The sequence below is a fragment of the Excalfactoria chinensis genome, chromosome 6 (assembly GCF_039878825.1).
Source record: "Excalfactoria chinensis isolate bCotChi1 chromosome 6, bCotChi1.hap2, whole genome shotgun sequence".
Lineage (NCBI taxonomy): Eukaryota > Metazoa > Chordata > Aves > Galliformes > Phasianidae > Excalfactoria > Excalfactoria chinensis.
Window position 1 is genome coordinate 5438801 of NC_092830.1, and position 144179 is coordinate 5582979.

Consider the following 144179-nt stretch of genomic DNA (forward strand, 5'->3'; position numbering starts at 1 on the left):
CACATACTCAGACATGGGTCAAAGCACACGTAGCTTTCATCCCTGAGGTCTAGTATTCCGGCACTTGTGAGTTTCACCTTTGTACACAACAGGCACTGCCTGTATCTCATGAACTCTGACTGAGCAGGTGACTCACACAAGTCCCCCACCACCTCCTGCCTCATGTTTCCACCCGTCCTTCCTCAGCCAACATTGCCAGGCCATGAATATTCATTTTAGGAAATGCTTTAAGATACAAGCTGTTTGGTAGTACAACATCATGATACTTGGGGTGCTAGTTACTCCTTCCATTCTGTCTCACTCCTAGAGGCATAACAGGGCAACAGAGAACTTCTAGCTTTATTTCTTCAACACACGAGATGTGCTAATTGCTACCTATAATCTCGGTGCACACCTTGCAGTGAAGCACTGCAGGAGCATAACAAGACATCAGAATTTGATACAGGATTTAACTTCTTAAGTCATAGTTCCATTGGGTCACAGCCACACATTTTCAGAACAGCAAAGCCTTATCCCGTTCATTTAAGCACATACATGAATTATTTGCCCACTGACTAACCATTTTTCATGGGTACAGTCTTACACGCAGCTTTTACTGGACTGCAATAGAAGCCAATCTAAAAGTAATTTATTTTAAGGCTATCTGAAGGTTACGTGTAATCAAGATTTGAGGGGAAAAGAGGCGAATGTTTGTTTACAGCGAGCACGAGTTCGATTAGCCTTGAAACCTTTCAAATTACCAGAGCCAAAAGCTATCCTTGTAGGCAAAGGAGGCTCCTGTTGTCAGTCATAAAGCTGCCCCAAGCTGCGATGCAGAAGGTGCACGTTCATCTTGTTGCTTCCAGATCCTGCACTGATAAACAATTTTAAGACTTTAAAAACTTGAAACAATCATAGAGTTATCCATCGTCTGGCTTACTATGTACTTAATGTTCATTTTAAAAGCAAACCCAGTCCTCGCGATTGCCTGTCATCAAATGGCTGAACTTCAGATAGCAGAAACAAGGTTCAAATTGCTTGCATTATTAAATACAATCTACTGGATTTGGCTGTTACTTTTTGTGCATGTAGAGGTGATGAAACGAAGGCCTGGTGGACCCAGTTAATCAGTAGGTGATTTTCTTTTCAGCATGAAAGCACAGGGAATTGTCATTATCAACAATCACGGAATCACAGAGCGGCCTGGGTTGGAACAGACCTCAAGGATCACAAATCTCCAGCCCCCCCAACACAGGCAGGGCCACCAACCTCCCATTTAATACCAGCCCAGGCTGCCCAGGGCGCCATCCAACCTGGCCTTGAACACCTCCAGGGATGGACAAGGCACCCACAGCCTCTCTGGGCAGCTGTTCCAGCACCTCACCACCCTCATAGAAAAGAACTCCCCCCTGACTTCCAACCTAAATGTCCCTCCCCTCCTTCAGCTTAAAACCATTTCCCCTTGTCAATGAAGTCTAAATGCCGCTCAGCAGAGATTTACAACAAGGAAGAATTACAAACCTCCTTTCTCCTCAAAATTCAAAGTTCTGATTGTCCACGTAACATCCCTTAATTCCTGGCCCATATTTACTGTAGGTCAAGTAACTACGAATGAAAATCCCACTCCATTTGTACGATATTTGTTCACAACATAGATCTGGTGCGCCTGTATCTGGTGTGCCAAGTGATTCTTCAGAGTGCAAGAAATTAACACATTTAGCACTTTCCATCAACTTCCAGCTGAAGGCACAGCGTGCATCAAAGCAGAAGTGAACTCCTTACTAATAAAGACACACGGGAAGGTTTTCCTGATGCATCTCTGAAGTAGATTAGGTAAAGTACATCTAAATCTTAAGTGGATACTCCTCAACAGTAACTGATTCGATTCAGCTCCCTTCGCTTCCAAAAGGAAGTAAACAAAGTCCAATTCTCTTTTGTGATAACCCATGTTAAGTCATAGCCCAAGATAATTAACTTGCCCAGTGTTCTTCTAGACACAAATGCTATTAATACCATTAATCCTTAGCTGAAGTCAGACAACAAAGCAGTGACTACATAAGGAGACGCTAAAGGAAACAGTTTGCCATTTCTCATAACTACCTTCTGTACTAAACTTCAGCTTTTTTTGCTTGAATGAGAGCTTTTGAATAACGTTAACATAACCACACATGCTTTTCACACCCAGTGAAGAAATCCCCTTATTTTTTACACTGCTCTGACAACTTGGATTACCAAAATGGTTCCCTCAGATACCAAAGAGGAAAATATGGGTCATGTCTCCCATTCCTGATATCGCTTGTTCAACTCACCAAAAGGACCAGCAGCCCAGGATTAGGCAGTTTTTGTTTAAGTCAAGTTAGCCATAGGAAGGATTCCGCATGCAATCCATTTGATCTGGAAAAGAGATGACTGTAAATGCAGAGATGTGTGGACACCAGGCAGCCAGCAAGCAAAGTCAGGGGGTAAAGATAATGCAGCATCTCTACCACGCATCAACAACCAGCGCTGCCAGCAGTTTGTGTCAGCAAACACTTTGTGTCATCTCAGCACACACAGCACGGTGTCTGCGTCTCCAGGGCATCCATAAGCCTCACAGCACTGCACCACAGTACTATCGGGAAGACCTGGAACATACTAGAGCTTCCTTTAACAGCATGCTCAGTGCTACCTGCCAGAACCAGGTAATGTAACCCCAGCTTGACAGCTCAGCTAAGCAGAAATTGATGCTGTTGTTGTAATGGAGCTATCAGTGACACATACCTCCTATACGGCTCCCAGGTCACACTCACTTACACAATGATCAAGCATGAAACACTGTTAGCACAAAACAAGATAGTAAATGCTCAGTTTTTAGTTAAAGATCTCAAGATGGCTGCAGCATCTTGCCATTGCCATTTGCAATAGTTCCTTCCTTCTTAAGTCACTAAGCACAATGAATCAACTCACTGTAAGACAAAGCAGACCGCATCGCTTCAATCAGGTTTTTTTTAATTGTATTCCTACAAAAATCATGTAAACATTAGCATACAGATCCAGAAAAATCAATATCATATAATGATGCATAAGCTGTAGTTTAGAAGAACGTCAGGAACGGCTCATCAGTTTATAAATTAATATATACAGAAATGGGTACTCATAAGAACACCTCATAGCCGAGGAGTTTAGGTGCCAGAGCTGTAGAACAAACAGCAGCACTCCGACACCAAACTCTACTAGGAGGCAACACTGCAATCTAAACGACTGCCTGTTGTTTCACACTAAGCACTCAGTTTAGCTGCTAAAACAAATATAAAACAATAGTTTTGGTAGGAAGTTTATTTTTACCTGAAAACATATAACGAATATCCTTAAAGTCATTACAAAAAAAGAAAAGAACAATACTCCATAAACAGGTTTCTAGGTATCGAGAAGTGTGGAGATGGAGCTTGCTAGGCTGCAAAGAGCATCGGGCCTTCTGTTCCATGCTATCTCCAACAGAGCACCAAAACATATCTGCAGCTAAAGAAAACACGTCAGGTAGGTTATAAATGGAGAGCGGTGAAGTGAGGTGCACAGAACATGTTGGGCTCATTCTAAACTCCTCCTTCCCCACGCAGCACTCTGGGCACTGCAGCACTCACTGCATTCCAAAGCCACGGCAATCTAACACCATCGGTAACTCTTCAACCCTCTGCTTTTTATCGTCCAAAAAACAAAACCAAGCCGTGAAAAACTGTTATCTCCAGCCTGCCTGCAATCAAAGTCATATTGCAAGCGTTCTGACAGTGCTGCCCTTCAGGGACACAAGGCAGAATGGGGGATAGATCATTCTTCATCGGATGACATGAAACAACAAATTCTCTTTTTCTCCCGTCCATACAGTCACATTTCATAGGAAAAAGCATATGGGAAACGCATCCTAAAAAGCAATCCCAGAAGCTGTTCTTTCCCGTTTGAAAGGTCTCCAGGATCAGTGGAAATAAAGCTGACAGAACAAGGGAACATCCTAGAAACAGCTGACACTCCTAAAATGTAACTGAACACTCTATTATATGAACTTCAGAGAATCCTCCCAAAACTAAATATAGATTTCTTCCTGTTTCTAGAGCCTAACTAACATTTTATGCCATCTTAGTTGGTACTTTTTTCGTAAACAAAACCATCATGTCCCCTCACCACAAAAATAAACACTGCACTAATGAAGACGCTTCATTTGCGATAAAGGGGAAGTCGCATCTGGCCACCTAACATTTTTTTGCTGTATTTTCTTCCAGTTGGTTAGGAACAAATTCTGTTCACCTTTTCTATAGGCAATCCTGAGTAGTACGGTGAAGATGTGGCAGGTAGCACCAATTTTGAGTCACGATCCTTAATCAGTCAGGCACATTTGTCGCCAGCACTGCATCTAGAAGTTCCGTCATCGCCAGAATCTCAGCCAACGTGAAAACACAAGGAGCAGGAGAAAAGGTTTCTGCAAAGTTACAGGATACAAGTTGCAAACACCACGACGGGCCTGAAATTCCATCGTAAGCCTTTTCCTTGTCATGGATGTGCGTGAAGAAAACCAAAGCTGGCAGGAGTAACAGGACTAAATCAGCCAAGCTGCTCTATGTGTTGCATTTGAAGCAACACTTCGCAGGGGTCCACTGCAGCACCGATGCCATGGTGTAGCACCCTGAACTCAACTGTAAACGACCCAAACAATTTGCTACTGCTCTTCCACCACAAAGACTCGAGCAGTGAGTGCTTTACTGCTTGCCAGATGACCAACAGCTTCCACTATTTAATCAGTAGGTCATGTTTCAGGCTTGGAGATGTTTTATCGGACACCAGTGGAAAGGATTTGTTGATACTAGAGCCGTAGCTCACTACATTTCCTGCTGTTGTTACTTGCATTGTACCAGGCAGATCTGATATAGAAGAGGTTAAACTGAGCAATTTTGGCTGAAACTTAAATTGGGTTTAATTACTAACAGAAAACATTTCATTGATTCGGCCCTGTATGTAGACTTAGAAAGATTTTTCCACCTGTTTATCTGTTGTTTTGTGTAAAACATTAACATACTACAGAAGCAATAACTTGGGGTGCACAGAGACACTAAAAGCACGCTTCCTACAGATCTTCTGACCTCTCTGCAATGTTACCATCCCCACACCTAAGATGACATAGGGACAGATTCCTCACAAGACCTTACGTTCTTATCTCTAGCCTGGGCTTTCCTCCCACTGATATGCAAGCGGTTTCCAGGTGTTATCCCACGGGGACCTAATACTCATATAACACAATAAGGGAGAACTGATACGAGAATATCAACAAAATTACAGCAGACCTTAATTCAAATGAAGTTGCCAACAGTGATCCTTGAGGAACTTGATGTATACTAATACCTTATGACCCTGTTCAGTGTTGTAACAGATAGCACCAACAAAACGGTTTTAAGTGAATGTTTCCTTCTGCTTCTAACTCTGATCACATATCTCATTTTCCCACCCTTCTGTTCTTTAGATTCTCTGTTTTTCCATGATAATCTTTGCTAATTTAACCAAGATAATTCAGTTCTGAAACACATTATAGCTCCTCCGGAATCTTCCCATTTAGCCATTTATTACAAAGTGTATTAAAACCAGGACGTTTTAAGCTAAATGTATGAAAATTTTGATAAGAACAATGAAAGTACCGTGGCAGTCTTAAGGAGGTAATCAAATAGTTACAACTTTCAATAAGAACAATAATTACAGTGTTTCTCCCTAAAATCATTCTGGGGGTTATATGGCTCCATGTACTCCAGCACTATGCTTAGCAAGAAGTCCAGATACAGAGAAGTCTTCTGAAGTCTTTCAGCAACACCTTGATTGAAATACAAGCGTTTAGAAAATCTCCTGCTAAACAAGGTGTAAAGCAAACCAGATGTACCAGAGAAATCCTTTCTGTACACACACAGGTTTCCATGTATGAAGCCATCGAACAAGATATCTCACCTCTCAAAGGTTGATGTTTGATAACTACCAATCAATATATATTAAGTTATCCAATTCATACTTTCCGCTCAGCAACTCCAACAATATACGAGTGGGAGGAGTTGAACAATATTCTGATTAAACACATTTATCTTAATCTTCAAAGCACAACCCTTTATCTTCATCATCATCTGTAGAATCTGCATAGGACTCGATGGTGTTATATATGAAAGAGTACAGCTTGACTTCTGGTCCTGAAGTAGAACAGGTTCTGCATTCTTCATTGTAGTATCTGAGTAGCAGCCTATAAATGTCCCCTTGAAAATGAAAACAAAGACTGTATTTAAAGAAATACTGAATTGTGCTGTGTACAACATATGGCTGCAACTGAAGAGCAGAAATGCCTGAAACACTGCCAAGCGACAACTCTAGTGAAAGAGGATGCAGACAGCTGCATAAGCAACAACCTCCTGTTTCCAAGTTTCTTCCTGACACAGGGCAGACTCCTTCCTCTTTCTGCTCAGCTCTCCATACAGACTATTTGGACATTGATTTCCATATGAACCACATGCCATGAGCCCCTTTAAAATTACAGTGGGGGCAGTGGATGCACTGCTTTTCTTGTACTGCAGCTGGTTAACAGATCTGAGTACTAATTTTTCTCATAAAATCAAGCCAAAAGCACTAAAACCCCCATCTATACCAAGAAGGTACCAGCACATTTTCCCTTTAAGCCTTTATGTTTGTATTAAAAAACTTCTGCAAGTCTTACACCTACAACACTCATATTTTCCACATTCTGGAGAAGAATTCCTAAGCGAGCTATTCTAGAATCCTACAAGTCAGATTAACATTGTTCAGTTGACCCTGTATCAAAGAGCTCCCCACTCTGAAAACAGGGTGCCAATAAACCAAGACCGTTTGCTTGGGCTCAGAACTTGATGACAATAATACTGACTGGATTATTTCCAGTTATACAGGGTCTGCATGTAGGAAAAGATTAATGCTCACCAACAGTTTGGTTCTTCTCACAGAGAAAAGTATGCATACTGTAAATATCTCGCATCAGCTCCACATCTCCAAAGGTAAAATAAACAATATCACGCCCAGCCTCAGCAGCTGCCAGTATCTGTATTAAGGCTGAAAGAAGATGGGAAAAAAAATCACATGCATGAACACAAGACAAAACACACTTAAGTTTTACAGCAAATAAAAATCACAATCCACCCTCCCCAGCCCTAAGCTGCACACAGCTATCAGTTAACCAATAAACACGTCCAACAGCATAAAAAATACCCAGACCATCTTGTTATAATCCTGGGTTTAAGCTATTTAGATGAGGTCAGAAGAGAATTTACGTTCTCATTACACCCAACCATTACATAGCACAGCTTTCTCTCCAAGCAGGACTGTGAGGCCGGACTGTCACGGGCACATATCATCAATGACACATTCCTCTAAGGTTATGTTACATCAGTCCAAGTAAACTCCCATAAACTATTAAATCTGTTGCTACTTGCTTCAGTATTCATCCTCATCGTGACTACATGGATCACATTTTAATTATCTGTACTTACTGGGTAGAAAAGGAAAGATTTTATTCTAAGTAAAACAGCATATGCACTGCATTACCACCTGTAACAGAAGCTATATTGAAAGCCTGTCATAGCTCAGAATGAAAAGAGACTTAAAATATTGCATTATTTAATCAAAAGTCTCGCAGACCCATAGCTAAAATTATAAATTACATGAAGCACATGTGAAATTAATCTCAATCTGGGAATGATATTTAATTAAACTACTGAACCAGCTGTAAATTTGGTAAAGCTTCAGTAGTTCAGCTTTGAAAGGGCCTAATTAACTAGCTTGCACAGGGGAACAGAATCTAATGAATCTTCATATTAATTCCAAACAAACAATGCAGTTTCGCTTTACACAAGAAGTATTACAAGTACTCAACTATTTATTTTGACTCCCAATAAATCTCATGAAATGAGAGTCAAAACTTCTGCAAGAGTCAGTCTTTTGAGTGTTAATACACAAGACAGCACCATTTGAAACATCCACGTTACCGATACAGAAAAGACCTGGGGTACAGGGGACTGGGGCTCTCTTGTCTGATCTGATCTCACTTAACTCTTCAGGAACTGCACCTGAAGGAACACTTTCTTTTGCCACCCACTGAGCCTAAGACTTGAGCATAAAGCAAATCCCTCAATAGCCTCTTCCTCTCCAACCTTACTTTTTCAGATACGTAACAGCAAGTCACAAAACAAGTGCTTTCTCCTATTTGCTACAAGTTGGATTTATGTATTTACGAGGTGCCTCAATACAGATGATCTCTTTTTGCATTTTCAGCAATAAAACACTTGAAAAAACACCTTTTAGACAGCTGCACAGATCCCTGTAGCTGTAAATTCTTAAATCATCCTCTGGCTTAAGAAGCAAGACAAGATCTTCCAGCTTCTCCCAGTCAGATAAGCACATTTCTTTAGCTATTTGAGTCCTAAGGCCCACACTAAGGAAATATTCCCAACTAAGCTGAAAAAGAGCTCATTTATTTATTGGGTTCTTGGTTCATGAAGCCAAATATTTTTTTCCTTCCCCATGAAGGCTTCTTTCTCATCATCTGTGACCTTGATTGTAACTGCGCTTTATCTGATGATCAAAAAAGCCCATGCAATACTGCATCATGAAACTTAACTCAATTATACCTGATTACATCAAACTACTTGGTTGTTCTGAAGTCTCTGTTAGAGATCCAGACAATAGATAAACACCATCATCCTTTCAAACGTAAGAATGTTACATGCAAAACATTCTAAACTACGGAAATTGTCATTTCCAAAACACTGCCAAGCCTGTGCGATCAATGCTGTTACTTCGGGTTCAGTAAATTGTGATACTCATCATCTCAGAGTTTGAAAACATGTTGCAAACAGAGAATATTTTGTATCCCTAAAAAGCGTAAAAGATTATTCTGCAGTGTAACAGATTTCACATAGTGAAGTGAAACCACCAAGAGAATTTCCAGTTCAAAATAATCCTTTATGGCATTTTAGAAAGGGAGTGAGAGCTTTAGTAGTGAGGATTGCATAAGAAGCATCTGAAATAGACAAGAGTTCATTTTGTTATCACACATCAAGTACAAACGTTGTCTGACAAAGAAACCACACAAGCCAAATTAGTGCACCCTTTTTGTAGCTCATAGTTTACCAAAAAAAAGAGCTGTCGTCTTATTTCCAGTTAGAACTGGCTTGAAGAAAAATGTCACATATTAAAGACTAGCTCCATACCCAATAGCACATCACTGTCAATTAATTCTCTTTATTAAGTATTGATTTTGCAGAGTCAACTAAGAAATTAAGCTAGCTTTCAAGAGGAGTATGGTTCAAGTGAGGTGTTCTTTTTTAAGACCTAGCAAAAGAACAGGAGATGACTTGAGAGTACAATCATAGCTTAAAACGAGCACTATCATAACATTAGCACTGGCCTTTATTTGTTAATTCTGACAAATGAAAGTGGAAACAAGGTTGACCCAAAGAACAGATAAAAACTTCATGTTTTGAGCTTTTATTTTAACTTAACTGAAAGTTTGCAGTGAATCTATAAACTCAACAACTCACGGCTTGTTTCTATGTCAGCTAAGACATCTTTTCTTATGGGCTTCCTTCTCAAACAGCCTCAGCTCTGCCAGTCTTTGTCAGCATACCTCACTTTTGAGCTTGGACTGACAGGCAACGAAGTCAAGCCCTCCAGTGACCAAACTCTATTCCAAAAGTAACATCCAGCACTGAACAAGTAACAACTTTGATCAGATGAACAGTTCAGTTTGTGGTTTATTTAAACTGGAAACTCATTAAAAAAAAGAAATACTACAATTGAGATCTTATGCAAATCAGAACATGTTTTAAACCTTCCTAGCATGAATCATAATCGAGTATGATCAGATCCTACATTCAGTTTAAATGTGAGGCTCTTCCATGTCTTGATGGGAAAAAGTCTTACATGAATGTAGTATGCACGTGGTATCTGCTGCACTAGATAAAGACTGGTTCAGAAAGATGAGCAGTTACCTAAGTGAGAGTTAAAATGAGAGCAAACTAACACATAATATCTGTGGTTGTGAAGCTTTCAGTGCTTATAAAACCGGCAGTTCAGAAACCATCGTGGCTATTTCTGAAAACAACACAGAAAAACAGCATGTATTTTGAGCATTTAAGGTCACAACAGTCACGTCCAAAGATCAAAGATAACGAGCCAGGTTCTACAGACAGTTTAACTACTATTTGAAATCTTGCCTGCAATTTATTCACACTGAACAAAACCAAAACAAGTACTTTCCCCAAATAAAAATAAGATTAAAAAAACCCCACAACCTCAGTTGATGGATTCATTTGAATCTTAATGTCTTGCTATAATTTACCTTTCAGTCTGGAGTCCCCTCCAAAGGCACCACATCCCCAGTTTCCTGTGGCTATCGCAGAGAGGTTTTGCGGTGGAACATTGGGTCTAGAGAAGCCACAGTAGGCCTGCAGGCAGACAAGAGTCAGAAGATGAAGCTGACGGGCACTCTGGTGCTTTATTTTCAACCAACTAAATGATAACAAGCATTATCATCATCCAGCAATAAAAAAATCAAATGAGCTCAAAATACCATTAATCTTCCTTTATGTCGAAAGTAAACCACAGCAGCAATTAAATAATGAATTCAGCAGTACAAAGATATTGTATTGGAATGTTGTTTGGTACAGATCTAAGCTTTGAATTCAGACTTCTGTTAACTTACAATATACCAGTGTACAACAACTCAGCATCCGCATAAGGAGTGCTCATGTCAGATCTGTTACTAGTGTCCTCAGTGTCCAAAGCATGCTTGTATAAATAAATAAAGAAGTAAATGAGTGAGCCAAGTCCTCTCAGCAAGGGAGAAGTTTGCGGCTTTTACTTCAGGGGCACATGTTTCTCAGCTAGCCAGGAAAGAAATGGAACAAAACCCTGCCTTGTCAGACACACTAAGCATTCAGCAAGTGCTTGGAAGGATTTAAGAGGCCATCTAATTCCCCTGTGATTTCAGCTTCATTGTAAACAAAGGACAAAGCTTAATCATTTTCCAGATAAGAAATAATGCACAGATTTATTTTAAGTGGTTTTCACCTGCTGATACATAAACGTGAAAGTTCTTTGCTCAGTTTTAAAGCAATTGCTTTTGGATGGGGAAGCAGAAGAGCCGTTCCTAGCAAACTACAGGAATGATTGTGCCTTAAGTTGTGTGCAGCTTTAGATATCCAGCATTTCACGTGATCTAGAAGCAAGTGGTTTGCTTTCATTTAAAACTGTCCCATATAGATCTCAAAACGAACACTGCTGGAAACGTAACAGCTCCACACACTGTAATTTTTAGGGATGCATTTATTGACAAGTATGAACCTGTCATCAAAACAGACTCCACGACATTAATGACTGTGAGCCCAACTGCACACTGGTTGTACTTTAGTATTCGGAAAGTGAAACTTCTGACTGGAAAAAGAATAGAGAAGGACGGGCTTTGTGAGGCAATAATCTCAAGGGAAAAGCAAAGACAGAGCTATGACATCTCTTGCAAAAGCATCTGCAAATCTTCATGTTGAAATCAGGTAGAATTTTTTCCCCCTCAGTCTGAATAGTCACATTCAAACAACATTAATCTTGCTTTCAGTTAAACAAAGGTCAACTTCAGACACCTTTCATGGGAGCAGAGTGAACATCTGGTTCCTTAGAACAAGTAAATGTTATAGAGGAAAAACCAGACAGGCTCCTAAGAAAAGGTAAGCTGCAAGAAGCATCACTTGGCTCACGCTGAGTCAATCATTTCTTCATGTTCCAAAATAACAGATGGACAAAAGAGCCTCTGGAAACAAACGGAGGCTGAGCGATGCCTACTAATACATCATAAATCCATATTTAACAGCTTGCGTGCATATACTCGTGTTTACCTTGTCCTAATTTATTTTTTATAAAAAAAAAAGTGGATTGCAGCCTATTTTACCACCTTATTTTTTTTAGCACGCATGAAAAGCTGTATGGTGAACGTTAATTCCAGAACAAGCTGAAAGAACCAAACCCACCGAGTACAGCTGAACGCACTTGATTTGTTAGAACATCTGTCTCTTAAAAACTTAACTCTCTTCACTACTATGAGAATTCCATTTACTAACACTTATAACTTCCTTTAAATACCCCCAAGTCTTCATCAAACACCACCAGCCAGACTGACACAGCCTATCAAAGCTGCACACACCTACTGCAATTTATGTTAACAATCCAAATCCAATCGATAACACTGAAACCTGTAGGCAGATATCAGAAATTCACATGCATAAATCATCTGAATTTTGTACCAAGATACCACTGAGGTTTATGAAATTCATTTACTGTCTCTTTCAGGGCTAATTTCATTTCCAACCAAAAAGAAACAAGCTGATGAATGTTACTCTAATCATGAAGCCAAGGTTTTAAGACTAAATTAAATTAGTCCTTCAGAACCGCACAGCATTTCTAGGAGGAAAAATAAACTGATAAGAATACGGTGCATTCCTTTTCCTTTTCTAGCTGGGAGTTGGAAACACAGCGCCCTACGTCTGAATTTATTTTAAATGCATCCTATACAATTTCATGCACTCCTGCACAACAGAAAGTAGGGGACCTCCTAGCAATTGTAGCATGAGCTTACATCTAAACCCCTAGCTAAAGCAGAGGCCTGCTGCATCTGTTATTCTGCAAGCATGCTACTACCCTGTCTTTTTAACCTAAACGTAAGCACGCTAAACAGTGAGTGTATAAACATTCTTGCACTCAAATGCACAGTAAAAAGGGCACTGCACTGCTATAACAGGCCACAGACCTCTCACTGTGCCTTATGCTAATGTCTGAGGCCTCAATCTGGCCCATTAATCTTGTTATCAACTTACATTATGAGAATTTGCTGTTTGAACTGGAGGCCGAGACCAAGTGTCTCTTGTTATGAGAAAATCTAAGAACGGGACACGAGCAAAGGCTTTGAAAACAACAGCACAGGCTGGAAGGTAGCATCCCTGATTCACAAACAGTTCACTGATGGCAATTATCCATCAATGCAGAAGCACCACCTCCAAAGATGGGAAAGGACTGTTTTATCTTCAAGAGAAGCAGCAAAAGAACGATCAGTTGAACAAACAAAAACCCCACAGACAGTCCAGGGCAGACACCAATGGCTGGGAACAACCTAGAAATTCAGATATCTTAGAGCAATATCCCAAATTAGGGAGAGGAGCAGAGAGAAAAGATGCTCATTGCAGTTCCAGCTTCCTGTTTCTGGATGTCAGTCTAAGAGCTCTGTTTAAAGGACTGGAACCAGGTTGATTAATCAATCTTTTAAACGTTCCTGTCACTACAAGCTGTCTGACACACGTCTATACACATTCATTTGCAACAGCCCTTACAGATACTGTGTGAACAGATGGGAAATTTATGGACAGTCAGATCTCAACGCAAGGTTACACAAATATATGAAAAGAGAAATGTGTAAATACTTCAAAAGTTCATCCAGAAGGTAGAAGAAAAGCAAGTGGCACCACATTTATGGACTGTCACTGTGTTAATACATGAGGTATCCCCTGAATGAAAGGCTGAATGGGATTCAGCTGAGCCAGTCATGGAGAGAGAACTTTAAAACATTACTTAGAAGCAGAATAGAGGAGAGTCAGCAAAACGTGTATCCAAACTTCATTTCTGTTTCTATAGATTGAGTAAGCTGTCCGTCTGAGCAATGCACTGAAGGATAAACCACTCTCTGACAAGCTTCAGCTTTAACAACAGATGCCACAACCCTGATGTGCACCATTAGAATGAAGAAAAGCAGTTTTCTTAACTGAAGTCACACACAAACACAAAAATATTTTTAAAAGGTACTGTGAGCATTAATGACGCAGCCTTAGGCTTCAGGCTGCTTTAAAAAGTGACTTGCCTTGTTGAGCTCTCTTCTAATTTTCTCTGGGCCAAACTGATCAAGGAAACGTCGGAAGTGAAACGCATCTATGGCAACAATTTCGGTGTAGCGCCGCTGCCACTCATCCCTAAATGTGGAGCAAGAAGATGACGACAGTAAAATTAGTTCTTCAATATTGGCCACATAATCATGATCTGAGATGAGCAGTTCCCTGCAGAGCTTTTCCATTAGAAGATGCTAGAAAGGTGAGCTTGTAACAACAGTGGAGTGCTGGCAGAAGAGAGACAGATTCCCTTATAACCTTATATATCCTCTGGTCTAGACTCTGAACGTAGAAGTACAAACATGAATACATCTCATTAAATGGCGCTGTTTATTCAGTACAAAGGAACACGGCAAGGTCAAAAAAGCACTCTGGCTCTTCACCTTCGTCCAGAATTTATAGAATCACAGAACGATTTGGATTGGAAGGAACCTTTAAATATCAACTAGTTCCAACTCCTCCTGCCCCAGTCCTGGGCAGGGACACCCCCCACTAGATCAGGTCATGCAAAGCCACATCCAATACAAAATGCACTCACTACAAAAGCACTGTTGGGGAAATAAATACAAGCACTTAAGAGATCTCTTCTCAGATTCATGATATTAAATCTTACTTTGACACACTAACATCACCTGCAGCACAGCACTCACACGGTATCACAGTTAAACTTCCTGGGAGGTATTACAACGCATAGTTCAGTTATCTGAACTGTTCAGTTAGAGAATGTTGGATTCAATACAGGCACTTAAAACCTGTTGATTTAAGAACTGACACATTGGCAGGTGTTGTCACAAGCACCAGTAACGCAAGGAAGACCACTGATAAACAGGAGATAACTTTATTGGCCTGTTGGCTCTTCTGAAGAAAGTGGAATCAAGCCATAAAATTCTATAGTAAGGCAAATACTCAAAGCATCAAGTTTTAAAGTTCAAGACATTTGTTTACTCCTTCACTTGAAATACTCATGTGGAACTTCACCTTGGGGTCTTATCTTCATGGCTTCTTGCCCACCGGTAAGTTTCTGCATAGCCTGTATACTCACTGTACTGCTCAGTACCTGAAAGACAAATGATTTCCTGTATTACATACGAATATATAAATATTTTTCTCTTGTAAAATCTTTCCTAGGAATCAAGGATTCTCTGAATGAACACAGTCGAAGCTAGACATTCACATCTACACACAGCAATATAAGACCACCTTGAAACCAGTAGAGGCTTTTTTTTGACACAATGTGACATCCCGTGGCAGGTGTTACAAACACAGATCTCCTACCTACGCCATCCAGGGCACGTACAACTAGGAGACAGTTCTCAACTTTGCCATTCCCAGGTTAAGTAACTGCTGCTTAAACTGAGGGAAAAGAGGGAAATGTACATGAAGTGGAAGCTGGGAAGAAAACAGGGATGTTGTCTGAACGCATAGAGATAAGATCAGGAAAGTCAAGGCACAGACGGAGCTGAACTTGGCAAGGGATGTGAAAAATAACAAGGAGCATCAGCCTTACTCTGACTGCTGCTCACCAAGCCATCGAGGGCGATCCTACATAAGGATCTTGTGTTCAAGAAACGTTTACATGTTGTACTGAGGGATGTGGTCTAGTGGGAAATATTGGTGATAGGTGGACAATTGGACTGGATGATCTTAGAGGTTTTTTCCAACCTTAGTGGTTCTGTGATAGGTGAGACTGCTAAGCTTCCAAGGCTCGCTGCCCAATAACACCTCTTTATCCTCCTCTTACTTGGTTTGCTTTTGCTCAGCATGATTCCTGCACTGCAGTTCCTGACACGAATTCTCAGACATCACCGCAATTCACAGCACTGAATGTACTGGCAGGCCACTAAGCCCAGCTGTGGTAGTCAGTACCTAAGAGGATACTTCTGTAAAAGCCTAAGATGCCACAAAACCACACCTACAACATACCTAGCTGCTCTGCCAAAAAGCCCACAAGGTTATCTTGACAAACATCAAAGGCTGTAAGCAAGTAGCTTGTTAAGACCTAGTAACTTTAGTGATTTTTGCTCCACTATGCAAAGTACCTTTCCAGCCTTCACTGAGACCAAGGAGAGCATTCTAGAAGTGTTACGACTCTTGCCCTCTGTTAAACAGCCAGCTTGCATCCTGTATAACCCAACATCAGGTTCCCACTTCAAAACCCGGGGATGCAAAAATGCACAGAAAAAGCCTGAAGTAAAGACACAGCAACATCAGGTTTTCCCATGCAGGGCTTGCAACACTTTTCAGATGAATTTCCGAAGTAGTAGCTTGATGAGAATATCTCACTTGGAAAATTCCATCTCATACAGGCACAGTTTGGCACAAGCTACCAACAGCATAAGAAAAAGATGACAACTTCGAAGCAACGCCTTAATCATAGACTGTACCAGCAATTACACCTATAAATATAATAGAAAAATAGTTTACAAAGACCTGTAAGCAGTTAAAGTAACCAAGAGCACCAAAAACATGATTAGTCAGACAAGAGTGATGCCTATTGCATAGACTGGTGATATTCCAAGAAGATAAATGCTTTAATTTAACCTCAAGGGTTTATCAATCTCTCAATAGAAAAAAAACAACTTGGAAAAAAAACAGAAGCATAAAAATATTCAACTTTTAACATCATCTGCCAAAGGAATCTGAATGCTTGCTTCCTGTAGTCTCAAGCATATGAAGCACAAGCTGTTAAAAATGCTTAAAATACAGCTATTTACACAAATTCATTGTAACAGCCTTAGCAGTGCTTCTTGAACTCATCTGCCTTATTACCCTCTCATTATGTATTTAGATGTTATAGATGATTAACCATACCAAGGACAAATTCCACCCAAGGCTATTTTGAAAAGCTGCTAATCTAAGTCATTGGGAAGGTAGGAAATTGCTCACCAGAAATTCACTTCCTGCTGCAAAACCAAAATCAAAAGAATTGTGATGGCAGAATATGCATATATATATATATATATATTATATATATATATATTCATTCTCATCCATAAACACAAGACAATCGTGGGCCGCTTAGATATTCAGAAGTGAGATTTTTAATTGAATCGTAGACTTTATCTATCATCAGTTAAGACTTCTCCTGACCGAGCCAAAATTGAGATTTACTGATATGCTTGAGCAAAGGACCTGAGCAAATAGTAGGAAAAGACAAGCAAGGGGAGTGCTTGACCTTTCTGAAAGCCTTTGGCTTCAATGCTGAAAAGGAAGCACTTGTGGTCTGGCGTATGGAAAGAAAAGATGGGATAATGAAGATATCGACAAGGACAGATTAAATGAGTCAAAGGATGAAGCTCGCTTTTTTCAAAGGTTCGTTGTTTTCATTAGTTTTTATGGAAGCGGTGTATGATGACAAAAGCATCGAGAAGCAAACAAACAACTAAGTGCATATATAGAAAAATCAATAAAAGACAAACACAAAGAAATCACACAAACACTAAATTCACGTCCCAGGAACCTAAGGCTAATGAAAATCAGTGGGTTTTCATAAGCAAAGCTCTGGAAATATGCCAGATAAAAAACAGTTATTCAATGAGCAGCACTTGCGCCTGTGAACCACTGGGATACAAGCTGCTGCTGCAGGGAGACTGGAAGCAATACCAGATAAATTGGATGTGCTCATGTTTGTGATGAATCTCTTTCCTCAAAGCCAAGAAGAAAGCTGCTACCTAAACAGCAGCTTACCCAATCTCAGAAGAAAGCACATGCCAGTGTAATTAAAAAATACGTTCTTAGTGTAACTTGCAGATACAGTATGAGAACAGTGAAATGTCAAATGCCAGTGTGCTTTTGAAACCGTGTTCATGAAATCCACCCTTCTCAGACTCCTGTGGTTTTGCTTTTCAATTGCATGTGATCTACATGGCATTATAAAGCTCCAAGGATGGAGGGGGAGAAATTATATCACTGAAGGACCAGCAGCATTAGTTACCCCCCCAAAAAAGAAGCACACATAAAAAGCAAGGGTTCAATTCTGTAGTCACTAACATGACTGTGTATTTACTGCCCTGGGTGAGGGGAAGATCCTGCCCTTTCTGTCAGTTCTTATGGCCCTTATGTTGTGCCAGCATTAGTTGTCTGGCTCTTCAGACAGTGGCACGATTAGCCAGCCAATCCAGATGAAAAAGATGTTTTTCCTACGAGTAAATTTTCAGCTGAACTAATTACCTGATCTAGTTTATTGCATGGATAACGTGCTTAGAAGTCTCTGAAAATAGCCATTGTTCAATCCGTAAGTTTAAAGCCAACACAGAACAGAGTTTCACCCACGCTTAACACTGCCTGGATATATGCCAACCGAAAAGAAAACACAAAAAAACCCAATGAAGCACAGAACTGAATGAAAAACAGTGACACTTTTTCACAGCTCTACCAGAAGTGTAATTGTAGGAATCTTTGGCACTGCTGCTGACATTTCAGTCTGTGTAGAAGAACTCTGTTCGCGACCAGTTCCATACGCATTACAGCAGCGATCCTAACCAGATACCACACAATCACAATGAATTTAATTTCTCTCCCATTTCTCAGGCTCTTCTGCAAATTTAGCAGCTTAATGGGTATAACTCTGTAGCCTGAGACAAGATGCATTACAAAGAACATAATTCATCAGGAGGATTGAGACATGCAGTACAGACTTGGCTATCAACTAAGATGGAAGGAATGCAGGAAGATGATGGAAGACCTGTTTCCATTAGAGAAAAGTACTATCGCATACACTAGAAACTACAGTGGCTCAGGAGAACTAAAAGAAGGTCTCGGCAGTCAAAGAACACCCCCATCATTATCTGCTGACACCAAATCACTGTTGTTTGTTTTCCCCCCACAGTGGGATGGAAGAAGCTCTAAAATCCATTTAGTGTTTCTCCCAATCCGTTATGACACATACTGATAGCTGCACTGTTTTTACCCTTCCCGGAAGAGCCTCACCCAGAGGACAGCGCTTCAATATGTTAATTTTGTTACATCACCATAGCCAAAATATGTGACAGCAGTCAGTGTTGGCCATTAATTTTCTCATTTATTTTTTCTTTTTCAGTGAATCGCTAAATCAAGTTAACCATAAAGATGTCACAGAAAAGGCACTGATTAAGGCACAGTGGAGAAACAAAACAAACAAAACTCTCTTAGAGAGAGCACCAGGGTTAAGACTGAAAACCATAGAGGCTCTGTAGGGTGAAAAACAGAGCACACACAATCTATTACTCTATTTGTCTAGAAGATCTCTCAATAAAAAATGGCTATGAAGAAAAACAGTTTAATTTTTTTTCACTCCCCTCCAACCATGAAACACTTAATTGCTACATCACCACACATAGAACCAAGACACAGGCAGCATTTCCGGGGCCTCTCCAGTGTTTGCTAGAGACATTAGCTGTTTTGACACTGTTTTGATCCAAGGAATAATGAAACTCTCCAAATTTTAAGACAGATGTTAAAACCAAAGGAAATATCTCCTCAGCGAAGCACTGGACAAAGAGCATACCTCTATACTCAACCTCACAACAATACCCTGCGTGTGCAGTTAGTTTTAACATTTTAAGTGATAAACACAATTTGCAATAAGGACCGTGAACGTGTGTTTGTAACTTAAAAGATAAACATCCTGAAGAGACATTTCCTAACTTTCTCTCCTTTTTAAAGGATGCTGATTTTCTTCTCTTCCACTTCTTCCTCTTTGGTGACCAGAAGGCAACTCAAACACTCCAAATGGCTTTTGCAAACAAACCCATTCTGCTCTGACACAACAGAAATGTTTCCTACTAGTAACTGGTAATTGTGACTTATATTGCCCCAAGCCATTATTTAGCTACGTCTAAAAATGCATTTCAGGACTCGGCACCCTATTATACAAGGTTAAGATTAAGTCGTATGTAATGCTTGTCTGTTTGCTGTCACTACTTATTTCCTTCACCAAATGTCTACTGGAACAGTGGCCCCACAGTCTTAGGAGGTGAGATGAAGAAAGCTCATTGAGAAACAAGTACTGTCTTTTCCCATAGAGCTTAAACATACAAAACTTCCATTTGAAACACGTTTTCTACATAAAAAACCAGAACATTTCCTGAGAAGACTAACCTGTGATGATAAGGCATTCATTGTGATCCAATACTTCAGTGATGAGCCTTGATACAATCAGCTCTGGGTTGATTAAAAACCGAATTTCTTCTTGTACAAGTCCTGCCCCGGTGACACCACCGCCAACAAAACGGTTTGCAAAATCAACCTAACAAGAACACATCCAGGTGCATTATGAGACAAGCAAACAGCATAAAACCCTTTCATTTAATAAGGCAAATAAAACTACGTACAAGCTTCAGCTCTCTTGAAATCTGCTGCTATCACTTAAAAGCAGCAGGACAGAGGCTGACTAGCAGCACACCTTCCTCAATTTTTCCCCTTTCCTACTTGTGAGATGAAATGGGACAAGTGAGATATTATGCAGCAAAATAAAATTATGCATCTCAAAGGCTCTGAATTCTTTTTTTTTTTAATTTTTATTTTTTGAAAGGACATATGTTTAATAATGAAATATTTGCTGAAATGTGAAAAACAGGAACAGCAGATCACAGCATCCCTTTTGCATTTTAGAGACATTGAAGAATCATTAAGTTGCCCTTTAATAAGCTTTCTGCCTTGGCTGTCGACACAAAGCACTTTTAGCTTGGTACTGCCCCACATCAGTTGCTCTGTACTTAGAAGCTCTTAGAAATTCTCCTTGAAATGCACTTGAAAAAGGTACATCGTTTTGATCGCTAAGATTTCCGCCTGAAACTATGAAGCTCTGGACTCCAATATTTGCTGCAATAACATATTTTTTTCACATTATATTTTTCTATAGACAAAAGTTTTAAAATCAATTGTTTTATTCAAAAAAAAGCAACTACTATTTACTCAAACTACTTGCCCGTGGAAACATATAATTAAAAACAGCTTACATCACATTTTCCTGGCTAAAGATGTTCTATTTACTTATTTATTTATTCGGTAATTGAACTCCAGAAGACAGATTTCTTTCTTTAACCTGATTTGACAACTGAAGTATGTTCCTCACTATCGGTATGGACAGGACATCCTCCTTACCAATCTATTTCAGCTGACTGTCTCCCAGACTGAAACAGCGGTGCTGCAGCAGCAAGAAGTCTCCTGAACTACTGACCTGGTCACCGTCTGGGGCACAACAATCATTTCAAAAGCAAAACAAAAACAAAACAAAACCCCTTGGCAGCTCATAAAATTTACAGCCTGAAACTTTTATCATGTCAATCTTTGATCCTGGCTTGAACCAAAGGACCCGAAGCTGTCCAGGACTTGCAATTTTCTGTCAGCTACGTCTGTAACAGGTACATGTAAAAGAACTCAACGAGCTAGGGAATACTGATGGCAATAAGACTGCCTGTGGAATTCATTCTGATGCTTCATTTACATGCATAACATCTTGTCATTTAAGTTGAGTTTATATAGCTGGCAGCTCATAAAAATGACATAAGCATGACATAAAGCCACATCTACTGCTATATAAACTTACCTGTAGCATACCTTGTCCATTGCTTTCAATAGTGCCCTCATAGGTGACATGCAATCTAGACAGCTTTTTCTGAGATCTATCATTGAAGAAAAAAATATAGCACAGGAAAAAAGAAATGACCACAGAATCTCCACAAAGATATTAAGAGAAAACCTATCCAAAATCTACCTTCTTACACACCCAGACACAATGTGATTAAAAAATCTGAAGGATTAAGGAAAATGAATTTGCCTTTCCAAAAAGTCCCTTTTGGAGCTGTCCCTTTTTACACTCTCAAGCATCAAAAGATGCTTCTAAAAATTCACTTAGGACTTGTTGGCTTCACAGACACATAGATACATGCACAACGCTCCAATTATTTATATCCATTCATCCACTTCCTTCTGTAGATCTCACTAAAACAAACACATTGATAGTGATCACTTGCAGGTCTGAATCAATTCAACATTAATGGGAATAAGGTTATGGATAATTTAAGCGAATCTTTACAATTAACAGCACATTTGACTTACCTTTCCCAGTCTGGAAATTCCTGGAGACACTGCCTTGTAAACGTCACCAATCCTGTAGGTTCTACAGGGAAACCAACCCCAAGGAAAAAATATTAACTGCTAGAGCTTTTGTCCCAACACTGATTACAACGTAATTCCTGGCAGAAACAGGAGAGCTTAACTTTCCTCAAAAGCAGTTTTGAATCTTGCCCTGGCAGCCCATGCTTCACCTGAAACCACTGTGAAGGCCAAAACCTCTCATTTCTTTGCATTTTGACTGTTTTCTACAAGGAAAAGCTGTGTGTTAAATGACATTCACTTGAACTGTAAACACTACCAAAATGAGTCGATGGTTGACGTGAAAGTACAGCGTGCTGCCACTTATGGCAGAAATTGTCAGCCTCTGAGGGTGTCTGTTTTAAACAATAGGCAACACAGAATATTCAAGTTATGTGTGGATAGAGCAGCAGCTCCTATTTCCAAACAAGCTCTACTAAGTAAATAAAGACAGATTCCGACTCAAGCTATTATTGACAGGATCCTAGTGAAATTCATCCTACTTCAGATGCAAAAGGACTCCCGCAGCCACAAAGAAAAAGAACAGCTATTTCTCACTGCAGTGAGAACACAGTCATCATCTCTCCTTGCTTTACTCAAAATTTCTGTTGTGCTACAGAAGGAAATGTCAGCCTCTTATTAGAGGATGTCATCCTAAGAAAGTCTCCTTTGTTTGCTACAGTAAGTCTATTGGGTTGGCTTCGTGGAACAGAATGGAAGCAAATTTTAAGGACAAAGTCTTTCAAATGCATTAAATAATGCTATGCTTTCCTTCAAAATTGTAAGGCTTAAGGAGACACGGAAGGAAAGAAAAGTTGCTTTCTCTTGAAAAAATAATATACAGCTTTCAGCAATTGAATGCTTTTGGACAAGGGGATTCTTATCAGTGGCAACATCTTTATAAATCAGGCATTCACCCATTGACAAAATCTGCAGGTCCTATAAAAAACACTAATGTAAGATATTGCTGCAGTTACGATCAACATAACAGCAGTCAAATCGCTTTCTCCTCAAAAAGGGAATTTATGAGCTCTGTTACAGATAAATACAAATAAAATGTATTTTTTAGGAGCTTAGGTGAACGCTCTCATGAATGGTAACAGTAGAATATCTGACTACGCATGCTAAGTAAAGTACCACGCTCATTTCTAGAGGAGATAAAGATATCTCACATCTTGCTATCACATTATTTATTTTCAACTGGGAAAACTTCATGGCAGCATGAATACACACACAGTTTGTATAATGCATATAGAAACATGCACGCTTTATACACAGTATGTGTATATATATAAATAAGGAGAGGTAAAAATGTAATCTGAATCTACATATGTATACAGATATTTTACACACAGACCCACCTCAGAAAAAATAAAAGGAACAAAGAATAAGCTTCATGCAAGAAACTCAATTACATGTGTTATCTATATGTGACAAAGTGACACCAAAGAATATCAGCATGCCCAGCATGTTGGCTTTTGTTAAGATACTTCCATCGTAACGCTGCACAGCCACTCCTAAATCTAATGGGATTAAATTCTCTATGTATGTTTTGTAGCTCAAAAAACAGAACTAAAAGAAATGAAGTACGTACTTCTTTCTGTGACTCTTCTAAAATAGCAGAAAAGGGTCTTAAGTTTCTCGGGCTTCCTTGGTGACCGTCCTTCAAACAATCTGGAAAGCAAAGCAAAATTAATTAGATTAGATTTCAGCGATACACAGCATAGTCATCAGGCTACTTACAGGTAGAAGTTGAAAAATAGCCTGCCATCCTTAAAGTCAGCCACTTCACCATTACACAAGTAGGACACAGTGAGGCGGTCTAGATAGTTCTTTCCACAATGAAGTGTTTAGTTGCAATGCTGCTACACTGCAGCTCAACTGCCATGATCCCACATGGGAACCAATACCCTCACACCACTTCTTACAGAGGCACCAGTCCTGAAATCTACACAAATACTGAGATTGCACATCCCAGCAGAAAGCATATTTACACACTTATACACGTAGTGCACTTTAAAGGCAGAAGGCCAAAATTTGTTTCCAATAGAGCTAGTTTTTAGGTTGATCTGCTAGATGAGTTTCTGATGAAGGTAATAAGACTGACTTTGAAGTGTAAAAAAATATATATAATTTCAAAGGGAAGCTCCAAAACTCTACCAGGTTGATTTGCAATGACCTCGTTTGCATTGAAATCAGTGACCCAGAGGTGAAAACGCACACTGAACACCCCAGGATCCACATGCCTTACCCTACTTACAGCTGAGTGAACTGCACAGAAGAATGAAGGAAACCACATCGCTTTCATGAACTGCACGGAACTAGCAGCATTTCCAAAGAGATTAATCCACCCCCTACAGAAATGGCTTTATCCACTGGGCTACTCCTGGCATTCTCTAAGTCATCTGTAAGCAACTAAGCATTAAAAGGAAGCATCCAATTTTTAGCCATTAAGCGAATGCATGCTTTTAAGGTTAAATGAAATATTTTTACTGCATCATCCCTCTTCCAGCAACTCGGACACACATTACTTAATTCCACCTGCAGCAAAGTGACAAGGCATTGTTATTGGCAATACATAATGGAATTTAACGGGGAGGAAGAACAGCAAGGACTTTAGAAATAATATCCTTTGAGCAGAAAGGTCACTAAATGATGTCTGATACAGTGAAAGCCCTGAGGATGTAAGTTATAACACCCCTACTAATCCTTACCCCCATAAGCCACCAAACAACAGTGTAAGTAAAGCAGTGACACAACATTATTCATTTGTTTCCGTGCATTGAAATGACAATCTGCCTTTAAAAATGGAATGCTGTCAGGCGGACTTAGCTTCCAGTGGTCAACCAAGATGGGTTTCTTTTACCATTCAAAAATCCTTATGCAATGTGCTGAAGACATCAATTCATCCAAAATCTATATAAAGCTAAAGAAGCTAATTTTAAGGTTGAAAAGATCTTATGAAAAACTTCAGCCTTGGAACAACCAGTCAGGACTTGAAGGTAGCAAGTTTCATATGTGTATGACCTACTTCAAGATGGACCCATCTGCAAGGTCTAGGATTGGGTTGTGCTTGCTCAACTAATATGGGATGCAGAAAAGAAAGTTACAGTGTGCATGCAGGTTTTATCTAAATGCCTAAGTTATCTCTGACTTTTTACCTGCAAGTCTTATTTGATACAAGCCCTTTAAACTGGTTCACTTCTATACCAGCCCAGACATACCTTCAGAGGGTTTTTTTGCCCCTTCACTTCAGCTTTAAATCACCCTAACACTGCAAATTCTCCATAGTAAGTTCTTCATGTCATAAAGGTGTTACATGATTCAGCATACCCAGCAAACTGTGCAGGGAGAGTCCAGAGCTGAAAATACTATGCTTAGAAAAAGGCAGATCAAGCTAAACGGCAACAGCAAGGGAGATTAATTTGGTAAGTAATTGTAATGGATGAAACCAAAACGTGGTCGCTGCCAGTAGGGCATTTCAACCAAATATACAAAGATACACACACACACACACACGTATTTTAATGTATGTATACACAAACCCGAGATGTCCAGCACTAGCCTGTCTTTTCTTGCAGTAAAAGCTGTGATAAACAGCTCTTTTCTTTTTCTCCTGGGATCAAAGCTACAGTAATGTCAATTGCTTCTGAAAAAATCTAATTTACAGCAGATTTATTCCCCAAACATGTTCCAGAATTACAGTAACAATAAGAGAGATCTGTATTTCTGTTCTAGCCACAAAGCACTATATAAATATCACAGGGCAGCACAAAAGATTTTGGAAAGGCCCAGGTTCTGACACAGGCGTTATGTGGTGCAGGGGGTTACTCCCCTTGCAGTTGGGGAGAGAAAAATACAGCGAGGTTCAAAAGTCACCTGCATTTTGACCTAGGAGCAATACGCATCCCATAACCATACATCATTAAAAATTAGCAATATACCTTCATAGGAGGTACCTATTTGTATTAAGGGTTACCAGTATTAGTTCAGGTGAATTCAGCTGCTTCACATGTTCTTTTAGATATATAATATTTACATATTTACATCATATTGCAGTGATGCCAAAGTTTCAGGAGGCTTTCAAGCTACACTAAGCTCAGAAGTAAAAATGGAAGAGAAATATTAAACCTTACACTCTACATATACGTGCAACCATACCGTTCTAGATGCAGTGTAAACAGCCAGTTATCTCTATGAACAAAGTAATGCATGGGAAAAGGAAATAAGAAACGGCCCAGACCTGCTCCCATCAGTTTAAGAGAGGACAATATTGCAAAATTAGGAACATCTTAATCTAGGACACTGTTTTGGAGATCACCAGTTAGGAAACATTGTGGAAGGTTTTATTTCTGGATCAGATACCTGTGTTATGGAGAACAAAGCTATACGAAGACATCAATAATAAAATAAATGCTTCTTTAAGTGCTGGAACACAGATCCTACTTAAAAAAAAAAAACTTAGCCAAAAATATAACCACATAACCAATTTACTGACAAGAACCCAAGGCCAAAAAAAGCATTAATTCAAATTAAAGAACTCAGCCAAATGAAATGCGCTTTAAATCAAATGCAAAGTACTGCAAGCCCCACTTTCAGCTGAAGCAATTGAAATATTACCTCTAACTGCATGCGTAAGGTAATTTTGCTCTGCACAAGATGTTCTTGCTGCCATGCAGCTAACTCCCACTTAGCAAGAAGCCAGACACCAAAGCACAAAGCTTGTGGGGCTGACCACCAAACAGAGCTGTGCAGCGACGCTAATCAAATCAAAGATGTATTAGAGAGATATGCCTATAGGGATGCAGTTAGGTGTTCTGACTTGTCAAGGTCAGAGATTTAAAAACAGGAGACAGATGATGTGCCAACAGCGCAGCAAAAGTATATTGTTAAGTCACTGTGGCCACATGAACACTTTCATCGCTAATAATTAGAGAGAGTCCCACCCCCAGCCTGTACCTTCCCAACCACAGGCTGCGCTTTGTTTGAACTTATCAGCATACGTTAATGTTTCTAACGTGCAAATCTGAACCTATCCTAAGATACAGAACTGTATAGAATAGCAAAATACTTGAAGAATGAATAGAACAGGCATCTTAGATTTTCTATCTTGTTACGTTTCACACATACACACAGGGGTGGAAACAGGCTTAGATGTTAACTTCCAAACCTTATAGCTCTCTATAAGGTCAAGGGCTATTTACATCTAGAAGCTGAGCATTCTCAATTGGTAACCATCTCTATTTGAACTACTAAAACTTCACAGTGAATCATGCAACCCTAAAAGAAAAACTCATCATGTGTCAATTGGCACAAGAAATGAATCATTTAGGATTACATCAGATGCACCAGGGAGCACGGTGAATCATCCCTACCATCTTTCTCCCGCAATCTCTTTTCCTCCATCATGTACCGAGAGGGAAAAGAAAGGTCTTCCTTGTCAAAAATGTAAGCAACCTTTTTTCTAAGCTTTGATTTACACCACTAAGCAGAGCTGGCCAAAATACTTGGTTTCAGTAACAGTTCTGTTACAATATTATTTGATATTCTTCTTCAGTTGTGCTCATAGTAACTTCAGTCACACGTATATTTAAGACTACTTGTTGATAGTGTATCAAAAGGGTAGGGAATCTATAGTAAACATGAACAGAGAGAGAATCTCCTCAGATATGGGATTTGTAGTTAGGATTTATATATAATCACTGGTTGTGTATTGGGGGTGGGAATACATAATTATCCAGCCACATTTTAAAGCACATTGCAACATCACTAAAGCTTCTGTTCAGTGAAAAGACACAATATAGCTCTGGATAGTGACTGGAGACTTTTCTTAACAAGTGGGACAACAGCAAGTGTTTCACTATTACCACTACTACATTTCCCCTTGCCAAGAGAAACACAATATCTCATTCCTGTGCAGGGTCTCTTTTGGTGAAGAACCCTAGATCCATGATCTCCAATACAGGTCACAAAAGTATCCCAGGGGAAGTAATAACCCACTAGAATATAAGAAAAAAATACTTCTGTACCACTCATAGAAAGAAAGTGAAATTTGGAAACCGTGGTTCAGTTCATCTTTGTCTCATAGTTTTCTACCTCTATTTTCAAGCAAGTTTCATACCACATAGACCATACTAGCACAGTAGTACAAGTATAGAATTCACAAATAAAGGTGCATATGGTAGAAAAAATAAATGACCATATATCAGAATTGGTTTTTTCCTGGTAAAGGGTGTGTGATGAGAAGAGTTTGGAGACCACCGCCCCAGACAGCGATTACAAGTCGATTGCATAAGTTAAGATGAGCAAATTGAAAAGGGCAAGTTCAGTATGAAATATAGATCCTTCCTATAACGTCCTGTTGCTACTGAAAGTATTTGAAGCGAGAACTACAAATAAGGCTTTTCAGAATACTAAAACATCAATAAAGAACTTCGGACATATCAGTCTAAAGTCGATAAGCCCAACAAGATGACCTGCCCAGAAATGAAGAAGATAAAGCAACTAGTGAGCACAAAAGGAAAGGTCACCATCTCCACCTTACACATCTTGACAGGCTTGTTAGTCTCAGCTGGAAGCAACTGTTCTCTTCAGAGTATCTGGTGTGACACTGTTTTCATATCAGGAAAAAGCAGCATTGATAACACACTGATGTTTACAGTTGCACAAACTTACACAAGTCAGGTAACATCGCTTCTGTTTATCTGGTGCTTAGTGTATGTTCATTTAATAGCATGAATCCCACCCTTACGTATTAAAACAGCCTATACCAAAAGCAATTTAGAGGTTTGAATTCCCTTGGCATCAAGTAGGAGAAAACCAATATATTCAGTCATACAACCTCACAGGCACTTTCTTATTTACTGTTGCGTCACAGGTATCAACCATCATCATATCAAGTTATTTAAGAATGTGCAGCACCTTTGTGTTTAATTAGAACTTCATCTTCAGATTAGAGACTCTTGAGATGCCAACCCCAAGTACTCAGCACTAAACAGCACTGTGCAATGTTTTACACCAAGCATCTAGAGCAAGACATCTCACAGCACAGTAGAAATCACTTCTGTCATGAATTACTGCATCTACTGAAGTAACCAGGAGGTGTTCGGATACAGCACTGTGTAATCACTAAAGCAATTACTAGACTTATTAAGAATGGTGTCCTGTTGAACCGATCTATTCGAAGACCATTTCATCATCTGCCACACAAAAATGCCAATTTTAATGTTTTACAGTAAATGATACTCTACTTAAATCCGTACTAATAAGAACACAGGCCTGAGGCAGGGAAACAGGACTGGTTTTCTAGGCTCAGCATCTAAAACCATAGTAACAAACCTAGAGCCACTTCTCAAACGAGCAATGCATCTCTCAGTCCAAATCAAGTTCTCTCAAAGTCATCAGATAATTTATTCCCCAGAGAATACTCATTAGCATTGCAAAATTGATGTTGTTTATGAAGAGACAATTGCATTACTGGTAAATTAGATCTCAATTCTCCTGTATAAACGTACTATACAGTTTGCCCATTTCCTTTCATATATTATACATTCCATAAAAGACATATATATCTTAATTACTGTTTTTCCCTCCTCATTCCCAATCACTTGAAATTGCTTTAAAAGCTTGTTTGATAAAGATGAACAAAGTCAGTCCTACTGGAATACTGGTCGTTTCAGAGCAGAGCACCTCACCAACATACATGCCAGAAGATCCACCAGGTTTGTGTTATTAGACACGCCGTCTTTAATTACAATACAGCCTCACTTGCTTTGATGGCAGCTACTACAGATGCCTAATGCCTTCAGTTTAACTACAGCAGCTCTTTGAGAAAGGACAGTGAAGTTCCTGTAACTTGATGCTACAGCTAAGAACAGATCAAAGGTACAGCAAAAGCAAAATGGGTCTCTGACACGCCAGTTCTCTTTTTGGTCAACCAGAGAACTGAGATAAGACTGCTGTTTGGTTCTTGGTTTGGTTTTTATTTCTCTATACAGTTCTACGTACTATCAGGCTTTGTAGTTTAATTATGAGATGCTATGGCAGCAAGGCAGGTCTGATAGCTCAGTCAACAGGGGCATGATAAACCTCCACTGAACCGTCTCACCTGATGCTCCACTGCATTCGTTTCAGTATTTTCTCAGAAATAAATGTAAAAAAGAGCACCGCTTTCTCTTAGCTTACATATATTTCAAGAGGGGAGGGACAATAAGCATTCCTCCCTTTTTATGAAAATGATAGGCTAAACCACCACAAACTACTGATAGTAAAGATGCATTCTCAGTATTACCAGAAGAAACTGCGTTCAAATGCAACCATCATCACAACTGTAGAGATCACCTCAGAAGAGCTGATGCAACTCATCCTTCACATTCAAGCGAGATACAGCTTCTATGAGAAATGGATCAGTAAGAACATTAAGAGGACAAATGCAATTCTTTCCATTCTGATGGAATATTTTGGCACAAAGCTGCGCAATCCATTTCCACGTTATTATATTATATAAATGTTTTCGAGATGAAGATTGAACTTCTGAAATTTGGCTTTATGTTTGGTTTAAATAGAAGCAATGCCTCATGCTATTTTGTATGCTCTAATACTATTTGGCCACCGAACAGATGTTATTCCATTTACTAGAATTCATAAATATCCTGCCTTTCAAAGCTAAACTAGGAATTCCATTTTATTAACTACATTTTTAATGGATTATGTTATTAATAACTTAAGAACTGCAAGAGGCCAATCCTCGCCAAGTCCTAAAGGGAAGAATTTAATTAAATTACAGAGTATTTCATTATACGAATGACTTGGCCTCCATAGCACGATGAACAATCACAACAGGCACTCGGTGTCACAACATACTATTAAACTAAGTGCTACAGTGTCAATTGTGGAACTCTCCCTCTGTCCCCCCCTCCTCAACTGGCAAGAGAGACAGATGAAGCAGAGATGATTTATGTTAACACTAACACTTAGAATGGCCTTCCGTCAGATGCAGTTGTTAGTGCATTCAAACAATATGCCATCATCGCTACAGTAACAGTGCTGAGCACCGGTGCACCAGGAAAAGCTGAACAGAGAGAAAAAAGTACATTCTCAGTATTCTGTGTTGAGCACCTGCTGTTATGTCAGATTTGCATCTTGATTAGGGGTGTTGGGTAGAACATGTTCCTTAATACCAGAAAAACCTATGGATGGAAAGACTGCAAAGAAGGGGAGAAAAAAATACAGACAACATAGCTGAAGTGCACAAACAGTTACTGATTAAACATCAGTCTGTATTAAGCGAATGACAGAACGATTGCTGCATAAAGCTGAGAGCACAAGAAAGACGGAGGCTATGCAGTCGCGTTTCTAACTTAAGGCACAAAACTCCATTTTTTCGGTCTCAAGAAAAGAGGGAAGGGATGAAAGCCTTTTGTATTAATGTAGAAAGTGCGTGTATAGTGGAATTATGGAACATTCGTTACAACTAAATTCTCTCACACGCGCTCAGTAATTTTGCTTCACTACGGAACCATGGCAGATTTTTTTCCTGTGCCCAAGGAACACAGTAATTCATTCACAGTCATGCAGCAGACAAATTATGCTGAGGAAAGAACCAAGTCTGGAAAAAAACTGCAGACAATAAGACTGTGAGGGAAAAGAGCTGCTGTGTAGAACAATCTGTTATGCCCATTGCTGAACAGGGCAGAGCAATAGTCCCCAAAGCCTTTAAATCAAAACACGAGTATCAAGAGGAAAAAAGTCACAAGCATTTCAATTTCAGCTATTGCCTGCTGCCTTTTGAGCGCACCCAGCTTCACGAAAGGCTTTTCTATAAAACCTGAAAAGCACACGCAGCAGTGAAACAAACCTTGTCATGTTCGCAAATTGGAAACAGCTGAAAACATGGTATTTTGTTGTCCTTCCTTGCTCTTAGCCAACTAAATTCCTAGGGTGAGAAAATACAAGATGGACGGAAAGAGGAAAAAATAAGTGAGGTATGGTCCATCCTCTTCCCACCAGTTACGAGTCCATGTAAGTCTAGTTACAGACCGTAATGTGATGGAAAACAGCGTAACTTCTTGTAGGGTTCTCTTCACCACTAGGCAAGCTTCAGCTCAAGCTTCCCCTCAGTTCCCCTCTCATGGACACACTCTTGTTTTTAGCTACTGCCAGACACCTTTCCTACTGCACTGACCTGCATTCTGCAGCTGATAACAAACAGAAGGAAAAAAACATAGGTCCAACAAATGATTAAATAACAAGTATTAAGAAGGAAATAGTTCTTATTAAACAAAAATGCATAAATTGGTGAACTCTTGAAGAACAGACATTTAATCCTTGGGAAAAAGAGAACATTGTCTTTCCTTCTTTCTTCCGGTTTGGTAAACGTTCTTGCACTTAGACAGTAGTGTCATTCTACCTTACATGGCCTAAAGCTGAGCATGACATCATATATAAAGTAAGAGGAAGGTCTGAAGACTGTTGTATTACTCCTTCAAAACAGTAATACTGGAATTCACTTTGAGCGATGGCACTTAGAGACCAAATAAGAGAAAACCAAGGACTGACCAGAATAAGGCATAAATTCTGAATGCTTATGTGCTTTTACAGGTTTTTTAAATCTATGGCAGTAATTCCTTCCCCTAACACACAGAAAAGGCTATTTTATTTCTAAGTAGTTCAAATTATCACGTCCTGAGTTAACCACTACTACTAACACTGCAGCGCTGTGCATTTATGTACCTGTGCAATGTTCACTGACTGTGAATGTATTCCAGTGACTGCAGCATTTCATTGTGAGGCTCATAACTTAACTAATTGATATATAATACACAATAAAAGCCTGATACTTTCTAAGTCCTTAAAACAAAATTTAAAATAAAAATCAGCTAAAAGTATGTGCATGGAGCACTCAAATGGAAGCCTTTCCAGACCCTTACCGTACACTTCTACTGCACTGGACATAAGCCTCTCTAATAATTGGATGGTTACTCCCCAGTCAGTTGTTTCTATGAACACACTGAGCTGTATGAGGCACAAACGCCCACTAACACTTCTCTTCTGTATGCCACTGCCCCATCGGAACAAAAATCTGCTCAGCAAACCTTTGCCAAGTACAGTTTTCTGGTCTCTCTTCTGAATACTCTGTACAGATAAGCTCATTCTAGCCCTCCACCACAGCAAGCACCAAAACCATTACTATTGCACCAGTACAACTGACTTGCTTTATTTAGGAAAGTTCAAGCCTGTTGTGGCTCTTAAGACAGAGCTTAGTGCCCAAGTGTGCTGGAACACAAGTAACACTACCTTCATATTTCATCTCGGCCTTCAGAGCATATAAACTACATGTATTAACTGCAAGGCAGTAAGAAAACATCCAGATAACTATCTGAGTTTAAACATAAGGTTGACCCACTCGTATTTCTAATCAGAAGTCTGTGTGGACTTATCACTCTGCATCAGGAAATGCCCCCAGCCTCTATCTTCTTCCTTAACTGAATTAAGAACACTTAAGAAGTATAAGATGCTAGAAAATCTTTAATCAAATGTGTATGCATGCTAGTGTTGAGGAAAAAAAAGAATAAGCATTTGTTTAGAATTCAAAATATCATCAGTTAACTCATATTGTGGTCTTAAAACCTTCCTAAGTTGATGAAGAATCAAGTTCTGTTAATCTGAGTCAATTTGCAGATCATTGGTGATACAAAGAAATCACATATATAACATATGTGAAATATATATATATACACACACATTTATATACATATATATATATACACACACATAAATATATAGTATATAAAATATACAAAGCTCACTTGAAATACGCTATTTGTAGACAAAGGGCTATGAGGAAGAAAAGAAAAGCTCTGTAAACCATTAAAAATAGTGACAACAATCTTCTAACAATATGGAAGAAGAAACAAGTTTCTGGAATGACAACAATATTGTCACTGAAGGATTATCAGCTCAATTTCTTCCCAAGTGCCATACCTGTTGAAGTTAATGTCTGGATAACTAGAATACTCAGACTTCATCTTCGCATTGCGACGTGGAAAAGTACAGAAGAAAGCGTTGGCCAAAAAACTAGCAATCTGTTCCTGTGACATTGTGATGGAGTGATTCATCTTTTGTTTCAGTAGAGGTATTGGCTACCAAGTGGGAACAAAAGAGGTGAGGGGGAGGGAGGACCAGGAGAAAAGGGAGGGAAGGAGAGAGAAAAATAATTAGCTTACCCATTTTAAAAGAAAAAACAGGAGCACAAAATTACATTTGTTAAATTAGAGCAAGAGTAATTTAAGCCATTGGTGAACCCTTTAATCAGCAGAACCATTAAAGTCAAGAACAGTTTATTCAAGACAATTGGGAAAAAGCTTGCTGACAAACCGCAGATTTCTAATCAATAATAAAAAAAGAGACCAAGAAAACAAAACTTATCAAACAAAATCAGTGGAAATTGAAGGGAAAAAACACGCAGGACTTGCAGTTCCTGGGCAATCTTAAAAACTGAAGTTAAAAAAAAATCAGCTTTGATAGCTGAATACCTAAGAACCTAAGGAGTGTTTTCAGCTACAATAACCAAGCTTCACAATCTACAAAGAAAGGTGGAGGTCATCCCACGGTTGTCACCCAATGCCTCGATTTTGTTATTCCTGGTCTCCCTGAATCAGAACAGCAGACTGATAACCTTTGCAGGAAGTATATGATTAACAGTTCTTCTGTAATCAATCGAAAAAGCACAGCCTAATTTCAGGCTTTTATTTGGTGTTTTGACTCTAAACAGTTTCTCCAATTTAAAGGGAAACAAAGGAGTGCAAATCAAACTTAAGTATTACCACCTTCCTTTTTATTAGGCTTCATCTCTTGATATCAGATCTTCCCTTGTCATATTCAAGTCATATTCAATGTTCTATTTACAAAATAACATGGACAAAATATCTGTTTACCAAGGAATTCAGTTATGATAAATCCTCTTGATAGCAGGGAGAGAACCATTCTGACTTGCCTCTTCCAACATTCTCAGCCATCACCATTAGCTTAGCTCCAGGAAACTAAACAGACACGACTTAATCCCTTTAGTTGTGAATACAGAAGCTGTTGCTAATTTACACTGTTGAATACACAGCTCTGTTGACTCCACAAATTCTTTCATTCTTATAATTATTACATTCACAGTGTATCTCATTCTGTCTTCTGGCTATTTAATCAGCAAGCATCTTAGGATGTCTGAAGTCACAGAGAGGGGGGAAAGAAGCCTAAAAAGCTCTCTCCAGTAAGTTCTGTAACTCTAGCTTTACATATGACAAGAAAATAGGTCTGACAAAATTTGTGACAACTTATACTGCCTAATGCTACAAATACTTATCTTTACTATAGGCATTACTACATGACCTAGTGAGTCCTGTGCTTAAATGTGTTTAGAAAGTTGCCAACACCATCAAAAAACTCCTCCCAGCAGTGACTAGCTAAAAAAGTGCCTAAGAAATATCTGCACTGTTTGAAATTGTCTATAAGTGGTAGCAAGGAGACTCTGCTGCTCTAGTTCAACAAAATCAATTAAGAAAAGCATGACAAAGGAGCATACAAGTTAGAGCCTTAACCTTGCTAATGTGTTACCATACACCCTAAATCTTATTCACTTCAATGAAATCATTCGCCATAAGGTTTTCATTAGCCTTAAGACCTACGGAACTGATTCCTGTTACAACAGCAAAGAACTGAAGTCGGAATGTGCACAAGTACTGTGACGCTCTCAACAGAACAAACCATGCTCCCAGGAAAGGCTTTATGAAAAAGCTACTGCTATGATTAAGAGTTCTAAAATGCAAAAATCATGTGTTAACATTGTTCAAGTACTCCACTTGATAAGTATGATTGTAATACAAGATGTGCGTGATCCATTCTGCTCCCCAGGCCTCAGCTATGTTCAATACAAAAGCCTATTTTTTATTAAGCATATAACAGAATACATCCCTTGACCTTAATTATGAGTATTACTTCACAGAAAACTGATCTGCTTGAGAGCACTTTGCTAGCTAGCTGCATGTGCTTACCTGTGTGCAGATGGTAGGGAGACAGAGTGCCAGCTTGACCATATCAGGAAGAATGGATTGGAATAAATGCTGGGCCTCTGCGTCTTCAAGAACCTAGTTAAAAAGGGAAATAAGTAAATAAACAACCACTCTGAAAAGCTTTTAACTCAGAAATGACAAAACATACAGAAAGATTTTGAAAACAGAGCCCTTTCAAAAGAGATGAAAGAAGGCCCTATTAGCCTAATGCAAATCCAATTCTTAGAATTTTTTAATCACAGAATCTCACTGAATTTTACCTACCAATAACCCTCTAGCTTGAAGTACAGGAACAACTATTTTTTTTTCCAAAACAATAAACAAAATGCATGACCAAAAAAAATCATATAAATTATATTCATAACACAAATCATGTAAGTCATTACATGAGCACTAAAGCATTCAAAGGATTCCATTTCCTTTGATAGTGAAGGTCATAGTCTAAGGCAAGCATCTACGACATAGCCCTGTTAAGGACACGCTGCTTCGTCAATGGTCACAGAATCACAGAATGACCCAGGCTGGAAGGGACCTCAAGGATCATGAAGCTCCAAACCCCTGCCAGGAAGGGCCACCAAACTTCCACATTTACAAGATCAGGTTGCCCTGGGCCACATCCAACCCAGCCTTGAACACCTCCAGGGATGGGGCATCCACAACCTCCCTGGGCAGCCTGTTGGTCCTCAGCATCTGCAACATGAAATGCTGCAAGAGCATACAAGACTGGCCACTCCTCGCTGTTCAATCCCATCACATTCCCCCAACATCCAGAGCCACTGGCTCAGCACTGACCTGGAATCTCTCTTCTCAGTCACAGCTGCCAGCTCTGAGCTCAACCAAAGGAAAATAAGACCTTTACTTGGTAAAGCATACTGCATTCCATACGACACAAGCCGGAAACACTGTCTAAATGCCACCAATTGCAGTTCTTCCAAGATCATTAAAATAACTACACAAGCATCTCTGCATTACTCCATCCTACCTGAAGCAATACTAAAGACTAAGTGCGCCCAGAAGGTTTAAAAAGAACCCCAAAACAACATAAAAATACTCAAAGAACAAACAACACATGGCAGGGAAGGGTGGAAGGAAATCGAAGAGCAACGCCAGTACCTACACAGTGACTCCCCATACACTGTGTATGCTGTACAGGGAGATATACAGAAGTTTTAAGCTAAAACAAGAACTCCCAAACAACAGCAAGCTTAAAAGATCTGAAAAGTATTTCATAGAGCAGAAATGTAACACTTTGGTTAAACGTTTCTCTTTCCATTGGCTGCATACAAACTTACATTTTTATGTAGTACAGGTCAGATACTGCAAACAGTCACCTCACCTTTACCACCATCTGCTCTAGCAGGAAACTTTACTCTGTTCTTAGGTGCAGAGTTTTTAAATACCAAAAAGAAACAAAATAAGCATTAAGGACTTGAAATTCAAAGCTCGATAAATAAAATGAATATATAAGTTAAATCTATTCAAAAGGTGACATTTAACCTCTGATGTCTGCTGGGCTGTCAAATTCTGATATTCTCTCCCCTTCGGGCAACGCTTCCTCTCTTTTAAAATTGACACATAAATAGTGGCTGCCATGCTTTGCTGACTGCCACAGAATATGCAGTATCACTTATCTGGTGACACATCGTGGCACCGGACTTTGTCAGAACTGTCAAGGCTTCAACCTTTTCTTTATGCTTCTTTTAAGACAATATAACAATAGCGTGAGACAGTTTCTTCCCTAAGCAGATGCAGGGCTGGCAACTGCTCAGCTGATGCAGAATACGTAACTAAGAAGTTTACTTCTATAACTTAAACCGTGCTGCCTCTTCTCACCATCCTAATGCTATTTTTACTAGATACCCACTAGAAATCCATCTAGATCTGGAGCTGTAAATGCTCAGATGCATTTTCACTGGACTTCAGGTAGATTATTCCTACATCCACACACAATAAATGAGTATGAGATGTTGTGTTTTGTTTTTTAAAGGGCTGCACTGCCACAAGTCACTCAAAAGATCGAACAACATAAAGATCATCTACCTGAGTGCTAAGCTCACAAACCTTGCCAAGGAACCCTCACGTCTGTCCTCCTCTGGCTGAAGCACCAGGAAGCCTAAGCACTCCTGATCCTAAATACTGTCCTACTTAAGCACAGCTTTAACTTCTCCCCAGAAGGGTTATCCTCCCACAGGATAGTTATCTGAAGGATTGTGTTCCACTGCATTAGCAAGTCAATCCAGCCTACCTAAAGGCCCTGTATTACTGATGTGGTGCAAGGTGCACATGAAAGGGTAGCGGGCAGTCCACTGGTCAGCCAAGTACAAAAGCAACTCTTCTCACTGAGGAAACAATGTTTTAGATGGAGCAAAGCTGTTAAGTAAGTATCCTAATGAAGCAAACTTTCCACTACAGAGAGATCTGCATTGATTCAGTAAAGTGCTTTTAAACACCTGCAGTACTTCAAAAGGTTACAACTATGCCAAAGTTAAAATTGAAGCTGCCTTCTCTTAAAACCTTGATATTTGCATCTTGAGTTATTAATAGCCCTCCAATAATGCAAAAACAAATTAGGGATGAAGTAAAAGTAGTGGGTATTTCCAAGGGAAAAGCTACATGGAATCACAGTTAGAAAACACAAACTGTCTCGCTCCAAAGAACCCACATAGTGATTCCAGCCGTATTTGCACTGGGGTGATTGATTAAATGAATATGATTTGGGGCTCCAAACAGTAAGGTGCAAATGGCTCAGCAAGCAGCAGCAGAGGTGAGAGCTCTTGGCCACACTTGCATTGCAATTCTGCAAAATGAACATTTATAGTGCAGCAAACAGGCCTGACTAAACACTGCTGTAAGTAATGGCCCCCTGTCACTATAAACTAGTCCTCCAAAATGTAATGAATGAGCATGCCTGACAGTTCAAGTAAGAAGAATCTGAGGTAGCACGGGTTGATAGCCATGGTAGAGTTTAAATCTAAATCTGACAGCTCATCAAACCAAACAAGCTATGTATACAGAACAGAAGCTCGGACACCTCCATCTATCACATGGGAAGGCAGAATAATCAGGTTAACAGGCAAAATAACGTGCTAGGGCAGCAGTGGCTTAATGTTTTCAATTTGCTTTTGTTTCTTCATATTATCCTTTTGTGGCTGGACAACGACCGACTGAACCGCTTCCTTAAGGATGGAGGGGAAAAGCGGCATTCATTGAGACTTCTTATTCTCTCATTCTAAGGGATTACAACCTTCTGAGTTTTATTTCCTTCCCAGCTGCCACTACACTGCCTGTGCTTTCTTACAGTTAATTTATTTTGGCTCCAGCTTGTACTATCAGCTACTAGACTGAGCTGCTTATCCAGTAACAGCTTTCCTATTTGTTTTTATGTTAGAAGTCATAAGGTTACAGGCGATAATGGTCTCTAACTAAGGAATCAGACAAATGGAGTAACTTCTTTGTAGTGCACTCACAGTAATTCCATTCCCCTAATTTCGGGAATATTTTCTTCAGTACCTACAGACCGTCTCAAACAAAACACTCTAAATCTCCACAACACCAAGATGTACACGATGAATGCCTTCAAGCTAAGAAACTCAGATCCAAACAGAAGTGCAGCATGGTGCATGGATAACTCACTTAGACAACAACACTACACTCCTGCAAAAGAATTTAAGAGATGTGACCAAACGAATGCTACTCACGCTTCTGCCAAGAGAAAGGCTTGCCCCGTGCCACATGCAAGGAACCTGGTGTGAATCTGAGCTGTCAAGCTTAATGTTAAGTGTATTCCAAAGATCTTCAAGACAACCTGAAGTATCTCCACTCAAACTGACATTTTCCTTTAAGATGATGCTTACAAACATTTCAGCATATTTCAGCAATCCCATAGCCTCTCCTTGATGCAGTGTGCCATGTTGTCTTCCTTTTCTCCTAGTTCCCTAACAGCCAGCACTTATCTGCTTGCTCTCCTGTCTCACACAGATGCCCAACTCTTCTTGTTCATGGTTTGTGCTCCTCAGTATTAAGAAAACAATCAAGTTCTCATCTATCACATTTGAGTCTTTTACCAAAGACTAAAACAGCCTTAGGTAGCCAAGGTGCACTCTCTCTCTTCCCCCAGCCCTTGTTACACATGCTTTTAAAAGCTTGAGAATCCTGAAAACAGACTGACTCAATAGGTTATTTGGAACAGCTGGAAAGAAAACTCAGAACAAAAACTGAAGCCCAAACAAGTGCTCATCGCATGACTTTGAAAACTAATGTTAACTAAATTTACTTGGACAGAAAAAGCTTCTAAGTCATACTCCACGTGAAAGAGTTTTCTTCTAGTTTGAGTAGATGAAATCCATTTAAACACGTGCCTCAATTACTGGCATGCCTGGAACTAGAGACACTAGGCTGCAGTTGGCTGACTTGTACGTATAAAAGACTATTTGTCGTAACACAGGAGATCATACATATAAACAAGTTTGAACTCTTGTAGCAAAGTCAGGGGAAAGAGGTTGAGAGGGACACAAACCTCCTGATGTTTTTGCTTAGATCCTATTTTATTAAATTAATGAACTTCCGTAGCTGCAGGTAAGAATATACTGACATCTGGCTCCTTATAGTTAGTTCCCTTACAGAACTAATTCAGCAGGAAACAGATTTGGCTGTCAAATCCATCTGATTTCTTGAGCACTTGTCCGATTAGAAACCAGAGAAAAGACAAAGTAATCTTTGGAAGGAGGAGAAAAAACAACAACACAGAACCAGATTATGCAGGAAGAATCTTATTTGAGAGAAGAATGCTTCTGACATTTATCAAAACCACAAACTGACACTTCAAAGGGAAAAAGTAAGACAGCTAACAAGACAGAGGTTAATTCTTTCTTGCTTATTTTTTTTTTCCTTGAAGCCTCATTCACGTCTTGTGCCAATTCAGCCCTGAAATGCTCTCTCAGGTGTATCATCTCTAACAGCAGCAGCTTTGCTCTTGAAGTTTTTCAGCATTCTAGATAAAATACAGTCATTTATGAGAGAAAGGAAGAGAATATTTTTGCATCTCCCTCTAATGGTTTTAAAAACACATTTCATACTTCACAGTACTGGTAATCTAACTTCAGCCACTGTGTTACTGTCAATGAATGAAACCTGAATCCTGATTTGCCATAAGTACATCTCCAAAAAGCAGTACAGTCCTCAACGGAAGACCCACAACCACTTCCAAAGCAAGGGCAGATTCCTGTAAAGAAGACCAAAAGACAGCTTTCCAAATGCTTAGCATTTTCTCTAGGGAAGTACAACGTGATCAATAGGGCACATGTTTTGTTTGGACAGCAGAGCCCACAGGAAAGAAAACCTCTACCTTTCAGCCAACTGCCATTAGGTAAGGATGAAAAGGACCTGTGCCCAGGTTCACTCTAATCTTTAGCCTCTCCAGAGCATTCAGGTTGGAAGGAAAGTTGACTACCACTATGATTTTGAAATTGCCTGCTAAGAACTGTGCTGCAGAAGCATTCAAAAGTCATTACATTTAACTATGGCTATTTCAGAGAGTTTGTCATGAGTGTTGATGACCACCTTTGTTTTGCTTTATATTATCCATGTTCCAGGCATTACAAATCTAACTGCTTAAAGCAGCTGAGGAAAACCACAGCATCCAAAACAAGTTTCTTATACTCATTTGGGATAGAAGAGATCTTAAGAATGTACCTGTCCACAAGTACTTCAGACATAACAGAAGTACAACTCCACACCTGGTATATGCAGAAATCCCTTCCCTGATAATACTGAGATGACGCAACAGTCACTGTGATGCTGTTTGCAAAGAACACTTAGAAGAAGCTCAACCGTTTTACTGGGAAGAAGAAAAAACTAACAATATCCATTTGGCAAACAATCAGCCTGTAACTCCGCACACACTGATGTTTCACCTCAACAACACTGAGCTACTAACGTTTTTCAAAGCATACAAGATGCTTATTTCCCTCTCCCTCTGGAAATGCTTACATTTCATACAATGGGGACAAATACCTTTCAGTTGCTACGAAAAAGAAACCTTTCATGGCACACTCAAAAGACCTTTCAGTTCATATTTGGAAAAGATAATCTGATGTAGTGAAAATTGTTTGAAAACATCTGGACTAAAATGAAATACGGCAAAGAACAACAGATAGGCTATTTTCAGCCTTGGGACATTTGATTTCTTGCTTAAAAGCCTACCCTTGCCGCTTTGACATCTCTGTACAATGCTCACTTCTGTTAGCACTGTCCAAACAATTATAAAAATGATTTATCAAAAACCCACTCACCAGAACAACTTGGTACTTCTCAATTCTCTCTATGCCAATAGATTACAGCAATTGCTTGCTTGGTTTTTTCCTCAGCAAGTCATTCAAACAACAAAACACACAGGAAAGTTCCTAAGACCTGCTAGGATAAGAATGATGTAAAGCCCTAATTAGAACCCCAAATCCCCCAAGATATGCACATTCTTAACAGTTGCAGGTGTTCCTAAGAACAGTGTAATCCATTTCGAGAAATGAATTAAAATGCAGAGCTCAACCACAATCCACCAGATTATACTACAGTCACATCATCCTCAGATATGATGCACTTGTAGTCTCTTATTTAGATGAAGATAGGGAAACAGTGGTAGAAAACAGAAGCATAGTTTCCAAAACTGTCTGTGCAATAATCTTAAGAAAATTAAGAAATTAAGTTTACGGTTATTTGATAAAGGCTATTAAGGCCAAGACCACAGACTGTGCTACTTTGTGGCTGTAACGCTTTGCAATTTCAGTTATAGAAAGGAAGCATTTCCTAATTTCACTCCTATCAGCTCAGAGATCTGAAAACACAAGCAATTGCAGGAGAAGAAGCTGACGTACCTCCAGCAGAGAAGTGCAAACACTAAGCTGCCGAACACTTAACATGCTCCCTCAACTCAACTACTTGTATCTGACACACCTTCAGGAAGCATTCATGCCAGTGCACTAGTATACTTTATAGCAACAAGCATTCCAGGGAGAAACTGTACTTTCATAACCAACACAGCAGGCACATTCTGTAGGTACTTCCCGTGTTTTACCTTTTTAATGCCAATTCAGCACAACAAACTCACAAGGTTTCCCAGTGAAAACTGTCATGGTTTTCTTCCATTTCTCTGAATCGCTCCTAAGCAAATGGCATTGACTAACAGAAATCAAACTCATTGTATGCTGCACCACCAAGACCACTCTCCTGTACTCTGGAAACCACACAGAACAGAAGAACTGGCCTTTGAAGAAGAGCATTAGCATGCTTCATTCGATTGCACAGAATAAATCCTAATGTACAAATGAAGCAGCTTCTTTCGTAAGAGAAAACAACCGTCTGTAATAGAGTTTGCAGAACAAAACATTCCTTGGACAAAATGCTGGATTACGCAGGAATCAATAGCAAATAAGATGACAAGAAACTACACACAGATTGATTGGCTTCAGAAAGCTTTCTCAGAAGACAGCAAGACAACAAAAAATCCACATAGTAACTGCAAGCATGCACATGCTTTTTCATACACCAAAAACCCAAATGCAGCCACTGGAAACTAAGTATTATACAGGGTAGCATAAGAGCATCTTTGTAGAGATACTAATAGTGAAACCTGTTCAACCTATTTGCATCAACCAGGCATGAAGGGGCTAAAGTTGTGCAGTGTGCCTGGAAAAATAGATCGTAAAAGGCAAAACTTATTTGAAGTGTTTTACATCAGCTACTGTCCTAAAAGAAAGAAGCAAACAGCTTCTCTTACATTTCAGTAACTTATCATACTGGTGCCACATCAAAATACAACCTGCATGACAAGGTCACTTCTGCCCCCAGTCTTCTGAATAAGTAATTCCTTTAGACAATCTTTGAAAACCATATCTGCTTAGAACATGATACAGTGTCCCTTAACTGTTGTACTAGATGAACAGTCATTTCCTCTTCACTCTCTTTTAGGATACCACTGTCATACCACTCCTCATCTCCCTCCCAGCTAGAATTAAGAATTGAACAGTCCTAAACTATTGAGATGTTCATCATCTGGAAACTGTTACATAACTTTAATTCATTCCTGCCTCCTCTCAGTGTAGTTTCTCCATCCCCCAGACACACGCTTTCCATCAGAAAAGGAGACCAGACAAACGTTATAAACCCAAAGTGAACACCTGGGAGATGTATCAGGATGCATTCTTCATATGACTCACAGAAGCTCCAACACCCTCACTGTTTACGCCACACATATTTAGCCAAACTACCATCTTCTTCAGTCTACGCTCCATGAGAGTTCAAATTTGGAGTCAAAATATTTGCAGTTTCTACCAGGTGAATAATCATCAAAGACTACATTTAATGTCACGCATAAACTCTGGATTTAATCCTTTTCAGCACTGAGTAGCGTGAGGTCATCATGACACAAATAAGTTATTTACCCCACCATTTAAGGATGACAGACTGCTTCTCTTCCCCTTAAATAAAGTTGCTACCGCTGGAGATTAGTCCGAGGCCTTAATAAGCCCTGAATGACAACTTTCTATGTTATGTGCTCAGGAATGAGCGAAAGAACATGGACGCTCCTGGAAGGAGAAGAGCCCATCCACAAGGAAGAACAAGCAAACAAACAAACCTACTACAGTACCTGGCACTGTTGATCAAGAGGTTGCCAATTTAATACGAGCTACCAGCATTCCTGTAAACAATGCTCATCTGGAGCAGGTTGTTGTGGGTCTCCAGATAGCCAAATCCACAGCAGTTTCTTCACAATTCCTTTTCTACTTGCTGTTTAGATTTTCCTATCTGCCTTCCAGTTTATTTCTAGGCAAACAAGATGGAAGGGCGACTTCCAAGTTAGAAACACCATGCAAGTAAGATTAAAAACATTAGCACTAACAACTTTCACTCAGTAAGCAATAACTTGAATAAATCTTAAGCCTGTTTGCCAATAATGACAGACAAATGCAAAAGCAAATCAATACAAGAGCACAGAAGTACTGTAGAACACAACAAAGCTGTCAGATGCCGGAGAACTTCAGCCACAAGAACTTTAGGTGCATTACTGGGGAGTACTATGAACTTTTTAAAAGAAACAACCGCAAAAAGCAGCAGCCCCACCAAACCCCCAGACTTACTTCTCTGTACAAGCAGGAATTTTGCTTTCAAACACGAAGGAGCATCCAAAATAGTGTTTTGAAAATAGAGCGAGGGCTCCCTCTTCTGACAATGCTTTGCTGCTTTGCAGAACAGCCCACTTGCCTTCTTCAGGGTATGCGCTTGGAAGGCAAGCAACACTTTTCATGACAATGGAACAGGATTTAGGACATTATCCTCCAAAATAGCTTCTTGCACACAACAGAGCATTCACGGATAATAAAGAGCTACAGGTGTTCTTTGGTAAAACTCTGCTCTAGTAAGGAGCAAAATGGATTGGAACGCAGGCCTCACTATTTCACTGCATCCAACGCATCAGCCACAAACTTTCTGCCTTTGCCAAAAACAACACCGAGGCAAGGGAAGTACCTCTACCAGCAGATAAACAGACCATTTTTCAACCCAATGGAGAATGAAAACAAACTTTCAAAACTTTAAGAGGCTGTCACAGAGGTGATCTAAAATTGCACGTAATTTTGAGCATTTAAAAAGAACCATGGAACACCAGTGGATTCAAGCAGGGTTTTCAATCTAAGCACCTGCCCCCAATTTTATTAAGTCATGAGACTGGCATCAGAAGCATCTCTCAGCTAAGTGAACAGAAAGGATCAACTGCCTTCTTCAGCCCCCCAAAAAAGAAACCACTTGGTATAGGTATTACAATAATTCAATGTACTGAGCAAAAGGAGTTCCTTGCTATTGCATCAGTAGAGGCAATTTAAATGATTTCCAACTTTAAGATTATTCTAACTTAATGATCAAGAAAAGTCATGTCTATGACTCTCCACTGAGAGTCCATTCTCATTCTCCATTCTCAGACTCTCCATTGAGCTGCTCCTCCTTTGCCTGGTTACTCAACTGATGTTTTTCAAGCACAACACTCAACTTGCAGTGAGCAACAGTATCCTGAAATGCTTCCCCTGTTCCCTCAAAATTATGTCATTAACAAGAAAACACATTAGCCAACAGAAATCCCTTAATTATTAGCTCCCAGATAGAAGAATTTCCAAAGGCACTCTCCAGTAGAGTTAGTATATTCAGGGCATTTCCACAGAGAACCTCACCACCTCACTCAGAAGCTGCTCAGATAAGCATCCTTACCGATTTACAAAGCCTGAAGAGCTCACATATCTGTTAATAACAGAGAAGATTTTAAGCATCTTTTTGTACAAGATGCTTTCCCTCCACTCAACATATTCAATAAACAAAGCCAGAGAATGACTTTCCTCCTACAGTTTACAAGGACCTACTATACTGCTACGTTTCACTATCCTTCATTTAATATAGAGCTACATACTCTTAAACTTCCTCTAAATTCCATCTTTAAACAGTTCTGCTTCCTCTTATATGGAACCTTAGAACTGCATCATTCCTCAGGTGCCAGAAGTTTCCTTTTCATCCTCCATGATCCAGAGAGGTGATGCCCAAGAGCTGATTCCTCTATTGGTCCCCTCTTCTCTGATGGGTGTTGACACTACTTACTTTTCCTGGCTGGTGATCGCAACCTAATCACCCATGCTTCCAAATTCCCAGATACATGCTATGAAAGCATCGTGACAAGCACGTGTCCTATTATAGCAACATGGTACAAACATTCCTGAGAAGGTTTTTAAAATCAATCACTTACTAAAAAGTTGTGAAGTACAACAAATTAAACATATGTTCGTTGATCACACCAGAATGAACAGCTGAAGGCCAGATGAACAGGCTAAGTTAATGTTAGGTCATAGAAGAAGAGCAAAGAGGCCAAAAGCCCACAGTCTCAACCATGACAGTCCAAATAAGAGAGGGAATGTTACACTGGTAAGATGAGTCAAAACACCCAGCTCTCATAGCGAATACACACAGCACAACCTGCATTTCTTTCTGGCAGCAGCGTTATGCTGTGTGTGAAACAAAACTTAAACTGTAAAACATTAGTTCCTATCAGCAAAAGGCAGCAAAAAGCAATTCTTTATCAGACATCTGCTTTAACCAAACGTTTAACTAATACATTTAGTTTCCACTGAGCCTTAATGCAGCTTCAGAACTCCTCCTTCCAAAAATGGAGCACATGTGCATACAACTAATAAGTTAGAAGAAAAGGGGAACATTTCCTATTGCATCTTGTCCTGTACTGCTTTAACTGACTGTCAGAAATTAAGCCAAGTTATATATTAAAAATACCTCAAGTTGCATTTGCCACCTACTACTCATCTTTCTATTGCATTCTTTTCCAGGAAGGTCATAAGAAATCCCACAAACCACTGCAGCCATTCCAAGGCTTCCCACTATCAATTTATTATCTCAGCACATAGCAGAAGTTTACTGTCAGAGCAGCGAAGCACAGTCTATACAGTCACCATTGTAATACAACATTAAAGATGTTTCAATAAAGGAAAAAGCAACTTCTTACAAGAAACCATCGCACTGGAAATGTTAACGCAATCTATTAATAAACTTGGTTTCCATAAACAAAAAAAGGCATTTCTTGACACACCTTCAATAATCTTAGTTGTTACTGAAGCACAAAGATGAATTTCTTTTAATTTAAAAATTCATCTTGTTTATAAAGTCTAACCATCATTTTAACTGAAGTTATCAGCCAAGTAACCATCCACATAAATGACAGCAATGCTTCTACTTTTGAACAGGAAATATAAGCCAGAAGCATTAAGACACGTAGACAACCTAGTTGTTTGCATTTTGTTTTTCTTCTTCTTTTAAATCAACCTGGCTTACCTTATCACAGAAATCAGTGAGAGCTGTGAAGTCCCATTTCTTGGCATAAGCAACATTGTATCTCAGAATAGCCTCCTGTGGAAAGAGCACAACAAAATAAAGCCTAGAGACGTTCTGTATACAAGAGAAAAAACATTATATCAGATCTCTTTACTGAAGAAACAGCACCATCTAGCTGATGTGACCTGCCACAGAGCCTTGCGAGTTCCATACGGCTATGAGGGTGGATAGCAACAGGACAATGAGGAATGGTTTTAAACTGAGACAGGGGAGGTTTAGGTTAGATATTAGGAGGAAGTTCTTCACTCAGAGGGTGGTGATGCACTGGAATAGGTCACCCAAGGAGGCTGCAAACTGTGGAAACTTTCAAGCATGGTTCTCTCTTCTAACACAGTAACGTTGCATTTCTTATCCCTATTAAAGGTGATATGCACCTACAGCAAACTATCAAGTCAAGTATAAGTATCTGATGTTGACAACTGATGTCAGCATGAAGACTTATGCACTTCTTAGCAATTCACCGGACAGAGGAAGATTCACAGTTCTTTCTGTATCTGCACAGGCAAGTGAATAGCGAGTAGGAACGTAGAACATGACAAGCCAACCGAGACTCTAACTGGAGGTGAGAGCAGCTTCATCACAATGCAGTTTTCATGACTTCCTGGCCACTTACAAAAGATGGTTTTTCAGTATTTCTGTGAAGGTCTTTGCAGCTTCCGCAAGAAAGAAATGTAATTTCTCTGTGACTGATGGAGTGATTTCCAATTAAAGTTACTTAACGGCTGCATTATTTACTCAATTTGTGTACTGCCAACTACCACTCTAAGTGGTTGTTTTTCAAACATCAAATAACCTGCCTAGTCTGCCTGCAGCATTACTCCAAATAGAGGGAACCAGATGGGAAAACAGACTCAGTTTCCCAACCTCCAGTTCTGAATATGTAGAACTCATGAAAGATCCCTCAAACAGCAGAGATTATTTCTTTATGAAAAAAATGACAAGACATAGGACTAAGCCAGATCATTTACAACAGTATATTAAGAGCCTTAAACTAATTTTTAAACTTAATTTATATAAAGAGCCAACTCCAAAGTGAGAAGCTTACCTTCAAATCATGAGAGCATGTAAATTTGTTGAGTAAGGCAGTTTGGATTAGTTCCCATCTACTTCCAGCAGTTCTATCTCCATTCTTCAAAACAAAAACCCAAAATCAAGTCAGACAGAGTTAGACAAATCAGAAAGATACAGTCAGTAATAACTGTCTTCCTTGACACATCTTTTGAGTGTTAGTTTATTTCTGAAGTTCTAAAAGAAAGATACTTTGAATATCTGTGAAGTACTGTTGTAACAGTTTCACTCACACATCAACATCCCAAACTGTTTTATCAAATACACACGCATAGACATACATACATGCACACACACACATACACACATCAGCCCACAGAGGGTTTGGAAAAATAATTACCAGAAGAAAAAATTATCTTCCCCTTCTTTTTAAGCATCACAACCAAGAAGGCAGTGCTTTCAGACCAGACACATTCATCTACCGGATCGTCCAACTTCCGTACACAGCTTGTCAATGGAACATGTGTGAAAGCACAGCAAACCAAAAACTAATCTACACATAAACAAATGTTACTGCACAGCTGTAAGCATTTTATCTTACCTCATCCTCTACAGGGTACAGATTTTGTTCTGAGCAGGGCATTTTAACATGTTTGTTGTCCCACAAATCTTTGTAGTGAGTTGGAAATGGTTTAGGCACCTCTCCTTCCCTCAGAAGGTCTACCTACAACACAGGAAGAAGAGGCAAGAAGCTCAGGCTCTACTTCCTTTATAGGAAGAAATAAAGACAAAGCCAAGACTGAGCTAAGAAAAAACTCTTGATCTACAACCCATCTTCTCTGGAACGCAGAAAGTTACAAGTAACTTTCTGTAACAAGTAACTGGGTGTTCAGTTAGGGAACAAACCCAACCATCTCACCATTAAACCCACAGTAACATAAGCTACAGCTGAAAGCATAAGATGAATGCTCAGTGAGAAGGTGATGGGAATTTCACAGCTCCATTCAGACTGCAGGTAAAAACAAGAGGATCTTGAAGGTCCTCTCAAGTCTTACATTTGGTGAAAAGAATACAATCATCTGATCACTTGATGCACATCAAAGGCTGTATACAAATTTATTTCTCTGTCCAATCATCAGCTGAAGTCTCCCTCACTTATCAATTTAAGTATCCACATAGTTTCAAAATATACTGTCAAAACAATTCCAAATGTAATCATAGCCACGTACAAAAACACTTTCAGTCTTTAACACTGAAGTGGATAATAACTCATGACAGACACAGTAATATTTCAAGCTTATTCCACTGAAGATCAGAAATACTAAAAAAACTAGGTAGCACAATGCTCCTAAGGACCTGGTCTGCTACACAGCTCTCTGAGAGCAATGACTTCTCTCCTAACTTGCACCTCAATTTAAGGTGCTTTTCTTTTCTTTAAAATTCATCCATGACCTTACAGGCTTCTGCTCATGTTTTATTTACACAACAATTTGACTGCACTTTACTCCAAAAGGCATATTTCAGATTTGGAACAAAATGCAATGATACTGTTGCATATGATTTTCTTCCCTCTTCTCTCCACATCCTGAACCTTCTGTATGCCTTGAACCCAAACCAGAATCACACGACAATCAAAATATAACATCAACTCATTTTAGTACAATTTTTATGTGCAAACAAACTCTCTGCTTACAGCTCAGACAGGGAATGACACCTATTTGTCCCTATCAGGTCGGAGCAGTAAAGCTATAATCACATCTATTCTGGATTTTAATATCTTAGTTATGCGCATGAGAAAAATCTATTTTCATAAAAAAATCATCTGCCCCAGTCTATTGGAAAAGAATGGCAAAGAAAGACATCCACAACCTGCTAATACTAGGAGGCGGATGTGGCACTCCATACTTTGAACAGCCCAGTAAGAAATCCAATGTGAGAAATTCTCACTGAAGTACCGTACCCTGACAGTTACTGTATGATTGGCTGAAGGTCTCAGATGTGGAAGACGAGCCCCACACATGGGCATTCTCCTCATCTCTTCAATTGGCGTCCCAAACCACTTCTTATTAGTTGGAAGAGGTGGTGGCACATACTTAGGGATCTTCCTTCCTGCTCTCTGAGGTTTGAATTCGCACTTATCTTTCCTGCTGTTCAAACAGAAACATGTTGAAAAATGTTATTTCCACTGAAAAACTTGGTAGGCAAATACAAACACGCTTCAGAGTCACACTTATAACCAAGACACTTTATTTGCTAGCCATTGCTTTGACCATTCCTTGAAATCTGATTTTGTCTTGGCTGGTTGTTTGATGGGACGTACCAGATGTTTCTCAGCCAAAAGATAGAGTTCTCAGAGTAAAATGCAAAACAAGCTACAAGCCTACACTTTGAGGAGTTGTTTAAAGTTCAGAAATCCCTCTAGCAAGTTTGCTCCACCCTTGGATAAAGATGTTGTCCAGCCTGTTCATGTTGTCTACACATGCCTGTATCCCCAGGTGGGAGAAGAGCTCCAGACCTTGCAGACCACACGAACAGGGGCAACCACACCAGCGTAACACTTGGTACAGGCATACAATGTCTAACTGAGAGACGAAGAATAACTCTGGCATAGCACAGCTGATGACTGAGAGCTGTTCAATACACTATTGCTTCCCTCTCCGCAAGTTATGATTTCATTCACTCCAGTCTCTGCTGTAACCTGGTCTAACTGAAACTCAGAGGAAAACTTGAGTATTTCCTAACAGCTCTCTTCAGCCCTACTGAAAACACCACTACTCTGCAAGGCATGGGAGTTTATACCCTTCACATCTTCCTTAGGCTCAGAATGCCTCTACAGCTACATATAGTACTTTCTAATTGTTCTGTAAAGCACTGTGAGGATTCCCACTGAGGCACACAGTGAAACTTTTCCATCAGTTTCCCATCTCAAAAACGTAATTATTGCAACACACCACACATCTGCACTGACAAACACAGGCCTGCCACATTCAGCCTCTGCTGCCTTGTAATGGTAGCAGCTACTCTAATTTAGCAGAAAGAATACACACTAAGCTCACGTTTTATGACTTAAGGAAATAACAGACATTTTTTAAACACATTTTTTATCCCATTTTCTAAGAACTGATGTTTTTTTTGTTTTCCAGGTCTACTCAGCCTACTCAACTCTCTATATTTCTCAAATGCAAGCTCCCACCACCAGCCAGCTGCCCTCCATTGCTCTCGGGCTCATTCCCACATCAAAAATGGCCTATGCTGCTCCTTACATCTGGAAGGAGCTCTAGCAAAGATGTGCAAAATACCTTCTTGCCCTACTTTAGGAGACATTAGTCTACTGAGATAATTGCTTATGGCGTCCTCTTGTTTCTAATTCCTCATATGCCACTGATTCACTTTCCCAGCTCCCATTTGAATCTGAGCTCTCCAGGGCATAAATTATCTTATTGCCCTTACACAACATCCAGCATACAGTGCTGGGTCACGCTCAGGACTTCTATTTCTGCTAATGCAGCAGCCAATCATTAGTCCTCCTCTCCCCCAAATAATGAATAAAGACCTGTCAAAAAAAAAATCAACGCATCACTGTAACTTCTTTCAAATAAATGTAACTTTTCTTGCTGTCAGAGCATCAGTAGCATTGATGCTTCAACAAAACTGATTCGCTATATTGACAGCAAAGATTAAAAACTGAAGAAAAACAAACAACAAACAAAACAGCAGCTTCCTCAAATGTTCTGAATATCCAGGCTGGACATTAGGAAATATTACTTCTCAGAAAGGGTGGTCAGGCACTGGAATGGACTACCCAGGGAGGTGGTGGAGTCACCGACCCTGGGGGTGTTCAAGGAGTGATTGGATATTGTGTTGAGGGACACGGTTTAGTTGGAGCTATTGGTAATAGGTAAACAGTTGGACTGAATGATCCTTTAGGTCTTTTCCAACCTTGGTGATTCTATGAATGAAATAATAAATGCTAAGACAAAGCTTAGGAAAGCAAACCTGCACCACAGTTCGTTTTCAAGCACCAACTCTCACAGGCTTAAGGTACCTCCCCGGTAAGTAAAATCACCTTCATAGAGTTTCTTTAATTCCCAGTTTTAACATATCTAATACTTAAAAATATTGCACTAAATAAAAATACCATTAAAAAGCGGTCCCGTTAAAAACAAGTTATTTCAAGCTTACATCAGAGCTATCTTCATGCTTTGCATGCATTCTGCAATGCTCTTTACACAATTCGGACTCCAAAGTTAATCCTAAGAAAGAAAATTTCTAAGTGTGAACAAAACAGATGAGGCAGAAGGAACGCTACCTTTTCTCTTCCATTTTAGGTATCCTCATGAAATGAGAGGTGATTTTGGAGTCTTTCTTCACTCCTGGTTTTGCACCTTTGCTTTCCGATGTTGGAGCAGGAGAGATCCCAGGTGGTTTTATATGCAGACCATCATCCTTGACAGGATTATCTATTCCCTCAAAGCCTTCACAACCCTTAGTAGAAAACCGTGATTTCCTTGACTCCAGTTCCGCATCTCCATATTGAATTCTGTAAGATTTGTTTATAGGTTTGGCCATATTATTCTCCTCTCGCTCATCAAGAAGCGGACTCGTTTCCTCATCGGCCTCCGACCCGTGACAACTATTTTTGGAATTGTCGACATCCATGGGTGATTCTGGTTCACTTTCTTTCTCAAAAGCAGGTGAATCCCCTGAACTACTTCGACATTTGCTCAGTTTCTCAGGGCCTCCAACACGGGATACGCAAGCATCGCAACCAGTATCAGAAAGCGGGCTTTCTGGAACTACATCCCCTTCTTCTTGTTCACCTGTATCAACAGAATCGCAGCTCTTCAGCTTCTGTGAGCTGCACAGACCCACCTGCCCATCTGTCTCAGGATCTTTTGAAGAAAGTTTTGTGTTTCCTGTTCTCAAGGACTGGCCAGACGACCTTTTCCTCTGAGTCCAAATGTCACCACTCTCCTCGCACTGTCTCGGAGCCTCCTTGCCAGTTCTGTGCATCTGATCTATGTTGGCATTTTTAAAAGCCTCTTCAGTCTGTTCTGCCTTCGCAGGCACCCTGTCTGAGTCCAGATCTCTGCCCTCAGCCTCCCAGTTACATATGCTGCCTGTCTGAGGCAAACTTACATGCTTTGTGCTAACTTCTCCAGATACTTCTTGATAATTTTGCTGGCAAATATTCTCTAGCTGTTTAACATCATGCTCACAAGCGTTTTCTTTTTTAACAGAAGTCATCTTGGTATTTTCTTCAGTATTGTTATTGATTTTACTTTGAAGGCTGCAGAAGAGAAGTAAAGGAATTTAACGTATTACCACCAGAAGAAATTTCAGTACATGATTTTTTAAGTGAATGATTATAAGCATACATTAAGAACTGCAGAACTTTAGGTTTTAGTCTGTTAGTAAAGCTGGAAGAGAGCATACTAACATACACTCTAAGTCAAAAACAAGAAACCAACAACCTATCCACTTCCTCCTTAAGCATCCACTTACCTTCCCCTTACTATAACTGTGAGCCTGTAACTGAGCCCTCCATACTTCTGCACTGATCATTTTAACAAGTTTTCCTGGCTTTTCTTCATCATTTTAGCACTGCTATAGATTTCAACCTCCAGATTAACAAATGCCAATATTAATATATTCACGCTGTGATGACTGAAGAAGACTGATAACTGATATTACATAAGATAGAATTAAAAGCAAAAAGAAAGCAACTACCTATCAAACACTGCTCCTAGCACCCCATCTGGAAACACCCTCACAATTTAGCACGCTTGATCCTCACACTAACGCTTTCAAAACACCTTTGAGTTCCCTGTAGATTCTTGAGTTCCCTGTAGATTCTGATTCAATTTACACCATTCTACGTATAATCATACGTAGATGGACTCCAATTGACTTCTGTCTATGAAATAACAGCTGTGATACGTTAATTTCAGATGAAACTCTCAGCCATTACTGAGTTATGTTAAGCCAGAATAAAAAGCAAAGCCATTGACTACGGACATGGCCTGATAACTACAGCTGCCTGACCGCCTCTGGAAGCAGCAGCCCCACTCTGCCTTACCCTGTTACACATCCTCATCTTTTTCTTTACAAGAGCAACCTCAACAGTCAGTTGGACGCTAAGTCAGCAAAAAGGTTTGCTCCTCCTGGGAGAGTGGGAGGCTAGTCAGCTTTCTGTAGCAAAACTCTGTCAGGCACTTACACTCAGGAGATGTGCTACAAAAGCAAAGAAGCAGAAACAAGGTTGATTTTTTTCAGTAGCCACCAGTACAGGTAACCTGCACTCTCAGTTCTGCACAGGCCCACTTAAACAACACAACTTTTAAATAGCTCCGGTGAATGTTTTACCTTCTGGACTCAGTTGTCTTGGATCCTTTATTCTCCAGCCAAGTGGTAATTGTCCGTTGTTTACAAGCTGAAAAAACAAAACGCACAACTACATTACAACATGAAGCATGATGACATTGCAACACGACTGCACACAAACACTGGATAGTGACAGGACAAGGGGGAATAGTTTTAAACCGATACAGGGCAGGTTTAGGTTGGATCTTAGGAAGCAGTTTTTCACCCAGAGGGTGGTGATGCACTGGAACAGGTTGCCCAAGGAGGCTGTGGATGCCCCATCCCTGCAGGCATTCAAGGCCAGGCTGGATGTGGCTCTGGGCAGCCTGGGCTGCTGGTTGGTGACTCTGCACACAACAGGGGGAGTTGAAACCAGATGGCCATTGTGGTCCTTTTCAACCCAGGCCATTCTATGGTTCTGCGAATAAGACCAGATGAAGACAAAAGCACCACAAATCATTCTTCACTATTACCCCTGCCATAGGAATCACTCCGCTGCTATTAAAACTACACATGATGCAATATTTCATTCATCACACAGTCAGCAACTGCAGCTCCAGCAGTAACCTTTGTAAATTCCAAACACTTGTTTTTAATCTAGACCATACTTCAAACTTGCATTGGGGTGGAAATAAACAAGCAAACCTGAACCGTACCGCTGGCATTATCACCTTTAATGACCAGCAGCAGCACAGAGAGCCCTGAAAGGCTGCGGAACTTCAGAACAAAGTGAAATGACATAACTTACAAAATAACCTGTTGCCAAGGCATTCCAGAAGATCCAGCTGAACACCGTATTTATATGCTGCATAGTGAGACTTAGCATCAAGACCGTGCACGCTACACATGAATAATGCTCTGAAAGAAAACTTTCCCTGTTCACTCTAACCATAAACTATTCACACAGCTTATTAACGCTGTTGTGATTTGGTCACATTCACTGCCCCTAAACTGGCCCAGTGAATGTGATCAGTCGCATCTCTGTGATGCTACACTTCAGACAAGCTTCCATTAGAATGGCCCATCGAATAATTATGTGGAGGCTCCAGGGTGTCGGGAGGGGTAAAAAAACAACCTCAAAGCAGTTATTTCACAACTGGAAAGCCATCTGCATTTAGAGGGCGTTTTCCTTTTACTTTTCGTTGCTATTTAAAGCAATTCTGCGCAGCTTGCAACTGGCTGAAGTTCCCTCGCTTTCCATTTGCCAGGTGAGCTCATCTACCTCCTGCTTCTGACTTTTACGGGGGTCATCAGCTGCTGCCAAGGGGGTCAGGAAGGCCGGCAGTTTCCACATTGCGACGGTAAGTGTACAGAACTTTAACAAAATAATCATCATTACAACAGATTCAGCTACGCTGACAAGCAGTCCTGAATGAAAAGCATCATTTCACCGCACATAGAGGTTCTGCAGCGTGACATATGAGTAATTTAAGCCACGGCAGGGCTTCACCACAGCCGGGCACCGACGGTCCCGCGAAGCGGCGGGCTGGCAGGCTAGGGCGGTACGCACCTTTGTTCCCCACGGCGGTGGCGGAGCTGCCCCCCCCGGGCCCGTCCAGGCCGCTGTCGGGAGGCGGCGGTCGCAGCTCTCCGTGGGAGCCGCCGTCGGGGCCGAGCCGGGCTCTCTTGCAGGGGTGGTCCCGCCCGCAGCCCGCGCTCATCCTCGGCGGGCGCGCCTCCCTCCGCCCGCCCGGCCCGCCTCAGCCGCCCTCCACGGACGGCGCGACGACGCGGCGGCGCCGACTGTGCCCTCCCGCATCCTCCGGCCCGCGGCGCCGGGCTGCTCCCGCCGCTCCTCGCACCAAGATGGCCGCGCGCGGCGCTCCGCCCCGCCGGCAGCGGGCGCGCGACGCCGGAAAGCAGCGCCGGAGCCGCTTCGCGACAACGCCGCCATCGCTTTACGGCAGCGCGGAGGTCGTGGCGGCGGGCGCGGAGGCGCCATGGAGGGCGGCGGCAACACCACCAGCAAGGGCAGCGGCCTCGGCGGCCTCTTCGGCACCGGCGGGGCCGGGTACTCGCACGCCGACCTGGCGGGGGTGCCGCGTAAGTAGCGAGCGGAGGGACCGGGCCGGGACGCGCGTGTCCCCGCGGCGAGGAGGGGCCGAGCGGGGGGCGCTGCCGGGCCGACGCGGCGGGGCCGTGCCGGGGGACGGGGACGCGGCCGGCACGGCGCCGAGCCCTCAGTGAGCTCAGCGGTACCGCCTTCCGTCCGGCCCGCAGCCGCCGCTCGGCCCGACGCTCGTTACCGTGTCCGTGAACGAGGGCCGCCTCCGTTACCTCCCTGCGTGCGAGGCTGCTGCGCGCAGCTGTGTCATCGTGGTCTTTCTCTCTCTATCCCCAGTAACGGGAATGAGCCCTCTGTCCCCGTATTTGAACTTGGACCCCAAGTACCTCGTACAGGTGAGATGAACGCTTGCTTCTTCATGCTGAAGTTGTCGTGGCCGTGTGGGAAGGCCTCAGAATCCCCACAGGGCAACGCAGTGCCTGCAGTCCCCACGTGGTAAATGATTCTTTCGGTTCTAAGTCTGATCCGAGCACATAGTGCTGCTGCTTCTGCTACAAAACCAGTTCTGAGATCAGCAAGGATACCACGTCCATTCACCAGTGTCCATTCGCCAGTATCCGAAAGTGTTCTTGTGCCTCCCTCCCCTACCAGCAGGCACAAGGTCCCAGCTCTTTCAACATCGCAGCACATGACATACCCCCCATATCTGTCACTAATGAGCTGCCTGTTTCACAGCACAGCTCCATGTTAGCTAACAGCACACACCACTACACTGTTAATTGGAACCCTGTAATACTTTCCTTTTTCACTAATATTGACAAAAAGAGTGAAAACATTGAAGTTAACCCATGAAGGATGCAAAACAGTTTCCTTTACTTATACATATCTTGTACTGTCTGTGATCATTACACCTTGCAGAAGTCATGCTGAAGGTCACCAGTTACAAAGCATCTGCTAAAACATGCTTTTGTTTCACGGTGCAAAAGTGGAAAGCTCTGAACACAGTTAAGGGGCTGTTTCTGTCCCTCTCGCACTCAGAGCTGTTGCAACTCAACAAGCCTATAATGGTAGGAAACAGGATATTTCTCTGCATAAGTGGATTCCCCAGCACAGTCATCTTGCCTGCTGTCGCTGAATAGTCAAAAATATTAAGCAGGTACTTAAACCTCTTCCCAAAATAGCCTCCAAAGTAACCTTGTCTTTAAAGTGCACTCAATTTCTGAACATGGAGCAATCAGTTCTCCCTGGCAAAGTCACATTTTCGGTGAAAATCTTGTGCATCTTTTCCAGTGTCTCATAATAAAGAAGTGCTTTGGCTGACCTTACCTCTGCCATGTGTTACTTTCCAGCAGGTTTCTCTAGCTCATTATCTTTTCCAACTACTCTGACTTACAAGAACACAACTCTGTTCCTGTGGGCGTACGACTGTAAATAAACTACCAGCCTCACATTTCTACCTGACAAAGCTATTTTGAATGCACTGCTTGTTCCCCTTCCCCCCATTTCTTAAGGACTGGTGCTTAAGTGCAAGGAAATACTTAATATACACAGTTCTTCCATTAGTGTCCAAATAGTGGGAAACCTCAATGCATTACTATATGTGCACAGGTTGCTCAGTGAGGAAAAGCACTGCACCATCTGAAAAGAAGGCCTTTAAGTCATGGCAGGTCTGTTGTTGCCTCCTTAAAGAGACAGAAGGTAATAGCTGCCAAAACCACAGAAAAGGAGATGCTTACATGCCTGATTATTTATAGGTGATTTTGATAGCTGGAAAAGCACCCAAATCATGTCATGGTTTTGTAGTATATTTCAATAATAAAGAAACAATAAGAGTATATTCCATATAAAACTATTGTAGATAACATGTCCAGAAATACTGTTTCCATCTGTTCATACTTCAGTTCACTGCACAATTAAAAAGAAGTGTGGTCTAAACTTTGTATTTTCCAAGTGTATCGGATTTTAAATTGTTTTTTTTTTTTCCTTTCCAGGATACAGATGAGTTTATCTTGCCCACAGGAGCCAACAAAACTCGGGGCAGATTTGAGCTGGCCTTTTTCACCATTGGAGGATGTTGCATGACAGGTAGGTGGTCATATTTTCACTTTTGCCAGCTATTACAACAGCCTTTATCTGTAGTCTTAAACAGTTATTTAACTTACGGCCATACACACATGGAGCTTCCTCAATGCCTACTTCTAGTGTTTGTTTTCTTTTTGCCTGCTAACCAGGGGCAGCATTTGGTGCACTGAATGGCTTGCGACTTGGCTTGAAGGAGACTCAGAACATGGCATGGTCAAAACCAAGAAATGTACAGTAAGTGTTTGACTGAAGAAATTCAGCCTAGTAACAAATCTTTTTCCAGGATGGAACAAAATTAGCTCTAAATATACTGCAAAACTAAATGTATCTGTGCGTCTTGAATAGACACAAATTGGAGTCCAAATACATCAACATCATGTTATGAAGTGATTTTAGACTAAAGATATTCAGTCCAAGAATAGTTTTTCACTTAGTGCCAATTATGCCTTCCGACTTACCTTAAATATTTGAGGGACTAAATTACTGCTTTATTATTTACTAGAAATCTGTTACAAAGTCAAGGCACTGATGGTATTTGTTGAAGTATTCCCGAAAGAAGCAATTTGTTTAGAGCTCTTTTTCCTGACTTATTTGAGAGCAAATTCTCTCTGCATTCCTGAACTTAGCAGAACTGGAAAGACATTAAAAAGCAGAAGATGTGCCTGTCTGGATTTGTGTGCTGCTGAGCAAGCACTGCATGGTGTTTTGCTCATCAAGAAGCAAAATGGCTTCTGACATATTCTTGGCAATACCAGGCAAAGTATTTGCAGATAGGCTAATAGTCACGTGGAGAAAGAATGGAACTCAGCTGGTGAAGCAGATCTCTGGTTATGCAGCACTGCTTAGGAACCAGCCTAGGCCTAAAAGATGCTCTATCAACAGTGGCTGGCCCTTACATGAGCCCAGGATGGCTTCACTCTGAGTCCGCCCTTCTGGTGACGTGGGGAGCATAGGTGTGAACAATTTGCCTGTGCTCCCTGGGCCTGCTACAGCCCTTCATCAGGTACTCAATCACCAGTTCAAACCATGATCTAACAGTTTCCCCACATCCTGCCTTTTCACAACACGAACAGCGATGGGGCACTATTTGCCCTACAAAGCAGCAAAACTGCTTCTGACAAGTTCCTTGCAATACCCAGCAGAGTACTATTGGAGAATACCAATAATCATATTCAGGAAAAAAGTTTGACTCACCCAGCTGGTGACAAGGATCTCTGGCTGTGGAACACTCCTTTCAAGGAAGCAGCCGTTGTTTAGGAGAGGTTCTCCCTGCAGAGGCTAGCCCTTCAATGAGCTAAAGGGAAGCGGACTCACAATACACCCCTTGCAGTCATGTGGGAAGCACAGCTAAATTGTCTGCAGCTGTGCTCCCTGGGCCAGACACACCCCTTCACCAGGTGCTCAATCAGCAGCTCAGGCCGTGACCTAACAGTTCCCCTACAGGTACATTTGGAGATGAGCTCACACATTGGGGTCATGCTATATACAACCAATAATTCCCATCCAGAATGAGCATAAGTCTGTAAGTAGATTCACTCCTGGAGGCAGGCTTCGTGGTTGTTGCAGGATCACACACACAAGGTTTGTAGTCACTGCAGAATCATGGATGATGTGTCATTTATTCAACAGACGTTTCCCAAATGTCCAGGTTGTTCTTTTCTTCAAGAAAGTCCACTACCAGATGCTATTGAAGAGAATGTTAATAGGACTCTTCAGTGACATTAGAGCACATCAGAGTTGAGTGATGTTGCCACTCCCGGTGGTCTTATGGGGCACACATCTTAGAGTAAAACAACTGTTTAACCAGTACCAGAACAGGCATGTTCACCCTCCAAGGTAAAATATGTCCACTATTACAGTCCTGGGCCAGTATTTCTGCTAAAACAGGGGCATGCTGAAGTCATTTACACACTGCTTTTCAGCCTGATACTGATGGTTAGGGGATTATGTCAGGCACCAGAACTGGGGTGATTCTGACCTAAAGCAACACAATCAGTGTTCCCCCTTCACAAGGAAGATCAGGGTTTGTGTTATAATTTCATGGATACACATACTAATTACATGCAGAGTTACTGATCCCCTCCCTTTTCCAGTAACCTCCCCTGCAGTGCTAGCAGGCCAGGCCACTCTGGTGCTATCTGCACGTTCCAAGGTCACTTCACCTTATGGGTGCTTGGCAGAAGATCCTCAGCATCCCAGCTTACAGTTTTGAGCATGCATCACTCCCTTTGATTTGGATTCTAAGAAGGAAGGCCCAAGCTGTCTGTAATACATGCAGGGCACTGTGTTGATGATCTCTGCAACTCTCATTTAAAACTCAGCATCTTTTGAAGTCATTTAGTCCACCACAGTAGGGACTGGTAACCAGTCTTTAAGGCAGCCTTTAGCATGCCATTGGTGTCTTTCTATTGTGGATGCTTTCCCCAGAAATCTGCTAATTATGCCAAATGTTCTGCTCACCAAGAAGCAAAATTGCTTCTGACAGATTCTTGGCAGTGCCAGGCTGAGTAGTTGCAGGCAGACTAATAGTCACATAGAAAAAGAATGCAACTCACTTAGCTGGTGAAGAGGCTCTCTGGCTACACAGCATTTCTTCTCAGGAACCAGCCTAGACACAGAAGATGCCCTTGGAATGGCTGGCTTTTATATGAGCCCAGAATGGCTCCACTCTGAGTCCACCCCTTCTGGTCAAGTGGGGAGCACAGGTGCAAACAATTTGCCTCTGCTTCCCAGGCCAGCCACACCTCTTCACCAGATGCTCAATCACCAGTTCAAGTGGTGACCTGACAGTTCCCCTACACATAGTATAGGATTTTCTGGATCACAGCATCCATGAATGTCCACAGCATTCCCGAGTTGACACCTTATCTTGTTACATGGAAGGATGCAGAGCATTTTTTATGCAGTATACTTACATGGTTACTGGCAGTTTAGATGCCACTGTAAGAAAACTTAAGTGCCTTTAAAGGAGCCACTGTAAACTAGAAGAGTGAAAGAACTGAGGGAGACTATTTTCATTCTTCTAAATTGCTTTGGGAAAAGGGAATTTTAAAGAAGCAAGTACAAATTGTACAGACTCTTCTCCTTTTAAAACACTTTCTATATTTTCCATCCCCTTCTTTACCGTTTATACTATTAAAGATAGACCCAGAATGCTCCCCATGACAATTATGACTCTTCCACAGATGGACAAAATTGTACTTTATGTGTTCATAATGAGCTTAGACCGATCCATGTTGTCATGCAGATGGGTCCAGCCCAGCAGGTGGCAGTCATTGCACACGCTGCTCTTTCATAGCCCTTGCCCTTCAAGGGAAAAGGCAGGTTGAGGATCATCATCACCTTGAATTAATGTATTAATTTCAGTTTTTTCCTAATCAAAGGAAAGGAAGAGAAATGTTTCTATCTCCTTTAAAATAATCTTCAGTGTACGCTTTTTAAAGTACGAGTTTTGTTGCTATTTGCCTTGAGGGAGTGTTGGCAAAATGGGGCTGGGGGTTGTATTGCTAAGGAGGCTGTCAGTACCCTGGCTGCTTGGGTGTTTTCCTCCCTTCAAAATGAAGATCATTCCACAACCATGTTCAGAAACAGCCTCTCTTCTCCTCCTAGTTAGAAGAAAAGTAGTAAGAAATGAAATCAAATGAACTCAAATGCAAAGGAACACAACGTGTAACATTTTCATTGTGTTTAAGTGATGTACTCGGCTCCAGTGGTAGTCAGCTGTCCAGGGCAATACAGTGCCTGTGGCGGTGTTACGCTGCTGGGAGATCAAAATCATTCATCTCTTCTGGCTGTTGTCACCGTTCTGGTGACAGCTGATGCCAAGAAGAAGTGATATGGTGCTTCCCTGAGAGTGTGCTGGGGGTTTCATTTCACTCTTCAGTGCTAGTCCGGAAGCGTACATGCAGAAATATTCAGGGTACCTTCCTTTTGCTGTGTGCTCCTTTCCACAAATGGAATTACAGGATTTCCTCTTTTCCCACTGATCTCAGTTTGTTCAGACTTGTGTGTCGTTGCCACCTCAGTCATTTAGGCGTCACCATGCTCCCTGATACATCATCTCTGTTTTGCTTGCACCTTCTAAAAGAGCACTCGGGCTTTCTTGGAGATGTTACACACGGTTAAAACAACTCAGTTATATCAGTCAGTCTCACTAGCTATGGGAAAAGCTGTGCTAGAAACAAATGAGCAGGTTTAAGAAGTCATTTGAAGGGGAAGGGAAAGACAGATTTTCTTAAGGCTAAGCAGAAATAAAGCATCCCCTGCTCCTCGGAGTATGCGTGATGGAGGAGATTATGTATTACCAAGTTCTGTGCTTTTCCTTTCCTATTTTAGAAGGCTTTTTAGTTTGTTATTCCCATTTCAGTAGTATAAACACTGCATGCCTGCTATCATAGCATTAATTCTCTGGCTTAGAATAATGCCTGATTGCAGAGCCTTAGTAGAGCACTAAAGCTTTCAATATCTTTTTAACTTCTTTACAGAATTCTCAACATGGTGACAAGACAAGGAGCATTATGGGCTAACACTCTGGGATCTCTGGGTAAGTGAGCTTGTCATGATGAGGGAAAACAATTTATAAGTATGGAACTATTTCAAGGAAAACATATCCTTCTACATTTTCACTTCAGGTCTGGACATTGCTTATAACTAGTACAAGTTAGAAAAGGAGGAAAGAATATTTATCAGAAGCCTGATGGGTTGGAAGGGTTAAGATCATGTAGTTCCAACCCCCTGCTATAGGCATGGCCACCTCCCTCTAGACCAGATTGCTCAAACTCCCATCCAGCCTGGCCTCGAATGCTCCCAGGGAGGGGGCACCCACAGCCTCATTGTGCAACCTGTTCCAGTGTCTCACCACCCTCACAGTAAGGAATTTCTGTGAGAAATGGAGAACTGATGAAAAGGTGTTGTTTTGGAACTAATGACGGCACTCGCTGCCCCACAAAGTGGTAATGGGAGATAATCCATCAGTATGTAAAAGCAACTATGTAATGTTACAACACCATAGTATTTTATATCATAATATATCAATAATATCAAAGCATTTGCCTAGGATTTTTTCTTCTTATCTTGGTGGTGCTATTGGGGAGGGGCTGTTGGGGGAGTGGTATTTTCTATACGGACTGCAAAATGGGATGCATGGAACACTGCAGTTCAAGGTCCGAAGGTAAGTGACACATTAACAGGTTTTTTCAGCTGTGTTTGAAGAAAGATTACTCAAGAAAATGTTTGTGCATTCCTGTAACAAATTGTTTCTTTGGAAACAAAGTGTGGCTTAACCAGGCACAAAGTTAAGCAGAACTTGATATTTGAGGGGGTTGGCATTAGCTCTGCATCATCCTAAGTGCTGGAGAAAATCCTTAGAAGAAGCTAAAGAATTCCTGCATTTTATTTCACTTGTGCAGCATTTCTGTGTGTTGGGTTCCTTTTGCAGACAGGTTTTGTCACTCTGTTCCTAAACAGAAGCAGCAACATCTTTATTTAAAAGAATTTGTTGAATGTGGCTCTTCCTTCCCCTCATTGTTCATACAATGTCCGACTAAGACAGCAAAAACCAGCATTGCCTGTCTGGAAAACTGCTTGCTGTATGCACATTTCTCTTTGAAATCCTCTTTAGGGGAGCAGACAGACTTCTCCAAAGTCTGGGGACAGAGTTCTCCTATGAGGCAGAGGTGAAGCAGTTGTATAAGTCAAATCCCAAGCAATCCAAGAGGCATTTACGCAGGAAACATAGGCCCTTGTTCTCCAGTGTGTGATACCATGTTTGGTGTGTTACCTAGAAAGTAAGGCTGATTAGTTTTGTGCCATCTCCATAGGGCAATATAAAGCCTGACAGTACAGAGTTAAATCTTTGAAAGCTTTTAAACAAATCTGAACTAACATACCAGGCCTAAGCCTCAGCCACTGCTTGATATCGTCTGTTTGTCATGTCCTTGGGTAGTACTGGATATGATGAGTAATGCTACTTTATGACCAAACTCTGACTAGAGAAAGGTCATCTGTAAAACTAGTAGGGCTGGAATAAACACCAAAGACAGAATATCTGTGCACAGTCTAACTGGTCACACTGAGCCTTGATTCTGAGCCTTGTATCTTAGAAAGTGGGAGTTTTAACTTGTATTTTTTAATACTTTTCCTTCCCAGCTCTGCTGTACAGTGCTTTTGGAGTCATCATTGAAAAAACACGAGGTGCAGAAGATGACCTGAATACCATAGCTGCTGGAACCTTGACAGGAATGCTGTACAAAAGCACTGGTAGAGTGACAAAATGTTTTGATTTCTCCTCTTGTGCTTTCTTCTAGTTCTTAGGACACGCTACATGTTCTAAATACTGTCCTGCTCCAATCATTGAGAGTATAAGAATGGTATATTAGGCACAGCTAGGAACAAACTGGGTACTCTTTTTATATGATCTCACCATACAAAGAGACCGTGGCCTTCTCTAAGCACATGAGAAACATTCATCTGGTACAGCCTTAAATGGTTAAAGACAAAATTACTTTCCAAACAGGAGTTAATTGAAAGTAAATAATGTTCACATCCAAGGAAGTGGAAAATCAGGAGTTCAAATGGAACCCTTTTTAACACTGACAGACCTCCTTAAAGCCAGTCACATTGGTTAGTTTGCTGCAAGAAGGGGAATGTTAGCGTGGAATCCATCTTGGCACACTGCGTGGGTTAAGTCAGCAGGTGCTGTGGGTAGAGTTTGAAAGTGGAAATAATGTGAAGAGCCTGGACACAGCATGCTTTTGCAGATCCATCTGTCCAAGGTGGTCTCTAACTTTCACTGTGGTGAAATGGTTACTTACTAGCTCTTAGCCTGAATGTAGGCATATACACTGTGAACTTGCTGCACCAGACTTTGCACTTCGTGAAAGCTGCACCTCTCAGCCTGAATTCCATCCAGAGCATTTGGTGTGATGGATGAAAGCAAGCCCTTTGTGTTCCTGTGCCAGTGGGGTATGAAATACAAGTGCTGCAGCTTAACAGAGTGGAACAGGATTGACTGCAAGGGAGTCTGATTTCCTAAGTCTACCAGGATGCCTTTTCCTTTTAATTAGATATTCTTTATTCTTTGACTTCAAACCAAGGCAGAAGTTAAGGTCTGTTAGATGAGTGTTTTTATCCTGAAAGGTTACAAAGCACACATCCAACAGAGCAATATATATTGCATTGCACTGCACAGAGTATTGATCAGTCAGGGAAAAGATACTGAGCTGGGAGGGCCTTTGGTCTGAGCCCAGGTGATGGGCATTGGTTTCTCATTGAAGCCTGATGGAGTTCACGTAACAGGAAACTTCAATAAGCTTTATCTGAGCGTTATGCAGGCTGCAGTGTTCCTTTTGTTAGGTAACTTTTATTTCCACTGTACAGCAGGGGAGATAAATAGGAGAAAGATTAAACTCACTCTTTGGACAAACTGAATGCATTTTGTTTACTGTGCTTCTGTGCAGCTGGAGCCTGATAGAACCTCTCTTGCCTTTTGCACAGTAGCTGGTACATAATTTAGCACAAATACGTATGTCTGAAAATAAATGGATGCTAGCAAGAGCCAAAGGCAGTGCTTGTCATCTGAAGATCTCAGAACACGACCCTTGACATCAGTGTGCCATGAATTAATTTAGGAAGGGCTAAGTATTATACTGCTGGCAGTAAATGCAGCACAGAGTTGAAGATGAGTTCTGTGAGCTTCATTGGCAGGAGCTGAGGGTGGTTGGGTTCACTCATTACGTCGTGAGCTATAAAGGTTTCCTCCCTCTGGGTTCAGTCTATTTTTCTTTGCCCAGACAGGTGTTTTGTTTCTTGTTTCTGTCTGGGGAGGGGAGGCAGGGGAAGAAGCTGCTGGCAGACAGCTGCAGCCGTGGCTCTGGCCTGTCTCAATTCAGAGAAAAGCAAGTAAATGATTTGCTTCTGAACTTTAAGCTTCCTATCTGTCAGGTGTTTTGGACATTAGTACTCTCTTACAACTTAAAAAGCTGAGGTTGCCTCGTGTATGTGAAAAACCAAGTCCTTAGGTCATTTAAATAACACCTTGTTCCTTGAGGCCCTGACGGAAGGGAAGCTGTTCCCATTCTGAATATCAGAGGGAGAGGAAAAACTAATCACGTGTTAATTCTCTTGTTGGGCGTAAATAGGTGGGGCCGGGTTTTCAATGAAGGCATCCCTAATGCTACCATGGAATGTTCTTGTTTTAAACATCCAGGAAATGAGAGCTCTGAGAACACATGCAGCACATACAAGCAGGAAAGTCTGAAATGGAAGATTTTGCCCTCGTGTTGTTCAGCCTAGGTCACGTTTTTCCATACTGAGTCAAATTCACTGCATCTGCTGTTAGAATGCATTGAGTCATCTCACAGCATGCTACGGATGTGGGATGTTTCAGAGGAAAAGGACAGTACTCGGTGGTGAAAAGGTGCATTGGCTACAGCCAAACCAACCACGCTGTCACACAGGGAGCATTAGGTGCTTCTTCACAACCCCACGGCAGCTTCTCAGCTATCAATCCTGAAAGTTGCCTGATCTCAAAATACCTGCTCCCAGAAGTGTCTGTCAGCTGGGGCTTTATCTCAGCCCAACACGCAGGATGGGAGGCCTACCGTCGCATTTCTAGTAGGGTTTGTTGAGGCAGGGCTGGTATCTCAGGGCTGCAGAGAATGATTGCAGAGGAGGGGTGAGAACTTGGGCTATCATGGAAACACAGCTGAGATGGGAGAGGGGCTTTTTTCCCTTGTATTGAACAAACAAGGTGATCTTCTCAGAGGGCTCAACATTTCCTGCCCAGCAACTGGGCCGCGTTCTGCAGTGCGTTACTGTTCAGTGTCTGCCACAGACCTGGAGGCTTTTACTCAGATGGAAATCAGTTATGGAAAGTTCTTGATGTGGTTTCTGCTTTGATGGTTTGTTGGTTGTTTTTAAACTAATCCAGTAAGGCACTCATTTTCAACTGCACGATTCCTTGCACATGAAACAAAACCAGACTTCCTTTGATGCATCTTCAATGAAGTCCAAGGGGCCTTCAGTTCTGTGTGGGACCTGCAGAGTGCTTCAGGCCTGTGGGGTTGGTGCTGTGTAAGTAGATTAAGGCTTCCCTCCTCTCCTGGCTGGCCTCAGCACAGGAAAATATTAACGCCTGTGTTTTGTTAGGAGCGGTGTGCCTTAGCAGCACCAACCCCATATGGAGGCTGGAAGATGTGCACATTAAAGAGAGTTCTCCTATAGAACCCTGACCTCCCTGCAATCAGGCTCTGTCAGCTCCAACCAACCTTTCTTCCATAGGGAAAATATGCCTTCAAGGTAAAAGGAGGGGCACAGGGCTTGGAGCTGAAGGGAGGGCCTGCAGGGACAGCCGCAGCCCCATGCTGCCTCACTTTCTGTGGGGATATGCCACGTTTCATGCTCTTCCCTGTAGAGATGCAAGGTTAGAAGCTCTCTTGGAGGTTTCTCCCATGAAGAAGTGCTGCTTAATATAAACAGCAGAACGTTATGCTAATGTTTAATGCATTTCTCTCAAAAAAAGCAATGAGCAAATGGTATTTCTGCAGGTTTTACGCATGGTGTCCTTTCAGAGTCACCTATGGCTGTTAGCCAGCAGCTGCTGGCAGCGGGACGCCTGCATGTGCCCGGCTGTGTACCCAGCTGCGAGCCCTTCCTGTGAGAAGCTTTTTGTGCATTAAGGTCAGACTGAGCTACCAAAGCCACAGGTCTGCCTCTGGGTTCCTGGTTTAGGCACATAGGTGCATAAATGGCTTTTCTTACCGCTCAGAGCTTTACTTGGAACAGTGAAGGCAGTGATCTCAGCAGGTTTGTATCCAAACCCCCCAGGTCACCACAGCTTGTCTGGCAGGGAAGTTTCTAGAAAGCCACAGCCAGATGTGACCTCTGTTACAGAGTCCAAGCTCTGCTGTTGGCTCTGCAGCTTTGTGGCTGCAGCGCACGTCCAGGCAGCCCTAACAGCCCTAACAGCTCCAGTGAGATCTGTTTCATCTTGCAGCGCATGCAGGGCTGGCTCAGCCTAGCTGGAGCCAGCAGCTCCCTGCCCCTCTAAAAGCCTAAACGCAACCCTGAGAGACAGCTTTATGGCCCCTAATGGAAAAGAAGAATCATTGCTGATTAGGATGCGCTTCCTTTCAAGCCTGAGGAACTTGTAACAGGTGGCTGCATGGCATCTGGCCACCACAGCATGTTATCTCACATGCTTAGTTTGGCACTGATAAACATTGCAGAATCAAACTCTGAAGTTGCCCAGTGTTGAGTCACACTCTCAGATGTTCCCATGCGGTCAGAGAATATTCTGGGAACTTGACCAGCACACTCCCTGCTCCCGAGAAACACAACCGTCCTGCTGTGCGCTAACAGCAGAGGGACAGATGCCTCCCTCCACTTGTGCCACTGCACGTTGCAGCTCACATGGGGTGTGGGAGTGGTGCCATTGACTCCCACATCCCAACCATGCTCTGGCAGCACCTGCACTGTGTTTTCACTGTCACAACTTACAGAATCCTTAGGTTCAACTCAGTTCTGTCCGATGGCCATCCTCAGCCTCTGGTTCCCAAGGTCTCACACACACACACACCACTCCTGTTCTGTTCCATTACTGCCATCGTGCCCCTTCTTTTCCCACTCAAATCTAGCGACTGTGGTGAACAAACAGGATTATTATTCCTCATCTGAATCCCTACCTGGAGGAGCTCTTAAAGCGAGAGGTGGTCATGTTTGCTGCAGCTGATAATCGCGTGGGACAGCATTAATGAGCTTTGCTTTGCTTCTTTTCCAGGTGGAGTGCGTGGGATAGCACGAGGGGGCATTGCAGGTCTGACGCTCACCGGCCTCTACGCTCTGTATAACAACTGGGAGCACATGAAGGGCTCCATTGCCCGGCAGTCCCTCTGAGCAGGGCAGCCAGCGCCGGGCAGAGGACACGCTTGCACAGTCACCAATCCAATCACTGCGAGATCTGTCTGGTGCCCCTTCCTATTCTATTTGCAACGAGTGTGAAACTGAAGGAAGCTGTGCTGGGAGGAACCTCTTGCCGCCGTTTGGCTGGATTGGCCCTTTCCTTCCTGCCAGCCGCTTGCTGGAGGCAGCGATAGTTGTTGGACCTGCAAGTGAGCGGAGCGGCCACCATGACAGTCTCCCTGACACGCTCACCAGCCAGCCCTGGTCCAGAGCCACACAGCGTGCTCGTGTCCCATCTCTGCGCCAGCTGTGCTGCCAGGTCCAGTCAGAGGTGTACTGCTGCTGCACAATAAAGCCTATGTCCATAGAGCCCTTCACTGCGGTCTGTCAACAGCACCTGGGCAGCCCGAGCAGGTGGAAGCCTCCAGCAGCAACTGGCACAGGGCAGGGCTCGTTGCTGTTACAGCTCAGGGTAAGCTGTTAAAAGGGATATTATAATTAATAAAAAGGGTGGTACTTATGCAACACCTTTTCTATGCTTTGCCGTTCCTGCTGCTGTTGAGACAAAGACGTCCTGCATCCAGTGACTTGCATTTACAGTTCAGCCTTGAAGGACCATTGTGATAGAGTCACGAGGCAGTTGGCTGAGGGGAGGAGATGGATGGCTGATGGTCTCCTGATGCACGGTGACAGCAAGGCACGCTGGGCAGGGGCTGATGCCATTCCCTGACTTGTAAGAAACACAGAAGTTATGTGTATAAATGGAGGGCAGTAACCAATGACTATTGCAAGACAGCTGTCATTGGGTTATAAGCATTTTAGTGCTCCAGGACCTTACAGCTCGCTCAGCCAACCATTAGAAAGCTAGCAATATAAGTACATCTCTTGCTCACAGTTACTGGGTTTTTAATTAGTAAGTTTCTCTTCCCAACCCCCAAGTAGTTCTTATAGTGGTGAAACAGATGTGACGAATGTACGCCTTTACCAGTGCTAAAGGGGAATCATCTATCAAGCATTTGTTTGTAAATAAATGGAACAGTAAGTTGGAAATCAATTCAGTAGCCAAGATTACCGTTTAACAGCTCATTCCTTAAGTCTGTAATTAAGCAGGTCCAGGTCAGGACAAGGGCAAGTGAAAAAACAACAACCAAGAAAGATAGTACTTACTGATCAACCTCCTGTGAAGCTTTTGATAGTTCCGGTACATTGAACAAATAGAGATGAAGTAGAAGAAAGGTAGCAGTGCTTTTCTTTCTGTCGAGGAGCCTCTCTCCTGAAGGAGACTTCACAGTTGCTCTCATTGGCCTTGCTTGGCTACCAGCTCAAAGCAGGTGCTTCCCACCAGCATTTAACTGGGTGTTTTTTCATCTGCTTTGTAAATGCTGTTTCTTGTTAAACCTTAAATACGTTCTACATCGTTCAGAGTGGGCCGTGCATTGGTGTTGTGCTGTAAGGGCTGGACCTTTTAGCACATACCTGTTAGGGTTGTGCCACTAAAGAAACTGTGGCTTTCTTCCAGCCGCAGAAAGGTGAGTTGAGCACCAGCTGTGCAGTGCTGTTGGTGGAACATGGGAAAGGTGCATGCAACGTCATATAGAGCTGCTGTGTTCCTCCCCACTGGTGTTGAGGGTTCTTCCCAGTCCATGTTTCTTGGTCACCTTTAATAGGAGTTGTGCTCCTGCATGCTCAGCAATGATAGACAAAGGACTGTTGCCAGGAGCTGCTTCTTGCCTCACAGCAGAGCTAAGTGTGTTTTTCTGCAATAAGCTTTGTTTCTAAGGCTGTGGCTCCTAACCTGTTTGTATGCAGAGTGACGCATAGTTAAGCTATGAAATACAACCACAGCAGCAGCCAGCTCTGCGTGGGATTTAGCTTGGAAAGCTGCACTGTTTTCACATGGAAAATGGGAGCAGCAGCCATCTAGTAGCAGCAGCATGCAGTAACAGCAGCTATAAGGAAAGCTTTCTTCTATAAGGAAAGCTTTCTGATAGCTCTGAGCCACTTTCATCTGCAGCCCAATGAAGAGGAAGAGCATTCTCCATCAGCAGATGAGTTGTGGTACTAGGTGGGAATTGGTTGAAACCTCATTAGTCACAAGGTGGCAATCTCAGCTTCCTCAATTAGCTGCTTCTAAAAACAGGAGGGGAAACATGTCAGAGCAGCAAAAGTGTTCCAGGGCTCACAGCTTGCGTTTCCCCTGACCTGACATGGGGCTGAGGAAGGATGGGGGGCTATTCCAGATTAGGTTCTATCAGATGTTGCCTCTCTGCATAGAGGTATAGCTAGAAAATCAGTGTGCTTTAAATGAAGCTATGTATACTTGCATACTGGCCTGTGCTGCTGCATGCCAGGCACCACAGTGACATGGGAGGTACCACTGCCGTTTTTAGTACTCTGTCATTAGCATTGGTATTGCATTCCCCTCAGGCATCTATTCCCGCTGTGGCATCCCCCTCTCCCTGCCCAGATGTGCTGGCAAAGCAGGCACAAGCCTCACACCTCAGGAGCCCCATAAGCAGCCCTGGTGTTGGGGTGCATTGGCCCTTCAGGCTCACGCTCTCCCGCTTGGGATTGCCATGTCCTGCTTCGAGTACAAGACAGCAGCCTAGCCTGCTCAGCTCAGCCAAAACCAACCTTTCTGACCGCTTGCAAAGCTATGAACTGTTGTCTGCACCTGCTATTTGGTCTTCCTTTTGTACTTACAAGATCTGAAATAATTACTTGTCTGTGCAAGCTGTACGCTCAGGATACGTGCTCAGGAGTTCCACACGTGGCTGCTAAGGGAAGGTCTAGCCCAATTAGGAAAGAAGCTTATGTGCACGTACATCCACATAAGAAACTGCAGGTAGCTGGGCTGAGAGGTTGTCAGGCCCAGCTGCGCGCTGTCACAGCAGGATGCTCTCCTTGTGGCACGGTGCCACTCAAAAGGAACAGGAAATCCTCAGAGGAGAAGGAAAATACACAAGTCTGACATTCAAATACAAGGAGAGCTCAAGAGCTCAAGAACCAGCTTTCAGTTGTGCAGCCAGACACGAAGAGGACTGAATCATATTGAAACCAAATCCATAAATCCTTCAGTATCCAAGACTCAGTAAGACTCAAAAAACACCATTTTGTCTAAATCTGTGTTTCTTACAGCTCCTGAATAAAGGCCAGTGCTTTAGCCATATCAGCTACGTGTCTGTGAGCTTCTATTCACTGCAGGGATGGCAGTAAGCTCTCAGGTTCCCTGGCCTGGGCAGCTGACCACAGTGCAGGTGGGGGGCAAGCAGCAAACCAAAGCACAAACCAAAGCACAAAGCACTGCTGGGGTGAGCACGCAGCCACAGCAGCAGCAGAGCACAAGTTTAACCCAGGCAAGTCCAGCAGTTTTGTTAACCATCCCACAAAGAAGCCAAACCACACAGCTTGGCTGCAATGATTTTAATGGAAAAGACTAAGTAATGTTTTACATAAATATCAATTAGTGATAAGTCAGTTGAATAAGTAAAGGAATACATACCCCCAAGGTTTAAAGGCTCATAATGAACTGATAAGGTAGCACACAATGACTACAAGGAATTACAGGAGATGGGCTGCACTTCAATCACCTTAAGTTCAACTGCTAATCAAATTAGGCTGCTATTGGAGTTGGTCGTAGTACATCTTCCCATGCAACAAAGACACGTTCAAAGGAGAAAAGTGAACTTCAGAAACACCTTTCTGCTTTCAGTAGGAAGCTCCAGCTATTGAAGTACGAGAGCCTCTAGGTAGTGGTCCACTGACATCAAGCCCTTTTGGGGTCTAGTTCCAGGTGTGCAAAGTACCCCTCAGCCCGAAAACTGGAACAAATACACAGGTTGTATCAGACAGCAACGTGTGCGCACACACCAAGGTTGGGTCTTGTTCACTTCTATAGCACTGTAAGGAAGTGAAATCATTTGAACTGTGAGGCAGGCTACAGCCATAGGGGAAAGGGGAGGCTTTTTAAGTCACTAAGTCTGAGGTGAGTAGAAGCTGCAGCAGGGATGATGTCACTTCAGTTTTTCATGCCAACTGATGGGCCCGATCCACATTTCCATCCAGCGTCGCTTCCTTTCCTACCAACTCCAAGTGTCAAATACCTCCTGAGCTGCACATCCGTGGCTCTAAGGTGCAGAATTACCGGAGCCCTCTCTTCCATACTCACAACAGTAAGAATTTTCACAGCTAAGACATTAAAATTGATCAGACAGCGGGACCTATAGTTTGCAAAGCCGGTGCTTCCCAATTCATAAGCAAATAAAAAGCCAATCTGAAGGGAAGGAATCTCACTCCCCAAACGTTACCTTTCAATGCCACCTGGCTAGGATGCCTGCTTAGTCAATAAAAGCTCATCGTGACTTACCTAAAACATGGACATATGTACTTTCACAGTTCTTGCCATGACATTCAAGTAGTTACTAACTGCTGCGGACACAGGAGGTTCTTGCTCTACTGATACATGCAAGCCAACACTCTGGAAAAGCCCACCAACCCGACTCTGTTTTTCCTCTGTCAGAGCAACGTCAACCCCGTCCCTCTGAAGGGCTCAAGAAGTTGCAAGAGAAGCTTCATGTCAAAACCATGTTACCAACAATCCTGTCACGTGCCACGTTCCGCAAACTGAGGTATTCAACATTTAGACTATGCACAGTCAGCTGGGAGACAAGCCAATATCAGATGCAAAAGAAACCTTTACGATTAGCAACTGCTCAATTGAAAACAATTCCAAGCACAGTCTAAGCTACCTGGCAACCCCAGTAAGCGAGAATCCAGCTCATGAGGACGTTGTGGCAGCTGAATGGAAATGCGACGTTTCTGAAGTGGATGGCAGGGGTGGATGATTCAAAGCACCACAGAGATTCTGCTTTATACTTGCACTGCTTTCAATACACTTCAAGTGAGAGCCCATTAAAGAAGATGCAGGTAATCCCATAACATATGAATTGACTAACACCTCTATAGTGTCAGATTGCTTATGCTCGGTGGGTTTACGCTTCAAAAATCAATCATAACAAAAAGACGTATTTTGCACCATAACTCTGTTATAGGAATATTTTTTCTGTTATAATTTCCCAAGAGAAAGCAGACCGCCAAACACCAACACCACAACTCAGCTGGCTGCAGTCACTCAGCATGATGTGCGATTCGTCAGCAGGAAGGGGACGGTCCCAGTGCCTCCAGTTCTTCACATCTAAACAAGTTTAAAAGAGGGTTATTCTTTTCCATCTGCCATGAACAGCAAGAAGCACTTTTGGACAAAAGCACTTGTAGGACACTGAGAAAAAACCCTACTAAAACGACTGCTAGAAGTAGCATCTTGCCTTCTAGGGCTTGATGTGCAGCTACTAAGGCAGCTTCCCATGAAACAATTACAGTTATCCCAGGCTGGATGTGGCTCTGGGCAGCCTGGTCTGCTGGTTGGTGACCCTGCAGATAGCAGGGGGTTGGAACCACATGATCAATGTGGCCATTCTGTGATTATGTGATTAGTTTGACATTGAGGATAAACACAATGTCAAGTGTAAATACATGACCAACACAAGAAAGAAGTCGCCTAGGCATTTAAACATGAATTGCATGTTTTAGTCGCAATAGAAGTTACCAAGGTCTCATCAAGTGTCAATCAGTTGAACTGTTTTACTCAAGAATGTAAGCAACTCCTTTCCTGGCTTGGAATCAAGATAAGAGGAAGAACACTGAAAAAAAAACAGAAGGCACAAGTTGCTAAGATGGTGTACGGGCAGGAAATCCCAGCACCGTTAAAGATCACATTTGGACAGCTCTGAAGATGAAAGGCACTGCCTTTCCTGTTTGGTACCTAAATTACACTTAGGACGGGTATTCCAACGCATCAGTGCACCCTACCTGCAGAGCGGTGTGATACAGCCATTTCTCTTTATCTCCATTGAGTTTCATGCAGGCAAACAGGTCGCAAACCGTAGGAAGGCCGAACTCCTGCAAAAATCACCACCTTAGTTAATGTTGGTTAAACATTCTGATGCACCTTCAAAGTCTGTCAAGTGCTCATAAAGAAAGAAAACCCGTATCCTGAATCTCTAAGATGAAGACAACTTGTATTTAAGAATTAACTCTTGCTGTATGTGCAACACTGGCCCAGTCTACTGGAATAACTAAGGAATAATCATCACTGATGACATTGAGAGAGCTAAAAAACCTAAAAGTTATCAGCCAGTATTGTACAGAAAAGTCACGAATTCAAAGATAGGCATCAAGTTGTTAAACAATCAACCCATCCCCATTGGCTTATAACACAGCAGTACAAAACAGCTCTAAGAATGCTTACTTGTGCTTTCTTGTGTAGGAGCCATTTATCTTCCACTGGAGGCGGGTTACCATTTTCTAGGTTGTTCGAAGCCAACACCCAACTGTTTACGTTCAAGGGGTGGTGGAATGGAGCCAAGAGGTCCACAAAGGGACTTCTGGAACTACTATTTACTTTCTCTCTGCTTGCCTTTTCATCTGCCTTTTCATCTGCCTTGTGCTCAGACTTGGCTAGCCAGCTTGTCAGAGGCCTTTCAAGCAATACTTTGAAGGGTTCTGCTATCTCTGCTGAATGATCCACTTTCTCGGCACTAACAGGTTCCCCTGAGAGCTGCTGTGAAGGGTTAAGCCAGGAACTGACAGGAGATTTTGGCTTCTCGTGCTCTGGGTTTGGTACGGCTTTCTGGCTTACTGGAACTCCATTTTTATCCTTCCCTTCTTTCTTCAGAAGCCATTTGCACAGAGCCTCTTTTCCACAGTTTTGATCACACACACATTCTGAGAAGCTGCTACACAGCTCGTTAGCTTTGCACACGTCTTCCATTTTAAAAGGGGTCTGGGGGTGCTGAAGAAGCCAGGCATTTACAGCGGATGTAGTGGGTAACTTCTTTCCATCAAGATGCTCATTCAGGCACTTCAGGTTTCCCAGGTTCTCAATTTCCACGCTTTTGATCTGGCTGCCGCGACAGTTGGTGCACGTTTCAGCTTTGAGGAGCCAATCGTTGCAATCAAATTCTTCCCTAAAAGGTTTAAACTCATACTTCCACTTCTCATCCGAAGCACTACCTCCGTTTGCCACGCCAGGTGTAAGCAGCCAGTCGGAAAGGTCCACCTCTTCTTGCGCAAGGGATTCCAATTCCTCCACCTTTTTTTCCATGGAGAAGGATGAGTTGGAAGCCAAGGTGGATTCCTTGTGACCAGGGGCATCTGCCTTCCCAGCAACATCATGCTGTTGATTGCGCAGGAGCCAGTTCTCCAAATCTTTCAAGTTTCCCCAGGCTTTCTCAAAATAGCAGACTTTGGAAGAGCTTAAATCCTAGTAAAGACACATTGAAATGCAGTTATTGACACTAAGAACTCAATGTTTCAGCAACTGTTTGCATAGCCATAAATCTTCTGTAATTCAGAAGCTAAGCTCCACCGCATTCCACCTGCAACCATTCTCTCCTTACAAGGTCAGTGCATAAACGGCATACCTGGCTGGGTTCTGCCATAGATGTTTGGGTAACCCATTCCTCAAGATTGGTGCTGGGAATATATGGAGCCCGGCAAACGTCCACAGGTCTGCTTCCAAGCAACCAGTCAGCAAGCGAAGTGCCCACTGTCCCACACAGTGTTTTCTGCTGATAAAAAAAACAACACTGTTGGTTATCAAGTTGTCCAGTTGCTGAAGCAATCAAAGGTGAACAGCAAAATGAACACTCAGCACATGTCAGAATTTCTGAGCCAGTTCCCATGAACTCCTGAATTAAAACGAATTACACAGCTCCCAGTCCTGACCTGACAACATAAAGGGCCATTCATTTAAGGTGTCTAGGCAGACAGTCCAACTCCAGCTTCACTTCCATACTATCTTCTTGCACATCTATTCACGGAGCAGCTAGAACACCAGATCACCAATGCTGAGCACAGCAGCTGCTATTGACCACTCCAATATCCTCACAAACAAAAGCCACTCCTCAAGCAGGCTAACACACTGTGCCGGAGTTCTCCCTTTACCACTGATACATCAACAGATATGAGTACTAATCTTACCTGCTCACAGTTTGCTAGGGCACAGTTCTGCCCTGGGAACCAAGGAGAAGTTATCTCTCTCTCTGAGGTTTGCTATTAGAAGAGAGAAGTACAGTTCAGGTTAAATCTCCATTTTTCCAGTTTCTAACATGCAGAAGCAAAGCACAGTTACAGAGTTATTTAAGCACTAACTGTATACACACAGACTTAAAGTACTACAACCCAGTAAAGCCTCTGTGCTTACCATTGTTTTAATTGAACCAAATGAGGTAATGGCCTGGCGAAGGTACGATGTGTCAGCCTCAAAATTCAGAACAGAAGACTCCTCCGGTTTAAGAGTGAGACTTTCCAGTCTGAAAGAGCAAGATGAGAGTTACAGCCTTACGTTTTTCAACTGTCATCTTCTACACCTGTCCTGCTTTGGGAACTGCCTTGGCACTGATTAACAAAAACAGAAACATTTTTACTGCTTGTACAAAAACAAGGAGATGCAAATTGACAACCTAGAGCAAAGTAACCAGCAAAGCACAACTTTTTCCTTCTTACTTCAACTGAAAGTCTGAAGTGATCTGCACAGATGAGTGCACCTACTCCTTTTTATGGTCTTGCTTTGTTTTTTTCCAACCTAAGATGCAGATAAGAGGAATCATACCTCAGAGTGCTTTAAAGATGCTGAACTACGAACTATTAAAATGCAGAAATGGTGACTCAGGTTAATTATTAGCTCTTCTAGAATCACAAATGGGGTTAAATCTGTAAGTCAAAATCTATTACCGACTGTGTTAGCTTGTATCGTAATCACTATTTACCTCTCCAGGCAAACTGAAATCTGGTTCGCTAGTTCGTTGTTGTAGGAGTGCTCCAGCTGATGAATAAGGCAATTGAACTGTCCCAAGTACTGTGTGGAAGACAAAACACTCATTATTGTTTGGGCTTCTCAGGTTAAAACCAAGAAAATACCTGCAAAGATGCAGCTCATTTTAAAATCCCAGCGCGAGAAAACCAACGTGCAACCATCTCTTACCCAATAGAGCTGCTGTGCTTGCTGCTGCAACGCCTCTTCCTTCAGCTGCTGAATGAGATCTACCTGCTCAAACAGCCACACCTCACGGCTGCGCAGGCATTCCAGCTGGCGGCTAATATGGCTGTGGATCTTGGCTTTAACCTGCAAGGTAGTGTTTTCCATTGCTGTTATAGCTGTCAGACAGTACCAACAAGCACACGCTGGGCAGATTACAAAACTGTATTTCTCAATACAAGTGGTATTTTTGTACCAATTTATTCCTCAAGCTCTAAACCACAGTAACCCACAACGCCACATGACTCACAAGTCAGTGCAAGTTTCCAAGCTGCCTCTAAAGAAGATCAAATTGCAACGTTGTTCACAACATCCCTTTACTCAGATGCTTCAGCCAAAAGCTTTAGAAAATGCCACATGCCTGGGCTAGCAGTACAGAACAACCTCACCAAAAGCACACCTAAGTGACAGGCCAAGAGGTCTTGGAAACCTTCAGACCACCCTCCCAACAGAAAGTACTCTGGAATAATTTAAGCTGTCAGTGAAGTCAGACTGGTCATTAATGCATCGTTAACAAATGAAGAATTACCTCTCGCCAGTTCTCTTTAATCTGCTGCTCGGCTTTGACAATTCCAGAGATGGCTGTTTCCAAGTCCTTCCTTGCCTGAAGGCACTTCGCCAGCGTCTCGCTGCTGCAAGAGCTTCTATTTCTGTCTTGTGGCAGACTCATTCTTAGCGTGTTCCTAAAGCACAATAAAAGAATACTTAGAAGTTTCCGTTCTTCCTTATGGAAAGAGGAAGGGAATCTTAGGAAGGACCATCGACGTTGCTTCGCTACTAATTGGAACAACAAAGCCTGAGATCCCTGTCATGCCTACAACAGATCCCACAGCAACTAAGTTCTCTGAGCAGAGCTGAAGCTTTCTCCGGGAGCAACAGCAGACTCTGGGATGCTTCGGCCCAAAGAATTTACGCAACCACAGGAAAACCAACAGTTATTTGACAACAGGCTCAACCGCAGGAGCTTGGGCAATCCTCCCTGCTGCTCACGTGCCCACGGCATTTCTGTCTAGCCAGCAAACTCCAGCAGCTGGGAGCTGATCTGGGCAAGGCTGGGCAGAGCTGCCGGGGAAGGGAAGACCAGCCTGGCAAGGCTGCAATTCTGTCCTTGTGCCGATACAGCCTGGCTCATTCACAGCTGCTGTTCTACAAGGTTTCACACCCTTCACCTTGCTAACATACTCCTTATAACATCTCTTAGGTTTTCCCTTTTTTGCCTTAAAATCAACTGCCCGTGGGGCCTGTGGCTCCCTGAGATGTTTCCTTTAAGAAGCCTGACCGTTCTTGCAGGGTTTTCCACTTATTTTCTTTTTCCACCCTTGCAGGCATCGCAATGCACTTCTCAGTTCCCCAGAGGAACCAGCACAGCTGTCTCTTCACCCTCTTGCCTAAGAGCCATCTCACCAAATGAGCCGAACCACAGCATCACAGAACAGCCCGGGCTGGATGGGACCTCAAGGCCAACTGTCCAGTCTCCAGCTCAAGCCCTGGGTTAGGTTACACCCCGGACTCCACACAAACTCAACTCCCTGATGTGGGGCCTGCAAGGAGTGCAAGCAGGAGCCGCACCTCTCACAAGTCACCTGGAAGCGTTAGTACAAAAGCCAGAGATACACACCGAGCGAAAAGGCAGTGACACCGGACAGACCCAAAGCTGCCACATACTCAGAGCATATAAAGCAATACGCACAGATCACCGACCGTCCTTCTTACATAAGAGCCGCACAGCCCCGCCAGCTGCGTGCTGCCCCGCGGTGTCCCCCGCAACAAGGAGCTGCAAACGGCGCCCTCCCGCAGCCCGGCGGCTCTCGCAAAATGGCTGTTCTGCTTCGTCAGCGATGGACACAGCCAAAGGCACGCTGCGTTACGGAGCGAGCCGGATCGCTCGATTCCTTTTCCCGAGCCTCTTAAAGCCGACACACCCGGTTCAGGACGCCCGTCCCTGTACTCCAGCAGCCCCGAAATAGCTCAGCCGGCGGCCCGAGGCACAGGGGCAGGAGGCGGCACCGCGGGCGCTCCCCGGGGCTGGGCTGGGCTGGGCAGCCCCGCGTCTTATCGCGGCGGCCAGGCCCCGCTCCGCCCCGTCCTGCCATAGAGCGGAGCCTCAGCGAGCGCACAGCGAGGGCGTGGGAGCCGTAAGAACCGCGGCTGGGGGGGGAAGGGCTCGATGAACAACAGCAATGTCCGTTCGCTCCCAACACAACAAGCGCTTTGTGCAGCGCGGCGCCGTCTCCGCTGACAGAACCCGGCCGGGCTGCACCCGGGCACCGGGCACCGTTTCCACGCAGAACGGCTGCAGCCCCGGCACGGCGCATCCCCACCCCCCACCCTCGAGCCCCCGGAGCAGCGCGGCCGTTCCCCCCGCACCCAGTGGCACGGCAGGCCGCACTGCGCACCGAGGCAGCGACAGCCGCCGCCTGCACTCACCGTGCGCTCCCGTGTGCCGCCAGGCGCTCTGCACTCGGCACGGCCACGCCGCGGCTGCCGGGAGATGAACGGCCGCTCTCGCGAGATTGGAGCCCCGAGCGCCGCCTGGCGGCCCGGAGGAACGGCTGCTGTGTGCAGGTCAGCAACCAGCGCAGCGGGATGCACGGAGCCACAACCAGCCCGGCCTTCAATGACCGCAGGGATGGGGCATCCACAGCCTGCTTGGGCAGCCTGCTCCAGTGTGTCACCACCCTGTGTGAAAAACTGCCTCCTAAGATCCAACCTCAACCTCCCCTGTCTCAAGAAAAGAGAAGGCTGAGAGAGCGTCTGCTCAACATCTATAAGTATCTCAAGTGCAGGAGGCAATTGGACAAGGCCTTTTAATGGTGTGTCACAACCTAACACCTCACAGCGTAGTTTGCCCCATACCGGGCAGCACAGCGCTGTTTAAAAGTGAAAGTGATGCTGCCATGTGAGGCAGACCCAGCTGGGTGCCCTGACAGGACAGCAGAGCCCTCTCCCAGCCATGCCCTTGTCAATGTGAGGCAGCAGTGCCAAAGCACAGCCTGCAGTTAAAGCCATCACCGCAGGTGTCAGGGAAATGGCGCAGTGCCCACGGCACAGCCAGCAGCAGGCTCCCCCTTGGAAACAGGCCATTTTCCCTTCGTCTCCACGACCCTGCAGCTCACCCTCCCACACACACACACCTCCTCTGACGTCCGTCCTTGGTCCCTTTCCAGACAGGCTGTGACCTGGCACACACAGTCCCACAGCTGCCGCCAGCCCTGTCCCTGTCCCCTGCCTTGTCCTGCTGGGCCTGGCCAGGCCCAGAGCGCAGCTGGCGATGCTCCGCAGCCCTCACTTCATGGCCCCACAGCAGATTTTCAAAGCTCTCCGCACTGATTTTGCTCACACACAGTCGTTGCTTGCCACAGTGAACTACCTCAGTGCCACAGATAAGCCAAATGCTTTCAGCTCCCATGCACACCCTTCCATAAATACACTGTACACAGATGTTTGGGTAACATTACCCTGCACCTCATGCCGTTCTCTTATCTTCCTTTAGTTTAAGACGCTGGCTTCAATAGCAACTCCTTCCAAGGCAGCAATATTTGCATTGCTGAATACTGCCATAAAGGCTGTGCATACTTTCAATCAACTTGCCAAGGCCAAGAGTGTGGCTTTCCTTCATCACCTGATATAATTCTCTCCATGGCCTTTGGCTGAAATACACTGCCACAGTTTGCTGGCCAGCCCACGGTACAGAGAGAAATGCATTCAGCAAGCAAAGTCACAACCCAACAGTGATTCACTCACCTCAGGCTCAGTGGAGGAATCACAGAATCACAGAGGCTGGAAGGGACCTCCAGAGATACCAAGTCCAACACCCTGCAAAGCAGGTTCCCTACAGCAGGCTGCACAGGTGGGCATCCAGATGGGTCTGGAATACCTCCAGAGAAGGAGACTCCACAGCCTCCCTGGGCAGCCCGTTCCAGGGCTCCGTCACCCTCACCATGAAGTTTCTTGACATATTGGTGCAGAACTTGGTGCTCAAGTTTAACTATAAATTCTGTGTGACTTCCTGCGTATGCTAAGCAGTCAAACCCTTTTAATAATGGATACACTCCAGCTGTTAAAAAACACTGCGAATTTAAGAAGTCATAATGTTAGTGGAAAAGCTTACCATGCAAGCATAGGCAGGGCTCAGTGTTCACATTTCAGACATCTATGGTCTCCTGAAGAGCTGGATTTGGGACTGAAAATGCCCAAATGCCTCATGCCTCCCCACCTTGCAATGACCGGTTGAGGGGACAGGGCAGGACAGAAGCTTTTTGTTTGGCTGCTTTGAGGACAGGCTCAGGGAGAGCAGTCAGACTTGTGCCCAGTTACGGAATGCTACATTTTCAGTGCCTTCCAGACATCATCTCTGAAGAAAAACGTACAGTTTCGAAGACTCACTTTGCATCTGGATTAGAAACACAAAAAACACTGAGCAAAGAAACAAACAAAAAGCCTGTGTGTCATTACTGAGGGCAATGTGTGTGCGGCAGGGGAAGCCCAGTAATGCCTGTTCCTGCTGTCAGGGCAGATCACAGCACCCGAGCCCAGATGGTTCTGCCTGCTCAGCATGCAACAAAAAGCTGCTCGTCAGCAGTTTAGCACTGGAAGGCACAAAACAAAGGGGCATTTCTGCAAGTTTCACTGCACTGGGAGCTGTGAACACATCTCTGCTTTACAGTTACAATCGTAGGAGCTCAGCCAGCCGCTGAGCGCCAGGTGGAGCTCAGAGATGTGCTCCGGGAGCAGCACTGGGCTTTAGTTCATTGGAAGCTCTTGACCCAGATTCACTAAATGACACTGCCTTCAGCTGCGTGCAGGACAAAGCTCTCCTTTGCTGTGCTGCTGAGCTGCCTGCATGGCACCGTCACTGGAGCAGGTGAGCTGGAGGTGGTTGGCATGGAGTGGAGGTTGGTGCTGTCGTTTCCTCTCTTAGGTTCTCCACGTTTTCTAAGCTTCCTTCTCGTGCTGTCTGAGTGGCACAGCCATAGTATGCTGAAAGAGTGATAATAAGATAGATGACATCTGTTTAGGTCACACATTAGATAGGATTAATGCTTCTAAAGACTTTCAAGCTACAGCTTAGTGCTCTGTGATTTGAACACATTGGCCCTTGGACATGTGATGGCTGTCAGCTCGAGATCCAGCGTTTCCAGAGTGAGAAAGGTGGAAGCGGACACCCAAGTGACCACCAAAAGGATACATGCCCATTCCATTCTCTGACACAGGCCAGCCATGGCAGACTGGGTGCTCAGTCCTTCACTGGGACTCCACATAGATCAGCTGCTTTCCAAGGGCCTTTCCTCTGTGCTGTCAGCTTACACACAGCGCTTGCAGAACGAGCAGGCCAGGGCTCTACCCAGAAGCTCATAGGTATTAGTCTTCTTATTTGCAGAGGGTCAGCTAGATCTTGTGACCTATTTAAATAGCAAGGCTTTGGAAGGAAGCTCAACAGGCGTGCTGTGTTCATCATTTCAGATTGATAGTTCTGAATAGAGCAAAAAGAAAGCTTAGACACCACAACTCTTCTCTCTTTATGTTCTGAGGTCTCAGAAAAGTGGAAGACACAACTGACAAGTGAAGCAAGTTATACCTGGTTATTTAACTGGTGTGGTGGGAGCTGATTAGAATGACTAATTTCCATCTCAAATCCACATGCTGCCACCCTCCATCTTGCCAATTAACAGTATTACTTAGCACTAATAGACTGACTTCATTTTCCAGGGGCTTAAGATGACAAATTAATCACCTCAGCATGTCTGAAAGGAACAGATGGCAATGAAGTATTAACGCTGCAATTTCACAGTTGGAAAAGCCCCCCCCCCCCCCCAAAGAGGGAGGTAGTGGCATCCAGAGGGCACCTGGCCCCTTTACTTGTTTGGTACCAGGATTCCTGTGCCTTGTCTCTGCTCAGGAGTTCCGCTCTACTGCACACAGCAGTTCCTAAACAAAGCTATACTGTTTGTATTATCCCATTTTTAATAAGGAGTAACATCCTTCCAGAAGGCCTCTTACCTCAGCATGTCTCCAGACAGGTCATTACTGCTTTGGATTTAAAAGACTAAATGTCTATCCAATAATGCAATTAGCCCAGCTTGCCATTATTTCTTAGCAGAGAAGTGATGAGGAAGAAATACGTTACCCAGTCAGTACAGCGGAGATGCCTTTCTTTCTCTGAAGCACCTGTGGTTACCTCTGAGCACTTTCCTCCCACTCACGCCAGCAGTCTCAGAGGACCACATGCAACATCATTCCAAAGAGCTTTTTGGATCAGCAGCGCAACAAACCATTCCTTAAGCTATGCCTAAAAGTGAAGAGAAGCTTATTCTAGGGCAGGCATTCCTAAAGAAACAAAGAAGGGTGAGATCGGGATTTAGGCTATAGTACCTGAAAGGTCTCTTCCAGCAGCATGAAGCCAAAGGCAAATTGACGCTTTTCAGAGAGAAACATGCAAATAAACGCCATGAATTTAGAACTCACTGATAGGACTTGGACTAAGAAAATCTTTGTTTTTGCTGTTTGACTTCACTATAGGAGATTTTTATTTAAACCAATACACGCTGATCTTTTTGTTTTTGAGAAGCTCCCCACTCGGTTATAAATCTGCTCCAAATTTTCTTTATTTCTATTTCAAAATAAAACGTAACGGATTTGGATTTTCTTAAGTTAAAAAGCATCCAAAAAACAGAGATAGAGTTGTCACATTTACAAGAGAAACACTTGAACAGAGATCTAACATTAACAATTCTTCATGTACACACTGACCGTATTTGAATTGGAAAACACATAGTGAACCCATATTCCTCTGAAGGGGCATCCATCGCACAAGTAGAACACGATACCCACATAGTTAACATTCAGATGAGCAGTATTTCTTCTAAATCTCCACTCGTACGTCTCATCTTTTCAAAGGCATAGGAAATGCTTCCATGCAAACTCTACTTGTGCTACCAACAGCTTTCTAGACAAATCTTTCAGCTCAAAGAGGTTCTGCACTATGCTATACTGAAGTTTTTCACTGGTATTTCTTTCTAACTTGTTTATGGGGGGAAAAGGAACTCTTGAAGCTGCCCGTGTGTCCAAGGCACTCAGAAGGAACAATCTTAGTTTTAGCTGTACTTTGGTAAAGACACAAAGTCTCACTTCCCGCAGACAGCTGACATCAGTGCAGACCGGGAACACAAGACAGGCAAAGATTAGATGCGATCTGTAGAGTACGATCACGTGGCAGACTAATATGGACGGCCTTTGTTTCAGAAAACAAGCATTCAAGAAGTAATTCACGCAACACGGGTCGTCTTTGGTAATACTTTACATCCGCGTTAGTTGGTAAACATCACATCTGTACGTTCAGATTGCAATTCATCTACTACATGGCAGTTGCAGGAGCATCCTCTAACGACACACCATCCTGCAAAGGGATGAGTTCTGGCTACGAATACTGAAATTACATTGTGTAGCAAAAGTCACCATCATCTTTTATATAATATTACACTAGTTTGTCATTTTATCTACAGCTCAGTTGGGTTTATAGTCAGTATTAGCACAAATTAACAGCAGAATGAACTCCAAAACTTAGGGAGTAGGGTGGAAAGCTAAGAATTTCTATCAAAGCATCATTTTCTAGCTTTGTTTCCTAGCCCCTAGATAGTGAAAATACTGAAAAAAATTCAACATCATTTTTAAAAGATGCATCATTTATAAAATAAATCTAATTCCTTGAAATACGGTGTAAAATTAACATAGAAGAACAAAAGTGCTACATTAAATACAGTCAACGCAATCAGATGGCATGTTGAAGATACAACCGTACGCCCCTTGTCCCATAGCCCAATTGTGGGTTTTTCCATGCTTTGCTCTTTGATGGCCACTGAACTTTCTCCACTTATCTGCAAGCGGATTGTCCACATGTACTGTGTTAACACTTGAGAAACAGCATTTATTTACAATTGAGAAAACAAACAAAAAAGCCCCAACGTGGCTGTGGCTGTCCTAGAGCTGCACTCACTCCACTGCAGTACTTGAACGAGCACAACAGCTCGGATATCTCAGAGAGTGCATCATTGTTCTGAATGGTCTTTTCTTCCCCACTTTATCAGAAGATGTCTCCTTCTTGAGAGGATCCTCATTGCTTTTCCCAGTCTGTTGGACAGGCTCTGTCTGGAATTGCTCTATTTGAATCTCAAGATGTTTCTGAATGGCTAAACCAAGGACTTCTGGATCCACAGACGCCCCATACACTTCCCAGGTCATTCCTTCATCATCCCACCTCACTTCCCGTACCGGAGACTTCGGGGCCTCCAGGTCTTGTTCCAAGTTCACCTCTGGGAACACGTGTGAGTGGTTTTCTGCTGCAGCTGCCGGGCTTGTTGCAACAGATTTGCATTCCATGGTCGGAAGAGTTTGTACCTCGGCATCTCTACGCTCACTAGCCGGTTTCAGTCCCTTGGTTAAATCATTCGCAGAGGTCATAGTCCACATATCTTTAGTTTTCATTGCTATGTCAGTCATTTGCTGGTTGCTAAAAGCAACACAAGCAGCCTGTGTTTCTGGAGAAGCTCTCTCCTGCTGAGCGCAGTGCTGAGCATGTTGTAGTTGTTCTCCAGGAATGCTACAGCACTTCAGGACTCTCTTGGCATCCAGGCCTGATTCACTTACTGAAGACACAAGCTTAGGATAGCTCAGAATGTCCGAAGTGGAAAAGGAATGAAAATAGTCAGGTGATGCTTGCTCTTTCCCCGACTCGCTAACTGAGCATACCAATCGCGGAACAAGCTGTATAGATGGTATGGGCAAAGAATGGCAATAGGCAGGGACAGTGGCATCTACTTTCATACAAGAGTCCTGTCTTATGTTACAGGGCGCTGCAGAATTATTATGAACCGTCATCACCATTGGTGAATACGCAGAGTTCGGAATATTGCTGTAAGTCAGACCACCATGAATAATCCCAGTGGCTTGACTGAGCATTGTCCTGTTGGAGAAACCATTTCCAGGCATGTGGGGTCCCAGAACAGCACTGTGAAATCTTCCAGGGTCTGTGTAAACAGTCGTATTATGTGAAATACCACCACTGTCAAAGGTATTCGTGGGTACTTTTTGGTCTATAGGTAGCGCTGGAAGATGAGTCACAAGGTTTTGATAGTGAGATGTATTTGCATTTATTTCTGATCCATATCTTTCTGTTTGGAAAGACATCCTCACCACTGACGGACCGTGCCTGCTGCTAGAAGAGCTAAGGCTGGAATCAGTAGCACTGGTTTCTATGTGAGTGACGTAACTCTGCAGTTTGCAACTGCAGGTTAGGTCTGAGTGGCTTCTCTGGAGGGCAGCTCTTGGTTCATCCATATTATCCATGCTTTGCTGTTGCTTAAAGCAGGCTGAAGAAACATTCTCAACAGTACTGCTCTTTACACATATCTTAGTGTCACCCACTTCCCAAGATGCTGGGGACTGTTCAATGATAAGAACATGGTTTGTAGTCTTAGATCTGCTCTGTGAATTGTTATCGGGTGACTGATCCTTCATGGTTTGGACCATGGACTCGAGTCCCATCAACCCAGACTGTGAGGAAGACCATCTAGGAGTTGGCACGCTTCTGGCATCACTCTCATGTCCCAGGGTTTGGCAGACAGTGCTGCTGTGGCTTTTCTTAAGCTCCTGTTTGTTGCTTTGCCTTTCCAAACTCGAATGCCCAGCACAAATGAGACTCGAGGAGCTCTTCGACAAGGGGTGACTGTTGACGTTCAAGAGACCATGACAAGCAGAACTTAGCGTGTCCTTATGGGAATGAGTGTGGAGCTGGTGGCTGTCAGCTGACATGGCAAAAGGGACAGATCTGCAAGAAATGGGGGGGGTGAAAGAAGCAATTTGAGAAGGTAATATAGAAAAGTTCACCTTGTTTTCTACTTATTAACAATATTCATCTAAACAACCTCAAGTACCATCTCTGCAGGACTTATGGAAGGAAGTTCACTCATAAGACCAAGAGGCCAAAGAGGGCAAGGCTGCATATTCAGACCTCTCAGTGAGAGGCTTCAAAGAGTCATCTGTCAACATAAGTGATAAATAGCATGCTTTTTGCTCCATCTGCCAAACAGACATCACTGCTTACACTTATAATTCCATTTTCAATGTTAGCTTTGACAAGCTAATAGTTCATCTTGCAATGTTGCCATCACTTGAAATTCACACCTGCATTGGCTGTTTTTCCATAATGAAATTACAGCGAACAAGACAACATAAAATACTATTATTTGGAATCACATCTCTGAGAAGTGTCAGGTTGAGTGCTTTGCAGTACAGACTTGCAATTGGCAGCAGTACTCTTTAGCATTAAGATCTGCTTAAATTTGGACAAGACTGTATGCCAAAAAATAAGGCAATCTCCCCTCCTTCATTCATATTTGTTGAGCTAGCAGTTATACTCATTATAGACACAGCAAGCCCACTCGGTAAACATGCACTCTCACTGACCGCTGGCATCCAGAGATAACAACACAAGCAATACTTCTTTCCACAGATGAAATTCCAGATTCTTGGGCTAGAGGCATTGCCAAGTGCAGCCTGGCCGTTGCTCTACTTCTAAGAGTATTTCAGAAGCGCTCACAAAATCATGTTCAACACTTAGGAGAGAAGCACATGCTAGGAAAGGGGTAGTTTTAAAACACTTCCCTCATCTCCTCCTCCAGAATGTTATCTATCCTGCAGCCACTTATACCTATGGGTATAGTCTGACACAAAGAGTCAATAGGAGTCAATAGGATTAAACACCAGAGCGTAGCAGTCTGCAAGGCGAAGACCTTATATTTAATCTCTTTACAAGTCAACACCTGCAAAGGCTCTCACACACATTGGGATGAAACGATATTTACTAATGCAAACCCTGCCAGAAATATTCAGTCTCAAGCAAAAGAAAGCTTCCAACAGACATGGCGCACAAGTGCTGCTTGGCTATGGGAGCATCAAAGAGCTCTCTCAGAAAGTTCACAAGGTTCAAACAGGTATATATCCACAGATGCCAAGATCTCTGTATGCCTTCTTTATGCAGCGTTTCTGCAGAAACCTGTGTAACCAGAGGTGTTGCAAATTTCAGTTTGATTCATCATCTAAACGAAGAGCAGAGACACATTCACCAGAGTGAAACAGATCAGACATCACTGGAAAGAATAGTCAGAATGATGTTCAAAACGAAACCTCCAAAGAGAACACTTTAGGATGTCTTTTTGTGTCCCACCCACATAGACTCCAGCTGCAGCTGAAATCATAACCAAAAGAGGGCCACAGACCTTAAAAACCCAATGTGAACAAACATTTAACAGTTAAGTGAAACAACAACTCATCAGGCAGTTCAGGACATAGCTAAGGAAGGGAAGGAAAAGCAAAACAAAACAAAAGGCTAGGAAGGAAAACAAAGCTCCATCCAAACAAGCTGAATCATCTTGTTCTAGAATAACGCACTTCTCTACCATGTTGAAATCCAAAGTCACATTTTCACAGGCAGCTCAAACGCTTCCCCATTTATAAGGCCACCTCTTCCTTTCCCCCCCACTTGCTTGTAGCCAAGAGCTATGAGCCCTTACACAACCACCAGGCAGAGCCTTGAGCCAGATGTGCACCCATGGGGCTCTGTGAGGACGTGATGGATGCAAGAACAAATGTCTGATAGGTCTGGCCTTTGCTGACCTCTGCTGCAGCAAAATGTTCCCACTACATTTCACATTAGCATGAGTGTGCACGCAGCCGTGTCAAACTGCGTCAGCTTGCTGACCCAGATCTTTTTTTCCTCCTTTTTTAACTGGCTTAGCACTCACTACACCAGATCATCAATTCAGCTGAGCATCCAGCCCCACTGATTGCTAACATTGGCTCAGGGAGGAAACAGATAAAGACCACCCACTCTACAGAAACAGACAAGTGGGTTAAGCTCTGAGCAAAGTAGTGCACATGCAGTGCTTTTCTTCCAAAGACTTCAGCACTGACACGCAGTTCCATATCTGCCTTCTCAGACATCTTCATTTCATGCACGCACTGCTGGAGCTGACACCCCAGAGTACACAGGGATTTTTGCATATACCGTATATCTTCCTGCAAGAGGTGGCACAACTCCACCTGTACACACACCAGGGATGCTGCAACATGAGCCTGTGCCGACTGCATCCAGCTGATGACTTCTGAGCAGCAGAAGGAAGCCAACCTGTCTGGGTGTGTACATGCATGATTTTAGCAGGGAGAGGCTGGGGACAGGTGAAAATCATGTTAGACTATTTAGAAAACAAACTCTCTACTGTAATTTTACAGCCATGCAGAGCCATTGCATTTTGTAAATTCTAAGGGAATCTGCACCTGAACGCACAAATAAGAAAGCACGAACCCCGTTATGAATATACAGAAAATTGTTAGATAAGCAGAGAAAGGATTAGGATAGAAATGGAATTAACATCCACTATTTTTGGCTTAGCTTCAGATAGCTTATGAGGGAATCTAGGCTGCTTTCACTAATTCCACTGAACTGCTTTAAAGCAACAAACATGTATTTTGCTATGACTTATGATTAAAGTTGCGACCTATTTAATGCACTAGTCAATTTAGTCTCAGAACATTAAATATCACATATGTTACCTACAGAAATATTACTGTCATTTCAAATACTTCAGCACTTTTATAGCACTTCCAAGTACAATTTTGATAGCAATCACAATTGGATATAAGATTGAGTAATTCATTGCTATCACACTATGTGAAGAGGAAGCTTCCATGTGATTTTCAGTACCACCTAAACCAGTATGATTGTATTTAGCTCCTGCACCATGTATTTGGTAGCGATTCCTTTTCTTCCTGCACTGGCGGGTTTCATAAGGATGTTATAATAAACGAGGCATCCACAAAACACATCCTAGATTTCCCAATGAGGATAGTAACGTGGAATATTGGCATGTAGAAGAGAATATGTTAATAACAAATCTAGCCATGCTTGCATTTCCTCCAATAAGCATTTGATAGTAATACAGCAGGTTCATCCACAACCCCAGAAAAGCAGTGTTTTTTTTTTTTTTTCTATTTTGAGTGGTGTCTCAAGCAAAAATAAATAAATCAGTGCAAAATCAGAATGTGGAAGTCAAGATATTCGATCCATACCAAAGGCTTAGGCTAGCAATAGCTCATTTCAGGGGTCCTCCATGGCGAGCGCCAACTCTTTCTGACAGAACACGTGGCCCAGAATTTGCTACTTTATTTGTACCCTCCTGGCCCTTGGCAACCGGCACAATAACCAGCTTCATTTGAGAAACAGAACTTTGGCGGCAGTACCACGCTCCAAGACAACGCGTGTTTTGTAGCAAGAGAATAGTGTGATTTTAATGAACTTACAAGATTTACTCGAATAGAAGGCTGCTATATCTAGGTTCTTAACTCTGCTTAAGCTTATTATGGACACCACGGGTATAAATTTGAAAAGACAAAAACAGTTTATGGTTAAAATAGCAGAATGTTCATTACAACCTAAGCAGCAGCTGTTAGTCAGCCATAAATATTACTAACATCTGTCTGGGACACACAGCACACAAAGAAATAACAAAAAGAACTCAGTGTCTGCCTAAGCATCCGAGTTACCTTTGGTACCAGAAACAATGCTGCCCATTCGCAAGGCTGCTATTTTAAGCAATGCACCTTCATTGTTAGAATCTACAGCCAAATTCCTGCAATAGATGTTTACGATCAGACAACTGGCACAAAGAAAAGTCTTTTCCATTAAGCCATTAGTTTCTTTTAGAGCTGTACTAATTTTAAAGAGGCTTGCACCAACGGAATGAAAAAACTAAGTGTGGCCATGTCTAAAAACCTGGCCCTGCCTGTATGCTTTGAGAATCACCAGTAACTCACACAAGGTAAGAAAGGTCTGCTCTGCGCCGACTCAACTGCGTCATAACATGAAGCCTGAGGATCTCCCCTTTACTTCTCCCACCTTAAAGAAATGGTCCATTTACAGTAATCACTACTGTTGGGCAGGGGGGAGTCAAACCATTTGAAAGGCATTGGCAAAACAGGATTAGCCCCGTTAAAAAGCTTAGAGATTCAAGCATCTGGGATTAGTTGTTTTGTGGCTTTGTTAATTTACCTTGGAGAGAAGTAGCAGAAAGGAAGAAACGGAGAAGCTGAAATGGTGGAAAAGATAGCTCTCACCAAGGAACTTCAGGTCTTTCTCTAAATAACACTAAACCAATGCAACCAGATTAATACAGAACCAGGCTGAAACCCCAATTACTTAATCTTTAATCCATCATCTTCCTTTCGGCTTTCCATTTTGGAATGGTTTCATATATTTATTATACCTTGTTTGCTTAAACCTGCTAATGCCATCCTCTAAATATTTTAGGTCATCTCCAAGTACCAGACAGATGTACAAAACAGACTGACGTGGGCACCTACACACAGCATCAGATGTGCAAACAGATCAGTGCAGACTGTGTTTGTGACTGGGAAGACATTCCAGGTCTGACTGCATGCTGTTACTTCCCCTGCATCACAAGAAGCATTGGTGACAGGAGTGATCACCATAGTTCCCTTGTAGGAAGAGGAACATAAGTACATTTGACAGGCTAGAAAACACAAAAGCAGAAGGAGTTATGACACTTAGTGTCCAGCAAGGCAAAAGCATAGATTTTAGTGTTCAGCAAAGCCAAAGCATAGATTATGACTGCAAAATGCACACAGACTATTCACAGCTTCTCTTTCATTTACGTTAATTATCACTTTCCAGTGATAATCCACTTGCCAGTCTTGGCTAAAAATGCTCAGCCCTGGCTTTCTTCTCCTTCCACCAGCTGAAGCTGAGCGTGCAGGACAGATATCTCTCTGTGTTCACTCTGCATGTGGCATCAAGATGACAGAACCCAAATCCTGAGGTTAACATGGGCAGCCTGTTCACCAGTGACCTCAGCAGAGAATACTTAAATAATAAGCATGTCAAAGATGAGTGTGTTTAAACATCTGATCATCCAAACACCTCAAGGCAGAATAGTGATGCCAACAGCATGCATCACCCTCAGCCATTTGAGGGGAGGAGGGAAAGGATCTGCCACAAGCAGACATGAAAGAGGGCTACAGATTACTTGGGGAATCAGTCGTTCTTAATGTACTTATCCTCTGAAGTGGGTAAAACTCGACTGTTGGATGGAATCAGGAAAGAAATTCAGTAGCCCAAGGCTAACCCCCTAGATAGAAGCAGGCTATGAAGTTGCTTAAATCACTGCACACACGAAGGAGTTTAAGCTCTTGGAGGCAGGAAATCGATACTCAGAACCAAGTGGAATGAAAAGGCTGAAATGGCCCTAGGAGTGTGTGAGCCAGAGAAGAGATAAAGAAGGAAAACAAGAGCCGGGCAGTCTGTATTCTAAAGTGATGCTGACAAGGGGGGTGATGCTGAGACATATGACTGCAAAGAAGGCTATCTTTATGATAACTTCAATGGAATCCCCAAGAGGGAAACTCACACTGGGCTGTAAATAACTTAATGGGAAAGCAGAGGACCACGCTCTATCACAAGGGAGGCATGTGTTGGGTGCAGTCCTGATGCCACCACAAGACAGATTGTGTAAGTGTGCGTCTTCTTCACCACCACCCTTTGTTCAGTTATCTATCCCACAAAAAACCTGACAGATCTGCTCAGTTGTACTTGATGCTTACTGTTAATATATGGACAGATCAGTTCTTTAAAGCTCTCCTGTTCTGTTGGGAGAATCACGCATATGAGGGAACACGGCTGGTCTGCTATCAAACGACTCATCCTTCTCAGAGCTGCATGGATCACCATTGCTTGTGAAGCATCATGAACATAAAAATCATATAGAAAACCCAAAGTCTGTCTATGGCCTGTTGCAACCGCATAGTGAGGAAGTACCACTACATATACATGAGGCCAGCAGTTGGCACATGTAAAATCCCACCCAAACAGGCTGAGTAAACAGGTATCCGCTTGCAAATTCACATGTCTCAGTAGAAAATACTCAAGCTACCTTCTTTGTCGTTTGCTTGAAAGCTTAATCACAACAACAGAAAGAGATGAACTCAGCTTGGCTTAGCCTGCCTGCCATATGGATACCCTAGCTTTGCCTTCAGGATTGAGCACTGTAAGTAGTTACTGCTGATTGCAAGAGCACTAAAATACTGTGATGCTCCACTCTGACAAATTAAGGTGCATCTGACACTTAAAGCAAGTCCACGGGCAGCTAGCAAGCATGCTGATGGGAAGAAAGTGGCCAAAGTGCCAAGCTTTCACATAATATGCCCTGTCTCCTAGATAATCTCATTTATTTGGGCCCTGTGTTACACTGCCAGTAACCACAGCTTTAGAGCTCATTAGGGTGACAAACAAAGAAATCTCAAGCCTGCCTCGAAAACACTGCCTGCTAGCATAGAGCACAGCAGCTTCAGTGTCCACATATCACCACTACTAGCAAAAGGATGGCAATTCCTACAGTAATATCAAGAAGTGGTGACATAAGCAAAGGTAACAGTAATCTGAAGCTCTTCAAACATCTGTGATGTCTAGAGAACGTTTTTACAGGCTGAAAGATGTCCCATCAGAACAATTAATAGTGGTACATTCCTCTTAGATATGTAGCAGCACCTGCCTAAACAACCTTACCTAACAAACTATCTAGCAAGACCAAGTAGTTTAACCTCGCTTCTTCATTTGCCTCTGCAACATACCAAAGGCAACAGAAACACAGATTCCTTATCAGTGTTCATGAAATGCACACACAATACGAACAGAAAGATAAAGAAGGGCGATCTCACTGCAAGTAGAAACTGCTCTGAGCAGTGGTAGGGAACAAAAGATGGCTGACTCCCAGATGATCAAAAATAGTTGGTTGGGGATAAGAAAGAGGAAACAACTGCCTCCTGTTTCTTTGTTTACTGTTATATGGTATGACCCTGAGCAAGTCGTTCACTTTCTGACTCAGTTTACTCATCTGTGACTCAGAGATTAGATGCAGAAGCCCCTGATGTAAATATTTAAGGCTTAATTTATGATTGCAAAGCATTATAAAAATCCCAGGATAAAAGATACTAGACATCGAGAAGAGCATATTCTGGTTCTTTTTTACTAGTATTTGGTTTGAAACAAACAGAGCATCTTTTTGCACAAAATTCATGTTGTGCTTGCAGAAAACTCAGCTATCTGGTCAAGTTTAGGACAAGGGATTCCTAATATATGAAACTGGTATTAACAATAGCTTTGTTTCACCAGAACTAGTTAAGTTTCTTAATTGGATGTCACCTACGTGCTGTAGATCATACAGTGTACATAATAATACCAGCTGTATTGTGCAGCAAGATTTATTGCAAGTAGATTCATTACAAGTTTTATAAGCAGAGCTGACACAACCAGAGATCATGTTGTCCTGCTCATTTGCATGTCCTTTGTTCATTTGCAAGCTTTCATTTACTTGGATGAACCTTCCACTTCTATCTCTGGCAGGAACTAGAAGAGCTTCTGTAGCAAATTTAAGGCTTGGTTCACACTACAATCTCTGTCCAAGGGGACAAGCGGTGTACACATTTAGTCTCATAGGGAAGGAAATGGACTTGAAAAAGACTATTCAATCACATTTGATGGCATTGCTACAGGTTTGCCCCAGTGTAGCATAAGCTACCTTTAAACTACACAAGGAAAGAATACAGCAGAAACTGCAGTGTAAAAACTTCCTTCTCAAAACTGGTATTTCACCACATCTAATAGTTACTATGCAAAAACGTGATGTCTAAAAAAAAGCAGCTTTCCCAATTACTCTGTGGTCTAATCAGAACTAAGCAGGCAACAGTTGCCTATAGCTTTCAGAAACAAAGAACATCCCTCTAATCTCTCAAGAATGGGAGAAGAAAAGCATTAGAACCTGGGGAGAAGAGGGTCTACACTCACAAGATGCTATTCAAAGCTTTGGACACCAGAGACCACAGGGAGAAAATCCAGGACACATAAAAGCAGCGGACCAAACTTGCAACTTTTAGCTCAACTTTGAGTGCATACTTAGAACTTCCTCAAGAGCTCTTGTTTATGTTCTTCTCCTCTTAGTTAATTTCAACCACAAAATAAGCTGCAGTAGCCTCTACTTCCTTATTAACACTTAGTCACATCAGGCACACAAATACTGAGGTATAAAGAGAGGAATTCAGGAGCTGCAAGACAATGCAGGTTCCTCTCATCAGCAGGATAAAGGCAGATCCCACCTGTAATACCTGGACAGCTGGAAGAGAACTCATTAAGCATCTCCTATTCACTGCTGGCAGCAAGATACCAACTATGTAAAATTATTCAGTGTTATAGGAATTCTTTGCCATTCAAGCATTTTTGACGTATTCAAGACCAATGTGGACAATAGCCTATGAAACCTGATCCAGCCTCATAGCCATCTCTGCTTAGAGCAGGAATTGCAGGAGATGAGCTCCTAAGGTCTCTTCAAAACGGAATGATTCTGTTACTCCTCATCACCTTACATTTTCAATTGTCATTGCAAAATGACAGATCTTATTTAATGGCTTAGTGGAACTTGCAGCTTCTACAAGGTAAAACAGGAACAAGTTTTGACAGGTCATGGGAGTAATCCCAGTACTGTACAGACTAAGAGATACATGTGAAAGAGGCAACTCCAAAGGTTTATTTTCCAATCAGTTAGCAACTTTCTTGTTGCTAAAAAGCACTCGACTCTCTCAGTAGTTTAAAGGCTGTTTCAGAACCAAGAAAAGCTGCTGAAACAGGATGCATCTTCGTCCCCGACACCATTTCAGGACATACTTATCCACCCTGTATATTCACCCAGCTCAGTCACAGACAGTGCACTTTCCAGCAGACACTTTGCAGGAAGCAATAAAATAATTTCCAAAGCCTAAAAATGGCCAAGTTCAGAAGAGTTATGGTGGCCCTGTGTATTCATCATCTCTCCAACTTCCACATCAGGTTTGTATAGTTTATGAGCTGAAAAGGCAGTTGAGTTGTCCAGTTCAGCTCAGATGAACTGAGTTCTGTCAGTCTTACGCACTGTTGACTGGAGTAAAGCTTCTGCAAGCCAAATGAAGGTCTCACATCTGCTCAATCCATTAATCTTTGTAGGTGTGCCCTTCCTAAAGATTAATTAGCAAACATTCTGTAGAAGGAGAAAGTCTCCCGCTCCTTTCTCTGCTTTGTATCAAATCCACGGTGCACAAGAGGTAAGCTGTAACTCCAGAAGACACCTGGCACAGAGCAGTAGGTCATTACAAAGGTGATCCTTTTTAGGATGGTTCATAGGTGCACAAAAACACCTTGAAATAACCCATGCCCTTAATGCTCATGCTGAACACTAAGCTGGCAAAGACGTGGCTGATGATATTTTCATTTAGCTGGTCTGCACCTGCTCTCAAGTGAGCGTATGTACTTCAGCAGCCCCAGAGTGATCTATGGAGATTCTTGTTGCTGAAAAGAATTGCCCTGAGTGGAACTTTATTCTGAAGTACTTTAACAGCTTTGATACAGGAAAGAGACCATCTTCCCTGTCACCTACTACTAAAGAGCCTAAGTCCTGCAGCACTGTTCCTAACGTAGACATGGACTAACTTCTGCCTATCTTCAGATGAATTTAACAGTTCTAACATATCCATAACAAATACTGCATTACAGATCTTAACCAGAGAGCAGCTCGTTTAACATCTCTCAGTTAACTGTCCTCTCTACGTACCCCTCCCACAGATATTCCTGGCCATTGTACTCCAATGTTTATTTTCATTCCTTGCCTCTTTTTCCTTCCACAGAAACAAGACCTCTATTGCCAATGTAACATCGCTCCCCGAAACAAAAAGACCATTAAGAGTTTGGATTATATTCTAGACATTCCAATAGCTAAAAGAAGTGCTTTCACATACGATAACATACATGCACACAGACTTACCATTAATGGGAGATAAAACCCATCAGCATAGCCCAAGGCATGCAGTTGACTACTCAATATATAATCAAGTAAACATTAAGGATGTTACCTTCAGAAAGAACATGAATTCCTATTACAGAAATAAAGGCAGCTTAAGGAGCTTCCATAACACTGCTTTCTACATGCCTATTTGTAGAGTAATGTGGCTTACCACCTGCATTTTGCAAAGGCCAAAATTATAGTGATCTTTTTCTTATTCCCATTTTCTTCCCCTGTAATTCCCTTATTTACTGTACAACGGAGCCACAAGAATGAACCAAAACACCAGTGCTCACAAAATCCATGGTGTTGCTCATGGTAGCAGGGGAGAAAAAAAAAAGGGAGAAGCTGACAGAGTAATTGTAATATCATTTGCAGCCTATGATTAATGCTATATTGTTCTTGGGAACAGACTGGTCTGGGACTACAGACATGCAAGATATTGCATACAGCCAAAGACAAACTTAGATTTATCTGGGGAAATAAGAGAATCATCCAGTCCCTTTAAGGTCACTTGCAACAATAAAAGCATGGTACATAATAACAGCAACAGGAGTTCTATTTGTTTCTGATTTGCTGGAAAAGGGTGGTGGAAAATGCATGAATTCCATTAACAGAACTCTCTTTGAAAGCTTCTTTCCTAGACTGCATTCACTTGAAAGAAGTACAACAGCTTGCAATACCCAAATGTAAGGGAATGGTCAAATACACTCCATATTCATATTCAGCCTCTAATCTCCAGAGTTGCTGAAGAAGAAAGAGGATTTTGCTGCTCTTCTGTACAGAACTATCCCACAACAAGTATAATGTTATCTGACCAGTATAGTCAATACTTCTATGCATTTGGAGTGCTTTAAAGCTACTTCTGATATACATCATTTTGTCATTGCTCTAAAGCAAGAGAAAACTAACCTTCAGAAGTACAATAACTATAAATAATGGTTCTTGTTTGTTCCACTTCCCCTCACACATTCTGGTTTTCCAATGTGATTTTAAAATCGTTTTGTTTGCCACGTAAGGAAAAATGTGGATGTGGAGTGGTTAACTAATGGATATTCATCAGATTTGGTGCCGTAAGCCAGCTGAAACACTACAATGCCGTATGGCATTCAGCGCTCTTGTTGTCTGTGCAGCCCTAGGAAAGCATCAATATCTACACTCTAACTACAGCTCTGCAGAGCACAGCTCAAGTAAAAACACCTGGGTAGCATATAAACAACAAAACCTTACAGTCAGAGAACAGTGCTTTTACAGAGTGACTGAGCCGTGGCATAGAAAACAAAGTACTCAACAAATCCACCCTCTTAAATTAAACTTCCCCCAGCCCTAATTATTAGACACACAGACTCGTCAGATCTTACTGCAGTCCTACTGCTTCACTTGAAACATGCAAACAACTCCTTGCGGACTGTCCTCTACACCTTGGTGAGAGGAAATCACTGATACTTTTGTGTTGGCTAATTACATCAAAACCAGAGTCACTGGTTCATCACCTTCATGCAAAACTCAAGGTATAAAGAAGAAAAAACAGCGGTTATCTTCCCAGCCATCTGCTACGCTTTGAGTTCTGAATGCAGAAATAAACGTTTGCTTTCCCCACCCCTTTTAAGCCTCTTCCCCCAAACCCAGAAGTGCATCAGCACAGGTTTGTACATTTAATCACAGGTTAGGAACTGCAACGCATGCACAAAAGGAATTAAAAAAGCAGCATGTGGTATGCTTGGTGGTAAAGAAGAGAAACCATTCTCCGGTAGATTAGTATCAAAAAGTAACACATAAAGCCATACATAATCTAGAAATAGGGTGACGAGTCTATTCTACACATACTTACAAATACATACACACCTCAGTTAAAGACACAAGCACAGAATAAAGCCCCCACAATGTGCAGAACTATATTAAATTCCACTGGAGTTCTGAGCCATAGATCTCCTATTTAACTACAAGAGAAAACTACAATTCCCTTGGCTTTTTAGTCCAGCTGCCAACCCCCTGCTGCCAGCACAGCTTACAGAAGCCCGGCTCTGTCTCTGTGCGGTTCCTCTCCCTTCCCCTCATCTGCTGTGTTACTCTCAAAGACCTGCCAGAAAAATCAATGTCCTTATAGGAGACGAGAGAACAGGCACTGCGTGACTCCCGTGGTCCTTACCTTGCCCCTATTCAGAGATGGCACATCCAGCTTCCCTGTCCAAGCTACTTGGAGGGGATGGAAAATAGATGCTCAGAAATGTATGGAGAATGAAAGCCAAAAGAGTTCAGATTTCCTTTGGAAACTGAGCTCTCTGATCCGCCTGATGCTGTTGACACTAAGGTGAGTATATAAGGGGAAGGAGGGGGGATTGCTAGAGAGCATCTAAGGCAGGAGACTGGGAGATGGGGTTTCCTCTGCCTAGAGGTGACGCCCCTTCCTGCCTCCCCCTTGGCTGGAGAGGAAATAAAATGGAGCTCAGAAGGGAGGGAGAGAGATAATCCTGCAGCTTCATCTGATTAGAGAACAGGGCCTGTGCAGAGCCAGCAGTGCTGCCAGGGAAGCACAGGGAGGGGAGGTAAAGAGGGGCAGGAAGAGGAGGAGCAGAAGGGAAGGAGTAGAAATGAGAGAAAAAGGAAAGAAGGGATACAGAGGAGCCAGCAGCTGGGTCAAGCTACCCTGCCTGCATTCAATTCCTACCCTTATGGAAATGTGAAAATATCAGTAGGAGACATTCCCTGCTTCTGGTAATCTAGAGCATAAACAAGCAGAGAAGCAACCACACATATAAACACACACAAAAAACAAACAAACCCAAATCCCAAATACACCAGCTGTATGGGTATGGGCTGCTGACCAATCTGTCCCAATGGATTCAAAAGACAGAATGTTTGAGCTGAGAGAGATAGGAAAAGCAACGTGCCACAAATTGCTGCGCCTCATGGGGCACCCCCTGACACTGGCAGGGTTCTGTATCACTGCTGCTGTCCTGTCCTCTTCTGGTAGGAGAACCCCAGACAGGCCACTCGGTTGGCAGAGGGAGGCCAAAACCCTCCCACCCCCATCTGATGCTTTTGGAAACAAAGATTGCAGCCTGGAGCCTTCAAAAACCAAGTCATTTTCTACGTGCTGTCAGGTTTTGCTCCTAAGGGATCCTTACACATACACACACACTGAGCAATTGCTCCTTCGGCTGCAGGACAGAAGGCATTTCAGGGGTTAAAAGCCATGCCTAGGTCAGCAGCAGCTTCCTGGCTTTATTTCACTCGACAAGTTTATTACAGCAATGAAGCAGAGTTGGCATTTCAAATCAGCTGCTTGTGCTGACCTTGCGCACCCTGCAAGGCTAGAAACAGAAGTTCCTTGAACCCAGCTGTTCCAAAGCACTCCTTTCCTGGTTCCTGGAAGCCCAGGCAAACTCCCCACAACAGTCTAGCTTCCAAATTTGTCCCAAGTTGTCCCACATCCCAAGAACATATACAGAATAAAACCTCTACAGGATAAAGTCACATACATTTCCCATCCAGGATTTGCTAAGTCCAGCAAGATAGACAGTTTTCAAGGAAATCATCAAAATGAGAGACACTGCTGACCAACTGTCACCTGAACAGCTTCCATATCATTAGAGTCATAGAATCACAAGGCTGGAAAGGACCTACAAGATCATCTCATCCAACAGTCCTCCCATTACTGTAGCTACAAGCCACTAACACATATCTCATATCTCCTCATCCAGATGCCAACACGTATCATTGGCACACAGAACATTGTGTGTAGAGGAAACCAATTAGCCAATATCCTATGGTGCCTTCAGATACATTGGGCTAACTCCAGCCTACAAGCATGAATTCCTTTAGGGAAGAAGTGCCTCTCTGAGCTGACTCACAAAAGTGCTGCTTGCAATTTGCTCATATCTCTGTCTGCAGGCTTTGTTTGCAAACCCTGGAAGGCTGCTATTTCCTGCCTGCTGATTTAAAGCCACTTAAGCCAGTGAAGCCGCACCTGCAGCCTGGTCAGCTTTAGTTTAATGCATTTCTGAAACACATTCTAGTCCGCGAGAACAACGTAGCCCTCCAGGAACAGCACACTGTCTTGTGGATAACGCTGCTCGCTTGCCTGAATGTCACCTGTCACAGCCTATTGGGATCAGGTCTCGGATAGTGCCATTGTAGAATAGTTCTGAGTGCTTTTGAAGACTAACAGCACTGCAGAACAGTCTGTGTGAACTTGCAAAATAAAAGCTAAAGGCACCACAGGCAAAACAAACAAACAAACCCTTTCATTATGTACAGAACCATTTGGATGCTCTCCTCTCCAGATACTGCTGACCCCTACTGAAAATGGTACTCTGCTGGCTCATGCTAACTTTCTCATCCATCAGGATAGACCCCCAGCTCCTTCTCTGCAGATTGCTCCGTCCAGTCTGTATAAACACCTGGGATTCCTCCGGCCCAAGTGCAACACTTGGCACTTTGCCTTGTTGGACCTCATTAGATTCACCCAGGCCCACCTTTCAAGTCTGTTGAGGTCCTTCTGAATGGCATCCCTTCCTTCCACTGTGCCAACCGCACCACTCAGCTTGGTGTCATCAGCAAACCTGAAGAGGGTGCACTCAATTCCATCACTGATGTCATTGATAAAGATGTTAAGGAGCACCTGTGTTTACCAATAGCATCGGTTTGAACACATATCAACAGTCTACTTAAGAAACCAACTCATGATGTATATACATATATACATATATACGTGCTTAACCTAAAAGCTCTTAGAGCTACAAAGCATCTTTGCATGTCCAGGAGTTATTTAGGAAAAGGCAGCCCAGCTGTAGCCTGTGTGGCTCATGATGAGCCTTTCTCTCTAACTTCTCTTCTTAATGTGAAAAGGAAGATGATTTATTGGGTTTATCTCATCTGCTCATATCATAAGGTCATTAAGAAATCTGTCAGGTCACCTACATTCCTCTTTCTTGGGAATAATGCTGTAATACTACTGACATAACCTTTTCCAAGGAGCAGCACAGTACTCTTACTGGAGGATTAATCTTTTCAAAAGCTTTCAAGGCTTTTTAGTACTGTGAAAACTGGTATTTTAGAGCCACAGCACCTAATGTAGTTTTTTTCCCCCATCTTGGTTTTGAAAGCAGTTTGTTCAACAAAGCAGAGCAGTTCTTTCACCTTGATTTTGCCTTGGCAGTTGAGAAGGCAGCCTGCTGGTATAAGCAACCTCATCTGTTTCAAAGACTTTCCCTTTTATTTTACCAAAGGAACAGAGCAACAATTGATGATGGAGAATGCAAACAAGATGCCTCTTTTAAGCATATTTTGTGTACACCAAAGATTTCATGTCACAAAACCTAGACTATCATCTTGAAACAAGGGACTGTTACTATGCTCTTACTTCTGCTTTGCCTGGATCTCACTTCCCCCTTTGCACAACTGCTGCTCTCCGCTGTTGCTTAATATCCAGCAAGAAAAAGTAATAAATAGAAACATACATGGAAAAAGAAAACACACACACACACAAAAAGAACCCACAATGAAAAAACAAACAAGCAAGCAAACAAAAAACAAAACCAAGCAAAAATGCTTCCAGCCACTTCTGGGATAGCTTTAAGCTGCTTCTCGTGCCACAAGAGCTTTGCCCTTTTTGGGAATTTAATCACATGTTTAGGTTCAGTCTCCGTGTTGTTACAAGTCTCCCATCTGTTCTGTTAGGTGCCCAGAAACAAAGAACAGAAAAACAAACAAGCAGAACAAAACATCAGACTTTGAGAAGGGCAGTAACTTTGTTTTACATCACAGATCTGAAGCCTTCTCAGAAACACAGCAGTGTACAGAAGGATGGCCCTCAGTTACCTTTCACCAATGTGAGTCCAATAATTAACTGGTTTTTGGGCAACAAATAGAAAAAGGAAATCCTGGTGTCCTTTCTGGGTTGTAGCTCATACTGGGGGCTAAGTGCTGTGAACAAAGCAGAGACAGCTGGCTCTGCTTAATGACAGACACACATATATGACATCTAAATAAAGGTCTGAACGTCTACGCCTCAGTTTCCAGATATAAAATGAGGAAACGGTTTTAGCAAGAAGGTGGGGAAAGTACCAAGGAAAACACTGTACAAGAAGAAAGAACTGCAGCTTGGGAACGTAATTTCCCACTCTGGAAGAAAACCAAGCTGTGCAGCCCCAAGAAAGGCACTATTTTCCCATATGACCAGGAATATTCCCAAACAGCCTGGCTTGTAGTTGTTGCAGTCTGCTTGTCTGGTGGCCCACAGCCTCTGGATGAACATTCAACACTCTTAAACCAGCCTTCCTCTCCCTGGGCTTCAGCAGCAAATCCATCTCTGACCTTCGCCCTGCTCTGTTGTTCTCCCTGACATCCCTCAGGTGAGTTGGGAGATCAGGATGTGCAGGGAGAGAGCATGACAGAAAGACAGATGGACAACAGAGGCTTCAGGGTATTCAGGGGAATGTGAAGAGGCTTTGGATATAGTCTATGTGTCTGCCTTTACTGGTTCACCCTCATAACAGGAGTGATCCCATTATGCAACCAATATAACAGGGATGACAATCCAAATTAGACACCGAGAGCAACAGTACCGTGCACTAAATATGGCGTGCACAACTCAAACCTGTAAGGTACTACACACACATCTCCGAGCAGCCCCACAGCAAGGAAACAGCGCTATTTCAAGTATGGCCAGAGCCAGATAGAACTCAGTGAGAAGGGCTGTAAGCCTCAGGCTAGCTCTGCCCACAGTAATCTGCAGGTTTGACTCTGTGATGGATTGAAATGCAGTAACAGTGTTTATGCAACTAAATCTTGTTCTAATCCATTAGTTTATGTAACCTTTGCTCACGGACATACTGACTCATAGGTCTCGGGAATCCAAAGAAAACCTTTAACTCTCTCCCACCCTTCAGCCCCCTTGGTTGCCAAATACACAAACAGAGCTCTCATTCATTCTCTCTGAGAAAAAAAAAATCAGGTTGGCAGGACAAAAAACAAAAGTACCAAGTCCTAAAAAGCAAGGTAAACACAATCAAAGTGGGATACAATGGTAAGTGGGATACCAGTAGGCAGGTGCCCTGCAGGCTGGCATCTTCAGAGGTATGCTGTATCACCAGACCTCAGGCTGGGAAAGGAACTGAAATGGTTAGGTTGGCTCCTTGGGGGGAAAAGAAGTGTAAGCAATGGGAGCAGGCAGCGTACAACAGGCTGCAGCAGGCAGGTTCAGTCACTGCTAGCCTGCCCACATCTGCTTCCATTGGTCCCCCTCGTGCTTATTTGGCTGGCCAAGCTCTAACCTAGATTTTTGAAAGGATTTGAATCAAAATGATCCCCCCCCCCCCCCCCCCCACCAATTGAAGATTTCACATAAGTTCTGTGCTGGTGCCCATGTGACTCTTTCTGATTCCATTTCAAATGAAATTGAGGATTCTGGCACAAGTCAGAGCCCACTGATATGTGTTTAGGAGAAGTCATGACTTCTTTTTGGGGCACAGAAGACACTACAACTTACTTGTGCAGTACCACACGTTCTGTGAATGGGTCTGGCCTTCCTTGTAGCCTACATGCCTACAACACTTCCTTACCTCTACTTTTGTGGCAACAGCAGTACAAGAACAGGCACAGTATCGTTTCATACAGAGCCCCTTTATACATCATGATGCTTTCCCAGCGCATCCTGTGATCGCACTGAATCCACATGTCAGAGCCAGAAGCTGGGTCAGTCACCCAGCACAGCCCCGCGCAGCCGTTTACAAACTACAACCCAGCAGATGGAGCCAAAGAGCTGCAGGTGACCCGCAGCCTCCAGCAGCTTTGCAGAGTCGCTGAATTCATGCATTGAACTCACCTACAATTGGGACTAAATTACATGAAAAGTTCACCCTTTTCCCCCTTTCTTCCCCCAAAACAAAGAACAATTTTTGCTCACGGTTGTAAATTCGCAGTCCCGCTGAGCTATACCCATTGGGGGCTGCATTGCACATGGAAGTACGAAAACAAAGATATGGCAAGGGTTCATTTTGCACATGTACACAAGTAAGCATGCAGGGAAAGCATCATGATGTATAAAGGGGCTCTGTATGAAATGAGATTTTTCATTCACATTTTGCTTTATGAAACAGTGACAAATGCATAGCTTGCTAAAGCCAAGAACTAGAGGTCAGCTCAAGGCCAACAACAGACTGTGGGAAGAAATTCTTATCTCTGTTACACAAGTGTGAATCTGGAAGAATTCCAGTTATTAAGCAACCTATAAAATACGGTCAACAATAACTATTAAGTCAAAATGCTTTTGCGATGGTTAACTACCAGTAATTAAGGCTGGTGCAGAATTTGGGAGCCTGTGAATAAAATGCCCTATAGAAATTGGAAGTACTGATTGTTTTTGCCATTCACCATTATGCTTCTGCATACTGATGCAATCACTTTGCTGCAGCGAGGGTGGCTGTTAGCACTCCCCACAGATTCGAGTCCATTATGTCCCTGGCTGAAACATTACTCTGAATTAAATTAGTCACATATTAATTGGGAAACAAAACCTACCTCTGTACAGAAGTCATTCGAGCTGAAGGTGCCACCAGTGTGAAAGGCAAAACTCTCAAGGAAGTGATGGAGATGGCCAGAGAACTAAAATGCATTTCACTTTAAATGCCTGGATTTAATATAATGATAATCAAAAGAAATCTTGTCATTGAAATAAATCTGATCTAACTTTAAGAATATTAATAAATTACAGCAGAGACCACATGTTAAAAGGAAACTGCCAACTGAACTATGCCAGCACTACTCACCCTTAGAACTATCTGGTGCCTGCGATTCCACAGCTGCATCTTCTCTAAGCATTCTTTGGCTTTTACATTTAAAATGGTGCTGCATAAATGCCTGCAATCACAGAATGGCTGAGGCTGGAGATGATCTTAAAGATCATCCCGTTCCAACCACTGCCATGGGCAGGGTTGCTGATCACTCTATCAGGGCTGGGGCACCCACAACCTCCACGGCCAGCAGTGCCACTGCCTCACCACCCTCTGAGTAAAGTCTTTCTTTCTAACATCTAACCACACTGTCTCCCCTTTTCATTTCATCTTGTCCTATCGCTATCAGACAGCGTAAAAAGTCAGTCCCCCTCCTGCTGCATTCAATACTGGAAGGCCACAATGAGGCCTTTTTTTCTCCAAGCTAACCAAGCCCAGCTTGTCTTCACAGGAGAGGTGCTCCAGCCCTTGGAGCATCCTCACGGCCCTCCTCTGGACCCGCTCCAACCCCTCATCTTTCTTATGCTGGAGACTCCAGAGCTGGATGCAAGACTCAAGATGGGGCCTCACAAGGGCAGAGTAGAGGAGAACAGTCACCTCCAGCTCCTTGCTGGCCTGACCTCCTATGATGCAGCCCAGGATACCGTAACCTGCTCTTTCAGGCTGCAAATGCACACTGCTGGCTCACATTCAGTTTCTCATCTTCCAGGAGCCCTCCGGTCCTGGACTCCAAAGTATCAGGTCATGAACAGAACAGCCACAAACAAAACACACATGTGAATTCAAAGGTACAGATTCGTACTGTATTCACTAAGAAGCCAGCATTGGCAGACGGAAGGAGTTAGGATGAAGAACTACTTCTGTGCTGTGTACAAGTGATCGTGTTGGTTCAAAGCTGTTCGGTTGCATTTTTCTTGCAAGTAAAAGATTAGACTATTACACTGAGGGACTTGCTGTGGTCAGCCAGTCTCGGGGCGGAGCAGCCCGCTCTCAGTCCCCCGGTGGGGGGCGGCAGCTCCCGGCCAGCCCCGGGCGGGGTAGATGGAAGCGAGCAGCGTGAGGAGCCCGAGCACACATGTCCGGTAAGTGCCGGGCTGCGGGCGGGGGGTGGGCGGGTTGTCGGGGGGCAGGAGGAGGATTCGAGGGTAGGAAGCCGACAGCTGCCGAGGAGATTGCAACGGGAGCAGCAGGGCAATGGCAGATTAGAAGACACATACTTTGTCACGGCACACAATGGATTCAGCTTATTTCAGAGGTTGGCTTTGTGAGCAGTGCTACATTGTGCTCTGAGCCATTGGTTCTGTTTCTGATCTGATCAGACTAAATAAAGAATATGAGCCAAATTCTCCTTGCTCTCATTAAATCCCAGGCAGCTTTACTGAAATGGGCGCAACAACTAGAAAAGCAGAACTGGACACACTGGCAGAGAATTGTTCAGAAATACTCATTTTGCACTGAACAAATTCAGGACATCAAATTCATGAAAGGAGAGATGAGGAACTCATTCTTTTACTCAAAATCAGGGCACAGTTGCTGCACTCTCCTGCATCACAGCACACCTCAGCTCTACGTTCTTAATGACAGAAGTTATAGGAGAGCACAGGACTGCTGCTGGGAGCATTAAGGACTGCGGGTTGGAGAGGACACAGGTTAAACAGAGCCCAGCTGAGCTTGCTCCAGTATTAACTTCTGAAAGGTAGATCAGAGAGCTGAACCACCAGCCATCAGTATTTGGGTTGTTGATACAACACTTCTATGAAGCAAATCACTCATTTCTATTCACCTTCACCAGGATTAGATTAAAGCACTTTTCTGCATCAGGCTTCCTAAGCTATAGATCTACCAGCTGGCTGCCTGAAGACACACTTGAGGGTACCCTGTAAACATAAGAGGAACACACACACACACTGGAACAGGTTGCCCATAGAGGCTGTGGATGCCCCATCCTTGGGGGCACTCAAAGCCAGGCTGGACGTGGCTCTGGGCAGCCTGGTCTAGTGGTTGGCAACCCTGCACATAGCAGGAGGGTGGAAACCAGATGGTCATTGTGGTCCTTTTCAACCCAGGCCATTCTATGATTCTATGCTTTCTGTGCTCAGGGCTGGATCTGTTACATATTTCCTCATGCTGTGCATTCTTATAAAAGAAAACTGGGTTACCAGTGTAGTGCAAGCACATTTGTCCTCATATTAATATTAACCCATATCAAACAGGCACTCATTTCACATTCCTCAGAGTGAGTACTGCACTAATAAGCCTGGCTAAATACCAGAGTGTATCCAGCCTGGAGGAATGCATAGTGAAGTGCTCACCTCTGTGGAATAGGCAGAAACAGGCAGGCTGCTCCGTGGGCTCACATGCAGCCAGTGCCTGCACAGAGCTAAGGGAATACACACCTGGAAGGGAGCTGGGAAAAAAAGAAAGAGGTCAAGCTGGCTCTTGTGATTGTACCGAAGGCAGGAAAATGAGATAGGATGGGAGAAAGGCCTTGGTGGCACTATGGCCAGGTTAATTTTAAAGCAAAGTATTTACATAAGTGTTCTGTAGCTGAAGGACATCCCGTATCACTCAGTGCCACGTGGTAACAGAAGAAAGATCAGCAATACATGCACTGCTAGTTTTGAAGTCAGAACTGCTACAAGTGACTGAGTTGTGTTTGCAGTGCCTTCATTTCTACTACCATGTAAAGGTGACTAACTGCAAGGTATCTGCCAAGCACAGACAGAACAAACCATAAGCACATACACCTCTACCAGATGAGTCGTATCTATAGAGGTTATGGGTGCTTTAACATAGAAGAACTATTCGGATATTTAAGTACTCCTAGCCTGTGCTCAATGATGCTGTCTATAAGCACGCCAAGGTCAAGGTCAATTTTGAATTACTGAATTACTGCAAAGAAGCAAGGATGGAAAAGGTGCAACATGAATAGTTCAAAATAAGATGAAAAAGCAAGAACCTCTCATCAGAGAGGTGATGAAAACAGTTCAAGTTAATGCCTTGGTGCTAATGAACAAACAGAACAGCAGCAGCCTTCTTCTTACCTTAGGAATGCTGTCCAGAAGGAAAGGCAGCCCATGTGCTGCTGTGATGTAGGACACTGGGATCCGATCAGGAATGGGTCCCTACCTATGGGAAGTAGTACAAAAAGGCCACATGAAATTGCAGTCAGTTCTCCAGTTCCTTTTGCTTACACTCACTGCTGGAGGTTACAGGCCCCACCTGAGGAAGGTGCATCTCAGCAGACTATCTCAGCATGCCCACACGAGTCAGAATTCTATGAGATTGCAGATAATTTGGGGTTGATTTTAATCAAACCCATCTACCTGGATGTCAGTGTAGTACATGACGCTCATTAAATACTCAGATAAAGGAGGGAAGCATAACAATGAATTCCTGAATTTCCATTTTTTGTTCCAAGAGAACGATATCTGCAGCCTACCTACATTATTTCTTACACTAACTCCGGTCAGGAATCCCCCTCCATTCAGAACATTTAACCAGAAGCTAGAAAGCACTTCAACCTAAGCCTCACAACCCTTGGGTCAGACACGGACATACCTGATCCAGTTGGTGTCTTCTGGTGTCTGAATTGACTCACTGGTGGCAGCCAATGTCCAAGGCAGGTTCAGATCTGACTCTCAACCACCAGTCTGCACCCTAAAACCAGAGAAGAAAGTCAGTATTAGCTGTGAGAGAACACCAGGGCTCTGTCACAGCAATTCCAAAAGAGACCCTGAGAGCTAAGCTCAGTCACTGCACAGTACTCGGCTGATCCTAATTCAGCTCCCATCACTGTAGAGGAGGGAAGAGAATTGTGCAGTTTGGGCTCATTGTCAGAGAGGATTAACTCTCAGCTGAGACCCAGCCGTGTGTCAATGCACAGTTCAGAGCTGGGCCAAGGCAGGCTGGGTGTAAATTGCACTGCAGGAATTGTCTCTACAGCATTTTCCTCTAGGATATTCTGCAAGCATAAGACAATGAACTGAGGTTCACTGCTGACACTCTGCTCTTGGCCTAAAAAGAAACCTTCTTAACAGAGTTCATCATAGTCCTATTAAATAAACTTACTAAGCTTCCAGTTTTATTGGTGTGAGGAAAAAAAACAACATAAGAAAACCCAAGCAATGCATCATTGTCAACGTACCCGAACGCTTCCTTTCACTGCTGCTGACATACATCTTCAGGGGTTATGTCATGATGCAGCCAAAGACAGCAGTGAGCACATGAGCAGAACTGTTGCATTCTAGAATGTTTTTAGAATGTAAATAAAAACACCACATTTCGTTTTCCTATCTCCCTCCAAAAGGCGCATAACTTTGACCCTGCTATGCTGCTTTGTGTGCTTCTGTTTGAACAGAACAAGTAGTTACTGTTGCTGGAGGTGTAACAGCAGGGATCCTTTTATTTGTTCTCATTGGAATAACTGCATATTTGCTCTGGAAGAAGCTTTGCCTCGTATATTCTTACGAAGAGCTCCCTAATCCTGCCAAAACAACGCCTGTGAGAGCCATTGTGCAAGATCAGTCATCTTCTGAAATACAACCAAAAAACACAAGGTATATTATTTCTTTTTTAAAGTAGGCACTTTAACCTGGTGAACTGCAAATCAGCCGCCATCTGATTAAATATATTATTTATGTTCTGCTTTGTTCTTCTCTAAAACTATGAATGCAATGACTATGTGTAATTGGTGTAAAAGGTGTTATAGTGGAGTGTTATCGCTGCTTTATCTGTTATATAAACAAATGTAGCCCAGGTGTCTGTATTGCCCATGGTAGTTTCAAAAGAAAACAAAAAACTTAGAATAAGGACTTCACTTCTGAAAGGAAACTCTTAGTTACTGCAAGGCTTTGAAGCTTTAAAACAAGAAGCTGCAGTTAGCTCTTCATTTTCTTTGATAGATTAATTCTAAAAGAGAAGAAAGAGAAAGGTGAGGGATCTGTGAAGGCATCAGATCTGAAGTCCCTTGGTGTTACAGAGATATTCACAAGGATATTTACTCTGTATATTTTTTCATCTGAGATAAGTAACCGTGTTACTGTTACCAAGTTTGGTTTCTGTATTTGAACTAGAAGAATCAGTAGCTGTTGATGTCTTGAGCAGATCCAAAAGCGTTCCATTCATAATTCCACCAACACTGCATGGGCGAGACTGGATTCACCTGACAAATGAAGAACAAATCCAGGAAGACAATAACTCCTGCATGACTCCCCAGCCTGGGCCACGGTCATCATTTCATTCTTTGGGTATGACATTTCAAAAATACAACTCTTGGAAGGGCAGCTTGATTATGGAGCGTGTTCATTGAAGGCATATCAGGCATAGCATTAACAGTAGAAGCCTACAACTACTCCCAGATTTGAGGGGAAAGTAATTTAGATCCAAAGTTTATGGAAAAATTGATCAATGTGATTTCCTTAGCACAACAGTGCTTACAATAATGCCCGCGGCAGTCTCAAAACTAACGTGTTGATGCTTTTTATCTTGTGAAGCTGGAGCTTACATTGTAGGGACCGTTAACCCCGAGCTGTACAAGTTCCCCGAAGACACGAGTGAGACCGATTTTCCTGAAGGCAACATTGGCCGTCTCTGGTTCTCTATAGAATATAAACGAGCATCAGAAAGGCTCCTCATCTCCTTGATAAAAGCCAGAAAGCTGCAGCCTCCTGCTGACTCCTGCAGTCCATTTGTGAAAGTCTACTTGCTGCCTGATGAAAGATGCTACTTGCAGTCTAAAATAAAGCGTAAAACCCTCAATCCGCAGTTTGATGAAAGCTTTGTTTTCCAGGTACCTGTCCTTTAGATGAAGCAGCCTTTTGTTTGCAATTATCATCTCACTGAATTAAAGCACATTCTGTGAAAGTGATTTTTCTACCAACTTTTACCAAGATACAAGCATCTCCACTGGAGGTGCAATTTAGACCTGGAGACTCTAAGCTACCTACCCAAGTCTGTGGCTCCGGAACCAGCCTTACTTGTGGTCTACATCAAAATTAGGGATTCCAGCCTGAACTATGGCTGAGCAAAGCAGCCCAGCAGCTCTAGACGTCCAGTGAAAACTTACAGCGAAGTTTTTATAGCTTTTAATTTCTTTACAGTGAAAGTAGACTAGACACTAGAACTCTCAAAGTCTCAGATAGCTTACGATTATTTTCTTCCTTCTCCTGTACAGGTTTCTAGTAAAACGTTGCTTCAGAGGACTCTGAAGTTTCTGGTTTATCATGTCGATAAGCAGAAGCACCACCACCTCCTAGGCCAAGTCATCTTCCCACTGAAAAATGAAACCTTAACTGATGACAGCAAAGTAGTCGTATGGAGAGATCTGGAGAAAGAAAACTTAGAGGTAGGTACACAGCAGGCTGCTTGGCATTGTTGAATTTCTATCCTCTTGCAAGTACTGGAAGGGTACAGGTATGACAGAAGTACGTTGGATTGAATACATTAGATGCTGAAGTTTGATTACTATTTGGAGTTCAAGTTCCCCTCTTATGAACCTGCAGCCCCAAAGCATCTGTAGGGGTATTATCAGGGTCACATGGGTTAGGAGGATACACTTGCATGGGAAAGTACTTCATGTTATTTCCTTCTGTTTTGAAACTGTAAGAGCAGAAAAAGTTCAAGAGGAAGGAAGATTCAGGAAGGCTGATTAACCTGTGTTACCAAATATCACAACAGCATAAAGCCATCGCTATTTGCTGCCTCGGCATAACAGAAAGCACTAGCAGGAAGAAACAGCCCCCTCCCTCCATTTATCCACGTGGAGTTTTTCAGACTTTTGATGAATGCTATTTTGCTTTCCAAGACTCCCTCAGAGCACGGTGATATCCAGTTCTCCCTCAGCTACAATGACTACCTGGGTCGTCTCTCTGTGGTGGTTCTGAGGGCAAGGGGATTAAAGCTCCAGGATGAGAGCCGTGCTGTCAGTAAGTGCCACTTCCTCTTTGCTACCAGCTCCAGAATTCCTGTTCCAATCTGTTCCTTATTAGTTTACCCAGGCTTATGCTGAGTGACTTTCAATAGAACAAATAAACAGAGTCATTTGAAAGAAAACAAACCTTATTTTGTTACTGGGGTAATTAGATTTTGATAACTTGGCTCTGCTGTTTTGGCTTTGGTTCTTAATAGTTTTCCTTCCACTGCAAAGCAGTGAGAATCATTGCTTTGCTGCTCTCCAGTTCAGAATTAACAGCTGCCCCAGGGAAAAGACTGGAGGCAAAAGACAAAAGGCTCAGGGCTGCAAATCAACTGCTTGCACTGAACAGCTGTCCCAAGGGGAACTGAGCTTGGAGAAAACTCCCAATTTAGGATGGCCAGGCTGTTGTTTCAAGGACCACGGCATGGAGTCACAATCATTAGCTCTTTCTGCACTGTATTTTTTTTCCTCTGGCACATCCTACTCAAGCACCCTTGGCCTCAGGTGTTAAAAACAAACTGTGTTGTGTCCAGAACTTTAGTGATTCAGTGAAGGGCTCTGAAACTAAACGATATAAATGCAAAATAGCATCTAGCAGTTAAAAGATGTTTAGTTCTCCCTGTACAGACAAATCAGAAACCATAAAGTTTCTGCACCCTAGGCGCTCTGTGTATTCTCTGCTTAACGATACACATTACCTTACTGCCATACACACTTCAATCATTCAGGATGGAATTTTATACTTGGCATTTACTCCTGAAAGCGAGACATTCCATAAGCCTTCCTAACTGCCTCTAATATGTATTTCTTTTTCCCCCCCCATACAAGGTGTATATGTCAAGGTCTCATTAATGAACCACAATAAGTTAGTCAGAAGTAAAAAGACAGCAGCTGTTCTGGGATCTCCCAATCCAGAGTATCATGAATCCTTCAGTTTCAAGGCAAATCAGACAGAGTTGGATACAGCAAGCCTGAGTCTATCTGTGCTCCAGAACGCTGAACAAAGTAAGCTACATATTAAAGTTGTCAAATCTCTTGTTACGTTGCAGAGAGGATTAAAATCATTTATTATGATCAGTGAACGCTTATGCATATAAGCCCCCCATCTCCAACTACTTTTAAGCCATTTACAATTTCTAATCAAATTTGGAAGATGAGCAGTAATTTTAATTATCACAGAGATCAAGTGTAGATTCTTCAGCAAAAAAAGGAAAAAAAGAAGGATTTTAAATTAGTTTTCAGAATGTGCATTTCTTAGAGAAATAAAGGTTAAGATCTTAATTTATATTTCATATACGTGTTAATTCCTAACTGCTTTCTCTTTTTTCCCCTCCAGAAACACATGTGCTGGGGCGTGTTGTAGTTGGGCCATTCATGTACAGCCGGGGCAAAGAACTAGAACACTGGAATGAAATGATCAGCAAGCCTAAGGAACTGGTCAAACAGTGGCATGCTCTCTGCTACAGCACTTAAAGAGCATCGCTCTATGGACAAAAGACACACAAGATGGAGAAGCTCTCACTGCCTTTTATAACCTAATGATAAAGGGTACAAAATCTTCCAACAGTTAACAGTCCTAAGCAGGCAGGAATAGAAGTATATTCTTTCTTTCTCCAAACCCAATCAGAAGACTTAATCCCCAGTAGTCTGGAACCCAACCCCAATTACTGTTCTGTAACATAATTCAAAGCAATTACTGTATCTTGAAATAAATACAATTCTTCTCTTCCTAGCTGTTCACTGGGGTCCTGACCTTCACACCTTCTACATCCTACAGTCATAAACCAGATAGGCTACTGCAGAAAAGCATTCTGAACAATTTCATACAATTACGTTCCAAGAGAACCATAATTTCTATCAAGTCAGTTTCCTTTCAGACCAAGTATGTTAATTCAGTATTTAAAACATCCTTTCCATTTCTCATTGTCTACAGGAAAATACAATGAATGAAAACATACCTGGGAGGAACTGCTAAGATACAACACTCCTCTTCTCCTGGTCGCCCATCTGAAATGTTACATGGTATCCTCAGTCTGTCTTGCTACATTGCTGGATATAAGAGTGCAGCTGTTAGAATTTAGTCAAATATAAAGTTATTACATCTCCATTAAATGAATATACTGCCCCAAAGCTAAACTTAACTACAAAACCACTGAAAGTTTATCCAATATGCAGTATGTTTGATCTAGGAAAGAAAGTTAAGCATATATGTATATCTATACATACACACACAGTGCTAATTGCATTACTATGATAAAGCAGTTTAACCAAAAACATTGTCCCTTCTCTTGATTCAAATACTACCAATATTTTTTGCAACATTAAAGGAACTGTTGAAGATGCTTCATGCAGTTATGCTGACTAGTTTGTGCAAGAAGATGCACGTAACCTACAGTACCAATTAACATAAATATCTCTAGAGAGGGAAATCATGGGCTTTTGTTCACATATCTGATTTGATATACGGTATGCTCCGAGTAATAAAATAATGCATTGCATTAACAGCCTTTTTGTGCCTCCTGTACATGTAGGTATCAACTGCTCAGAGTTCATATTCAATTCCAAAGATACTGAAAGAATACTTAAATGCACTTACCAGTGCACTTCTTGTCTCTCAAGCAAAATACATGAGAAAGGTCCATTTTGACTCCTCCTGCACAGCACTTGTTCCAGCGGTGAAAAAGACATGATTAAATCAGGTATTAGAATGCAGTGCTGTTGTCACACCGACTAAGATGCATAGCACAGAAAACCCTCACCCCAAAAAACACACAGGAAAGAGATGTAAGATGATACAAAATGTGATGCTTTCCTCAATACTTTCATTATTGAGAGTACTGAGAGCTTCAGAATTGCTGAAGCCCTGCAGTAACGCTATCATGTACTCATGGAAAAACAATTCCTTTGAGGGGCAGTGAGCAGCAATTTACTTGTTTTAGAGCAGAAATGAATGAAAGATACACACTTTTTTAAGAGAAGAAAGCCCACCCCTACTCACCCAGAACATTTATCTGTACATCATCATATTCTACCGTAACTTCTTTGCTAATTAAGATTATTCTCACACTAGTCTTTTAAGTTGAATGATCAGTCCCCTCTCTTAGTCCCTCCTTCCTCCATGTGAAGAACTGAGAGGCCAGATGCATTTATTTGGCGACTACCTGCTCCTAACATAAAACATTCTAAAAACAGCATCTTGATGTAACAGACAGGGAACACAGTGTTACAGATGGTCAGGGATCAGATGGCTCCTGGGAAGGAGAACTCCATGCCAGACAGTAGCACAGAAAGATAAAGCAATAACTTGCAATCTGGAATGCACGGAATGAAATCTAAAGTGAAAAACCTAAGACAGCAGGACTTATAGTTTCCAAGAAAGAATTATTTAAGCAAAGATCAGAAGCACAGCTACAGCATTACAGTGAATTAAACTGACACTGAATTACACTGCTACACTTATAGATCAGATTTCATGATGGGACATTATTAAAAGAGATAGAGATTAACCTGAAAGGATCATGAGAATGAGGTCCAAGTTATCCAGCAACATAACCACAATGCATGTAACTCAGCACTTAGATGCACATAGTTAAGCAATCCAGATGGCACGACTTCCTTCCACAGTCATCAAATCATTCTCGTGAGGCTGCACACTGGCGGGATGTTAAACAATCTTTAGAATTTCTCTAATGTAATTGATGCCTTGTTTTTCCTAGGTCTTATTAAATACAAAGAGCTCCTGGAATACTTCAATTCATACTAGACTAATATCAGTGTTTATACCTCATTTAAACAAATACAGAAGACTGAAATGGTTCTTTCTGTATGTTCTCCCCTGGTTATAAGTAACCCACATTCTAGAATCAGGCACTACTGAAGAAAGTATAAATGGAATGAGGTACAAGTGGTGAAAACATGAACAGTGAGGTAATGTACTCATTTGACTCACCTGAAAAACCATCAGTTCCCAAAAATTACAGTTAGAGTCTTACTAAGAGCTATGCATTCAGAGATGGAACAAAATAACAGGCAACAGATAGCCAGGAATTAAACCAGAAGGGTCCAAAGGGGAGAGTTAAAGGGTGTTCCCTTTCTAATCAAGTCTGCATTTTTGAGAATGAGTCTAAGGATGCTTGTGGATAATGGAAGCATTACCTGGAAACACTGACTGCAAACAACATAGGTAAAGATGTGCAAGAACGTAATAGAAGTGAATATAGCAAATATGATTTACACCCTACAGCTTGTACTGTTTCCAATAAGAGGCATAATTTACATCAGAAGAATACTGATCACAACCTATGTATTTGATCACTCTCAGAGTCATAGTTATCATACTGTTGCTTTATGAAGTCAGGTAACATCATTTACTCGGCCTTTTAACCACAATGTATTTCGATAGTGTCTTCTAAGACCTTAAAAACAACCAATTAAGTTTCTAAATCTGATTGTATTGGGAGAAACTTGTGTTAAATTGACTGTAATCAATTCTGAAATTGGCTCAGTGTGAAAGTGTGTGTTAATTTGCTACCTTATAGCTAAATGCATTAAATTTAAATAATTCTTTTAAATAATTACAAGAATGCACCATTTCAAATTAAAACCTCTGGGATCACTGCAACAACTTGTAGTTACACAACAGTAGATCCTCAGACAGATGTTATAAGAGAAAACAGCAACAAAACCGCTGAGGTAGAAATACTGCTGTTAAAAGACAGACCCACAACAGGAGAACAAGCACAAAAACATCACCAAGTTACAATTGGTTCTGTTTCTTTTATCTTGTCTGTGACTAAAACCAAGCTATTAAATACCAGTTCTCTTCCTCAATCTACCATATGAAAAACAGTCTCAACACTAGAGAACTTTTCCAGAGAGAAGAAAATGGAGATAACAGCAAGAGTTTATTAAGATTAAAAATGTATATAACAATATATTTTACAACAACTTCTAAGTTTTACAGCAGTATTATATACAATCAGCACATATTCTGTACCTGTTTTTCTGTGATTATTTATATTTAAAATATTTGCTTCCTTGAGCTAATTCATTTTTCTTCAGTTTGCAACACGTATCTTTCAGTCTCTTATTCAGTCATTGCTCAAGTTGATGCTTCGAAGATCAGGATGAAAATTTAGCAGGTGGAAATCCTTTTGCAAAGGATAGCTGTTCTCATCTAGCACAAAATGGCTTCTGATTTCCAACAAATAAGATGCTTCCACATCTGCTAGCAGCGAATGACACAGATCTGCTACTATCATGCCATAGGTTATATCTGAGGAGGGCACTGCAAAAGACAGAACAATTCAATTTAGTTCTTATCTTCCATAATACCACCTAACATTCAAGTCCTACTTCCATGAAAGCTACACTGAATCACCAGAAGAATAAACCAGCATCCAAATAAGATGCTGCTTTGTTTTCATCTTTTAAGAAAAGCAACATGCACAATGTTTTTCCTCTCAGCTGTTGAATCACAACACTTGTGAGTCATGTACAAAACGAATATGTAACAACAGAAGCCTGTCTGAAATAACAAGGGCTGAGAGACTTGCCTGTTCAGACTAGATTAGACTGAGAGGGGATATGATCAATGTGTATTAAAAAGCACAGGAGGCAACTTTAAGGAGCCAAACTCTTTCAGTGGTGTACAGCGATAGGATAACGAGTAATGGCCAAAAGCTAGAACATAGGAAGGTCCATGCAAATACATGGAAGAAATTCCTTACAGTGAGGGTGACAGAGCACTGAAACAGGCTGCCCAGAGAGGCTGTGAACTCTCTTTCTTTGGAGATATTCAAGGCCTGTTTGGACGCTCACCTGTGCAACCTATTGTAGGGCTATACTATTGTATAGTTGGACTCAGTCTCTAGAGAGACCTTCCAACTCCTGAAATGTAAGTTAAACACTTCTCATAGTTATTTACATGACTAACGTATGGCAGCTATTTCTAAAAACTTCAAATAAGATTTTATTTTGCATATAAATAATCCATTTAGCAGCCAAATATTTAGTTACATAACGTATAACAGACACTCACACCATCTCACCTATTAGTGTTGCTACTCAGCTCTAAACTTCAGAGTTTTTCCGATTGCAACTGAAACATTCTCTTTGTGTTGCTTTTTCCCCTTTGTTTTTTAAGTCTCATATACCACATGAATGTTCACCATACTTGTCCAGAACAACCACCTCATACATAACTTAAGTGTCAATAAGTAATAATTCCCTTTTCACTGAGAACTTTGCTGCCTGTAGTGTTTGTACCACAAGTTCATTCATGCAACAGTACCTACTGATCTGTTCAGCCAGTCTGCAGGAATATTAAGGAAGATTTTCTCCATCAGTTCAGACACCACGTGTACATTAATTTCATATCCTCCATCTTCCACTGTCATCAAAGCGGGTCTAGGTACAAAAACAAAAGGCTCTTGAAAATTAGCTGCTCCTTTTTGCCTAGTGGAAGCAAAATTTGTGAACCAAAGTAATACAAAATAATATGATCCTCTGTCAAGAAGTAGAATATTTCTATGCACAAATCTGTCTAATCTGTACACTTAGAACATGAGCTTGAAATATACCAAATATCACTACACAATGCTAAAATAATGAATAAATCTATCAAGGAAGCCTTACTTTAAGACAACTGCAGAAAGCCAGGCTTTAGTCACCTCTTGTCTTTTCCTGAAAGAGGATGAGAACTGCACCCAGTGACTTTTTTAAAACCAGAGAGCATAAACACATACAGATAAAATGAACCTGAAGATCTGCTGTTTCTACTAAAGCTCATATTTCATGTCTTGAGATTCAAGTAAACTGAAGATAAAGCTTTTTCATTATCAACACAAGAAGCAATCCTTCTCCATCCTCCATTTAAGAAACAATTTTCTCAAGTCAGGTAAGCATACAAAGGAACTGTAATTGCACTTGGGGAACGCTCATTACCCTTGTGTCCCCATTGTTTGTTTTGATAACATAATAAAGTCAAAAACCTAAGCCTACAAGCATAACCCTAACCAGATCCAGGAGAAATTCACCTAATGAGCAATACTTATCCTGATCTGAATAAAAAACATCTGTCAGCAGCTTGGCAAGCACTTGGTCTGCCGACTGATACTTCTAATCGCTAAGATTAAATACCAAGGAAACAACTGAAAACACCACTTTCAGTAAAATGTAACAAAAGTAGAACAACACTAGACTAACATATAGTCTTATATTGCGCCATCACTGAAGCAACCAAATGCTTGAAAATACTTCCATGACTGACATAAGCTGGCATAGTATTTCAAGGGAGGTGGCAGCACGGTGGTTATTAATATCAGATCCAAGGAGGAGATGATCGTACAGATGAAGCTTGTATGATCATACAGTAATCAAAACAAGAAGCTGCTTTTTGATATTTTGTCAGTAGGTACATCTAGTATTTATTGATCTTTAATTACTTCGCACAGTGTCCCAGACTCTAGTTGCTGGATGTCAGTTAACCCCACTATTGTTAACTGCATTGATTTCTGAGAGCACCAAGGAAGTTCTTGGGAGGCAATTTATTCATGAATACGAGTAACCCTTGATCATAACAGTGACAACCTGTTGGAAAGTTCAGAATGAAAGGGATCATTGCCACCTATGCTGTGCTCCTGCAGAATATTAACAAACTCACTAAAATATGAAAGAAAGAGAAGTAACAGGTTACTTTTACAATTGCCTGCTGCTACCATTACATGAAGTGTAAAGCATTTAAAACCAAAGACAAAGGCAGTCTCAGGATAGTAGTTAAGTTCTTAAATTTAAGTTCTTCTTCCTTGTCTCTTTGTCTTCAGCATTTCTTCTATCCAGCCTTATTTGTATCATCACAGCCCAGCAGGACTATGGAAATACTTACACACTACACAGTACTACAGCGAAGATAAATGTTCAGCATTCCAGTCATACAATAATACAGATAAAAGAATACAATTTAAGCATACGTACACACACATCTAAGCTTACATCATCAGCATCTAATAAAAAAAGAAGCTTAATTAGATTCACAACAGATGAACAAAACTGGGCTCCAACACTTCTGTGGAAGAAGTTGGTGAGCTACAGCACTGACACAGGGAATGACTACAGCAACCTGCAGAAGCGGAACCATATATTTAAGACAAAATAATTATCTTAAAGTGTAAAGATCCTACCATAATATTTAGTACCTTAAAGATTTCCTTTCTTAAAATAATCTTATATTAGGCTTATTAATTCCAGCTCTTCCCTGAAGGATCATGTTAAATTATAGAATAATCATTCAACAGCAACATGCATTCAAACACTGATAAATCCAAGCACTGGAAACTTGTATTCATCTTTCTCTCCAGCGAGAGGGCAAACTGACGTAATTCACATTCATCTTAAGAAAGAGGTGGGGGAACCTTTTTAGTTAAAAATAGAACTTTTTGCACTTAATTCACCCTTGTAAGAAAAATGCAGCATATCTTTTTGTTATGATGCTTAAATTTACTTAGGGCTTTTGAGATTTACGAGTTTAATAATAACACTATAATGATGTTTCTACATGAACTGGATCAGTTTTGTTTCTGAAAGTAAACACTCATCTTGTGTCACAGTGCCATCTACCGGTAACTTCACATCCCTGCTCTTGAAGTATGCTATTGCAATCATTTGTTAAGTTCTGCTTCCACAAGCCTAAAAAAAGAAAACGCAGTTTAAAAAACGTGGTTGTGTGTTGGAAGCATAGAATCACCAGGGTTGTAAAAGACCTAAAAGATCATCCACAGTCCTACTGTTCACCTATTACCAATAGGTATGTTCACATATTTTCAAACTTGGCCTGCAAGAAGAAGCACAAGGAGCTTTATTCTGGTCCTCAAGCTCTTCTTTCATCCTATCTCAATGAAGCAGAACTGAATAAACCCTGTTCCACAATATTCAAATCAAGCTAAAAGTTGCATTATGTATAGATGGAATTATTTGTTTAAAACTAATACAGCAATTCATGAATTGATCTTTGAAAATCACTTAGAAAACCAGACAAGACTAATCATACCTCAAACACACAGTTTATCACGTAGGCAAGAACTTAAAGCAAAGAAAATTGTAGTTCACTTCATTAATAGCACATTTCATTCTGTCTTTTTCTTGTTTACCTGTAGAACATTTTCACCTTGTTGTCTGGCAAACATCTAAAACACTGCTTGTAGATCATGTTCTCATCCGCCTGAAGTTCCAAGCCACATTTGGCACAACCCGAATACGTAATTATAGGCAGAGAAGCCAGAACACGCTCCAGCGAAGTGTCAGCATGGAAGATGAGCTGCCTGTACTGACCAGCTGAAACAGTAAACTTCAGCTCTAAGACACGAGCTTTCACTTGAATCACCCCTAGAGAAACAGCAATTTCAAACAAAATCATATTCAGCTTTATAGATTAAGCGAAAGCAATAAGTATCGCTGATTCAAAACCAAAATCACTAATAAGGCTTTATGAGTTTTATTCATTTAGAAGTACACTCATATTTAAGAGCTGATTTTTGCAGTGAAGAATTATTGTGCCTAACACTAAATCTAAAAATTTACAGATGTATGTAGTTTCTTCTTAGTTACTGCTGCAGTAACTGCCAACATTGAAAAGCATGAATAAAAATCAAGAGAAAACAATTCTTTGCAAAAAGAATTGGCAAAATCCATCAGGACCAGAAAGCAATCAATATCACTTTCTATCAGAAGAAAACTCATGTTGGAACACAAGTTTACTGATCAGATAGGCCAAACATTATTCTGTAGTTAACAGAATACCTACTTTGGAAGTAAAAGAAACACCAGCATTAGGAGAAGATTTAGTTGCTTTTATAAGCAAGAACACAATGGTGATGATTGACTGCAATTGCACAGAGTGAAATAGAAACATTTGATAGACAGATGGAGAGTTATTTCTTAAAGACCTATGGATTACATCAAATCAAGTATCACATTATTTAAGTTTCAGATACAGGTTATGGAACCAGGAAAATACTACGACATGACAACATGACAAGTCCATGATCTGATGGCATCAGATGCATTCAAACAGTAGGCTGGCAAACTTGGAGAAACATAACTAAATAAAAGATGTTATTGCTACGTACTCTGCTACCCAGACACCACAGTGCTGAAGAGAACAACTTTACCTGAGCATTTCTCCTCCAAATGTGCTGAGAGATTTGTCACTTTCATAAGGGATGCTCTGCTTTTCTGAAACTTTTCTTTGAATGCAATTGCTCTTTTGTCATCATCAAACAAACACTCACAGGATGACCATGGAGTTGAGTGCAGTTCAAAGTCACCTGAGACAGAACTGTTTTGGACCAGAAGGTATTTGAAGTCCCACAGATGACCTACAGAACAGAAAACAAGTAAACAAGAGTTTAATGCTTATATCTTGGTTAATTTATAGGAAACTGAAGTCAAGAGACTAGGTAACCTATGAGTTCTATTTCTTCTTTTCCTCCTCCTATTGGAAGCGTGGGGAAGGGAGGAAACAGCTGCATGGTGCTTAGTTGTCTATTAAGTCAAACAAAACCAGAAAAAAATAGATTTACTATAAATATTTCACAGTTTCTGGTCACAAGGACAATTTCTTTGTGTGCACCCTGAGGAATATTTCAGATGACACCAAGGTGAGTGCCCAAGATGGAAAATAAGCCATCCAAATGGACATAGACAAGTTAGAAAATTGCCTTATGGTATAGTAAAAGTACAGGTTGCGTGCCAAATCTGGTCTTTCAACTAATAAGCATTGCCATCATCTTCATACTTTGGGAACCATCTCTTACAAACATTACCTATAACACACTGCATTTCTTTTCTTGGAAAGCCCATCTATGGAGGAGATGAAGGATACTTGGTCTCCTCCACTCTTCCCCATCTCCTTCACCTTCTCCTTTTCCTTAACGCTTGTTACAACAGCTCTTAACAACTCAGAGCATGCTTGGAACGCTCACACCAGCAAGATCCTATTGGCATCTCCAGCATTTCCAATTTAGTCTAAGATCAAGCAACTACTCTAAAACACTACCCAGAGATACACCCCAAAGCAGGATGGTTACAGGTGGTAACATTTGTTGAAGGATATGGTCAGGTATCTACCGTGGCTCCAATGGTTTTAGACTTCACCCCTGAATAACTGCAGAATCCTAAGCAACAGATAGAATGTTTAAAATAAAATAAAATAAAGGTATGCCCCAATACTGGCTACACCAGGGAGTTACACCTTTCCATACTGTAGGGGCACATGGATTGTACCGATCAAACAATGGTCAAATGCTATTCAGCATCCTCAAAAGGAAGAGAATGCCCCTGGATCTGTCTCAGTCCCTTTAAGTGTCATAGCATGACCCTTTTTCACTAAGCCAAACAAAATATTGACTGATTCATACACGCATGCTTGCTCACATTCTCATATCCCTACATAAACACTTTCAGGTGAGTATATAAAATGTTGCTGCCATACTTTGGTACGTTCCTCTTTAAACCCTAAAGGTACTTCTGCAACACAACAAAAGGAAATGCACTACTTCTCATATTTGCCTTGAAAACTTACTCAGCATCTTTCCCACTGCCTTCAGTGGGTTCTGAATTTTACCCCATGTTAGTAACAGCTCCCCAAGAATGCTGGTTCACAGAAATGCACTTTATGTTTTCATTAACCTGTATCTAAAGAATAAAATGTGAACTGAACTTATGACTGTACGCTGGAAGCTTGAGGGTATTCCTTTTTATCATGAGATGGAAAACGTAACTTCTATTGCCAACAATTGTTAAATGTATAGAAGAGGTGGAATTCTGTGCAATCCAAGCATATACACAGCTTAAAAATTACAAGTCCCTATTCTTTGCTCTAGAAGACTGAGCTACCCAATCTGATAGTAACACGTGCCTCAGCTGTTCTATGACTAGCAGCAAGAACGGGATCACGCGCTTTCCTCATGTAACCCACTCACACTATTAGCTGCTGTGTTGTGTATTCTTGTTCTGTATCGTGGGAGTTATCTTTCTGGCTGTCTCATTTGGACCAAATGTTCACGTTTGGTCTATGATACATATTTGAACAGTTGTGAAAACACTCTTATCTTCAATTTCAGATATAATCTTTTAATCATTAAAAACCAACCACTAAATACACAAGAAATCTAGCTAGAGCAGAAGAGAAGTTTTACAGAGAAATATAAGTGCTGAAAACTAGAAGGAGTCACATCACCTCTTCAGCTTTACTACTTGAAGCACCAGGGAATTATAATTTGGTGTCTTAGAAATTCTTTGTGACATTTAGTCAAATTTTTTCAGCTCCAATGCATAGTATTAAAAAAATACATTAGAAATTGTGTAAATTTATTTATTTTTATTATTTATTTATATATTTGTTTATATTTATAATTTATATATTTTTATATATTTATATTTATAATTTATATATATTATTTATTTATATATTTATGATTTATTATAATTTATTGTATTAGAAATTCTGTAAAAAAAAGAAATAAAGCAGCATACTAAATGCTATAAAATTTCTAACTGTTTATCTAATAGAAATCATATGTCTGCACAGACAAAACAAAAGCCACGCAGATTTCAAGTAGTGAAGTTAATTGGTGAATGCTTAAATAGGACTGCCTTCCAGTGGTCCAAGTGGGGGGTCCTGCAGTTACGTGATTTATTTATGAGTATAAATTATTTCTCAGCTCAAGAGGATCAAGTAGGATTTAGAATCTACGTGCAAAAGTTTACAGGCAAATTTTCGCTACAGGTTTGTTTAACCTTTCTGGGTTTTATTTTGTACTATATGATGATTGACTTTAGTAAGGTGTGCTCAACACCTGAAGTAATACAGTATTTATTACCTAAATGTATCCACTAATGAGAAATGCATACTTTCAGTAATCAATTTAAAAGCCTAGATTCAAATGTTCTTAAAGTACAATAACTATCGCATTTAAAACACAGGCTATGAAATTCTGCAAGAAATGTTGTTGTCAGTTAATGGCTGGGCTAGACAGCAGGACTGCTGGGATATGAAACCTAGTCCTGCTAAGGCAGAAAGCAGACAGCACAAATGAGCATTAGAAAGAACAGCAATTGATGCAAGAAGAGACAGCAATTGCAACACTGAGCAAAACCAGTAGCTTCGTTAACACCATTTTGTTTGGTTGGTTTCTTTTGACGTTATTTAAAGTTAAGACAACTAGGCTCCAGTGCATCTTGTCACTGGATTTGAATTTGTGAATATACAGGCCTTCTCTGTCTTGTAAAATGAGCACACCAATGCTGATGAGTTGCTGATGGCATTACTTCCAAACAGTTGAGAATTGTTAAAAACCTAATTCAAAACATGATCTTTTCAAGGAAACCTGAATAGAAAACATGACCAGCTGAACCTTCTAAAGCTGTTAATGGAATCAGAAATCATATGATAGCAACCTATAAAGGTTTTACCTTTTCTCCTCTGAAGCTGAGGGCACCAGGCAGCCCCTGCTCCCCACAGCACCATCTTGTAGTGTTGATCTCTGTTCTGTTCTACAGTTAGAATAATTTTCCTCTGGTAGCCTCCTCTGTAGCTATACACAGACTCTGGAACGTTTGAAATTATATGACTTGTTATATAGCACAAAGCACACCAACAAAAAAAATAACACACCTCAATATTAAGATAAAACTATGCTACTATGCTTTGAGCGTAACTCTAGGTAAACAAGAAATACCTACAGTTTCTTCAGGACAAAATGAAAACATTTTGAGATTTCTGCAGCAAGACCCATCTGGTTTGAAGGAACACATAAAGAATATTAATTTACCTCCATCTACCTCACCACTTAGCAACAGGGCACCTCCCTAGCAGGTATCTAAGAATCCTGGAGCATTTCTCACTCATCATCCTGACTGGTGTAAGTACAAAGAAATTGTACTCAATCTCTCAGCAACAGATTGCAATAATTGGAAACTGATGCATTCTCTGTGCAATATACTCAAGTGACAGCTCTACAAATTTTTGTAATTCATTACAGCCACATACAACACAAATTATCATTGACAGTACATATAAACCAAACATCAAGATTTTTATGCATTTTTACCTGTAGGTAATGCCTGCAAGCTTCAGTTCCATGCTCAACTATAATTATTTTTATTAATTGAATCTCTTAGCAAGAACATTTGCTTTAGGTATGTCCTAATCAGAGGTGCATACAATAATATAGTAGGAGATTTCTATCTTTAAAAACCTCAACTTATAATGAGTAAAGGTGATTCAGACAATCCAGCTGACAAAATGAATGCATTTTCCTCCTTCCTACTGCTACAGGCACTAACACATGATGACAGTGCAACATGATCAAGTCAAGGTGAAAATCATTATATTTAGCACTGAGAAACAGTAGAACAGTAAAGAAATCAATCTGAGCACGTAAGCATGGAAAAGAGAGGGAATTCCTTTTCCAACAGTTAGAAATAGCACGGCAAAACGGTGCATGAAGTACACTGCATAAGATAACCCTGATTCAGTTTGGTTTTAGCCCCCCAAACTGATTCCTATTGTGTAAAGTCAAGACATAACTTATTTTCTCCTGGCAAGAACTCTAAGAGGCATCACTTATTTCTGCTGCAGTAAGTATAATAAGTTGATGCCGCCTTGTGAGCATTTCTATGATTCTACACTGAAAGCCAAGGTATGGCCTGATTATAAAACAATGGTAGCAAATCAATTTTAACATGGAAAAGGACTTCATATCAGGAATTGCAAAATAACTACACTCTCTATTAGAAAGCTACTAGAACAGGTTGCTCAGAGAAGCTGTGGATGCCCCATTCCTGGAGGTGTTCAAGTAAAGGTTGGATGGGGCCCTGGACAAGCTGATCTAGTGGCTGGCATTGCTGCTGTTAGAACTACGTAACTATATACCATTAAGATTCCTTCTAATCCAAGCCATTCCATGGTTCCATAATTCCATGAGAAGCAATAGTGCATTAAACACATGAACTGGTGACAGAAGTCCTTTGGGAGTCCTCACAATACACAGGAAACTCAAATTTCCAGAACAAACCATCTTAATGCGGTCGCTTCCTGCTCTGTTTGCATGAAGGAAATACAAATACTGCTGTGAGGCATTTTAATAGGTTCATAATGGAAAATCTGTGTTGAAAATTGGAGAGAACTCACACAGACACACATTTAGGGACAATAAAAAAAACACTGCAGATACGTAAGAAATGAGAAATGTAATGCTTAGCTTTACAATCTACACTAACCAGGAAAAAAAAAACCAAAAACATTCTGAATGAAGTACTAAAAAGGTGCACAGTTCCAATATAAACAACAGTTAAAATCCTATAATAATTAAAATAACGAGTAATTCTACGTATAATTCTGGAAATCACATGATTTACAGTGTAACCCTAAGTTTTCCTTTGTGCGCATGAGGCACACACGGAAGGCAGATAGAAAGCAAGGTCTGAATTAGCGAAGCCTGACTGTCCCACACGATGCTTTAACAAACAAGCCATTTTTCTCAAGCAGTAGTCTACAACAAGATTGCACCTCTGAGTTTCAAGAGCCATTAAAACTAACCAACATACTTTCACTGTAGATGCCTTTTCAGCATTCCTACTACACATTCCTTAGTGAAAATGAATCAACCACTCAGTGAGCAAGAGCACAATGTCAATGTCCAACCCCTGCATGCTACTCACACGGATCTACATGCTACCGATCAGCTAGCATGCAATAACCTCACTCAGCACCTGATTTCAGTCATTTTCCTCCTGCACTGTTCTACTTCTCCAGCTATGACCTCAACGAGTGGTTCTTCACAAAAGTTTTATTTGTGAATTGTATCAAAAATCTGACTACGAAATAGGAAACAACCCACCATAGGTAAAATGTAAACAGCAATTTTACAAGGCAATTCTCAAGTTCTGACATTTAAAGTCCATAGCATGGACTTACCTGTTAATATGGCAATGCTGATAATTTTTAAGATTGAGTGAACCAATGTGTTTGGCTGAAGCTGGTCAAGTTGAACATACTGAACGCTGTCCAGTCTCTGAACGTGCCTTCGTGGAATGTTTCCAAAGTGAGGAAATTCTGATGCTACATATGCCAATAAGCCACTGAGAACATCACCATTCACTACAGGGTAAACTTAAATGAAAACAACCAAAGTTAGAGGGACCCTCCTTTTTTCTGAGCTTAGCAGTTCAAATACCAACTGTGTATATTTGAACAAACTAAACCAAACCTGTTCTAAGAACACTAAGGCAGGAAACCATTGAGATGTGCGACATTTGATTCACAATTAAACCGTGTTTCATCTGCCTCCTCTTGATAACATCCTGATGTTAACTATACTTACAGTATTTTCAGTTACACCAAAAGTAAAAGAGTCCTGATATTACAACTTAGTAAAAACAGCCATTATTGATCATTTACTCCAAACCTGTCTTAAATAGGTAACCAATGTCAGGAAGACTAAGAACAAAGCAATTTCACCAGGACACTCATGTTATCTTTCCCCTTTACCCCAACACTCCACAACCCAGGTATCTTTGAAGCCTTCATGCTCCATAGTCCGCAAATTTTCCCTGATCTCCTCATCTTCTTAAGCCTTACAAGGTCCAGGTGAACTTACACACAGTGTTTTGTACTTTCCAGCTATTTACATTTCTATTTTAATCTTCACACAAGGCACTGCCAATAAAATGCACTACTTCAAACTGGTATTTTAGCACAATTTTGTTAAGGGAACTTATGCACTGTTATCTTACATTCTTCTGGATTGAGAGCTGAGTAGTTCCCCAGATTCAGTAACTGACTGGTAAACGTAGACTGCAGCATTATTTCTCCATACCATTGATTCTCATACATCATGATATCTGTAAGAAAAAAGCAACCTTATTAACTCATGTGCAAACTGTATTGAAGTATCGTACTTACTTTCTGGGCTATGAAACCAAAAATCTTGAGGTTGGCTCCATATCAGATCTTTAATTTAGACTCATTTCTTTTTAGCTCACTATTCTTTCAGTCTCATCGTCTGCTCTATCTTCTTTGCTCTCAACTTGTTTGCCTGCCCTCTCCTACTTTCCCCACATGGTTTTTCTTCATTACCAAGGACACACTGCACCTTGATGTATAAAACACCTACATCTGGCATTCGTATATACAAGGGACTTGCCCAAAAATATTTAAGAGCCCTACTACAGTGCAACATTTCTGGCAAAGAATGTAGTACCAAGGTTACCTGGAAACACTTCTGATATATCCTGGTGTAACAAAGTCTAAGCAGAAAACAAAGGCCACTTTATCTTCAATTGCTTTAGAATAACTACCACTGCAATACAAGTGCTTACTTAAAGAACTATTGTTGAGAAAGAGATGTAAGCATCCTTAAAGTATCAGTGAACTACTCAAACAAAAATACTTCTTCTATATTTTCTTTCTTTGCATTCTTGCAAAAACTGAATGTTTAGATAGCTATCAAATTCTGATCAACTCCAACCCTAATTTACATGCAATAGCATTTTATTTCATTGCATCATCTTAACAAGGATTTAGTTCCCATTATGTATTAACAAGCACAAAGTACTTCATCAGTACCCATCTTCATAAGCTGTAGAGAAGACCAAAAAACAAATAACTAGCACACCAGGTTTGTAACAACACTTTCATGTTAAAACACTGACAGGTTACAGAATACACTGGATACCTAAAGCACTACTGTACTGTTAATGCACTGCTATAATTCAGATTAAACACCACAAACAAAAGAAGGACAACTGAATATTCCCTTCTGGGAGATATTCAACATTACAATGTCAGGATGACTACAGTAATTCAAACCAATATTGAGTGACACGAGTGATACAAGTGATGTAAGAAAAACTGACTGATGTTCAGCCATAATTCCAAGTTACTAATTACACACCGGTCTACTTCTAACCAGCATTTAAGATCCATACCTAAAAACAAACCACAACCATTCCTCACCTGTGAGTAGTACGACATCTCCGGGAAACACAGTGAGGGACCAAAACGCAGCACCACGCCACAGCACCACCTTTCTCTTCATTTCGGACTGATCAATAACTACAATTGTTGCTACAGGAACTTTACATGAAGATTTGGGTCTGGTCTTCACCTGTATTTCTTTGATAAGACACGGGTGTACTACTGTGACCAGAACGTTGTACTTTTGATTTTTGCAACAGCAGTCTTTAAGTAGGGTTAGAATTTTCCCTTGAGGCTTGAACTCCATCCTCTCTTGATGCGCTGTCATTCCAGGACCGGATGGAGGATTTAGATACAATTTAGGTCTCTTTGATTTAAGCTGCCTTTTTGAGTTAAAAATATGGAAAAGACCTTCAGACTTGCAGGCTCTTTTATAAGAGCTCTTACGAGAGCTTTCTACTTGAGAGCACAGTATTCCCGAGCTCAATGGTTCAATATGGATTTCATTTATGAGTTGCTCAGCAGGAATGTCACATGCATGATGCTCCCCTGCATTTTCACTAGCGCTTTCTTCTCTTTTTGTATCTTCAAAGCCAATGTTTTTCTCATCACAATCAGAACTGAAAAGCTCAGGAGAACTCATATACTCTTGCTTACATTCATTTTCAGCCAGACTGAGACATCTTCCAGCATCAGATTCCAATTGGTATTCATCACATTGCCTTTCTTCACGCTTCCTCCGTCTTTCTGTCTCCAATAGTCCTACAGTTCTTTTCTGCATGTCATTCTGGTTCTTAAAGTGATCCTGTGCAAAAGCAGCTATCTGACTTAAAGTCATTACACTACGAAATTCAGTATCAGTCGACACTGCAAGATCTGAACAGTCACTTAATTCTCCTTTTGGTTTTGACTCTTGATTTTGGGGGAAAAACATATTCAGATATCGACTTAAATGTTCATGGTGATCATTCCTGTGATCCGATTCAACACCTTGTTCCGCAGACCTTAGTTGTATGCTGATCTGCTTTGTACTACCAACCAAATCAGAAAGGTCAGAGTCCCTAATTTCCAAGTGAACGGCTTTTCTTTCATTGAGGTCTGAACAACTGCCATGTGATTGTTCATCCTGTCTACCTGATTTCACAGATTTCTGAGGAAGGCAATCTGCAGTCTCATTTATGTTTGCAGAGATGTGTCTATCTTTGGATACTGGAAAATCAGAATCAATTAAACCTCTTGCCTTTTGGGATGTGGTAGCACAAGTTACTACCACAGGTACAAAAGATTTCAAACATTCCTTCGCTAACGTTAATCTCTTCTGTTCAGACTGCTGAGAGCTATAATCATTTGTGGGAACTGCTGTGACTACAGAGCTTCCTGCCTGAAACACTACACGGTCAGTACCTTTGTTTTCTACAGAAAAATGACTATGTATATCATAGGAACAGTGAAGTTCTTTCCACTTCTCAACAGCAGGTACTGAACTACTTGGTTTGGACACCTCCAGTTGGCTTGGAATACTGGGTGCTCCAACAAAAATATGAATTTGGGGTCTTTTTGTCATTGTTTTTACCTTTAAACAGTGTGGTTTACACAGTAAGTGCAATACTAAATGCTGCCGAAAAATTATATTCCGACTTTTCCTTATTTTGAGGTATATAAACCTCAAAGGAATATTTAATCATTGATAGAAAACATCACTTAAAGCCTATAAATGCACAACAAAAAAAAGGAAGTTACTTCCAGTGTCAAGTATGTAAAGAATAACAATTCACTTCTCATTCTGATACTTGGAAACATGACAGATGTAGACTGGTAGTGAAGATCAGTATGTACTGAATAGATTCTAACATAGTTTCCAGGAATCAAATTTTATTACTAGCTTACCCGTAATCTGAGCAGACTTCTGTCCAGACATTAGAAACATAATTTAAAATAATAAATATAATAAAAACAGAGCTACTTACAGTTAGTTAAGAGGAATTTGGTAGAAATGCATTATTTTACACAGCTATACATTAACAAGCCTGATCCAGCAGAAAACCCATTACATCAGGGAAACAAATATTTTAAGGTCAGGTCACAAGCTATTACCTCTAACATAATAAATATTTGATAAAAACAAAGCAGTCACAGTGTAGATTGAGTAAATGATACAGAAATTGATTTGATTCATATTCCTTTTTTATCATGCTGTCCCAGTTCCCAGCTTTTCCAGCATGTTAAAAAACATTAAGCTCACACACTAAAAAAGATACTTTGTTTTTCCCTAAGATAGCTGCTAAATTATCATTTTTAAATAGTCAGATACAGCTAAAAGCATTGTATGCATTAAAACGCAGGCACCTAACTACACGTTTAAGTTTCAGCAGCAGCATAAATAAGAGCCATGGTAGCATGAATTCTGTGGAGGCAGGAAACAGAGCACCGGCTGAGAAGTTCATGGACTAATCCAGCTGCAAACAGAAGAAACAACATTAAAACAGACAGCAATCAAAAATACATAGGTTGCTCTGAAAGTAATGCCTCCTGCTTATTGCCACGGAAACAACACTAAAAGCTATAAAAAAAATAAATTCTTTTTCAACATAGTGACCACTGTTAGCTGTCTATTTTCACCAGCAATCAACAAGAGCCTGCACACTGTGCTTGCAAACATCAGCACCAGTAGAGGTATTCAACTGCAATCACTGCTGAAATGCAGCATCCACCACCTCACTGTGCTCACATCCACTGTTCGGGCTCCATAAACGCCCAGCAAGCATCAACAAATGTCAGCGGGTGTCACTGCATCTGCATGACAGAATCCAATTCCACACCTTTGTTTCATCTGCACTTCAATTCTGGCAGCAGAAGGGCGCTCAGACATCTGTCACACTGCAACAAAATATAACCAAGTACTGGTGGGAAGGTTCAGCCTCTACTGCCATACCACCAACATCCACCTCTAATATCACGAGCCAAGATAAAATAGGAGGCATTACTTTCGGAGCTGCCCAGATAGAAGCATTTTTCAGCTAGCACTTACTAACTGCCATTTTCTTAGCAATCCACTAGGGGTCGATAAATCTGCATATTTAAATGTTCATAGTAACAAAAAGCCTGCAAACGCCCTGGATGTCTAAATTCAGGTGCAGTATAGATGCAACTGAGGAAACTCTTTCATTTCAAGTAACTTTTACAAGGGCTGAATACTAACCTGCCACAGGTGCTCCAGTCTTACTGTTCATTGCTTGTCCTTTTAACCTGCAAGAGATTCAGAGTTTTTTTCCTAGTTCCACAAAAAAAATCTCAGCCATTTGTGCATCAAACCTTAAGTGAACTATGTGTTCCAGCGAATATAGTTTACTTACCTTTTTTCTATATCTTCAAAGCAAGCCTAGAAAATGCCCAGAAGAGCACTTCATAAGAAAATAAAAAATGGTATTTAATTGCACAGCCAATGAGCCCACCGGTATCAGTCTTCAGTAAGTTCTGGGGACATTGGAAGGGCAATTTAATTGCAGAGGAGAGATAAGAAGACACTTAGAGGCTAGTTTATAAAGGCTGAAGTTGCAAGGGCTTCCAGAGTCTGAATTAGATACAAGGCCAGTATGATACTTGGCACAATTGCTTTTATAAAATCCTAGTTACTATTACGAAGCATCCTTTCAGACTCCTCCAGACTGAAAAAACCAAAGGACACCAGTCCCCCACGCGTCTTCCTTTCAGCATCTTAAGAGATCACTGAAATAAGCGCTTACAATAGTTTTATGTACCTTCTACAATGTGGCACCCAATACTCAGGGTGAGGCCGCACAGCACAGAGCAGGACAATCCCTCCCCTCACCCAGTGGTGGTGCTGAGCCCGATGAACCCCGGGCTATGGGGGGGAAGCCCCTTTGGGCTTCCACTGCACACTGCTGGCTCATGTTCAACTTGCTGTTACCAGAACCCCAGATTCCTTTCTGCAGAACAGCCTCTTGTCCCACACTTCAACTACTCTTTCCCCTGTGACCTTTACAGATATGTTATGTGCAAAGTTCAGTTTTCTTTAACTGTCCTGTTCCAAAATTTCTCTAACATTTTTTCCCCTCAGTTCATACACATCTTTGTAGGATATTGCATCAAAACAATCGAATCTTGCTACTACTTGCGAATTCCTGCTTCACTGGTATTTTCAGTACCTAGAAACGCTTTAGTCTCTACCTTGCCCAAGACAGAGGGTTCGAACCAGATGATCTTCAGGGTGCCTTCCAATCCAAGCCACTCTATAACACTCAGGTATTTCCCAATTCACCTAATGAGCCTCACTAGCAAAAGGCCTTGTTAGGCAATTCGAGTGACTCGTCATACCAAAATCACCAGCTACAGTGTCGATAACAGACACTGTGTTTGTAATCACTTCTGTCTTGCAATAAAAAACAGTTTTAAATAGCCTGGGCACATTCCCTGCAGGTAAAACTGTTTAAAGAATCGTTACTACATGATCTTTAGAACAATATTAGTATCTATTTAACAAATGTTGCTACCAAAATTCCTCTGCCTTGCTTTACAAAGAAAGAAGAACTACTATTAATCTTCAAAAAAAAAAAAATGCAGAAAATGACCAGTCTAACCATATTACAGATATACCACTATCACAAAACAAGTGATTAAATCATGCATTTAAACAATCTGACATGCTAAGGGAGCTCGGCTCGTCCAGCCTGGAGAAAAGAAGGCTGCGGGGTTACCTAACCACATCCTTTCAGTACCTGAAGGGACCCTGCAAACAGGAAGGGAGTCAACTCTTTGAAAGAGTAGATAACAGCAGAACAAGGGAAAACAGGAGGGAAGGTTTAGGCTGGATGTCAGGTGGAAGTTTTTCACTATGAGAGTGGTGAAGTGCTGGAACAGCTGCCCAGAGAGGCTGTGGATGCCCTGCCCATGGAGGTGTTCAAGGCCAGGTTGGATGGGGCCCTGGGCAGCTTGGGCTGGTATTAAATGGGGAGGGAGGGGTTGGAGATTCGTGATCCTTGAGGTCCCTTCCAACCCTGGCCACCCTGTGTGTGATTCTGTGTGAAATCTATGGACAGAAAGGAGTTAACTACAAAGATAACAGGAGCTAAAGATAAAGACAACCAAAACCTGAATGCACATATCCATTATATCTGTTAATTATTACACCATTTCTTAATTTGTGAAAAGGTGCTTTATCTGTAGAGCCAATAAAAGCCTATCTTTTTATCTCTGAAATGGTCAGAGTCTGATTGACGGGTCAATGATCTTTTAAAAACTGTAACTACATCAGCAAGTTTCACATTTGCAAGGCACTGCAACTAAACATTAGTACACTTACTGCAAGAAATACATTGTGGTACACAAGATTTCCTCCAGTGTACACAGCAAGACAGGAATTCGCATGAAAAACCCTCTTCTGATAGAGATAATCTAGAAACCTCTTGTGAAGCTAAATAAATGCTCCCCAAAGTACCTTAAAAATTGCTTTTATTCCCTAGTTTACTCTTCATTATGGGTATCCACTCACCACAGTAATCACTTAAGCATTAGGGCAAGGTAATTTAAAGGGGACAGGAGCATGACAGATTCAGCTGCTCTTTAGTTCTGATGAATGATAGTCATAGGCAGAAATTCATTTATAAATATGATATGCAAATAAGATTCCATCGAGGCTTCAATGCTCTAAGCACAAACTGCAGAAGTTCTGCCTCTAGGAAACCAATTTGTTGCTTATTACACAGTATGGCTTCAAGCAGTAAATAAAATAACACAGAAATGTACCAAAAGAATTAAAGGAATATCATGCAAACAAGCAACTTAGCCCTTCTCAAATTCTTTTTAAGATCTAACTATGGAGCGAACTCTTTTAACTTGAAGTTCCGATGTTGTTTGCTACTAAACATCTTAACCAGTGTGTAGTTCATAACCTGATTCCTACAATACGAAAAATCCATTGGCCACTACCTGTTGAAAAGCTGGCTATTTAGAGAACAAATACATCTACGTAGGATATTTTAAATCTTGAATGTGAGCTCTTATACCTTTCTCTCATTTGTATGGTTGATACTACACTTCTACCTGTAGTTATAAGACAGTGTCACTGACTGAGGAGAAAAACAACACTTAATAGCCATCTTCACAGTATTCACTTCCAGTTAAACTCATTCTGTAGCTTCACTTCTTGAATGAAGTTACCCTGTGTGACTGCTGAGTAAAAAAATATCCCCTAAGATATTCACCACATCAAGGAAAAATGGATGCAGAATGCTAACTGTGTCACAGGCAACACGCCACCTTTACTAGGAAGCTCAGGTCTTACTCCAGAACTAGAATGCCTTTCAAAAAGCCAGTTTCTGTAGCTGTACAACAACCTTGAAGAACTGAATCAACTGCATATTCACACATTTTCAAACTCTGAACAAAGACACTGGGATAAAGATAGGAACATAGAACAGGTCTGTGTGCAACTTGGGAAAGAAAAGAACAAAGCTCCAATCAAAAATATTCCCCTTAATTTGCAATTAATGTTTTCTCTAAGTGTTTGGACTGTATATAGGTATTTATTCAACAGCTGCAGCAGATATGAACAGAAAAATACTTTTTGAAACCAAACGATGCAAAAAATCTGGCAACTGAATCATAACACATTTTCAGTTCAGTCATCGAGATAATCCTCCTTGCTTGAGAAATGGAGTAAAGGTAGTAGGGTCTTTTGATTCATATCATAGTTCTTTCCTCATCACCTTTGTGCTTTGCAAGATCTAGTCTTTGAAGCAAAAAACATTACTTATTGATTGTAGTTTTGCAATACACTAAAACCACATAATTAGAGATACGAACAGTGTCTGTTACAAACAAAAGAAGTTAAAAGATCTTTAGAACAGTGACCTTATGAATGGGAAGGAAAGATAAAGGTAAAAGTTCAAAGATACACAGAAGCGAAGTGCATGCTTTAAAGATCATGCATTCTATAAACCCTTCGCTTTGAGATGTGGTTCAGACAATTAAGCTGCTATACCTTTTGCTAAGGAAAGGGATTCCTTTGGATACTGCAACATAGTCCAAAACCTCACAAGATTAGAATGAAAATGTTATAGGTTTTTTTTAAGTCATGACTGCAGAAAATGATCCACAAGTACAACTACCAATGAAAACCTATCCCACAACCTAAACCTTCTGATTAGCTGAAGTTGATTAATAAATAGAGGAGTTAGGATGAAAATAGGGCAACTCATCATTGTCCAAGAAACAAGATCTAGCAGCCCTATTTACATCAGACAATCTGCCTATTTATTAGGATCAAGGTAAAAAAAGAAATCATAAAAACCTGATGCAAGCCTTGTGTTTTCTCATTGGAAAAGTTCAGTTAGTTTTTTTAACATCTTTTTTTTTTGTTGTTGTTGTTTGTTTGTTTTAAATCAAGAGAATTTGTTTCCAAACTACTAATTCACTGACCTTTGACTTAGTGAGATTCTTTTAAATCTAAGATAGTAAATGCCTCTCAAGTTAATAACAAGAATACTAGTATATCACTATTATAATGCACAACAGACAACATGAATCAAGCACATCTTCCCATATAGATTTCTGAACTTAAAGAGAGTTTACAAAAAAGATGGAGACAGACTTTTTACACAGTCTGATAGTCACTGGACAAGAGGGAATGGTTTTACACTAACAGAGGGGAGGTTTAGTTTAGATGGTAGGAGGAAATTCCTTACTTGAAGGGTGGTGAGGTGCTGGAACAGTCTGCTCAGAGAGGCTGCTGATGTCCCATCCCTGGAGATAATCAGGGTCAGACTGAATAGAGCTTTGGGCCGTTTGATCTACATGGTAGCAACCATATCCATGGTAGGGGGATGGAACTGTATCATCTTCAAGCCCTCCAAGCCAAGAAGTCAAAGGCTGCTCTCAAAACTGCACTCACTCCAGTGGTTCAAGAAATAGAAGCTACTCACCCATTTCTTTTAATGTGGATTCCATCCTATAGCAGACAAAAATAAATAAATAAATAAATAAATACAATTTTTCTTTACAAAAAAAGTGACTCAAAAAAAAGGGGAAGATCACAAGAATTGGAGATCAATGTTTCAGACAAGAGCAGTAGGTAAGACTGCTGAGCTTGTGCTTCTGCACTGTGGGAGACAGGGTGTTGAAAACCTGTCTTTCCTCAAATGAGCACAGCCTTATGCAAATCAGTTGTCTGTGTTACTAAAATACCTTTTGCTCTTCACAACTGGATACTAGAGCTTAACGCAGAAGTCACACTTCCCCTTGCATTCTGAAGTCAAGTGGTATATTTTTAACCTGTCAGAATCATTAAGCAACTCAAGTTACGTGTTTGTTAACTCAGAAGGCCACCCACTCACTCCAAAGAGTCATAATGGCAATCACTAGGATCAAGCTGTGCTCAAAGGCTGTGTTAAACTAGAAACTACTTGAACAGTTCTAGTAGCAGCCAGATAACATACATGCCCACAAGAACTCTGTACACCAACAGCTTAATCAGCAGTTTGTTCTCCTCCTTGCTCTAAATTCAAGACCCCTCCAGAAGAACAAATACCTTTCTACAGAAAGGAGCTAGTATTTTCTTTTTTGAAACCAGATTGAGAACATGGTACCAGACACCAGCAGAACAGCCGCGTTTTGAACATTTCAACTATTTACTCTGTAGGCAGCTGCATCCTTCATACAGGGCCATTAGTTTACTTTTGCGTGGTACAATGTAACTCTGCTATATTGTAACTCTGCTACAATGTATGAAGCAGAAGATCTCTTCTGATACTTTTGTAGCTCAGGAAGAAAGGAAAGGGGCCTTTATGCAGTTTTTCTACAGACCCAAGACCTCAAAAGTGTATGTATTTTAAACAAAACAGACAGATTTTCAACTGCAGGATGGCAATACAAGTGACAGTAATACAATCCAGCAGTTTGGATCCAAGTCAGCTTTCATTCTTGAAAATACAGAGCAAATTTGAGGCTATTTTGGAATCTCTCCTTTCCTCTGACTCCAAAGAAACACAATCAAGCCTTAGCAACTGAAAGATATGATCTTAAAAGACAGCAAGACTTGTTGCAGAGATAAAGCTACCTTTAGCAGCTATAACCTTCAGAGTTGGGCCAATCTAGTTCTGTCCAATGGCTCTACAGAGATAACAGATGGTTCACTGCACATCCTTGCTTCTTATTGTGGCTACAGAACCAATGTACCTGCCCATTTCTTTATAGGACACGATAAACATCAGCCAAGCACACACTTCCACCAGCATTATGGATATGGAGTAAAGTTGTTAATTTACTACAGCACTGCAGGGGGAAATAAAAGAAAAATCAAGATAAAATTTGTAAGTATTTTGAATTAAACTGCAGAAAAACTTCAAGACTCAAAAAGTGTAAAATGTTTTTTGTTTTAGCATTTGCCTATCAAGAAATTAAAAAATGATACACGAATGAAATTAGCATTAGCTTTTTAACAGATAAGCCTTTCCATTTCAATGGTTTAGATAGATGTTAGTTTAGCAAACTAGTTAAGCTTTAACAGAGAACAGGTGACACTGAGTAACTATCAACACAGCTGACTGAACCAAAGGTGCCTTTTAGACATAAATTTCCCCCATTTCCAAGGCAGGTAAGCTCTTGCTCCCCAGCCACCCTCCACTAGCAATTCGAAGTAATTTGTACAACTTTCAGGTTGTACATGACAATTTCTTTTCTCCTCAATTCAAAGGTTTGCCCATAAAATTCCTAGAAGACGTCACCACTGAAAAAAAAATGTGTCTGTCTACCTACTGTGCACAAAAATGCTTGAAGCACTGATATGTATATACAGCCTACACAAACATCTATCTTTTCCCAGCATAATCCTGTCACTGAAACCCACCTCTGGCAAAATCAAAAACCTCAAGATGAGGCGTTAGAAATCACCTTCCATCTTCCTCTACTGTTTTAAGTTCTCAGCGACATAACTGCTGATTAAAACCTTCATGTACCTTTATCATTTTCACTAAAGATCTTCTCCTCACTTTATTCATGTTAGAGGCAACACCTCAATTATTGTTTGTATGAAGATGGTATTACTCTACTGTTGGGCACTCAATTGCCTTTAATTCAGTCATTTTCTAACACCAAACTATTACTTACAGTACTACACAGTCCTCATTATTAAGCTGTATTGCATTAAGGATGAGAACAGCTTTATCCATTTGCTGCATTACAAGTAGCTAATCTGAACAGTCTTGAAAACCATTTGTTTCACTTACACTATTTTCATCCTTGGGAATATTCTAGACACCCTAATTCTTCCCTCAAACAGCACGGGAAAAAACTGAGCCACATATCTGCATGCTCACTCATGCATAGCAACCCAATGGAAGAAATCAGCTTCACTCCGAGAAGATGGTACTCTGAGTAACAGATGATGATCAGCCTTAGTACCAAACGTTGACAAGACCATTATTAAAACAAAACATGAAGGAACTCAAAATGCCTGAAGTACATGGTGTATAATCAGCTCTCAACCTGACTACAGAACAATTAAGGAAAAAATACATATTGTTCTTGTCTTTCCCATAAAATTCACAATTAAAACCCATCTGTGAGCTCCTAAGACAGTAGATTAAGCAGAAAAACAAAAAGCTATTACACTCAACATACAACCTACTATCTTTATCCAGATATTTGCAACCTTTGCAACCGACCAAAGAACAAAATGTACTACTTGTTGAATTCTTATCTCTGCTGATATTCCGAGTTACTGACATATCACTGCAAATCCTACACTGACATTTATAATACTATACATTGAGACTTCACTTGCTGGTAAACCCAATATATCGTGCAAATGAGGGGCCACGAGCTCCTAACAAGCTAACGTGAAATGAAATGTAACCACGTATCACTTAACACAATCTTTTTGAAACACTGGAACAGAAAATATATATATATATATCTAAGAGAACTAAAGGCAAACAGCTAAATTATCACAACAAACACAAAAAGCAAGTAGAGATGCAGCTTATGGTACAGATATCAGAAGCAACTGAGAAGATATATTTCCCAAAATAAAGTGTTCAACACATATGGTATTCAGTAACAAACAAGTGCCAAAGTGACCACTGACGTTTGAAGCATTTGTCAATAAGAACTCCTACAACATACAGACAACTGAACATCTGGATCGCAGTTAAAGAAAACTG

General features: G+C 41.7%; 6 protein-coding genes, 1 long non-coding RNA gene and 1 other non-coding gene across 17 annotated transcripts in view; 3 read left to right on the plus strand and 5 right to left on the minus strand.

Annotated features, from left to right (window-relative positions):
• Window positions 1-2947: 2947 nt before the first annotated feature.
• PARG (poly(ADP-ribose) glycohydrolase) lies at window positions 2948-57171 on the minus strand. Of its 2 annotated transcripts, none has more exons than XM_072340291.1 (18): window positions 56874-57171; window positions 55367-55433; window positions 53310-54290; window positions 50961-51144; window positions 49602-49724; window positions 49038-49121; window positions 47933-48007; window positions 36044-36136; window positions 33984-34141; window positions 23596-23675; window positions 21966-22026; window positions 21454-21529; window positions 20004-20151; window positions 14904-14982; window positions 13901-14009; window positions 10343-10448; window positions 6928-7056; window positions 2948-6233 (listed from the first exon to the last, which is right to left on the minus strand). In XM_072340291.1, exons 1-18 carry the CDS (start codon window positions 57022-57024, stop codon window positions 6070-6072), a joined length of 2868 nt encoding a protein of 955 aa, XP_072196392.1. In that variant the 5' UTR covers window positions 57025-57171; the 3' UTR covers window positions 2948-6069. The 2 variants fall into 2 exon arrangements, with proteins under 2 accessions (XP_072196392.1, XP_072196391.1); XM_072340290.1 differs by having other exon boundaries at window positions 50961-51147.
• A 94-nt stretch (window positions 57172-57265) lies between these two features.
• On the plus strand, window positions 57266-70876 carry LOC140254189 (mitochondrial import inner membrane translocase subunit Tim23). Its single transcript, XM_072340560.1, has 7 exons — window positions 57266-57406; window positions 57705-57763; window positions 59360-59453; window positions 59600-59684; window positions 63935-63993; window positions 65598-65708; window positions 70228-70876. Exons 1-7 carry the CDS (start codon window positions 57304-57306, stop codon window positions 70341-70343), a joined length of 627 nt encoding a protein of 208 aa, XP_072196661.1. The 5' UTR covers window positions 57266-57303; the 3' UTR covers window positions 70344-70876.
• On the plus strand, window positions 63156-63355 carry LOC140254507 (small nucleolar RNA SNORA74). Its single transcript, XR_011904242.1, has one exon. It is a non-coding gene; the product is annotated as a small nucleolar RNA SNORA74 (small nucleolar RNA).
• A 2883-nt stretch (window positions 70877-73759) lies between the features above and the next one.
• On the minus strand, window positions 73760-81964 carry NCOA4 (nuclear receptor coactivator 4). Of its 5 annotated transcripts, none has more exons than XM_072340154.1 (10): window positions 81874-81964; window positions 79976-80129; window positions 79393-79533; window positions 79178-79266; window positions 78613-78721; window positions 78390-78461; window positions 77831-77974; window positions 76657-77670; window positions 76218-76307; window positions 73760-75543 (listed from the first exon to the last, which is right to left on the minus strand). In XM_072340154.1, exons 2-10 carry the CDS (start codon window positions 80114-80116, stop codon window positions 75538-75540), a joined length of 1806 nt encoding a protein of 601 aa, XP_072196255.1. In that variant the 5' UTR covers window positions 80117-80129; window positions 81874-81964; the 3' UTR covers window positions 73760-75537. The 5 variants fall into 5 exon arrangements, with proteins under 5 accessions (XP_072196255.1, XP_072196252.1, XP_072196254.1 ...); XM_072340151.1 differs by having other exon boundaries at window positions 77831-77977; XM_072340153.1 differs by lacking the exon at window positions 81874-81964 and adding an exon at window positions 81160-81473 and having other exon boundaries at window positions 77831-77977.
• Window positions 81965-86036: 4072 nt separating this feature from the next.
• GPRIN2 (G protein regulated inducer of neurite outgrowth 2) lies at window positions 86037-111234 on the minus strand. Of its 2 annotated transcripts, none has more exons than XM_072340877.1 (2): window positions 101524-101802; window positions 86037-89269 (listed from the first exon to the last, which is right to left on the minus strand). In XM_072340877.1, the coding sequence occupies exon 2, from the start codon at window positions 89251-89253 to the stop codon at window positions 87436-87438; it is 1818 nt and encodes a 605-aa protein (XP_072196978.1). In that variant the 5' UTR covers window positions 89254-89269; window positions 101524-101802; the 3' UTR covers window positions 86037-87435. The 2 variants fall into 2 exon arrangements, with proteins under 2 accessions (XP_072196978.1, XP_072196977.1); XM_072340876.1 differs by lacking the exon at window positions 101524-101802 and adding an exon at window positions 111154-111234 and having other exon boundaries at window positions 86143-89269.
• Window positions 111235-111683: 449 nt separating this feature from the next.
• On the minus strand, window positions 111684-118955 carry LOC140254410 (uncharacterized). Its single transcript, XR_011904197.1, has 3 exons — window positions 117622-118955; window positions 116984-117074; window positions 111684-111769 (listed from the first exon to the last, which is right to left on the minus strand). It is a non-coding gene; the product is annotated as an uncharacterized lncRNA (long non-coding RNA).
• SYT15 (synaptotagmin 15) lies at window positions 112237-117069 on the plus strand. Its single transcript, XM_072340158.1, has 8 exons — window positions 112237-112327; window positions 112470-112668; window positions 113213-113358; window positions 113605-113900; window positions 114285-114455; window positions 114915-115035; window positions 115854-116030; window positions 116362-117069. Exons 1-8 carry the CDS (start codon window positions 112237-112239, stop codon window positions 116496-116498), a joined length of 1338 nt encoding a protein of 445 aa, XP_072196259.1. The 3' UTR covers window positions 116499-117069.
• Window positions 118956-119527: 572 nt separating the features above from the next.
• The window catches only part of SHLD2 (shieldin complex subunit 2), a 33594-nt gene continuing 8942 nt past the window's right edge, over window positions 119528-144179 (minus strand). Inside the window, exons 3-12 of one of the 4 annotated variants that reach the window (XM_072341003.1) lie at window positions 140943-140968; window positions 136202-136248; window positions 133042-135458; window positions 131820-131927; window positions 131002-131196; window positions 128496-128630; window positions 125192-125398; window positions 124172-124406; window positions 121318-121433; window positions 119528-120312 (exon numbers count right to left, since the gene is read on the minus strand). In XM_072341003.1, coding sequence (XP_072197104.1) covers window positions 120116-120312; window positions 121318-121433; window positions 124172-124406; window positions 125192-125398; window positions 128496-128630; window positions 131002-131196; window positions 131820-131927; window positions 133042-134566 — 2718 coding nt within the window. In that variant the 5' untranslated portion in view covers window positions 134567-135458; window positions 136202-136248; window positions 140943-140968 and the 3' untranslated portion in view covers window positions 119528-120115. The remainder of the gene's footprint in view (window positions 120313-121317; window positions 121434-124171; window positions 124407-125191; window positions 125399-128495; window positions 128631-131001; window positions 131197-131819; window positions 131928-133041; window positions 135459-136201; window positions 136249-140942; window positions 140969-144179) is intronic. The other 3 variants (XM_072341002.1, XM_072341004.1, XM_072341005.1) reach the window with 3 other exon arrangements.

Coding starts and splice junctions, on each gene's coding strand:
- PARG (XM_072340290.1), bottom strand. CDS start 57,024: ATGAGCGCGGGCTGCGGGCGGGACCACCCCTGCAAGAGAGCCCGGCTC. Junction 36,137..47,932: donor TCACTGATTTCTGTGATAAG/GTAAGCCAGGTT, acceptor CTTTTTAACTAG/GTTCTTGAAGACGCAGAGGC. Junction 22,027..23,595: donor TAGAAGAGTCACAGAAAGAA/GTACGTACTTCA, acceptor GTTTCCCTGTAG/AACCTACAGGATTGGTGACG.
- LOC140254189 (XM_072340560.1), top strand. CDS start 57,304: ATGGAGGGCGGCGGCAACACCACCAGCAAGGGCAGCGGCCTCGGCGGC. Junction 57,407..57,704: donor CGACCTGGCGGGGGTGCCGC/GTAAGTAGCGAG, acceptor CTCTATCCCCAG/TAACGGGAATGAGCCCTCTG. Junction 65,709..70,227: donor AATGCTGTACAAAAGCACTG/GTAGAGTGACAA, acceptor CTTCTTTTCCAG/GTGGAGTGCGTGGGATAGCA.
- NCOA4 (XM_072340153.1), bottom strand. Junction 78,462..78,612: donor TTGGTTCAATTAAAACAATG/GTAAGCACAGAG, acceptor CTCTTCTAATAG/CAAACCTCAGAGAGAGAGAT. Junction 77,978..78,389: donor CCCTAGCAAACTGTGAGCAG/GTAAGATTAGTA, acceptor TTTTTTTATCAG/CAGAAAACACTGTGTGGGAC.
- GPRIN2 (XM_072340876.1), bottom strand. CDS start 111,188: ATGGGCTGCCTTTCCTTCTGGACAGCATTCCTAAG. Junction 89,270..111,153: donor TTCTGGACAGCATTCCTAAG/GTAAGAAGAAGG, acceptor CATTTCTTGCAG/ATCTGTCCCTTTTGCCATGT.
- SYT15 (XM_072340158.1), top strand. CDS start 112,237: ATGCATCATTGTCAACGTACCCGAACGCTTCCTTTCACTGCTGCTGAC. Junction 113,901..114,284: donor ATGAAAGCTTTGTTTTCCAG/GTACCTGTCCTT, acceptor TCTCCTGTACAG/GTTTCTAGTAAAACGTTGCT. Junction 115,036..115,853: donor GGATGAGAGCCGTGCTGTCA/GTAAGTGCCACT, acceptor CCCCCATACAAG/GTGTATATGTCAAGGTCTCA.